Source organism: Vigna angularis, chromosome 5, assembly GCF_016808095.1.
Source record: "Vigna angularis cultivar LongXiaoDou No.4 chromosome 5, ASM1680809v1, whole genome shotgun sequence".
Lineage (NCBI taxonomy): Eukaryota > Viridiplantae > Streptophyta > Magnoliopsida > Fabales > Fabaceae > Vigna > Vigna angularis.
Genome location: NC_068974.1, coordinates 40,768,625 through 40,879,907, shown reverse-complemented (window position 1 = coordinate 40,879,907; position 111,283 = coordinate 40,768,625). Strand labels below are relative to the sequence as shown.

General features: G+C 33.9%; 16 protein-coding genes, 1 non-coding gene and 1 pseudogene across 33 annotated transcripts; 9 read left to right on the top strand and 9 right to left on the bottom strand.

Moving 5' to 3' along the window:
• Positions 1–329: 329 nt before the first annotated feature.
• LOC108340528 (chloroplast envelope quinone oxidoreductase homolog) lies at positions 330–2,650 on the bottom strand. The gene is made up of 4 exons (XM_017577984.2): positions 2,490–2,650; positions 2,266–2,410; positions 2,077–2,168; positions 330–1,166 (listed from the first exon to the last, which is right to left on the bottom strand). Exons 1-4 carry the CDS (start codon positions 2,574–2,576, stop codon positions 477–479), a joined length of 1,014 nt encoding a protein of 337 aa, XP_017433473.1. The 5' UTR covers positions 2,577–2,650; the 3' UTR covers positions 330–476.
• Positions 2,651–3,852: 1,202 nt separating this feature from the next.
• On the bottom strand, positions 3,853–5,593 carry LOC108339716 (chloroplast envelope quinone oxidoreductase homolog). The gene is made up of 4 exons (XM_017576911.2): positions 5,359–5,593; positions 5,125–5,269; positions 4,949–5,040; positions 3,853–4,733 (listed from the first exon to the last, which is right to left on the bottom strand). Exons 1-4 carry the CDS (start codon positions 5,422–5,424, stop codon positions 4,044–4,046), a joined length of 993 nt encoding a protein of 330 aa, XP_017432400.1. The 5' UTR covers positions 5,425–5,593; the 3' UTR covers positions 3,853–4,043.
• Positions 5,594–6,547: 954 nt separating this feature from the next.
• On the top strand, positions 6,548–7,846 carry LOC108340266 (uncharacterized). Its single transcript, XM_017577518.2, has 4 exons — positions 6,548–7,002; positions 7,089–7,142; positions 7,230–7,355; positions 7,436–7,846. Exons 1-4 carry the CDS (start codon positions 6,634–6,636, stop codon positions 7,622–7,624), a joined length of 738 nt encoding a protein of 245 aa, XP_017433007.1. The 5' UTR covers positions 6,548–6,633; the 3' UTR covers positions 7,625–7,846.
• A 562-nt stretch (positions 7,847–8,408) lies between these two features.
• LOC108340264 (phospholipase SGR2) lies at positions 8,409–23,570 on the bottom strand. Of its 6 annotated transcripts, none has more exons than XM_017577515.2 (20): positions 23,136–23,570; positions 22,860–22,960; positions 22,407–22,748; positions 21,937–22,008; positions 21,265–21,417; positions 20,699–20,752; positions 20,351–20,521; positions 19,835–19,984; positions 18,802–18,867; positions 18,216–18,719; positions 17,446–17,515; positions 17,252–17,340; positions 16,788–16,860; positions 15,573–15,675; positions 14,374–14,467; positions 14,228–14,290; positions 13,474–13,522; positions 12,389–12,486; positions 11,986–12,032; positions 8,409–8,961 (listed from the first exon to the last, which is right to left on the bottom strand). In XM_017577515.2, exons 1-20 carry the CDS (start codon positions 23,314–23,316, stop codon positions 8,688–8,690), a joined length of 2,754 nt encoding a protein of 917 aa, XP_017433004.1. In that variant the 5' UTR covers positions 23,317–23,570; the 3' UTR covers positions 8,409–8,687. The 6 variants fall into 6 exon arrangements, with proteins under 6 accessions (XP_017433004.1, XP_052733809.1, XP_017433005.1 ...); XM_052877849.1 differs by having other exon boundaries at positions 18,216–18,563; XM_017577516.2 differs by having other exon boundaries at positions 20,699–20,749.
• Positions 23,571–24,145: 575 nt separating this feature from the next.
• On the top strand, positions 24,146–26,059 carry LOC108339817 (uncharacterized). The gene is made up of 3 exons (XM_017577032.2): positions 24,146–24,305; positions 24,467–24,649; positions 25,597–26,059. The coding sequence occupies exons 2-3, from the start codon at positions 24,467–24,469 to the stop codon at positions 25,990–25,992; spliced, it is 579 nt and encodes a 192-aa protein (XP_017432521.1). The 5' UTR covers positions 24,146–24,305; the 3' UTR covers positions 25,993–26,059.
• A 2,463-nt stretch (positions 26,060–28,522) lies between these two features.
• On the top strand, positions 28,523–50,970 carry LOC108340242 (TATA-binding protein-associated factor BTAF1). 8 transcript variants are annotated; one of them, XM_052877366.1, is made up of 30 exons: positions 28,528–28,695; positions 30,053–30,238; positions 30,325–30,419; positions 30,929–31,143; positions 31,671–31,725; positions 32,269–32,350; positions 32,909–33,243; positions 33,590–33,698; positions 33,828–34,422; positions 34,611–34,743; positions 34,939–35,007; positions 35,832–36,043; positions 36,678–36,897; positions 37,032–37,205; positions 38,554–38,979; positions 39,062–39,293; positions 39,384–39,496; positions 39,627–39,746; positions 39,831–40,295; positions 43,744–44,282; positions 44,651–45,143; positions 45,220–45,288; positions 47,695–47,799; positions 47,877–48,104; positions 48,184–48,447; positions 48,523–48,572; positions 48,756–48,865; positions 48,963–49,045; positions 49,852–50,064; positions 50,446–50,970. In XM_052877366.1, the coding sequence occupies exons 2-30, from the start codon at positions 30,190–30,192 to the stop codon at positions 50,614–50,616; spliced, it is 6,024 nt and encodes a 2,007-aa protein (XP_052733326.1). In that variant the 5' UTR covers positions 28,528–28,695; positions 30,053–30,189; the 3' UTR covers positions 50,617–50,970. The 8 variants fall into 8 exon arrangements, with proteins under 8 accessions (XP_052733329.1, XP_052733327.1, XP_052733326.1 ...); XM_052877363.1 differs by adding an exon at positions 29,410–29,493 and having other exon boundaries at positions 39,062–39,496; XM_052877365.1 differs by having other exon boundaries at positions 30,147–30,238; positions 39,062–39,496.
• A 1,050-nt stretch (positions 50,971–52,020) lies between these two features.
• LOC108339596 (adenylate kinase, chloroplastic) lies at positions 52,021–54,573 on the top strand. The gene is made up of 7 exons (XM_017576750.2): positions 52,021–52,241; positions 52,319–52,405; positions 52,544–52,672; positions 52,766–52,900; positions 53,162–53,308; positions 53,456–53,530; positions 54,068–54,573. Exons 1-7 carry the CDS (start codon positions 52,065–52,067, stop codon positions 54,170–54,172), a joined length of 855 nt encoding a protein of 284 aa, XP_017432239.1. The 5' UTR covers positions 52,021–52,064; the 3' UTR covers positions 54,173–54,573.
• A 2,429-nt stretch (positions 54,574–57,002) lies between these two features.
• LOC108338930 (serine/threonine-protein kinase-like protein CCR4) lies at positions 57,003–59,978 on the top strand. The gene has a single exon (XM_017576005.2). It carries the CDS (start codon positions 57,303–57,305, stop codon positions 59,670–59,672), a length of 2,370 nt encoding a protein of 789 aa, XP_017431494.1. The 5' UTR covers positions 57,003–57,302; the 3' UTR covers positions 59,673–59,978.
• A 582-nt stretch (positions 59,979–60,560) lies between these two features.
• Positions 60,561–65,364, bottom strand: LOC108340536 (receptor protein-tyrosine kinase CEPR2). Of its 2 annotated transcripts, none has more exons than XM_017577992.2 (3): positions 64,589–65,364; positions 61,276–63,965; positions 60,561–61,044 (listed from the first exon to the last, which is right to left on the bottom strand). In XM_017577992.2, the coding sequence occupies exons 2-3, from the start codon at positions 63,830–63,832 to the stop codon at positions 60,677–60,679; spliced, it is 2,925 nt and encodes a 974-aa protein (XP_017433481.1). In that variant the 5' UTR covers positions 63,833–63,965; positions 64,589–65,364; the 3' UTR covers positions 60,561–60,676. The 2 variants fall into 2 exon arrangements, with proteins under 2 accessions (XP_017433481.1, XP_017433482.1); XM_017577993.2 differs by having other exon boundaries at positions 61,276–63,955.
• A 1,743-nt stretch (positions 65,365–67,107) lies between these two features.
• Positions 67,108–70,814, bottom strand: LOC108339508 (uncharacterized). The gene is made up of 9 exons (XM_052878273.1): positions 70,107–70,814; positions 69,802–69,986; positions 69,470–69,550; positions 69,345–69,386; positions 69,201–69,245; positions 68,655–68,741; positions 67,989–68,115; positions 67,694–67,774; positions 67,108–67,268 (listed from the first exon to the last, which is right to left on the bottom strand). The coding sequence occupies exons 1-9, from the start codon at positions 70,579–70,581 to the stop codon at positions 67,108–67,110; spliced, it is 1,284 nt and encodes a 427-aa protein (XP_052734233.1). The 5' UTR covers positions 70,582–70,814.
• A 1,714-nt stretch (positions 70,815–72,528) lies between these two features.
• LOC108340490 (uncharacterized) lies at positions 72,529–77,379 on the bottom strand. Of its 3 annotated transcripts, none has more exons than XM_052877630.1 (6): positions 76,827–77,379; positions 76,500–76,632; positions 75,747–75,885; positions 75,309–75,345; positions 73,961–74,249; positions 72,529–73,863 (listed from the first exon to the last, which is right to left on the bottom strand). In XM_052877630.1, the coding sequence occupies exons 1-6, from the start codon at positions 77,007–77,009 to the stop codon at positions 73,823–73,825; spliced, it is 822 nt and encodes a 273-aa protein (XP_052733590.1). In that variant the 5' UTR covers positions 77,010–77,379; the 3' UTR covers positions 72,529–73,822. The 3 variants fall into 3 exon arrangements, with proteins under 3 accessions (XP_052733590.1, XP_017433401.1, XP_017433399.1); XM_017577912.2 differs by having other exon boundaries at positions 72,529–73,883; positions 75,747–75,888; positions 76,827–77,378; XM_017577910.2 differs by having other exon boundaries at positions 75,747–75,888; positions 76,827–77,378.
• Positions 77,380–83,017: 5,638 nt separating this feature from the next.
• LOC108340024 (eukaryotic translation initiation factor 3 subunit I-like) lies at positions 83,018–85,242 on the top strand (annotated as a pseudogene).
• A 712-nt stretch (positions 85,243–85,954) lies between these two features.
• On the top strand, positions 85,955–86,099 carry LOC128197308 (U4 spliceosomal RNA). Its single transcript, XR_008249695.1, has one exon. It is a non-coding gene; the product is annotated as a U4 spliceosomal RNA (small nuclear RNA).
• A 395-nt stretch (positions 86,100–86,494) lies between these two features.
• On the bottom strand, positions 86,495–88,958 carry LOC108339661 (DNA repair RAD52-like protein 1, mitochondrial). Its single transcript, XM_017576843.2, has 4 exons — positions 88,589–88,958; positions 88,457–88,494; positions 88,281–88,375; positions 86,495–86,888 (listed from the first exon to the last, which is right to left on the bottom strand). The coding sequence occupies exons 1-4, from the start codon at positions 88,849–88,851 to the stop codon at positions 86,745–86,747; spliced, it is 540 nt and encodes a 179-aa protein (XP_017432332.1). The 5' UTR covers positions 88,852–88,958; the 3' UTR covers positions 86,495–86,744.
• A 4,006-nt stretch (positions 88,959–92,964) lies between these two features.
• On the bottom strand, positions 92,965–94,727 carry LOC108339729 (GDSL esterase/lipase At1g71250). The gene is made up of 5 exons (XM_017576928.2): positions 94,405–94,727; positions 94,140–94,267; positions 93,769–94,011; positions 93,385–93,640; positions 92,965–93,296 (listed from the first exon to the last, which is right to left on the bottom strand). The coding sequence occupies exons 1-5, from the start codon at positions 94,655–94,657 to the stop codon at positions 93,076–93,078; spliced, it is 1,101 nt and encodes a 366-aa protein (XP_017432417.1). The 5' UTR covers positions 94,658–94,727; the 3' UTR covers positions 92,965–93,075.
• Positions 94,728–99,506: 4,779 nt separating this feature from the next.
• LOC108339507 (dehydration-responsive element-binding protein 3) lies at positions 99,507–100,312 on the top strand. Its single transcript, XM_017576633.2, has one exon. The coding sequence runs from the start codon at positions 99,660–99,662 to the stop codon at positions 100,185–100,187; it is 528 nt and encodes a 175-aa protein (XP_017432122.1). The 5' UTR covers positions 99,507–99,659; the 3' UTR covers positions 100,188–100,312.
• Positions 100,313–102,732: 2,420 nt separating this feature from the next.
• Positions 102,733–105,437, top strand: LOC108339955 (probable beta-1,3-galactosyltransferase 8). 2 transcript variants are annotated; one of them, XM_052877882.1, is made up of 10 exons: positions 102,733–102,819; positions 103,065–103,306; positions 103,462–103,683; positions 103,763–103,827; positions 103,942–104,123; positions 104,198–104,455; positions 104,542–104,629; positions 104,726–104,851; positions 104,943–105,052; positions 105,139–105,437. In XM_052877882.1, the coding sequence occupies exons 3-10, from the start codon at positions 103,531–103,533 to the stop codon at positions 105,285–105,287; spliced, it is 1,131 nt and encodes a 376-aa protein (XP_052733842.1). In that variant the 5' UTR covers positions 102,733–102,819; positions 103,065–103,306; positions 103,462–103,530; the 3' UTR covers positions 105,288–105,437. The 2 variants fall into 2 exon arrangements, with proteins under 2 accessions (XP_052733842.1, XP_017432673.1); XM_017577184.2 differs by lacking the exons at positions 102,733–102,819; positions 103,065–103,306 and having other exon boundaries at positions 103,436–103,683.
• Positions 105,438–107,876: 2,439 nt separating this feature from the next.
• Positions 107,877–110,669, bottom strand: LOC108340154 (protein BEARSKIN2). Its single transcript, XM_017577373.2, has 3 exons — positions 110,432–110,669; positions 109,031–109,308; positions 107,877–108,904 (listed from the first exon to the last, which is right to left on the bottom strand). Exons 1-3 carry the CDS (start codon positions 110,592–110,594, stop codon positions 108,257–108,259), a joined length of 1,089 nt encoding a protein of 362 aa, XP_017432862.1. The 5' UTR covers positions 110,595–110,669; the 3' UTR covers positions 107,877–108,256.
• Positions 110,670–111,283: the final 614 nt, after the last annotated feature.

Here is a 111,283-nt window from a genome sequence, read left to right as displayed (position 1 = left end):
ACCTGGACTCTGCTCGTCATATAAGAAATATGTGAGATCAGAAAGGTTTTTGTAGCACATGAACACTGGATAAGGATCCATATACAAGAAAACCAACTAATACTTGCTAGAAATTAATGAGCTTCATAAGAGAATTTATGAAAAATAAGCTTTTATCGGGTAGCAAGCTTAAGCAAACAAGTACTAATTCAGCCATGAGAAAAGGAAAGGAGAAAACAAGTTCATTTCACAGGGGATTCGTCTTTTTACCCGTTTCCTTAAAAAGCTCAACAACTAATTAGGACACGAGAAAAAGTTCCTGAGAAATCATCCCGTCATATAAAAACCAATTCGAGAGTGTCAAAAGACAACAAATATTAACTTAAAATCCTTACAAGCATACAATACGCACAGTTATTCATTGTCATGTGATCTTTACAAAAACCTCGTCCAGATATTTAGAAACTACAAATTCAACACCTCAAAGCAAACTGTATCTATGGTTCCACAATGATTTTTCCAGTAGCATGGCCATCAATGCTCTTAGCCCAAGCATCTTCAGCTTTGCTCAAAGGAAACTTGGAGTCAATAACAGACTTAAGTTTCCCATCCTTCAGTAATTGGAGTAGATGTTCCAGGCCCTCACGCTGGACAGTTACAACAAATGGCACCAGCCGCTTCTTGGCAAAAGTAACTTTCTTCAGAGCAGCAGTCCACAACGAACTTGCATTAGGTGTTAAATCAACTACAACGCCCTTTTCAGCCAAATTAGGCTCAAAAGTTGACCAAGGTATTCCTGTCGTACAGTGTATGACTGCATCATATTTTCTACCAGATGGACTCTTGAGTGCTGCCCCCTCCGGAGTCCTGTAGTCAAGAACCTCATCGGCACCTAAGCCCTTAACAAACTCAATGTTGCGAGCCCCACAAGTGGCTGTGACATGGGTGTTCCCTAGCTTTGCTAGTTGAACAGCATAGTGACCTACACCACCTGAAGCAGCAGTTACTAAAATGTTCTTGGGCTGGCCAGTTCCATCAAGCTTGACTTCTGCAAGTTGAATGAGAGCATCACGAGCTGTGAGTGCGGCAATAGGTAATGCTGCAGCTTCAGCAGCTGAGACTTCAGGTGGTCTGGAAGCTGTTAAGCTCTCACTAGCCACAGCAAACTCAGCCAGTCCACCTCCATACTGACATTCAACAAATACAACACAAAATGGGTATTAGGCAGTTGCCGTCAGCATATGAATATGAAAAGATTCTTTAACTTGGAACAAGTTCAGGTGTAGCATGCCATTTATTTCACACTAGAACTTATCTAGCACTTTCATATATTCTTTACTAGTTTCTTTAGACAAACAATACACCTTCATTCAAGGGGCAATAAGTTTTTCAAACAAAAAGAAAAACATTAGAAGTAGTACTATTACATGACTAAATGAGGATGAGCTTTGGCGTGATCTGGTGTCTTGATATTATTATATAATAATTAAGAAAGTGTTACTGGTCAAGTAAGCGATAAACATGTTTTGTACCTAAAAACATCTCCATCTAATATAAGGTCTTAATCTAATTTTTGGGAGTTTCACCACATTACATCACACTTAAGATCATTTTGCAATTTTTACTCCAATACAAGGGTCTTACACAATATCGTTAATGTTTTATTTAATTGTTGGTAGAAATATATATTTCCAAAACAAAACAAAAAAAAATTATTCTGGTGAAAGACCCTTAGTCTTATTTCTTATACCATCTCAGCATATTTCAATAAAAATGTCTTATAAGAACCAATTCTTAATTCTTAATTATATAAACCCGTGCTCTAAGAAAAAGACAATGCCTATGATTATGCTTTGGTAGTTGTAATTTTGAAATAGAAAAAATTTAAGAGCAGGAATAGTGACTATCTTGTATAACAACTACTATGGCGAGACTCTCTACTTCTCCCTTTGCCAACAAAGATGTTCGTGAAAAAGCGAATTAGGATGGTGGTGGTTCAAAAAAAATTAAGTATTCCCTCCTTCTTAATGAGATGAATAGTGTTGCAATTAGCAGTTGAAATGGGGGAGGAGTAAAAGAAAGAGAGAATTGAATTACTTGATGAGTGAGTTTGGCAAGGACTTTGTCTCCCACTTTGAAATCTTTGACTTGCGGTCCGATCTCAACGATTTCTCCAGCTACATCAGTGCCTGACAGTGGGATGATGAAAAAAATAATGATAATTATTTACGATTATGAATAGTTACGAAAAAAAAGAAGTGAATGAATGAATGAATGGAAGCATACAAGGAATGTGGGGAAATGTTCTGGGTAAAAATAGAGCGCGCAGAACACCCGTCTGAATCTTCCAATCAATGGGGTTGATGCTGACTGCTTCCAATTTCAGCAAAACCTCACTTGTCTTGGGAGTGGGAACGCCAACTTGAACGTGCTGAAAATGGAAATGGAGAAATTAGGTTAAATTGAAAGGAATTGAATGGAATAGAACAGAAAGAGAGGAAAGTGAAAACCTTCAGGCCGGCGGGGCCTCCGCCATAGGCGTCGTACTGAAGCGCATTCATGAGATTGGGAGTGGTTGTTGTCGTCGCTGTTGTCATCTCTTCTTTCCTCCTTTTCTTGCTCTCTTACATGTTACAACGTCAAATATTTTTTCTGCAATTATCCATTTATAATTATTTATTTAAAGTATTTCATATTTGGGTTTAGTGTAGGTCCTACATACAAGGCATTAACATAGTTACGCTCATATGAATATTCTGTAGTTTATATATATATATATATATATATATATATATATATATATATATATATATATATATATATATATATTTATTTATTTGTAGTCATATAAATGTGTATATATTATCAAATTTCAGGATAAGGAGTCCTTAATCTACATTCAGGAAAATCTAATATACTTGAGGTTGTCAACAGTGATAGCTATTATTGCTTATAGGGTGTTTACATTGGTATGTACATATTAGTGTCAAAAACACTATGTACATTATTATGAAATTTGAAATATATACATATTTGTTACAAATGAATATTATTGGATTTCAGAACAAGCATTCCTTGATTTATATTATATAACACATGTTTAATAATATAATTTATACTTGTTAAATATGTTTTTTCCTTAACATTTAATAAAAATTAGAATTAGTTTCTCTTCAAAATTTTGACCTAATTTAATTCCCAAATTTTAGAAATGTGTGAATTTAGTCATTTTAATTAAATTTTGTTAGGTTTATTTGATGTTTCAAGTGGATAACATTTGAGTTATTTACACCGTTTGACACATTTTTGCTTCAATGTTAATTGATAAATGCGTTTGAAACATCAAATAAAGTTAACAAAAATTTAGTTAAAATGACTAAATTCACACATTTCTAAAATTTGGGAACTAAATTAGTTGAAAGTTTTGAAAAGAGATTTATTTCAAATTTTACTTAAAAAGTTAAGGACAAAAACATATTTAACCCTACATTAATATTTTTTCGATGGTTGTAAATGGTTGTAAATTAAAGGCTTAATTATATACTTTATCAACAAAAGTAGCCTTTTTGCGAAATTTAGTTTAAACTTTCAATGGAAAAGTTAAGTATTACAACTATTCAATACATATTTTGGCTAGATGAACGAATGATGTAATTGTGGAATGTATTGAAAAATGAATAATGAAAGATATAACTATGAAATGTAAGAAAAATAATAATAAATGTTTAGGGTTTATACCTGGTTAGACGTGGTTGTCAGTAATGTAAAGTAAGAATTCATGCAACAATTTTAATTTAAAGAACTTGAAGTACGACAAACAATCGCATTAAATAAGCATCACATCATTGGCCTCTGCAGGAGGAAAACTGGATCTAGAAGAAGAAATATCTTCCCATTGACTTCACGGATTTGATAAACACAATAATGAATTCACGAATTATTGATTGAGTACAACAAACATTAACAACAAATATAGCCAGAGCTTTTAACTTACACAAACTTTTTCCAGATAAAAATGCAGAAATTACATGATTACAACAGCTCCAAGCAAAGTAGCCAATAAACTATGGTTCAACAATGATTTTTCCAGTGGCATGGCCATCAATGCTCTTAGCCCAAGCATCTTCGGCTTTGCTCAAAGGAAACCTGGAATCAATAACAGACTTGAGTTTCCCATCCTTCAATAACTGAAGTAGATTGTCCAGGCCCTCACGCTTGACATCTACAAAAAATGGCACCAGCCGCTTCTTGGAAAAAGTAACTTTCTTCAGAGCAGCAGTCAGAAATGAAGATGGATTAGGAGTTAAATCAACCACCACTGCCTTTTCAGTCAAATTAGCATCTAAAGTCGACCAAGGTATTCCAGTTGTGCAGTTTATGACTGCATCATATTTCCTACCAGATGGACTCTTGAGCGCTGCCCCCTCCGGAGTCCTGTAATCAAGAACCTCGTCAGCACCTAAGCCCTTAACAAACTCAATGTTGCGAGCCCCACAAGTGGCTGTGACATGGTTGTTCCCTAGCTTTGCCAGTTGAACAGCATAGTGACCTACACCACCTGAAGCAGCAGTAACCAAAACGTTCTTAGGCTCACCAGTCCCATCAAGCTTGACTCCTGCAATTTGAGCGAGGGCATCACGAGCTGTGAGCCCGGCAATAGGTAACGCCGCAGCTTCAGCAGCTGAGACTTCAGTTGGCCTCGAAGCTGTTAAGCTCTCACTAGCCACAGCAAACTCAGCCAATCCACCTCCATACTGCCATGTCGTAATTCACCACACACAACACAGAATCAATACCACACACACAAGTGAATAAATTTTTCAATCAATTATAACAAGTACAGTTATGACATCGCATTTATTTAGCATAGAAATAATTTGACAGTGTCACCATCATACTATGATTTAGTTTTGAAGGGATGGATTCAAAAAAGGCGATTGTTAGTTGATTTAAGGATTTGCATAATTACTCGAGTAGAGAGTTTGGAAAGGACTTTGTCTCCAACTTTGAAATCGTTGACTTGTGGTCCGATCTGAACCACCTCTCCAGCGACATCGGTGCCTGTAAGAAAAGAAATTTTGTTAAAGGTAAATAGCAGAAAGGAAGGAAGAGAGGGTGAAGAGTTGGATGAGAAAAGATGAATACAAGGTGTATGAGGAAAGTTTCCAGGGACAAATAAAGGTCTCATAACACCCTTCTGAATCTTCCAATCGACTGGGTTGATGCTAACCGCTTCCACTTTCACCAGAACCTCCTTCTTCTTTGGACTGGGAACTCCAACTTCAACGTGCTGCTTACAACGCAATATGCAAATTAAGATTATTCGAATTAAACAGCAGTAACACACTTAATTAATAGAAACAGAAGAAGCCACGGAACCTTCAAGCCGCCGGGACCTCCTCCATACTTCTCGTACTGAATCGCATTCATCACATTCTTTGCCATCTCTTCTCTTCTCTTCTGTTTTCTCTTTTGCAGTATCTCTATCCACCATTTATATTCTTCTTCTGATATTTATTAATCCATTTAAAAAATGATTTTAAAAACGAAAATTTTCCTTTTTATTTATGCCATGGAGAAATCATGTTCTTCCTCGATTTCGGCTCAAAGCTCCAAACCTAAACGTGGCATGTGCTTATGCCATGTATATTCATTGTTTATATTTTTATTATTAAATATTAATAAATTATAAGGTTGCTTTTTTCACACGTGACCACTGACCAGAATGGGATTATGTAAACAGAATACTAGTAGTCCTTGTCCTCGTGGATAAGAAATTTCAATATATATGAACAAGAAGAATAGTCTTTCGATGTTTCTATAAATAAAATATTAATTTAATCTTTTTAACTTGGGAAATCTTTATGACATTAGAGTAATAAAAATAGTACTCTCACAGACAAAAGTAAAAGAAATAAGATTTTAAACCTTCTTTTTGTAAAAGAAGTTTAAAAAATATTACTGTTTTTGACATATGAGCGTTTCTCTTGGATCTATTTAACCACTATGTATAATAATAAAATATTAACATTTAAATTAGTATTTTATTAACAATTTATTTTAAGAGAGATATTAGTTGAGAGAAAATTTTTACCTTTAGTATTTATTTATTGATAATAGTTTTTATTGAACTTTTAGTGTTCTGATTAAAAAGAACTCAATCACGACTTAATTACAATTCAGTGTTTATCTATTTATAATGTTTTTTTTTTCTCATTGAGCTTTTATTGTTCATTAAAAAACTCAGTCATGACTTCATCACAATTTAGTGTTGTTTTTCGAATGAATTTTCAGTTAATTTAGGGCTGTTTTTTTAGTGAACTTTTTGTGTTGGTTATGCGAGAATAGTAATTTGATTTCTTTAATTTTTAGTCATAAAAGTCTAAATAAAATTATTTAATTGTTTATGTAAGAATAAAAAATAATTTAAAAACATAAATATATAAGTATTGTTTGGTTTAGATGATAGCAGAAGATAATGGGTGAAAATGAAATTAAGGTAATTAATATAAAATAAATAAATAAATAAACAGGAGAAAATATATTATAATAATTATGGTGATAGAGTAAAATAGAGAGATACATTACATATTGCGCGAGGTGAGTTGAGTTGAAGGAGGGGATGAGAGGAGCGTGAAGTGTGAGACCGAGAAAATGATGGCGGCAACGGTGCCTGTGCGGTGGCAACCACCGAGCGTTAGGTTTAGGGCTGAGTCTGTGGTGAAGAGGAGAGGGAGGGTGACACTGAAAGCCTTCGGTAATGGAAATGGAAAGGGTAAGGGCAGGGGAGACACGGATAGGGTTTGGAGGGAGGCATGGAGAAGTGCCAACGATGGCTTTGAGCGCTTCGTGTTCGAAGCCAGGAAGACCGCCGAACGCATCGACCGCCGCTATTCCCTTTCACGTCGTCTCTCTTCCGTCGCCAGGGCCGCCGCTGACCGAGCCCGAGAGATTGATCGTGAATTTGAGATTGGACAGCGCTACCGCACTTTCAGCATCGATTTCCAAAGGAACTGGCCCAAGGTCAGTGTGTGTATGTTTTTGTATTTTGGTATGATGGATGAATGTGATTATGTGATTGATTTGATTGTGATTTTGCACCGGTGCAGTACAGGAAGCAGCTCAACGACTTTCTCGATAGTCCTATCGGAAAGAGTTTCGCTGTAAGTAAATCCGCGCTTCTTTCTATCAGTATATAACGCAACCATATTTCATTTCACACTTAATTTCGACTGGTTATCACTGCTCAGACGCTTTTCTTCATCTGGTTCGCACTTTCTGGTTGGCTTTTTCGGATTCTGATAATCGCAACATGGGTACTTCCATTTGCTGGGCCTCTTCTCATTGGAACCTTGGCCAACTCCTTAGTTATCAAGGTACCCATCCTATCCCATTATTCTCAATCTCTGCTACTTTATGTTGTACTCAAATTTAAATTCAAATTCAAACTGGACAGGGATCCTGTCCGGCTTGCAAGATGCAGTTTACTGGCTACAAGAACCAAGTAATTCGATGTACAGGCTGTGGCAACATCGTGTGGCAGCCTAAAGGCGGTAACGGGGATTTCTTTTCAAGAGGGGCAGGTGGTAGAACCAACTCAAGATCAGATCCTGACATTATTGATGTCGACTTTGAGGAGAAGTGAAGCTACCATCAACCCATTTCGCTCTGTTAAACGTAGTGTTCTTTCTTTCTGTGTTGGCACCTTTCTCTACATTTCTACTTTGTTGTTCTTACATACCAAGTTAGTTCACATTTATGCACCTGTAAATTCTTTTATCTTCATGTTATGAGTACAAGAAATGGATACCAAACAAAAGGAAACAGGAAACAAAAAGAATAAAAGAAACACTTTCTTGGGGAACTATACCTTCTCGTTATCTCTGCAGAAAACAGTATTTGGTTAGGTAAGCTAGGTGAATTCATTTTTACGTCAAACTCTTAGGATTAGCGATCGTCACTCACTTCATAGATGAAAGCATAAATCAGTTGGACCTGGTGCACCTTGAGGTTTTCAGATATTTGTGATGAATGTTATCTCTTACAAAACACTAGTATTTCTCTACTATTTCTGTAAATTTCGATATCTTTCACATGTTTTCAGTTTCCCGTGTATCTCTCTATCTTTCCTCAAATAGGTCTCGTTTCTAATGACGTCAGTTCAATGGAAAACAACACATTAAAGATGTTATGGTCAATAGACAAGTATCAAGGGCGGGTGTTTAGAATTTCCAATTTCGTTTCTCTCGAATGTGTATTATGCACAAATGGATCTCTCACCTGTTACATTCTTTTTCATTTTTAATCAATGTACATGAAAATGAATTATCTCCTTATAACTACCTAACTGACAAAGTTGAAACAATGTTTATTCAGCTTCTTTAACTACCACCAGGGAATATGGAGTTCTTATACTAAGATACCGATCGTCGTGCAGAAGGAAATTTCCTTTATTTCCTCTAATATTTTGTTATTCCATATATATGTTGGAAAGAGTCTGTCTAATTCAACACTACACAAGCCAGCTATATGAAGCAACCATATGATGCAGATCCGTCTACTATACATTCTTTCGCAAAATTACACAATCTAGATTACATTGAGTAGAGTCGGTGACCGCAAGTTGAGATGGATGTTAATATCATATGAGCATGCACAATTGAATCGCAGAGCAGGTAACCTTGAGGGATTCACCAGCAGCCATGCATTTAGTAATTAGGCGCAGTGTGCTTCTGCAGAACCTTCTTAGCTTTGCTCGAGAAGCTTCGGACCATAACCTTGTCCGAGAAAGTTAACGGAAGATCTTCCTCTATAGTGTCTCTTGGTTCATACCAGCCAACAGAGGTACTCTCGTGTTTTGATTTGTCCATGCTAGATACGATTGACAAATCGGGATCTTCTATTATATCTTGATCTTCTGGTGTATCTCGATACAGGTGTTTTAATATAAAGAGTGCGGTATCATAGTCCCGCCAATAGTTTCTGTCAACCAGAAAGAAAGATTAAACACGGCAGTAGTAAAAGTAAGCGGACATAAATGGCAAATCTGTCAATAAATTCTCATGTAGTTGAAAAAATCAGGTTCCAGGGAAAATGCCCTCGATAAATCTTACACTAACCATGTACCCTCCTCCATCTTTTTCTGGCATGTTAATTAATGGATAGGCTTCTTTAAGTACATTAAACATTCATAATCATCTAATAATATTGGCTTATTGCATAACAAGGGAGGAAAATTCATTGAAACCAGACGAGAATGCAGAGAATATTAAACATGCAAGTATACTGAGCAAAAACAGATCGAAACAGGAACCAGGCTTAACAAATGCAGCACAAAATATGATGAGAAACAGACTCAAAATATAGGACCTGAATCATTTCAGTCACCACATTGCATTTCATTTGATTGACAGTTTCACATGTGACTACGACCCAACAATTGCGCCATCAACCAGGCAATTGGATAAAGAAAACTTATGCTACTCAGAACAGTCATAAGTTGTCATTTCTGTTTAATTGCATTTTATTAGTTTTATATATTTAAATACTAATTTAGTTTTTATTTTTGTTGAGTTTGTTCAATTTAATCCTCTTTTTGTTCTCTTAAATCCCAATTTTGTCAACTTAGTTTTCTTTGGTAAGACCGTTTAAATACATAATGAATAGCGTGGTCCATTTTATTTGACGCAGAGGAAGCTTCATTTTCTTCAGTACCCCGTATCCTCACATAAGCTTCCAGTATTTTTCTTCCTCCAACCACATACCATCTTTCATCAAAACCTCCACTCTACACGTTTTTTTTTATCATCAGTGCACCTCCCGCAAGAAAACCAATCTCTCATGCAACCTTCATCATCTTCTTCCTCCCATCCATTCGAAACCACCATCAAACAATATTCATCTTGATCATACAATCGCGTTCAACTTCAGAACCGTCAATTTAAATAGAACACAGTGAATAGCGTGGCACAGTTCCTCTGACGTGGTCCATTTTATTTGACATAGAGGAAAGTTTCATTTTCTTCAACACTCCGTACCCTAAAATAAGCTTCCACTATTTTTCTTTCTCCAACCAATACACCATCTTTCATCAAAAGCTCCACTCTACATGTTTTTATCATCACTGCACCTCCCGCAAGAAAACCAATCTCTCATGCAACCTTCACCATCATCTTCTTCCTCCCATCCATTCCAAACCACCATCAAACAACATTCATCTTTATCATACAATCACGTTCAACATCAGAACCTAGAGTGAGAAATGGAGAAACTAATGATGTGAGATGGTGCTCTGCTGCCCAACACTCACTTTTTTCTCTCCACCCCAATGCGAGGTACACGCCAGGAGCATACCTCTTCTTCCCTAACTCTTATCCCACACTTCTTCTTCCAGGACCACCATTGAAGCCATCCTGCTACTCCCCTCACAACCCTCATTTCTTCCGTCTCTTTTCCCCTATATCCCTCCCCACCCATCTGATTCTCACTTCCATTCACTCTTAAAGAGGCACAACAGAACACTAGTCACACCCAACACACATCATGCCTTCTTCTTCATCATCTCCATTTCTTCCATCAGAGGCGCAACCCATAGCTTCCAAACACTGGCGAGACTCTGATGAGCTCCAACCATCAACGGGAGTGGACTATAGAGACTCGTTGTGGCCACCACTGCGATGCATTTTTTTGTTCACCATTCCTCCTCTGCAGTAGCCACCGCGAGCACCTCCTTACTACACCTCACCTTGCGTTCGAACTGCAGCGGGCTTTCCCCCACTCGGATTTGCCTTCCATCACCACACCCACTGAGAAGAGCCACCGTGCCTCAACTCCTTGGAACCTATCCACGTTAGCCATTGGGCATTCTTCCATTTTCCCCAATTTCTTCTCCTCCCTAGCCCACTGGCTGTTTCCTTTTTTACTGCTTCACTATAATTCCTTTGACTTCGGAGCTCGCATTCCACTAGTCATTGTGGTTGTCAAAACCAAAATCATGGGTGTAGGAGGTTCTACCACGGTCACAAACCATATTTTCCTCTATTTTGATTTAAAACTAAAAATCCACATCACATTAAATAAACAAGACACATCAAATAAAACAGGTCACATCAAATGAACAAATTAACGAAAATTAAGACTTAATTGACAAAACAAATAGGAAGTAAGTCAGTATTTAAGCCTAGTTTTATATGAATAAAAAATTTCTTGAGGAGGGAGGGACGCTGTTTCTAAACACATTTTCTTAAATTTAAAATTTAAATATAGTAGAAGGATGGACCTCCACTGTTAGGATATAGGGTAAGAGGATATAATGGGTAATGGGTTTAGGATAGAAATAAAGAGCGGGAAAGTTTGTTAGATTATTAGAGGGAGAAATTGTATAAATAAGACCCTCTTATGTTGTCAGGGGCATCATTGAGTATTATTTTGTAAATCTGGATCTGGACTTTGGCCAGAAGAGGGGGATTAGGCCTCCGTTAGGGCTAAGAGGGGATTAGGCCTCCATTAGTGCTATCAGTGTACATCGTTCTCAATTTCAATACAGAAACCCATTCTTTCATTGTTCTTTCTATCTTCTGAGTGTGTTCTTGTTAGGTTCCAAACCCAGGTACCTAACAACGGAAGAGCACTAGAAAGAACAACCGTATACAACCATACAATAATAAGCTAAGAGATTGTTTCCACGAGTAAAATCGGCAGCCACAAGGTAGAACAAGATAGGATGTTTGGTTGTGCATCCAATACAATATTTGGGGCATTCCTATTCATTTTGGGATGGACATTCCGAAATGTAAAATATACACTATGGAAAACCATTATGGAATGAATGAAGTGTCCAAAAATGTCATTGGAGTTAAAAAAGAAAAGGCTCACAAGACAAGTATTAAATTTTAAAAGAAAAATACCAGCTCAACCGGTGATAGAATATAACCCAATTGCCTTATTCACTCCAGTTCTAATATAACTACAACTCTACAAGAATGTTATAGTTATAAACACACTTACGTATGTGCTCCGATTGCTTGCAGATATGGATGCTCAAAGGTCTTGTCCTGCATACAATTTATGAAGAAAAAGTGAAATTGATAACAGATGAACACCATATCGGACAGAAAACTAAATGAAAGAAACTAAAAGCAGTCATTATTTGGAAAGAACCGTAAAGTAATCCCATTCCCTTTCAAACATGTTCCTGTTAAATTATTTTTATTCCATAATTTCAACTTTTAACGTCTTGGTACTTGAGATATTTTTCTGGAAAAGGAATGCTCGATAGTACATATAGCCAAGGACATGATGGAGACTTCTTTTACACCGAAGAGTTTATAAATCAGTTGTGTTCTATGTTCTCATTTTGCACCATACTAGAGACACAAGATCGCAGTAGCTAATTAGAACAACTTCTTACCTGCAGCATGTGATCAATCCGACCACTCTTGCTTCCTGTTAACCTCTCTATCATGAAAGATCCATATGATGTCTCTTCTTCCTCTTCCGAACTCTCCCCTTCAATACAAAAAGGCAATAATTTGAACAAAAATACAAGAAAACCATTGTCACATTGATGTTGCAGCATCAAGAAATATAAATAGTTAGACATGTTGGTTCTCCTCTAAATTGACGAGCTGCACTTCGGAGAGTAAAACCAGTTAGAACCACGATGGAAAAATTAGCAGTTGAAATTGTGATTAAGTACGTGTACACACATAACAAATTAGCAGTTTCAACCATTGGTTTTTCAATTAACAATTATAACCCTACACTTAATCCCATAAGGCACACCACACCCATTAGAGAAGTAAATTCCTTTGATAAACAGAAGACTGTTATAGTTGCAAAATTAGCATCAAACACAACCTTTTTGGAACTGCTATTGTTTTTGTAAACACAAACTTCATAATCAAAACCATGCATGAAAATATATTTCTACATTAGGATCTAATCCCACAAGCATTGGATGAAATGTCAGTCGGAGCTCATCTAAGATCATAGTTTAAGATTTAGTATGAAAATTTGGCAAGCAGGCCCCTTAAGTTTTAAAAAATGAGTTCAGTACTATTCTCCAGGATTATTAACAGATTACAATACAGTCCTAAAGACTTCAACACCTTTTATTTTGATTGCGTTTAATATTTGCCAAAAAGTCAGTCAACGAAACTCACTGCCTAAGAACCACAACTTATTTACCCAGTGCAAGTAGCATTGTTAATGTTTATTTCATTTTTTGGAAGGGGACATTTCTTATCTTAAGTCATTTGCAGCGAGGCTAGACATTGAAAAAACATTTAAAGCTAAATAATAAAATCATTCAAATACTTGTCGAAAGAAAAATCCTTCTAAGTTGAGCACAAGTGGAAAGCCACAAAGATTACAATCTCCCTTTTAACATCCATTAAAGCAGTGGTTCTAAAAGGGATAGAATTCTAAATATCATGAATACGAAATTCATAAAAAAGGTTATTAAACAAAAATGAACATAGATGACTATGTTACCTTCTGAGTTATCAAATTTCCTCGACTGGCACAATGTGATTACCTTGTCCTGCTTAGAGAACAGAAATTATAATGATTACCATGCACAAGACTAGAAAATAAAATATCAAAGATCGTGTTTTTTATGTTCAGTCTGGAAGACTTATTATAAATTACGTGTATCTTTTGTTTCAATTATGCATGTTAGAGAAAAATATTACACTGTGTTTTCTGTACATAATAATTAGGGCTTGTAACAAAACTTTAACCGAGCTTAGCTTATTGGTACATTTCTATTTCCATCAAGAATTGCTAACCTGATAATGAAAAACCAGAGTCCTAAACACCACTGCAAAGCAAGCAACTTATAAAGAAATAAAAAATAAACAATTAATGATCATCCACTACTTATGTTCTAACGTTTCTTATCGTTTCACCCTTCATTTCCTACTGCAGCTAAAGGGGATGACTATTGCTACTTTTTATGTACTCGTGTTAAAATCCTTTCATTCTTTAATGACAACTACAACAACGACCATCTATATATACTTCTTGAGCAAGTCAAATGAAATATCAAAAGCCAAAGTGTAATGATAGAATATTCTAAATGACATTTTATTTTATTAAGGAGAAAATTGGATTAATTGTAACATGAGAGAATAATAAAAAATTAACGTGCAATTATAATTGAAACATATATTCTTTTCGCTTAACCTTTAAACTTTTGTCATCTCTTACATTTAGTTATTTTTCTGTACAAAAAAGAGGAGCTCACCCTTGCAGAAATCATATAATTCTTTACTGAGTGAGTTCGAACTGCTAAGTCTTCAGTAAATTCCTACATCAAGATTTAGAGCATTATTTGAGATGGATATTATGGTCCAAAGCAGTCACATAATTCTATAATCTTTTTTGCCCCACCTGAAATCCAATGTGCAACCTTTTCCCTCCTCTGTGATATGGAATCAAAACTGGTCGTTGGCTGATGTATTCTTTACAGACAAGTGGCTCTATCCTGTGATGAATTTTAAAAATAGCATATCACACATTATTTAGGCAGAAGACAATATTTAAATAGAAATGCTTTGCAAATTAATGTTTGAAGCAGTATCTAACATTCGACATATTAATGTTAAGGAAAGGAAAAGAAAACCAGCAAAGAATAACACGATATATTACTGGAATGAAAAATATATTATGCAAGCAATAGTTTAACATAAAACTTCTATTTATTCTAATAATTACTAATTAGATCAGGTACTATAGCAGCTTCGAAAATCCCTAGTGCACTAACAGATTGAAACCCACTAAAATAAGGAAACAAATAAAAACAGGCTTAAATATGTTTCTTGTGTCTGTAATATACTAATTTAATGGTTTTGATCTCCATTAAATTTTATTTTATGGCTTTGATCTCCATTAACTAATAAATTTGATGTGGCAACCATCTACTGCAGAACACACCTGATGTTTCTTAAATAGTAAGGACTAAAATGAATATCTTATAATATAAGAAATATCGATATCAATAGTTTACAGTTTCGTAAGAACTAAAAGAATCATGGTTAATAACTAAAATTGTAAAATAAAAATTCGTTGGGACCCAAACCATAAGAAAAATTTAAGGACTAAAACATAATATAGGTATATTTAAGCCAAAAAGAAAATTAAATATAATCTAAATATAGCCCATGTATTCTTCACCATTTTATTAGTAAAAAGGAAGCTTCTAATTTCCAATTACCAACAATTTTGGTGTATCATTAAATGATATATATGTTTATTTCTCAACCTTGATATTCCTCTTATTATAAGAGAAAGAGAGAAAAGTATTACATGTTATTAGTGATATCATAGAGATAGATACAGAGGAAAGAGTAGTGTCCTATACTACTAAAAATTGTTGTATGAATATCTACTTATCATAATTCATACATTAGAATGGTTGCTCCATACAATGTATGAATTTAGAAAACAAAAAGAATTAAGGCACCGAAACAATCAAAGGAATATTGTACAAATAAACTGATGGTAAGAAATTAAATTACAAGGTTAACTAGTGACTACGGTACTCATTTAATCACTATGGATACTTCATTGTGATTGAAATCTTATCAAACCTGTATGCTACTGGATCATAGGGGTGAAAAATGTTGAATAACTGCCGACAAGCTGGCATCTCTTCTCTTATATTTTCCTGCTCCCAATATTCTTGTCCTTTACCTGAAACAAACAAGAAAAAATACATAGCAATCAACCTAGATGCATATGATTAAAAACTGGATGTTATTACGACTGACACTTGTAATCATAACTTTTTTTCCTGATAAAAGCACATAAAGTGTTTTAACATTAATTTAATAAAGCCAAACAAAATTGAATGGAGATTGTTAGTACAAAAGAACACATAGCGAAAGTTGATCAGTGTTAGAATACATGACAAAATTTCAAAAGTATAGCAGCAACTGTATTTTACAATTAATTTGAATATATCTTAGGTTACCTTCTCAGGATTAGTCCCTATATTTCTTTACCCCAATGATTCATTAATCAGTTAGAATTATAATCTAGCATTAGCATAAATAAAGGCCAATTTTATATGTTTTTGTATCACATTGGAAAACATCATACGTTATGAACCTCGCCAAGAGATTCCAATATTAAAGGTCTATTATACAAGGAGGCAAATGAACCAACGGGATGTAATGGGTGACTGGTAACTGGAAATCCCAGTTAGTAAAGGAGGTGGTAAGAGTAGTTAGAGAGGTCTATTCGAAAATTTGAGAGTTGAGTAGAGGGACTTATAAATATGATTTTCTATCGAACAGGAGATGGAAAAGTATTTATTTGAGATGCTAATAACCTGTCTTCACAGTTGTAGTAGAAGAAGGGGTTTCCCTTGGCTTAGAGGAATAACAGAATCTCTCTCGTTATCTTCCCCTTCATATGTCTTTCATAATCTTCATATCATATCAAGACAACATTAACTTTACAGTATGGAGTTTCTTTTAGTTTCTTTTCCATCCTATATGCCTAAAACCACAAACAAGTATCCGAGTGGCACCATCCTCTACAACCTTTTTGGCAAGCTCTCTAAAAATCTAAAACTCCACCTTATCTCAACAACTACTTTTCTCTTCCAACTAGTTGCCTCTCTTTCCATGATTTGCTTCCAGCTTCATGTCAATCTTAAATTCTACTGATTTTAAGTACAAATTTCATCGTTTAGAATTCACATCAAATCAAAGCCAACGAACAGTATATAGAAGGAGCCTCTTCAAGATTGATCAAGATCTGAAATAAAATGTTAAATACTATATAAAAGACTTGCTTACCAATGCCTATGCGAATATTACGAAGTGCAAGAAATACACCAAGTGGAGATCCAACAGCAAAGAATGTATCGACCTGGCATAAATGCAGTTAAACAAATGAACAATAAGATAAATGGGGTTCTTTTTTGTTCTTGTTCTCAGGAAAATACTTTTTTAAGAAATAAAAAATATATCTAAAAACATTATAGTGATTATATAAGCATTTTAGGAGACGAAAAGAAAAAACCTCAAATAAATTATTTTACTACTTTCTGCAGAAACTAAAGATAGTCGCTTTAATAAAGGCCTAAAATAAGCTGTATCCTGGAATAATTTTGATCTTAACCTGAACTACTAAATATTTAATGTAGTAATTAACAATGGCCTGTCTTTTGTTAGTTTTGAATCTGTTAAATGCAAATCACAAGAACACATTTAAGTGTTATACACAGATGACAGAATCCAAGTTCGTATCTCTTTCCTACCTCGAACTGAAGCTTTGTGTACTTTATATATGGGGTATAACTCTTTGGTGCATCTTGTATGGAAGGTGACTTTTTAGATAACTTCTGTACTGTCATTGTGCAAAAAGCATGTAAGCATCCTTATTTGCTGTGTTGTAAATAAAAAACAAGATGAACATAGAAAACATCTCAAGTAAAAAAAAATCAGTAATTACCAGAATGTAATTCTTCCTCGGTTTGATTAATGCTATGACGTGATTCCAATTCAGCTTTCAATGAATCAATCTAAACAATTAAAGTTGGATAGTCACAACTTACGAACTAAATATAGACAAGGAGGTATTCTGGTAATTAACATGACAACCTTGGTTTGCTAAAACACTATCCCTATAAACCTAAGTGTGACAAACAAACTTCCATTCACGTTGACTAAAACCCAAGGTTTTATTATAGAACAAATGAAATTGGGACAGTTGGTGAGAAGAACGATTTACAGAACCAACAAAACAATGGGGGAAAATGAGGCATAAATCGCCATCATATATAGACTTCTACACTTAATCAATATACGGTTCCCTATAATTTGAGGACTATAAAATATTAGCCTGCTCCTAATCTATAAATAGGGTAAATTGGTGGTTGACAATAAGCCATACATGATCAGTGAAATTCCTTCATTCTTTATTATTAAAATTAAATTTTAGCACAAATATCATACCCTTAAACGTTATTGCAAGTTACAAATAGATCATTACTCAACATGAACCTATAACAACTTAAAGATAATTTCATTTGAAACATGTTGCACTGCACATGAACATTCTTGCTTCATCTTAAAGGAGTGACGGTGTTAACAGTAAGGTTGTTTTCATATTTACATCCTCTCAATCCTTCTCACTCTCTTTAAAGGGAAAAGCATGCTATAAAGGACCAACAAAAACAATTTTTTTTTCTAAAACTGGAAAAAGTACAACTAGAAACTAACCTCTTCTCTGAGCTTGTTTATTACTTCGTCTTTATTTCTTGCAACCTTACATTCGTCCTTATCTGCTGGCAACCCGACATTCATGCTCTCAGGCTCATCCAATGCACCCTTTTTTTCAACATTCGTGTAGCTGGAATCAGAAAGGAACTCAGAAACATCTCCCTTGTTATTTGGTTCCACAAAGCTAGGTTCTGCAGAAAATTCATGTACACTTGATAACTCAGGACCTAAAACTGAGGACTCCTCACAATATTCTTCCTCCATATCTGGACTAGTATGTTGAGTACCCTTATTTTCTTCAGAGGGACTCACCATACTAAAAGTGTCATCCGGATTGATTAGTGAGTTCTGCACATAATTATATTCCTTATTAGGGAGTGAGTTTTCATTTTGATCATGTTCCTTATACATCCATTCCATAGGAAATGGAGATGATAGATTATCTTGATGGCAAAGGATATCATATGAGAGAACACTTCCCAGAGAATGACCATATAATGAAACCTACACAAGTCAGCATGAAGTGAACCACTGTAGACATTGAAAACGTACAGGGGAAATGAAGGAAATCTACTCATTGAAGTACCTTTCCATCATATCCAGGATTCCTTTTGAGAAACTTCAGATATAATCGATTCAGTTGGTTAGATACCTAAAGAGGTGTAAATTCCCAGGTCAATCTCTATTACAAAGGTATAAATGCAACTTTTAAAAGCAACCTAAATTCAACCACTGAAAAAAAATAAAAAAAGTGATTGTGCATCTAGTTTTTAAAAATTATATCTGCAGTGTAACTACACATAATCCTAAAAGGAAAATGTTTCATTTATGTATTGCAGCATAGTTTTGAAATTGAAAAATATGTTTGGAAACAAGCATGTACATGCAAGGGAGTTTCTAGATATAAAACTTCCTTGAGCTCTTAGAAAATGGAATTTGGGATTTATGGATTCTAAACGAAGCTAAAGCAAGATTAGAAGAATGAAGAAACAACCAACTATTGTTTGAATGAATTTCTAAGACTATGTTCCATCAACAATACAACTGAAAATGTCAGAAAATGAGAGGAAAAGAGAGTAAAGGTCAAGATGATTCATTGAAGTTCCACTGTAGTGTTCTCAAACATCACATGTCAGGGAAGCTACACTTTGTTTTACCTTTTTTTTATATATTCAATGAAAGACAGTTTCATCATTTACATTGAACTAGACAAGCATTGAGAGCCAAATACATAGTTTAAGAAAAAAAGCTAAGTAATCATTTTTTTAGCTTTATCATTCAAGAAAAGTACCAATGTAAATAACAGGCCAAATAATTATTTCTTAAATGCCAGAAGGATTGAAAACACAAAAATAAGAATTTACTTAGCCAAACAACTCAAAACAATAGTGATTGAGCAACGTATTGAGCTATTACAGTCAATTGAAACCAGATTAGCAGCGTGTGATGAATAAAAGTACACCACGTATCATTGCTGTCAAGATCATTAATGCTTTGCTTAGTTTATTTAAATGTACAAAAAGAGGGTTAATATCAAGTGACGAACAAGGACCTATAAACAATATAATTAAATGAAGATTCAGAGCAGTACATACACTCAAAAAAATATGAAAACATACCGAGTCAATTATGTCTTGACAGTAAATTGGGCTCATGTAGTATAATACATCATGAACAGTTGCACTCAATGTGACTCGCAATCCCCGCACTCCATCTAATGTTATTTTTTCAACAGCAGTTTCACCACTCAGCTTCAAACCTTTTCTCCACTTGATAACATGAAATAGTCAATTAGTTAGAATTAAATAAAGGGAAGATCATGACTAACACTAGCGAACCTAATAAATAAGGGTATCAGGTTTCTGTGTATGTTCTATTTACATAGTCATTCAAGCATTAACTTCATACGGAATGATCTCAAGGATTCTCAGTGGCCCTAAACATGTTTGTGACTGGTTTATGTTTTGGCATTTTTTTGGTGTTTAATTTTGGTTGATTCAATAGGATTTCTCTTTCCTACGTCATCATAGCTTGTACAAGTAGCTAAACAACTTCGAAAATCACCCTCAAAACAGAGGAGAAAAATAACGGAGCACAAAAGGCTTGGAACACACAGAGAATAAAATATTGAATACCTGGCATGGAATAAAGAGGACCCTTTGGGTGCCACGCTGATGAGCAGTAAGGTGCTGCTCTGCAAGACTTGCTGTAATATGCCGGAAATTGCCCACATCATCAACCAAATTGGATTTTTCCAACCTTTGGCCAATACCATGAACCATAAATACCAAGTGACGAACAGGGACCTACAAACAATTACTGTCATGTAATTGACATCAAATAAACCAAGGCAGGACTGGGGAGCTATATCTGATAAATTCAGTTTTCTGAAAACAGAGTTCCCCCAGGTGTCAGCAGAAACGTAACAACTGTGACGCGACTGGTGAGAGACATAACTATAATAATGATAATAATCTTGATACCTGGGAGCAGTAATCATCCATAGCCTCCTCCTTCTGCTGTCTTAGTTCATCCTGCTAAAAGTTCCAACTTAATAACAATAGAAATATCTGTATTTATGTCCTTCCAAAAAATTCACATACAATTTGTTAATGACTATCCACAATATGAAATCAAATGCATAAAAAATGAGATACAGGTTATATATATATATACATATATATATATACATATATATATACATATATATATATATATATATATATATATATAAATGTAATCATAAGAAACATAGTAATATTTTCCCATTTCAATAATCACTTACACTGAATGTGATATACTTGCTGACTTTCTATCTAATATAAAATGTGTTAAATAATATTTGATTGGGGTATGGTAGACATGACAATGTGTATGTCAGCACAAACACACCTTTAGAATCACAAAAATAGTAGAAGATCAAATTACATAGCAAAATTAGGATATCACTTGCGCTCTCCTACGTAAAGAATGAGGAAAACTCTAATGGCATACTATCTGTACCTACATGTTATTATAGCAGTAAAGGAGGGGAATAAAAATAGAAAACCTGGGTTGGTTTTGGAGAATTTGATGGAGAGTAACCACGTCTAAGCTTGATTGCATTTCCAGTAAAACTAACAAAACTAGAAAAGCCAGAAGCATCAATATTTAGCCAGGCCTCCCAGGTGTCGTCTTCTCCTGTGAAAAGGGCATGCAGGCCCTGCATTTTCAACACCAAAATACAATAATGCAACAGATATTGGTAATAAAATTCAATCCACAACTCTAAATAAATGGCTTAAATATGTTGTATGCCCTATAAACATTTAAAATGTTAACCTTTAGATCCTCAAGAAAAAATTGCTTCTTTTGTCTCTTTGCTTTAGAAATGTGTTAGGTGTGAATGCCTCTTTGTAGTCTCCACTTAAGGAAATAGTGACCACAGACAATTCTATAAATGGGAGATCAAAAGGAAATTGTTTATCTAGGGACTAATGACAAACATTGCTCTGTTTACAAGGATTACATATATATATTTAACCCAAATAAATAGTATCATTTTTTTGAAAGAATCTGCATACCTGAGTGGAGCCTTGCAAATCAAAGGAAATTGTTTATCTAGGGACTAATGACAAACATTGCTCTATTTACAAGGATTACACATATATAAATATATATATATATATAGATATATTTAACCCAAATAAATAGTATCATTTTTTTTAAAGAATCTGCATACCTGAGTGGAGCCTTGCAAATCAACTCGAGCAGCGAAAAGTCCTGATGGTTGGAATGTCCTTCGGTGCCAAACCTATAGAAATCAATAAGAAATAAATCTTTCACTTTCTGAAGCAATAAAGAAAACAAACTGAAATATGCCCATTCTAATTGAAACCCTGCAAAAAAACAGTATTTCAAATGCTTTATTTGCCTGTCCTTTCCTGTTTTTCTTATTTTGCTTTCACCTCTTTTAGGCTTACAACATACCTTCTGATCCTAATCTCATAAATTTTCATCCAATAAAATATAAATAAATAACAATTAAGAAACAAAGAAATAGATAGTTAGAAAAACCCGGGCATTTACCTAGTAATTGAAGTGCAATAGTTGTGCTAAACACATTTTCATAATCGTGTGCCAGAACAGCATTTTCGTAATTGAAAAAGGAAATCACGCATTAAAATGAATAATTTGAATAATCATACAGACCTGACTTCGATAAGCAATCTCTAGTTGTTCAGCAACATCTTCACGAAGTGGTAGCCAATCCAGTCCCCCTTTACGTGCAAACCAATGGCCTCTTAGGACACGTCTGTTTTCTCCGTACCAATAAACAGGGAAACAATGTCTGGAAACCATGTCTACCTCGTACAGTCCTCCCTTTACAGGGACACCAACCCTCTCTTCTTCTATTTCATAGAGTTGAGATGGTTCAGTACGTCCCAAAAAAGATCCAGTATCTGACTTTGTACTGGAACTTAGCCGTTCTCTTGGGCCTTCACTGCATTCCGCATACTCCCTCCACCAACTAGAAAGCAGTTCTTCCTCTCTCTATCAATCCATATACAAGAAAGAATCTCACTATCTAAAGGTCACTAGATTGATGATTGAAATAAAAGAGCAATACTACGAAATATTAAAGTATACATTTCATAAAATGACCTGCAAGAAAGATGCTTCAATGGCTAGAGAATCTCTCATGCCAAAACGAAAATAGTCACTCTTGCCTACAATCTCTGTTCGTGGGACTGACGCTGCCAACTCTGTTCGAAAAAATTAATTGTTTACGAATGCGGCGGAGCGGGTAATGAGTAATAACAATCAAGAATGCGTGTCTCCAGAATCCAGATGAATAGAGAGATAGTTACTATTCCTATAAATATAATGTGAGTACTGAATTGAAATTCTAAAACCCTAGCGATGGAATTAGACAGATACCGTTGGGAGCGAGAGGGATCTTACAAAAGTACCACCTAACATCACCGCCATCAGAGGGGCTAGACGTCTGCGCCAGATACTTCTGCCTCGCTTTAGAGTGTTCGATCACATCCTCCAATCTCGCAATGTTAGAAGGCGTGTTTTTCAGCAAGTCAGGCCGAATCTCTTCCCCTTCCGCCATCGCGCCGTGGTTTCCACCGCCAACAAGCAAAGAATCCTTCACTTCTACTCTGCCTCCCCCTCTCTCTTTCTCTCACTATTCTCTAATAATCAGTATTATAAATACTAAGAATTAGCAAACAAAGGAAAGAAACATCGAAAGACAGAGAGCGATGGCATGCGTTGAACATCAGGTGAATTGAATTCAATGCATTTACACCTTACACCCCGACACCGCTCTACGTATATAACTTTTCCTCCCAACCCCCTTTCCTAACAGAACTTACTCTAAAACCACAACTGTTAAGTATAACTAAAACATAATTAAATTAAATATACTGACAATCTTCCATAAATGTTTTAAACAACCTTTTAATTTAATGACAAACAAAATACTTTTCAATTATTAATGCTATAACGTTCCACTCAAACAAAATATATTCGAATGCAAGATCTTCAACTGCCATTTTAAAGAAAATAAATATGGAATAATAAAATGTTATCTGTATTTCCAATTTTTAGATTAACAGACGCGAAAGATATTTGTTTGAATTTCATATATTGTAGATATTGTAAATAATTCTATTTTCAAATTATAACTAACAACTCGTCTCAATTAGTCAAATGCAAAACATAACTAATAAAGAATAAAAGTTGAGACTGTCAAAATAACTAAAATGAAAACTTATTGAAATTTACAAAGAATGTAAAACGAATAAAATATCACTCGTATTATACTTTTTCCATTTAAAAAAAATACTAAAATAAAAATATAACCAAATCATATATATTTATTTATTATTTCTTAAAAATAGAATAAGGAAGGAACTGCAAAAAATAAAATAAAATAAAGGGAAAAAAGAAAAGTGTTACATTATCGTCGTCCATCGGTTAATCCCTAACTTTTGACGCTGTCTTTCGACTCGCACACTCTGCCGCCTCCTTTTCGCCGGCGATTTTCTCTGTTCCGACACCGGAATCCCCCGGCCATCACTTCGACCGCAGTCTCCGGTTCGTTCTCATTCTCCTTCCCTCTTTCTTCATCTTGTTTAATTTCTTGTTCCCCGCACCGCGTGATCTATCATTGGTTGCGGTCTGCATTTTGTTATGGAATCAGAAAAGTCTAACACTGTCTGCACTTGTTCTCGTCGGCGACTTGATTTGAGGTACAGATGAGTTGCTCTTCCGGAACAGTATTATCAGTATGTGCATCACTCTCTTCTCCGCTGCCTCCGTCTCGCACGCCCAATTCCAATTCCAATTTGCTTTCGTTTTCATGGCTTTCTTCATTTTCCTCTTTAACTTTGAGTGCATCTCGCTCCGCTAAAAACCCTTCCAATCCCTCACGCTCCCAGGTAACAAAAGTCCTCTCCCACTTTTCTATTTTTTATTATTTATTTATTTGTATGTATTAAATACTACCAGAGTTTAATCAAGGAATACGAATCATTGCTCTTCCTCTTCAGTAATCAATATTGTCATGTCCTCTCTCTTCGGTTAACTATTAAATTTAATTTCCCCATTCATAATCTGTCAGTCTGTTGATGTCACAGAAGAAAAGGGTGAGATGAGTTTGGAATTAATACATACATTTTTTTCATCTCTCTGTGAGATACTAAAACTGCTGTAAAAGATAAGAGATGAAGAATGAATAATTAAAGGATGTAGTGATAGTATTATTTCGTCAACATGAAAATAGTAGAGTCTTCAGCAGTGTTATGATTACAGAAATATTCCAAAACAAGTAACATTATAAAATCGGGCGGATGAATTTTCCATCTCCAAGTAAAACTATTTTGATCCCCAGAAAATTCCCTAATTCTCCCTTTGGGTTTCAATTCTCACATTAAATTTTTGTTTTGGCTATTCAAAACTCTGGAGACGATTTTTTTTACTAATAAATAGATACTCAAACTCATTCCATTGTGTTATTTTTCTCTGTCAAAGCATCCAATTTCTAAATTTTCGTTTGTAATTGAACTTCCCAATGAAATTCTTAACATTCATAATTATCCACTTTACTTATTTCTCTTGCCTCATCCTTTCTCTCATACCCATTCCAATTTATCTTCTAAGTTTGCCCTTACGTTGATTGTATCTGCGTGACAGTCTCCTCCTCTTGGAATTGAGTAATACAACAAGCTTATTTTAGAATATTGTTGTTGTTAGAATTAACCAATGAAAGACATTGTAGAAGGAGCACCCTGAAACTTCTGTTGGGGGTTGTGAATTGTGAAATATGAACATTTGGCATGAAGTAAAACAATTTATGCTCTAAATATTTTTCTCTTAACATGTGTAGGATTCTTTCATTCGAGCTGCCTATACCCGAAGATCTCGTGGTGAAGCTGCAAAGAAGCCAAGCAGGAAATCATGGAAGCAAAGGACAGATATGTACATGAGACCATTCTTGTTAAATGTTTTCTTCTCAAAAAGATTTATTCATGCAAAAGTGGTACACCGTGGAACAAGCAAAGTCATATGTGTTGCTACCACAAACGCTAAGGATCTTCGAAACTCCCTTCCATCCTTGATAGATCATGACGCATGTAGAGTAGTTGGAAGGCTTATTGCCGAGCGATCAATGGAAGCTGATGTATTTGCAGTGGCGTATGAACCCAGAAAGGATGAAAGAATTGAAGGTAGACTAGGGATCGTTCTTGATACAATTAAGGAAAACGGGATTATTTTTATTTGACCTCATTTTGAACTACTAGTAGTGTAACAGATATTATTTGATTGTTTATGGTTCATTTCTGCATTAATTTGCTAGTTGATGAATTAAAATTTTGTTATTCTTTTGTTAGATATCTATAACAATCTATTACAATATATACAAACAAACGACCACTAAATTTACCCATCCACCCCATTTAAATCTTTGACACTGTGTTAAATTTTTAGGTTTTTCTGTATAATCACGGCTCTTCTGTCCATTACCCAATCTATATAAGAGTGTATTAGTTTTAGTTGAATAAAGTTTAATTAAATTATAAATGATTTAATCAAGTTGAATAGAGTGACCCATCAATATCCTCAATAAAATTTAACTCACACTTTAAATAAAAAACTATAAATCAAATTATGCATTAAAAATCTAACATTGAATATATAATAACATTAAAAAATATATAAAAAATTTACACACATGTTACTTTAATATTTTAAATTAAAATTTATGTTTCAATTGATTAAGTTGTTAAATCTGTGACTGAACATTTAATATTTTAACATTTAAGTATTAGTGACTTTAGTTATTATGCACATAATATATTATACTGGCAAAAAGAGTATATAAATATATGTTTGATTTATACATTGAAAGATATATGTTTGAATAAAACTAAACAAAAGTACATGAACTTGACATGTTTTTAGGTTACAAACCTATGCAAAACAGAAATAGAAGAAATAATTTTGGAAACTATCAAAACAAGTAAGACGTCTTCAGAAATTTATATCAAGAACAAAATGGATAATGATAATATGTCCATGGTTAATATTCGAAGATTATGAAACCACTGAACGATACACAATAGTAAGAAGTTTATAATACGTTTTCAATAAAAGATATACTAAAAACAAATTGTGTAATTGAATCACCCGCAATAATATTAAAAAAATCAAATTAATTAAAACTTGACATGCTTTTAGACAACAAATATAGGGTAAAACAAATAGTCAATACAATTTAACGAAGAATTAATTAAAATAATTAAATTAAAAAGTTAATTATAATGAACAGTATTTTTGCATATTCATGAAAAAGCTTTATTTTTTCAAAAAGTATTTCGCATTTTGTAAAATATTTTTTTTTTCAAAATTGTCTAAAATTTTTATTTATAGATTATATAGATGTACAATACTTTATTCATTTTAAAAAATCATATCATAATGCATTATAATTTGTTTATATATATATATAAAATAAATAATTATACAATTATTTCATGCTTTTTCACACGTTTCATCCTGATATTTCAAAATAACAAAAAAAAGTAGTTAGATTTTACGCAATAAATAATTATATTAAAATAAAACAACGAACATACTAATTAGGTCATTATTTTATATGGAAGTCTGTTATTATTATTATATTTCTTTATCTTTTCTTGAAAGTTCCATCATTAAAAGTACTTTTTAACAAAATTTTATCTCACAATATAAATATTTATTATGTAAAGTATTAATTATAAGACTTAATTGCACTTTTTTGTTCTTTAATTTGGTTGAAAATGAAAAAAGAAAAAAGGTAATTCTTATTTTTTGTTTGATTGGTTCTTCAATTTTAAAAAATTAACAAATTATAGAAATTTCGTTGTATTAATATATTTATACACGTGTTTTAAAATTATCATATATCAAAGTTATTGTCGTGTGCATGTGATAATAATCTTATATATAATATTACAAGGGAGGTGTTACTGTCATATCTATATTTTATTTAGTTTTCATATATAAAATTTTGATTTTTTTTTAAATTAAAGAACATTGTTTGTATCTAAAATGAGATGAAATTAATAAATTAAACTTAATTGTAACTTATATATATATATATATATATATATATATATATATATAAAAGTTGGAATTAAACTTACTTATTAATTTAATAACACTTTTTAAGAAGATAACACTCTTTACTTTTAAACAGAATTAAGTTAAAATTTTATATATAAGACTAAATTAAATATAAATCAAAATTAAAATTAAATTAAGTTAAAATTTTAAATATAAAACTAAATTAAATATAAAACATGGTTACTGACATAATAATAAAACAATATCAATAAAAAATAAAATAAAAACTGATATGTATGTTACTGATGTTTTAACAGAAAAAATCTAATTACATCATTTTTAAAACAAGATAACTTAATTGTTCCAAACAAGGATTATAAGTTTTTTTTTTAATATTTTAAATTAATTAATCGAGAAAAAGTGTAATTAAGTCTATTAAAACATAGTTGAAAATTAATCTGTTTTACAGTTGCAAAAAAGAAATAATCTTATTTGTAAAATTATATATATATATATATATATATATATATATATATATATATAATTTTAATGGTTAACCGATTACTGGTCTGGTTGATAGCAAATCTGGGTCACAAATCGACGACAGGGAACTATGTGCAAAAAATGAGACCAGACATCTTTTATTTATTTTATTTGTCAAAAATAAAAATAAAAAACTAGGAACTGCACAAATAAAAATAAAAAAGGGAAAATGTGAAAGTGGTTCATAACACACTTTCTCTCGTCCTCTCTCGACTAATCCCTAGCTATTGACGGACTCTCTATCTCGACTCGCACACTCTGCCGCCTTCTGTTCACCGGCGGTTTTCTCTGCTCCGGCGCCGGAATCCACCGACGATCACTGAGACCGTAGCCTCTGGTTCGTTCTCATTCTCTATCTCTCCTTCCCTCTTCCTTCATCTTGTTCAATTTCGTGTCCGCCGCACCCGTGATCTATTATTGCTTGCTGTCTGCATTTTGGTACCGAATCAGAAAATAGGTTTTCACTGTTATTTTCTCAATTATCTGGCATTCGAATCCCACATTCAGGGTTGTTGAATCTTTTAACACTGCATAATACAATGGTGCTTTATCAACGAATCGAAACTCACGATTTGCTTGTTTTGTTTCGATTTTTCTTTCATTATTTACACTCTCACGTCTTCCGCAATCCATTTTTACTCGCATTTGCTCGCCGAACTAGCTCTCTTCTTTTTGCACGTAATGACCGTTTAGTCGAGACCACCTTATAATGCCAGAGAGAAAAAACCAATCCATTTTACGGTGGATGAAATGCGTATAAAGGTAGAAGATTAAGGGCCGCAACAAAAACTAATCTGGCTGCAAGTTGGGCATTTGCTCATGTGTTATTATTACGTTACTGCTATTACTGTCACCTCTATTTTATTAAAGAAGAATTTCCTTTTTATTAGCAAAGACTAACATAAAGGACGGTGGGGTAGCAAAGACTAACATAAAGGACGGTGGGGAGGGTAGCGTATACTAGCGCAGTTTAAAATTAGAAGCATATAGTAAGTCACAGAAGTTAGAAGTTCTAATGAAGTAATTTAGATCATTTATACTTTTATGTCAGATTACCCCGAAAACAACCATGAAGAGAGCACCGAAGCGATGTCACAAACCATATCCTACCCTCATTACAAATTAAGCAGCCAAGGTACGCCTTCGAAGATATGGGCAGTACTTTATGTCCATGTGCACCATAAAACTGAACATTTTGACTCAATATTGTGTCTGTATACTTGCTAAAGTCAAATCCTTAACGGTGCTTTGTGGGATTCTGTTGAAAGCACTAATGCCCGACTGAAATTGCTGCTGCAGAACCCAAAGGTATGGACATGCATCAAGGATGACTCTATCCACGGTCTGGTTGTTGCATGGTTTCTACATTGTAACAATCCTGGGTCGTATTATAATCTCCCTCTGTTTGCATATGGATGTAAACAGAGTCACTCAATGTTAACCAAGAGGCTCTACTATATTGTTTTGTGAATTATCCATATTTCCAACAAGTTATTTTGTATTATTCCTATCAAATATTACTATCAGGTAGAGTCTGTAGTTATTTGGAAAATTGCAAATAAAATATTGGCTTTTACATGATGTTAAGTGTTGTCTATTCCTAGGAATTACTACAGAGTGTGGCTTGATGTTACCAAAGTTATTTGTGCCTTTTATAATATTCATATTTAATGGTAACTTATATGTGGATGCAGATTGCTGAAAGTTAGAAAGTACTTTGATGCATTGTTGCAAAAAGGTTCTATCCATGCTTTTATTCGATAGCATATTTTTTGGTTGGTACTGTAGATTATAGGCCAAGGGAGCAAATAAGCATTTGGAATGATTTGCCATGGCCCAGCAGTCATCTAGGCTCCAGCGTTTGCTTACTCTCCTGGATAGTATCCTTCACAATTTCCTTATTTTTACATTTACTTAACCCTTTATTTAGTTTTTTCCTGAATTTTCTTTAACCAAACTTTTAAAGCTGGGTCAACCCAAGCTACAAGGTTGACCGCTGCTCGTCAGATAGGGGACATTGCAAAATCACACCCTCAAGACTTGACCAGTCTTCTCAAGAAGGTATCAGTTTTGCTAAAATTCTATTCATACTATTTTTCTGTAATATGTTTCATTATACTGTCTTCATTAGTAATGTACTTGTACCTTTTCATCTCTGTTTCTCTGCTATCAAAAACATTTTGTTGGTGGATGACTCTATGTTTAAATATTGAGATATGAAACCATTTCTTGACCTGCTTTTGATGGTTCAAGCTTTTTGAATAGTTTTTTGACATGCTTTTTAGCCTCTTTCGTGAAGTAAACGAGATTGAAGTTCTTAATGTTTGCTTGCTGCTTCTTTTTTTAATAATTTTATTTAAAATAAAATTTCATCACAAGGTTATATGATTGCCTGCTTTTGTAATACGAGTAGGTTAATGCTGAAACAACATCTAATAACTTGATTTAATTTGGTTTCAGCGTGTTTTGAAAGCTGTACAAGATAATCATTAAATACTTATGGTTGTTTCTTTTATTTAATGTTGATAACAATAATGGGCATTAACACCCTTTTTTCATGTGATGCTTAGGTTTCTCAATATCTCCGCAGTAAAAATTGGGATACACGAGTTGCGGCTGCTCATGCAATTGGATCAATTGCTGAGAATGTTAAGCACATAAGTTTGACTGAACTTTTTGCTTCTGTTTTATCACAAATGAGTGAGAATGGGATATCTTGTAGCATTGAGGATCTGTGTGCATGGCCATATTTACAATCAAAAATTACAGGAAGTGCATTCAGAAGGTTGTAAAAAGAATGATTCTTTGACAGTTTTCTTTTGTTGCATAAAAATATTTCTATTTGAGAAAATAAAGAAGTACAGGTAAGGGGAGTAATCCTTCAACATCAAAGAGAAAAATAATAAAAAACAAAAAACAGGCAGTGCTCGCCAGGCTGCCCAATTCTTTGCTTATAAAAACTAGAAATATCTTGAAACAGCTGTGGGCTGAATACTGAAGAGAGGAATAAGCAAAATTATATGAAAAAGGTTCAAGGGCTAAAAGACATCTTTAGAACTTTTGGCTTTGTACTTCAGTGTGTTGGACCAAAGAATTGCACTTAAACTGTACAATGACTGAGTTTTAGGCCAAAGTTCTTACCCAAACCTGTGTACCAAACTACAAAAATCTTTTCCAAATTAAAATGCATCTAGGGAGTACCATGAACTGAAAAGTTAAGACTTGATATGGATTGAAAAATAGTTTTTCCCTGCTTCTATTATGATGAATACATTTTATTTGGATGATATTAACGCTATCCCTTGATGGCAGCTTTGATATGAACAAGGTGCTTGAATTTGGTGCCTTACTTGCATCAGGGGGCCAGGTAGATCAATATACTCTCCCTCTCACACAAATTTTTATCACTTGTTGTCGATATGTTAGGATTTAAAAATACCATATTAATTGCAGACAGAAGAAATGTAAATGGTCTAGGAGTAAGGACACTAGAAGGAATGTGAAAAAGTACTTCTCTACTTTGTACAACTTTTATAAATCTAAATCTGTTTCTTCCCTCTAATAATTGATACTAGACTTGATTGTGATCTAAATTTTCAGCAAAAAAGATCAAGCACCAAACTACAGCTTATTTTTGCAAAATACCAAAGAATTGCATCCTTCCTTCCAATGGTTTTCATAAATATTTTTAGTGAATATTGTAATGTGATTACATTATATTGGAATTAGATGTTTCAAGATACTACATTTGTTATGAAATTATAAAAGAAGTTTTTAATTGCCATCACGTTCTCATAGAGGCAGCCTATAAATGTTCTTTTATGTTTTATTTTCAATTCCTTTTGAGGTTTTCTATTGTCTTGATTGCATGTGCAGCTATTGCATAAATATTTGTCTTGTTCCATTTCAGGAATATGATATTGGAAATGATAGTATAAAGAACCCAAAGGAGCGATTGGTTCGACAGAAGCAAAATCTTCGACGTCGTTTAGGTTAGTAAGAATGCCTAATGGTGTAGTGTGCCATTGGCCAGGAAGTGCTATTGAAAGGATGACTAATAAATAAGTTGTTGATTGCTAAATTTGTATGGCATATGCTAACTCACTATCTGCGCTAGTTGATGTAAATGGACAAATGTTGAGAAGTTGATTTGGTGACAATTGTATTATGAGGTTTACTAAAGGAGTACCTGCCATATATTTTCAATGCTTTGATGCTCCTTTTACTTTTCCCATCTAAAGGAGTTGAAACAAGGCATTGATTTACTTTCCATTCGCTTAGGAGTCTATTTGTTCAAGTGCTTTTTTTAATTTAAAACATGCTTACTTATTTGTTGATTATGTTCATATAAAGCTTAAGCATATAAAAAAGCAATTGAAGGTCGTTATATAGAAGCTAAATAGAGTAGCTTATTCAAATCACACTCAAAGAAAACTATATCATTGAATTCTGACCTTCCCCATGCCAAATTTATACTAATGCACCCTAAGTTTATGTGCTCCTGATTCTTATGTGCTCCTGATTCTTGAAGCTCCTCTCGATTAATGTAGGTTTGGATGTCTGTGAACAATTTATGGATATCAGTGATGTAATAAGAGACGAAGATCTTATGGTGTCCAAATCAGACCCACATCTGAATGGGATTGATCGTAGAGTTTTTACTTCTTGTTCTGCACATAACATCCAGAAAATGGTTGCAAACATGGTTCCTAGTGTCAAATCGAAGTGGCCAAGTGCAAGAGAATTGAATCTTTTAAAGCGTAAAGCAAAAATAAACTCAAAGGACCAGACAAAAAGCTGGTGTGAAGATGGAGGTACAGAGGCATCAGGTGCTCAAAGTTTGACTCCAAAAGGCACATGTCCCGATTCACTGAATTACAGTAAGGTAGTGTTCTGTTTTTCTCGTCAGTTAAATGATAATTTTTGGCCTCTAGGGCATCCCTCTGATTTCATTGCACTCCTATAGTCATTGGTGGCAGCAAATAATTTTTAATAACTATTATAATTATTAAACTTTTATTGGTTGTTGTTATTGCTATTTGGGGTGCCATCCTATTGTCATTGTTGTATGATACAACCTTTTACACCTAAACAGGATAACAAGCTTTGGTCTGTTGGTGTCTTGGAAAATGCTATCCTAATCTCTGAATCGTTGATAAACTAGTAGATTATTTTTTGATCTCGTATGACAAAGTATGATTTGGAATTATTTTAATACATCATTTGTACAGGCATTCATGGATGTTAATCATGACGACGATGGCTTTGAGCATGATGGGGAAGGGCAATGGCCTTTCCACACTTTTGTTGAGCAACTTATTATAGATATGTTTGATCCTGGTAAACATTTCGCCCTTTGTCACTTTCTGTACTATTTGAAAAAAGAATGTTGATATTTATCTTCTGCTGTATTTTCACATTTGTTTATTTATTTTCTTTGAATGCTCATTTATCAAATGCTGTTGGCAGTTTGGGAGGTACGACATGGTAGTGTGATGGCACTGAGAGAGATTTTAGCACATCAAGGTGCTTCTGCTGGCGTATTTAAACCTGACTCACACTTGGGTGGAACCTTGTTTATTGAATTAGAAGACAAAAGTATACCAACCACATTGAAGAGAGAGAGGGAAATTGATTTAAATATGCAAGTTTCAGCTGATGAGTTCGATTCAAACTTGAAGAGGCCAAAACTTGAAGATGTGTCATCACCAACCTTTATGGATAGTGTGATGACTTGCAACAATATTACTTCTGAAACCCATGGATGCAATTTAACTTTGGATTACGAGAATGGGCAATTTAATGGTAATTCCAATGACATGGATCTGGAGTCTCACTCTGATGGCTCACGTGATGCATGCAAAGAGTCTGCCAGTATAACAGAACAGAAAGGTCATCTTGATGACAATCAGATGCCCTCCGGAAATCTTATTGCGCTGAGAAATCTTCCTCAGAACTGTGAGCTGATGAACTCTGTTAAAGTGGCTAGAAGTTCCTGGCTTCAAAACTGTGAATTTCTTCAAGATTGTGTGATACGCTTTTTGTGCGTGTTGTCACTTGATCGGTATGATATTTTTTTTCTTTTATTTCTTTTAAGGCATGAACTAGATCCTGCTGAACTTCGGTTTATGTAACTGATTCCAAAGTACTGTAGTTCCATGTGCTATTGATGGCTCTTTTGTTAAATAGATACCTCAAATCTGTCACTTATTCTGCAAGTTTCTTTATTCATTTTTTGTTATTTTATTTCAGCTTTGGAGATTATGTATCTGATCAGGTTGTTGCTCCAGTGCGTGAAACCTGTGCACAGGCTTTAGGTGCTGCATTTAAGTATATGCATCCCGCACTAGTAAATGAAACATTGAACATATTGTTGAGAATGCAGGTAAACATTGTTTAATGCTGAAAATTACTTCCAGTTAATAATGTAATTTACAATGCTTAAAGATGCATTTTGCTTTTCAAATCATCTCTGTGCTTTTCCTCCCCTTGAAGCAATTTCTTCTTTTGATGGGTTTTGGTTTGTGTTCTCTTAGATTTGTTTTTAATCTTTATGCTTCTGTTGTTGCCTTTTGTTCAGTGTAGGCCAGAATGGGAGATTCGTCATGGCAGTCTTCTTGGTATAAAATATTTGGTTGCTGTGCGGCAGGTGCATATCTGTTTTCTGCCTATTTTCTGCCATTTATATTTGATACTCTGTCTCTCTCTATATTGGCACTGTTGTGTCATATCTGTTTCCTGCCCATTTTCTGCCATTTATATTTGATACTCTCTGTCTCTCTCTATATTGGCACTGTTGTCTCTCTCTATATTGGCAGTTGCATATCTGTTTTCTGCCTATTTTCTGCCATTTATATTTGATACTCTCTGTCTCTCTCTCTATATTGGCACTGTTGTGTCATATTTTATCATGTGCAGTCTATTAGATTTTGTGCAGTAATTATTTATAAAATACTGTGCATATAACTATGTTGTTTAAATTTTTCTACTGCCTCTTTTCCGAGTATAAAAGTTTGTTTCTTGTGAAGACCATCTAGGCTCTTCCTGCCACTGTCTCTGTGAAGACCCTCATCAACTTCAGTAGTAGTTAGTACCGGAGTGGAAAGCCTACACCATTTGACTCTAAAGAAAAAATATCTATATCAAGTGTAGGACTGATAGCAGGCTGATAAGATTTTGCCGTGTTCATTTTCAATTTGATAAACAAACTTCACACTACACTGCTAGAAAAACTTCAGACCAGAGCCCATCTGATTCTTATTTTGGTGTTTTTCTTAATTCAACGGTTGATGACAGTTGTAGGCATTGAGACTGAACATAATTGGTGTAGCGTGTTGTTCCATTTATGAAAACCTAGTAGTCTTTTCTTAATTGATGCGCTGCTTTGTTTTTTATTTCTTAAAATCTGAGAGAGGTTTTGCTTTGTTCCTTCTGGCTTTTGTTTTGCCTTGATGCGTCTTCTACTGATTCTAGGAAATGCTGTCTGATTTGCTCGGAGGAGTTCTTCCTGCCTGTAAATCTGGTTTGGAGGACCCAGATGATGATGTCCGGGCAGTTGCTGCTGATGCTTTAATACCTGCTGCATCTGCAATTGTTTCCTTGCAGGATCAAACATTGCATTCAATTGTGATGCTTTTATGGGATATATTGCTTGATTTGGATGATTTAAGTCCGTCCACCAGCAGGTATATTTTTGTATTTTCAATGACTGTAATATGGTTTATTTTTTAATGTATCCCAGATAGTATTTTATCTCCATAGACAGAAATAGGAAAATTATTAAATATGTTTTATATTTTTGGAATTACTGATTATTAAGAATTAAAAATTAATCAGTACTCTTATTTTTATATCATTACTCAATTGAATATGTTTTTGACAATAATCTTTCTTAAGGTATACAATAGCAGATGTATAACTATGGAATAAAAGTTATATGTAATTACCTTCTTAAAATAATATTCCTTGAACAAAAGGTAATGATAGTTTGCATGGGTTTAAAACATATTTAAACCTTTTTTCAATTGTCGTTTGGTAAACTAATGGCTTAAATTTGTTTGCAAGTAAATGTGATGCATTTATGCCGTGTTTTTTCTAATTAATTCTTTGAAGTAGCTGAATCAGAGTAGTCGCATGAATAAATGTTCATCATTTATTTTAGTTCAGAGACTATGCAGAGAATAAATGGTTTTTATAATTTCAAACAGAAGCTTACCTCTAATTCTAGGTTTTACACTATGGTTTACATTGTAGAGAGGCCAGACAATTGTTTTACAATGTTATATTAGTATTAATAATATGTTAATTTTCTGTTTGCAGTGTAATGAATCTACTGGCAGAAATCTATTCTCAAGAAGATATGGCGCCAAATATGTATGAAGTTTTGAGATTGGGAGACAAGGAAATGGAAAATGGAGGTGGTGGTGGTGATTGTGATGGAGAAGAAAATCCTTATGTGCTTTCAACATTGGCACAACGTTTGTGGCCCTTTATGAGGCATAGTATTACATCTGTTCGCTATTCTGCAATAAGGACTTTGGTATATATTTTCTTTCTTGATTTTTTGTGAAAAAAAATTTAATTTCATCTTATCAAATGTATTTATTAAATGGTTTCTTTCTGACAAGAGGTGGTACACGTGTTGATGTCTTGCCATGATTTTTCTATCTTCAGGAGAGGCTACTTGAAGCTGGATATAAAAGAAGCATGTCTGAGTTGTCTGGTGCTTCATTCTGGCCCTCTTCTATATTTGGAGATACCCTTAGAATCGTATTTCAGAATCTGCTATTGGAAACAAATGAAGATATTTTGCAATGTTCTGAGAGAGTTTGGAGTCTCCTTGTTCAGGTATATAAGGCCTAAAGAAGGTTTATTTCATCTGGTTTTACATTCTGTCAGTTTTTGTGACGGAGAAACAAACGTATTTTCAGGACTATATGTTGACTGTTAAATGAAATTAGTTTATATAGTTTCAGAAATCATGTACAGTACTATGTTAAAATAAGTAGTAAAATTACATGCGTGCACATCATGATCATTTATTTTTTTCCTCTCTTAGGCACTGTTTGGTTTTGAGGGCAGGAATTGAGATGATAGAAATAAAGAAATAAGTTGTAAATAGAGGATAATTAAGGAATAAGATTGAATTATATTTAGTTGTTTGGTATTGTATAAATAGATGAGAAATAAAGAGAGGATTTTAAAAGTTATGTAATTTCATTGGAGGTAAGGATAGAGGCAGAAAGATGAATAAAATTTGTGAGAAATATTACATTGGGTTTCACTATTATTTTATTTATATATTTTCGTTTCTTCTTCAACCAACCAAGGAAAACTAGTTTTTTCCCTCCATCTCTTTTTCCCTCTACTATACCGAACAGGGGGTTATAGAAGTGATAATTCTTATCGTAACCAGTTGTTATATGCTATATATGTTATTCTGTTATCCTAGCAACGTAGTCATGTTATACTTTTGAGCTACTATTGCAACAATCTCTTTCAAGCTGGAGCATATAATAAATCACCTTACCATGTTTCTTAGAACTGTAGCTAATCCTGGACCTCTAGGAGGCTTTGTAAATACATGTGCTAGCTGCCTGGTCATTTAAGTTGATAAAGCCACTAAAAATGCACCTTTACATGATATTTCTTGGATTAGACTACAATCCATCTCTATGTGTCTGATAATGGCCTGGTTTATTTCTGCTTATTTTTTTAAGTGTCTTTTAATAAAATAAACAGATTTCAATTTTTAAATGCGATTAATCTGCTTATTTTAAAAATATAAATTTTTCTGTTTTTTTAATAAGCACATTCTGTCTGGATAAATAAGTGTTTTTTTAGAATTTTTTATTTAAAGAACATTTAATTTAAGTTTGAATAGATAACTGTAACTTTGGTTGTTTATTGTCTTATATTTTTTCATCAAAGTATTTTATGTTGAAAGTTTGCTTTGTTTCATGTAAATCTTTCCACTGCTTTATGTATCTAGTCAATCATCGTTGTGGTGTTATAAATGTTCACAGTGGTCCATTTTTCTGTAGAATTTTCTGCTCACCTCTTCCTTTGTCTACGCCCTAAAAAGTAACTCCTTAGTTTTCCACCTTAGGTCGTGGTTGTTTAAATTTTACATACCTGTATTGAATTGATATCTCTACTTTCTAATCCAACTAGATGTCTGCCTTATTAATCGTAGTGTTCTATGGAGGACTTGGAGATTGCTGCAAGTTTTTACGGGGCTTCTTGGATTGAACTTGCATCTACACCATTTGGATCAGCATTAGATGCCTCAAAGATGTACTGGCCTGTTGCTTTTCCACGAAAAAGTCAAATTAGAGCAGCTGCTAAAATGAGAGCTGCAAAAATTGAAAATGAATTTGGTATGGAATTTAGTCTTGATTCTATTAAAGGATCTATTCCACAAGATAGAAATGGAGATGTTCCTATGAATTCTGTTAAGATAGTTGTCGGTGCTGATGTGGACACATCTGTTACTCATACCCGAGTAGTTACAGCAACTGCTTTGGGATATTTTGCTTCTAAGCTGCCAGTGGGTTCTTTAAAATATGTGATTGATCCACTATGGAGCTCTCTAACCTCTTTCTCTGGTGTCCAACGCCAGGTAGGTATTTGTGTACAGAAATATACAGCTAAGCAAACTTCAGCCTTCCCTACCTGCCATTAATTTTTCCTATTGTATTTAGGTTGCATCTATGGTACTTATTTCTTGGTTCAAGGAAATTAAGCTCAAGAATTCGTCCAAAAACCTTGATGGTATCCCTGGTGCCGTCAAAGGTTGGTTGCTGGACTTATTAGCATGTTCTGACCCAGCATTCCCAACAAAAGATTCACTTCTTCCTTATGCTGAGCTTTCCAGAACTTATGCAAAGATGCGCAGTGAGGCTGGTCAATTACTAAATGTAGTCAAGTCTTCTGGTATGTTTGATGAGTTATTGACAACAACACAAATTGAGTTGGACCGCTTGAGTGTGGATGACGCTATTGGTTTTGCTTCAAAAATTCCAGCTTTGTGTAATGATAGTTCTGCAAATGAGTTCTTGGCAAAGAACATCATGGATGATATTGAATCCTCCAAACAGAGACTCTTGACAACTTCTGGATATTTAAAATGCGTTCAGGTATACTTAAAAATTTATTACTTTGAACTTTCTTTAAGTGGTTCGTATTACATGATTGGTATTTCATGTGTTTTAAGTTGTCGTCAATGATTTTGACTTCCTTATTTATGGTTCATCTGATGATTTGCAGAGCAACTTGCATGTTACAGTCACATCTGCAGTTGCAGCTGCCGTTGTCTGGATGTCTGAATTTCCTACACGACTTACACCAATCATTTTACCTTTGATGGCTTCTATCAGACGAGAGCAGGTGTTGGTTTAGCCTTTTCTGTTTATCTTTTGCTTGTTTACATGTTTAATTTATTGATATTTGATAAAATGACATAACTTTCAGGAGGAAATACTCCAAATGAAGTCTGCTGAGGCCCTTGCTGAGCTAATGTATCACTGTGTTGCGCGTAAACCTTGCCCCAATGATAAATTAATTAAGAATATATGTAGTTTAACTTGCATGGATCCCTCTGAGACCCCTCAAGCCAAATCCCTTTGTACCATTGAGAGTATTGATGATCAGGGTCTTCTGTCTTTTAGAACTCCTGTTAGCAAACAGAAGTCAAAGGTCCATGTGCTAGCTGGTGAAGATCGTTCCAAGGTGGAGGGATTTTTAAGTAGACGAGGATCTGAGCTATCATTGAGGCTTCTATGTGAAAAGTTTGGTGCGTCATTATTTGATAAGCTTCCTAAGCTGTGGGATTGCCTTACTGAAGTTCTTAAACCTATAGAGGACACCAAGGAAAAGCAAGTTACTGTGTCTATTGAGTCTGTTAGTGATCCTCAGACCTTGATTAACAATATCCAGGTTGGCATTTAAAATTTTATCCGTGTTTTTGGTTCATCAAATGTAAAATTTTGCATCACTGGCTGCGAATGAATTAGTTGGACTGCAGTATCAGAAAATGGGATTAAATTGTCAAAAGAATGTCTTTCTCTCAGCATTTGGATACTGTTTTAATTTTTTCTTGTAATGTAGGATTGAACAGTTGAAGATAAGACACAAATGCAATGGATTTTCTTATTTTTCATAATATTGCCCCATCTGTAGGCTTTAAATAAAAGACTTACAGATTTATAGTTGTTGAAGATGCTTGAGTGGGTGATTTCCATCATCAGGAATATGCATATATGTATATGTGTGTGTGTGTGTGTGTATTAGCAAAAAGTGTATACACGAAAGATGTCAGGACAAGTTTAGACTATGGGAACCTGTATCTGTTAGACTTTTCAGACTGCCTAAAAAACGTCTTTTATAAAGATTTACAGGACTACTTTTCTGACTGCAGATGGAAATAGTTAATTCTCAACATTATTTCACTGACAGCCGATACAGCTTGTCCTTTCTTAACAAAATGATTTACAAAAGTCATTTCTTGAGACTGAATTAATCTCTCCCCTGTACTTTTTATGTCATGAATTTTCTTTATGCCTGCAATTATGTAGAATATGAAAGCATGTTACAAAATTTTGGTGGTGCCCATGATTATGTAAACACCAGTGAACCAGAGCATTATGGTGATAGACGTGCAAATATACTAGTTGAGATCTAGGGGGGCTCCAAATGTGCATTTTCTATAAGCACATTGTTAGGACCCGGAGGGTTTATGAAAGGAAAAAGATAGTAGAGAAATAAATATGAGTACTTAACTGTTGAGCAGTTAAGGGGCCGGGAAAAGGTCTATAAAAAGGATCTCTTTTGCAGTTACAAGTAGACAGTTTTTACCTTTGAGTTTGTAGACCGGTTCAGACCTGGTGGAAGAGGTTAAGCTCCTAGATTTTCCTAGTTTTATTCTTGATTCTTTGATGTGAATACAGTTCAATTCATTACCATTTCTTGTTGTGAGTTTTACTGAGGTGTGTGAGTGAGTTAGAAAGTTAAGATTCTTACCTAGTTTCCTAACAAAGTGGTCCGACCTGCCGGATTCAAATCGGGGGAGAACAAGATGGACGGGAAGTTACATGCTCTGGAGAACCGAATTGAAGGAAGAATGAACGGGGTGGAAGGACGATTGGAGCATATTGAAATGACCGTGGATGGTTTGAAGGCGGAATCAGCAGCGAATCGTCAAGATTCTATTGCGATGAGCAAAGACATCCAAGAACTGATGAGGATCATGGGCGCGCGAACCAAACAGACAGAAGATAACTCCGACGGGAGCCAGGGGTCGGTCAATGGCCAACGGAGGGACAAGGTGGAGAGAGAGAGAGATGGGGAACAAGCGGAGGGGCAACTCAATTGGCGGCGAAAGGTGGAGTTACCCACCTTTGAAGGACCGGACCCTCTGAATTGGATTAATCGGGCAGAAAAGTTCTTTGAAATTCAGAAAGTAGCAGAGGCGGAGAAGGTCGAACTGGCGTATCTTAGCATGGAAGGGAGCGCCGGCTACTGGTTTAAGTTCTGGGAAGAGAAAGCGAGCAACCGCTCGTGGGAGGGGCTCAAGGAGGCTTTGTTGATCAGGTTTGAGTCGTAATCAAGGGGGGATTTTTGAGAGGATGGCGGCGATAAGACAAGCAGGCACCGTGGAGGAGTATGTGCGGGATTTCGAAGCGCTGGTCGGACAGACGAAGGCGTTTTCGGATGACCAGCTATTGGGATATTTTCTAGCGGGCCTAAGAGAGGAACTGCGGTGTCAAATTCGGCCACACGATCCGCGAAATCTGATGGCGGCAATGAGGAATGCACGGGATGTCGAGGAGGCTTTACGTGGGTTAGGTCTGAGTGGGTGGACAACGCCCAAGAATTTCCAATCATGGGGTCGAATGACGGGAGGAGGAGCGGGGGTAGTGAGAACCAAACCGGCAAGGAGTAACCCAGGGAGAAATGCCGCAACCGAGAGCGTCGGATCAGTGAGACGAGACAGCGCGGCAGGGAGTAGTTCGGCGAGAGGAGGAAGCCCAATGGGAAGTGATAGTAGAGGAAGGAACTCGCGAAACCTTCCCTACCCAGAATTTCTGTAACAAAGGGAAGAAGGGAGGTGTTTTAGATGTGGGGAGGCCTTCAGCCCTGGGCACCAATGCCCTGAGAAGAGTTTACGGGTAGTGTTATTAGCAGAAGATGAAGAGGAGGAGGTCGAAGCAGAGCCACAACGAAGGGAGCTATCGGTTTTTTCGGCCAACAGATTTGCAGATGGAGGGGCCATCTTGCTGGCCAACCAAGGTATTGGATAGAAGGATCCAACAGCAAGGGGAGGACAGGCGGGAGTAGGTTCTAGTTGAATGGCAAGCAGGAGGGGAGGATAGTGCAACTTGGGAAGACTAGATAACAATGCCAAAGCATTTTCCAGAGTTCAACCCTGGGGACAAGGTTGATCTTCAGGGGGGAGTAATGTTAGGACCTGGAGGGTTTATGAAAGGAGAAAGATAGTAGAGAAATAAAGATGAGTACTTCACTGTTGAGCAGTTAAGGGGGCGGGAAAAGGTTTATAAAAAGGACCTCTTTTGTAGTTACAAGTAGACAGTTTTTACCTTTGAGTTTGTAGACCGGTTCAGACCTGGTGGAGGAGGTTAAGCTCCTAGATTTTCCTAGTTTTATTCTTGATTCTTTGATGTGAAATCAGTTCAATTCATTACCATTTCTTGTTGTGAGTTTTACTGAGGTGTGTGAGTGAGTTAGAAAGTTAGGATTCTTACCTAGATTCCTAACACACATGCAGAAGAACACTTTTCTGTTAGCTGAATATATTTATTTTTTTATTGCTGCGTGTGGAAAGCGGTTTTGGTATTGAAATTTCTAAGAACCATGACTATGATTACACCCTTGCCTTAATGAACTCTTGAATTATATCTAGCTTACGTTGTTTGCTGAATTGAAGTTTTTGAACATTATTTTGGGTTCCTAAAGAGGTTGACTAACTAAAATAAGTACTCTGTTGATTATAAATCTATTAAAAAAATTTGCCAAGGTAAAATTCCTCGGAAATATTTGTTGTAAAGAACCTTTCTTCCTTTTGTTGGCATTACTACCTATATGACAAGGTGCAGAAAAAGTTCTAGTAATTTTTTTGGTTACATGTATTTAAACATTCTTAGAAAATGTTATCTCTCTCTAATTATGTATCGTTGTGTTTTATGTTGCAATGCAGTTCAATGGCTTCAAGTAGAAATATTGCCTGTTTGTTGGAGTCATAATACATTTTTTGCATTGATTGTTTACTAGTTCAATAATTCTTCCTCTTTATCTTTATTCATTTGTAACCCGTTTTTAGTGATTGCATATAGTATTCTGCTTAATATATGGCATGGTTTTCTTGTAGGTGGTGCGCTCTGTTGCTCCCGTGTTAAATGAGGAGTTGAAGCCAAAACTTTTGACGCTGCTCCCATGCATCTTCAAATGTGTTCAGCATTCTCATGTTGCTGTTAGATTAGCTGCTTCACGCTGCATCACTTCTCTGGCACAGTCAATGACTGTGAAAGTTATGGGAGCTGTGGTTGAAAATGCTATCCCAATGTTGGAAGATTCATCATCTGTTTATGCTCGACAAGGAGCAGGCATGTTGATTAGTTTTCTAGTTCAGGGGTTGGGTGTAGAGTTGGTCCCTTATGCTCCTCTATTGGTGGTTCCACTTCTGAGGTGTATGAGTGATTGTGATCAGTCTGTCAGACAGAGTGTGACTCATAGTTTTGCTGCTCTTGTTCCTTTACTTCCTTTGGCTCGAGGCCTTCCTCAACCAATTGGACTAGGGGAAGGTGTATCTAGAAATGCAGAAGATTTGCAGTTTTTAGAGCAACTGCTTGACAACTCTCATATTGAAGATTACAAGTTGTGCACTGAATTGAAAGTAACATTGAGGAGGTAAACTGGACTCACTTGGCTAATATTTCTTTGGAGAGGGGACGGTAGTTGAATATTCTAATTTGGAAAGTATGGTTTGATAGTGAAGTTGAGTGTTAATTTTTTGCATAACGCCTGCTGTTATGCATAAAAAAAGAAATTCTGTTTGAAGTCTAGCAAAGATGACAATTTGGAAGTGTTGTCATCCGAGACCCCATGCACTCTCCTAATTTATTTTTTCTCTAGTTACTTTGTTCATTCGAAACGTTTCAAGTATAATTATATTAGTTACTTTTTTCTCTATACCTTTTATATTTTAAAATTTGTGATCTATTAATTTTGCATTTACCTTTTATATTTTATTATTACCGTTGTTCTTGTGTTTTCAGGTATCAGCAGGAAGGCATAAATTGGTTAGCTTTTCTGAAACGTTTCAAGCTTCATGGAATTTTATGTGATGACATGGGACTTGGAAAGACACTTCAAGCATCAGCAATTGTGGCCTCTGATATAGCTGAGCATCGTAATACAATCGGGAATGAGGATCTTCTGGCATCTTTAATTATCTGCCCATCAACTCTTGTTGGGCACTGGGCCTTTGAGATAGAGAAGTATATTGATGTTTCTGTTATATCTAGTCTTCAATATGTTGGTTCTGCTCAGGAACGAATGCTTCTTCGAGATCAGTTCTGTAAGCATAATGTCATTATAACATCATATGATGTTGTTCGTAAAGATGTTGATTTTCTGGGACAGCTACTCTGGAATTACTGCATTTTAGATGAAGGGCATATAATAAAAAATGCCAAGTCTAAAGTTACACTTGCTGTAAAACAGTTGAAAGCCCAACACCGCTTGATTTTGAGTGGGACACCTATACAGGTTTGTGGTGAGTTTACATCTCATTTAAGTTACATTCTGTAACTACTAATCTGACAAATGTTACCCATTCTTGCAGAATAACATAATGGACTTGTGGTCCCTCTTCGATTTTCTGATGCCAGGCTTTCTCGGAACCGAGAGACAGGTACCTTTTTTGCTAATTGTTATTATATTTTATGTTGTTACAATAATATACTGCAACACATGCTTGGTTATGTTATAATTGGAGAACATGATATATTTGGTATGTTAGGGTCTATTGTTTTTTTGCTTGTCATTATAATTCATGTTGTTACAATATTACAACTGTGACCCTTGATTGTTTTTTTGTTATAGTTTTGGAAACATGGTACATTTGATATGCTAGGGTCTGAAGCTTTTAGCTGCTTGTCATGATAATTCATGTGCAGGTCAGAATCATGTGCAGTTCTTATACAAGTTGATATAGTTGACTGATAAGCATCTAAGCATTTGGTGAGCCCACTTTCAAAAAGGCCAACTTTTAAGGGGGAGAAACTAAACACTTAAATACTACGTGCTGAGCATCACATACTACTTTATGTGGGACATAGGCATTCACTAATTACGTGAGTCTCTATTATAGCACCACCCTTAAGAGCCAATGTTTTGGCTGCTTTCATCCTATGATGCTTTACTGAGTGACGCATCACAAACTTCCTTGTTGGTCAAAATTACCTATCGGAGCCCTTTCTGATATACAAGGAGTTCCAATACTAATTGATAAATACCCAAGCACGTCGGGAACCCACCCTCAAAAGCTATAGCCATTAAGGGCAATGATCAAATGCTTAAATGCTTCACCAAACTTTCTATATTAGTTGACTTGGGACTTAGACATCTCATAATACCAAATCCCTATCATTGACCAAATGAATTATATCCCTTGACATTATTTAAATGCATGTATTGAAGATTTCACATTGATTAGATATATGACTAAATTATATAATATATAAACTAATAAAACCTCACCTTACAAGTCGATTTTGTAAGATTGAGTTAGGTTCAAGCTCATCTTTCTAAGGTGGGGTTAAGATCTATCTTAGCGAGGTTTGTTAGGCCTATATCCCACTATCAATCCACATACAAATATCTAGTTGCTTACTCAGGATGTCTAGTTCTCAGTATGAGGATTGAAAATTCCATATCAGTTAATATTGTTAAATTATGCAAACTGGTTTTGTAGGATTGAGTTAGACTTAAAGATCACTTTTTAAGAGCTTGTTTAGATTAGCTCAAGTTGAACTTAAAAAATATTTCCCAGCTTAGTTTACTGTTTCAAACCCTCATCTGGGTTTAATTTTTTTGGGGGCACTGCCTTTGGAGACAACATATTTTATTCCATCGTCTATTAATTGCTATGTGATAGAAGTGAACATGTCATTACATGTCCTCAACCGAAGCCTAGCTGGAATGTCATTGACCACACAATGTCATTCATGCTTTTAATGAAATCTAGTATTACTAAATATGTTATGAATAAGTCTTTTTTTTTCATCATACTTGAATCAGATTAAAATCCAAATGGAAGCACAAAATTTGGGTGAGAAACTAGCTTGGGAGATGCTTTCTCTGCTCTCATAATATTGTACATAGGTTTCCCTTAGTTAGGGATATTCAACCTTATTTCCCTAAATATCTACAACTTAAAAAGGAGTAATTACAATAAATAGTCCTCTTATATCACTTAATATATCTCAAAAGTCTAACCTGAGTATCCTAATGTCTATCACACGGGGAATGAAGAAGTTTACTAACCATGCTTAACAAAATAAGGGGGATCCCTTAATATATCTCAAAGTCTAACCTGAGTATCCTAATGACTATCACATGGGGAATGAAGAAGTTTACTAACCATGCTTAGCAAAATAAATGTCTGGTGTTGTTCTAGATAAGTAATTTAGCTTCCTAACCAACCTTCAATATCTCCCTGGTTTAGAATAGGATTCTTTTGGCATAGTAGAATCTGGATGTACAAGTATCAATTGGTCATATCCAACATACCAATTTCTTGTATAATATTGTGCACATTTCCTGAGACATGACTTCCCTTGAGGGATCCCTAATTCCGAAGATGCTTGCCTTCCCAATTATTTATAATTAAATGAAAGCATGATGCGGTAGTGGGCCTCTTCAGTGTTCATACCTGAATCCCTAAAGTATCTATGGGGGTTTTATGGATAGAATATCACCATTCTTGGGCCTCTCTACTTAGCCGTTTAATCATTTGCATTGATTTGGTACTTGACATTGGCTTTGTCCTTTTTGGTTTTTGTTTATCTCACACAGTAACACTCCTTCCCCTCACCAAAGAGCCATGTAACCAATGTACTATAAAACAATGTTCATTCAAATTTGTAAATTTCCCTCGTGATATTGTGTCCGTTTATCATATTTAGTTGAGTTTCTTTAGCATATTGTAGCCATCTAGCTCCTATTTTTTTTTCTTAATGTTAGTACTTTCTCTACCAAGCACCAATGCATTTGAGTTTTTTAATTGTTTTCACAATATTTAATGTGGCTTTAACAGTTCCAAGCTGCATATGGAAAACCACTTTTAGCTGCAAGAGATCCAAAATGCTCTGCTAAGGATGCTGAAGCAGGAGTACTGGCTATGGAGGCATTGCATAAGCAGGTGATTTTCTCTTCTATCATTATTAAACTTCAATTGTTTTTTCTTGCGTTCTAATTGGATGTACTTTTGTCTTCTAGGTAATGCCTTTCCTCCTTCGTAGAACAAAGGATGAAGTCTTGTCTGATCTGCCAGAGAAAATAATTCAAGACAGATACTGTGATTTGAGCCCTGTACAATATAAACTTTACGAGCAGTTTTCTGGTTCTCGTGTAAAACAAGAAATGTCATCTATTGTAACAACGAATGAGTCTGCTGCACCAGAAGGAAGTGGCACTTCTACTAAAGCGTCTTCACATGTCTTCCAGGCAATTGTATTTCTTCAATTATTAGTTAATTACTGTCCCTTCTATTTTTTAACACCCAGAAATACATTCCATGTTCCAGGCACTCCAATATTTGCTAAAACTCTGTAGTCATCCATTGCTTGTCACTGGTGAGAAGATTCCAGATTCACTTTCTCCCATCCTCTTAGAACTGTTTCCTGCTGGCTCTGATATTGTTTCAGAACTTCACAAACTCCATCACTCCCCAAAATTAGTTGCTCTTCATGAGATTCTAGAAGAATGTGGAATTGGAGTTGATAATTCCGGTTCTGAGGGTGCAGTTAACGTTGGGCAGCATAGGGTCTTGATATTTGCTCAACATAAGGTGATGGTTACGGTTTAGTTGGAGCTACCTTTTTTGTAAAGATTAATAAATGATTTACTGACTGTTTATTTGCAGGCTTTCCTGGATATAATTGAAAGAGATTTGTTTCAGACACACATGAAAAGGTTAGTTCCTGGACCTAATCATCCACCTAATAAATTTATGGTTGGATTCCCATTCTTGTTTGATTGCATTGAATGATTTTTTTGGTTATTGAACAGTTGCTGCTTGTTTATGCATGGAAATAAGATTCTTTTAGATGGGTGTATTTTATTCAGAGTTTTCATCTTGCGTATTTCTTGTGTCAGTGTCACATATTTGCGGTTGGATGGATCAGTTGCATCGGAAAAGCGATTTGAAATTGTCAAAGCTTTCAATTCAGACCCTACGATTGATGTTTTACTGCTTACAACGCATGGTAAAGTTTTTTGGCACACCTTAATCGATCTAACAATCAATTTTTCTTGTAGTTGTAGCTTAATATTTGGAAATTATATGAAATTCTCCATCTGCAGTCGGTGGGCTTGGTTTGAACCTGACATCTGCAGATACCCTTGTTTTTGTGGAGCATGACTGGAATCCAATGCGTGACCATCAGGTAATCATGATCCATTTGGTGATTTATTTGGGTTTTCTTTTCAGATCAAGACAGTTCTAATTGTCAGCATAGAATTTATATTAGCTGTAGGATTGGATTTCTTTCAACAGATTTTTAATCAGGTTTTTCAGGTTCAACTCTAATTGTACGTACTAGATAGTGACAATGTCACCTGTGTCTAGCTTTAGAGGCTTGTTTAAGATTAGATTGTGAAAAAATATTTTTTTTTAATTGAAAAATGATATTTGAAGTTGTTTTTAGCCAACTTTTGTCAAAAAGAGCAGGGTCCAAAAGTAATCCAATTGCAAATTTGTTCTGGAAGCAAATAGCAATAATAGCTTTTGAACATAATCACTTGTGATTGATGAGAGATAGTACGGGGTTAGATAGGATACTATTTTTTAAGAAAAATATATTAATTCCTTGTTAATGAAAAAAAAGTTAAAATCTTGTTCATGTATGGTTTCTGAGAGAAAAATATATTTTATATTAATAATATACTTGAAAACCTAAAAATTACTTTTATAAATAAAAGGATTTTCACAATTATGGCCGCCACATGCCAGATGTTTTCTATTTCTATAGAATCTCTGAAAAAGAAAATGGTTTATTTTTTCACAACCTTGTAGTAACTTATGAAAAGCTCAAGCTAACAGCTGTTAGTGGTATGGGTTTATACTGTCTTCTTGCGTGCCTTTCTATATTTAATGCCCAACAGCATGGAGCTTTTGTAATCTTGCTTTTGATAGGATGAAATTTCTAATATTTGTTTTTGTAATGTTACTGGTTATATTAATAACCTACAGGCTATGGATAGAGCACACAGGTTAGGTCAGAAAAAAGTAGTTAATGTCCATCGGCTAATAATGCGTGGTACTTTGGAAGAGAAAGTTATGAGTCTACAAAGATTCAAAGTGTCCGTGGCTAATGCTGTTATTAATGCTGAAAATGCTAGTATGAAAACAATGAATACAGATCAGTTGCTTGATTTATTTGCATCAGCAGAAACCTCCAAAAAGGTATGACTACTTGTTTTTAGCTAGTTTAGTACTCTAAATGCAGAATAGTAGATTTTGAATGAGTATGACTGGGTCAGTTATTTGGTGAAATGAAGATTGAGCACTATTATGTGTTTTTATTGTGTTTTTCTGTGATATATGTATTTCCTTGCAATTTTATGTTGCTAGAAGGTTAGCGTCACTTTATTTTATGGACGGGGGCTTTTGTCTCTGGCTAGGGTGTTGGAATTTGTATGCAACATTCTTGTGAGGTTTGAACCATTGTAATTTGAGAGAACTCCCTAATATACCAAATAACATGATTTTTTTGTTATTTGGGTGAATAGTAATTTACCTTATTTTATTTTTCTTTTCTGATGCTTTGGACTTGATCATTTATAGGGTGCTAATGCTGTAAAGAGTTCAGAGAACAATTCTGATGGAGACGCTAAATTAGTAGGCAGTGGGAAGAGATTGAAATCGATACTTGGCGGGTTGGAGGAGCTGTGGGATCAATCACAATATACAGAGGAGTACAATCTGAGTCAATTTTTAGCGAGGCTTAATGGCTAATACCCCAGATTCATTTCAGAGTCAGTGTACATATCCAAGAGTACAAATTTTGACATTGTAACATCATTTTTTTCTCCCCCATGCCCTTCAGTCATTTTTTGTCGTCACTTTTTGTACACCCCAGTTCTGGTATCTGCTCGTGTGCATGCAGACCAGGTAAATCAGAGTCTGTATTTACAGGGCATTGAGGATAGCGAGGTTTGAGTGGCTGGTGGAAGCTTGTGGTGGTGATATGTAGAGAAAAGTACCAGTGATGGCTTCAGGAGGGATGGAATAACATTTTTTGGATTTTGTATATATACACAGTCAATCCTAATTATAGTTATAATCGTTTCTAACATGAAATGATTTTCATTTTGCAATGTTCATTGGAAAGCTAGAAATACAAAATTACCAATACCTCAAATCTGCTATCGTCGTTATGCTAAGCCATTGTAGACAGCTACGGAAACGCATTTTTATTTGTGAAGAATTGATTAGGTTGGATGGTTTTTCGGCTAGTGAGTTAAAATGGAATAAGTGACGGGTACAATTAAGTTATCATTTATGGTGCTTTGGAAGATTAAAATTACCTAGTTTTGGGTTATTAAAATATGGAAGAGCAAGACCAAAAGCAATAATTATAGATTTTATCAAGTTGGGTATCAGATTCTTGTTCTCTCTCTCTCTCTCTCTCCCATTCGTTTAAACATTAAACTTGTTTGGAAATGATTACCAATTTTAATTCTACTACTTGACTGCATTATGGATTATTTACAAAGTCTGTAATTTGTAGTGGAGGCGAGTTAAATTTTATAAAGCTTGAATTTGGTTAATATCTGAAATTCAAGATTTGAGGTGTTTACCTGCGAGAGTGGTCTCCATTAGTCTGATTGAAAAATGATTTGCAAACGATTATTAAATGATTTATAAATCTAATTTTAAAACTAAAGGTTACTGTTTGTTTTATTTACTTAAATATGTGAAGTTGTGAATTCTTTTTCAACGACTCAAAAAGTTACCTTTTAAATCAAATGTTTTATTGTAAGATTTTGAGTTGATTATTTTAAAAATAACCTTTTCTTCCTCTGCTTCATGTACTGTAAGGCATCTTGGACGGGGTGCAACATAAACTTGGAAGCAAGTAATAAAGAATATTGAAGTGAATGTATATGTAATGATTTTCACATATATCCAAACATGCCTCAATCTAATTTTTCACTCTAAAAAGTAGTGTGAATAACTTATATCACTGTTAGAAAAATGATTTACATAATGTTTAAATTTATCATTGATAAGGAAAAAAAGGATCGATAGAAATATAAAATTGGTAAATGTCTTTTGGTAGGTGGATGGCGGCTTGTGTAAAACGGAAGGGTAAATTAGGAAATATGAAAATAAAAAGTAAAAATAAGCTTATATGAGATGAAGGAGGTGATATCGAAAGGCGGAGAGAGAAAGAGAAAGAGATGGGTTGCATCGTGAATCTCAACGGCGCAGCAGCCGCATCAGTTCGTTTGCCCACTCCGACTGAAGGCGACAGGAAGGAGCGTGGATTTTGTTGTTTTCCCCGACGCCACCGTCGCCATCATCAGTTCCGACCTACTTCCGCTCCAACCGCCACCAATTCCCGTTCCCATTCTCTGGTTCGTATCTCCATTTTTCCTTCTATCATTCATTCTATTTGATTGGATTCACAATTCACCGTCATACACACAAACAGACCGTCACCAATGAAGCGCTCAATGTTATGATTTCTGGGGCTCCCGCTTCTGGCAAAGGCACTCAGTGCCACCTCATCGCCGACAAGGTTACTTCCTTTCTCTTTTTACTGCTTTACTAATGCATGCACTAACACATAACATAACCTTCTTTTTAGTTTTCCTTCAAATATGCTCATTCCTTCAAATATGCTCATTCCTTCAATTCATCTAAATTATATACTCAGTACGGTTTGGTGCATATTGCTGCTGGAGATTTACTTAGGGCAGAAATTGCCACAGGAAGTGAAAATGGAAAGCGAGCCAAGCAGTATATGGAGCAGGGGCAGTTGGTCCCTGACGAAATTGTTGTCATGGTATGTAATCTTTGTAATCCAATCATACTTTTTCTCTTCAATTCATTCTTGTTTTTTACTCTTTCTCTTACCCTCCATTTTCTTATGCTATAGATGGTAAAGGATCGTCTCTTGAAACCAGATTCTAAAGAACGTGGTTGGCTTTTGGATGGTTATCCCAGGAGCTTGTCTCAGGCCACTGCACTTAAGGGATTTGGGTTTGAGCCTCATACTTTTCTTCTTCTAGAGGTAAACATTTTGTTGTTTTCCTTTTAACTTTTCTACCTCTCATAACCCAATTTATTTTTCATAAATCAGTTGGGTGATATTAGAAAAAGGAAGCCAAATGAATTTTAATAGTGATACTCAGTGAAATTCTGTCATAATTCCCAAGATGATATATTATGATGCTGGAGACCCCTGTATTGTCGCTATAAAAGTCAATACCATTGGTCTTAAATGCAGAAAAGACAAAGTAGCTTTTCTTATCTTTTACTTTTGATTTTTCAGGTTTCTGAAGATTTGCTTGTGGAGAGAGTAGTTGGACGGAGACTAGATCCTGTTACTGGGAAGATATATCACTTGAAGTATTCTCCTCCAGAGACAGAAGAAATAGCTGCAAGGCTTACCCAACGCTTTGATGATACTGAAGAAAAGGCAAGAATATATCCCTAGTCTGTTTTTTTTTTTTCTGAAAAGATATCAATTCTTTTTTTTAGATTATTATTTTATACCTACACTCACATGTAGATTATAATTGTGTCCAATTGAATGTTCTTTACCATTGTCGTTTGCTTGACTTAGGTGAAGTTGCGATTGAACACCCATCATCAAAATGTGGAGTCCGTCCTTGCCCTGTATAAAGATATAACTGTTAAGGTATGCTCTATAAATTCTCTCTTACATGTACGCACATGCTTGTTCAACAACAAAAATAACGGCATAAGCAATCCTGTTGAACATCTGTGGAGTGGACATCATTTATAAAGCATTTCCCTATTTATCATTTTTATAGTGGATAATCCATCAACCACTGTATAAAACATGGATATCCACAATTGCATACTTGTTCTTGTGGACTAGATGCCAAGTGTATCTTCTCAGCATGAATCAAAAGAAAAAAAAATGGACTTTGTGTATTTTGAATTAAACAATAATTAGTAATATAAAACATTTCATGTATTCTGAAAGTGGAACAGTTACATTGGTTGATAAATGCTTGATGCTTAGCTACTTTAAGCTTTAATTGCTGTGTTTCTTCGAGTGTTATTAGTGGCTGGTTTCGGTCAGTTTATTTTGCATTCAAGAAGTTTCTAATAACGCAAAAGCTAAGATATAGAAGAAAATATAGTTTGGACAGGTTCTGCTCGGAATAATCGGGTGAAGCCCACTTAAAGCTACTTTTTTTGTCTTCAGATTAATGGAAATGTCTCAAAGGAGGAAGTATTTGCTCAAATTGATAGTGTACTGACAAGTCTTGTAGAGCAAAGGAAGGCTGCTTCAGGATCTGTGGCAGCATAGAAATCCATCTTTTGACTTTTTCGTATAGCATGGAGCGTTGGTGGTGATAGTAGATTCGATGTTATTTATTTAGTCATAAGAGTCTTCATTCAAATTTCTCGTGAAGATTATCTCACGGCTTTATACCACTCCATTTGGAAAGCAGTGTGATGATTGGTTTGGACCATGAACGAGGACCTGTGGCAGGGTAGTGCGCAGAATATTTTCCAAGTGTTTTTTTTTTTTTTTGAGAAATGATTACCATAAAATCGATTTTATGTAATGGCTAGCTTATAAATGGAGGATTTTGTGAATTATCATTTGCTGGCTCCTGTCAACGCTTGGTCGGTATGTGTTGTTCTTTACATTTTCTGTACATTATTCGTTGATAAATGAAAATCACATATTCGATCTTTCGAAAAGGAAAATGACCTATTCTATGTTCTTGATTATATAGTTTACTTTAATGTTGTAACAGTGTCGTGGATGTGAAGATTAATACTAAAATGATGTAATGTATTAACTCTAGTATTGCTCAAGAGAATGGAGGTACCTTTTTCAAGTTTTTGTTCATAAACATCTTAACGTCTCCTTGCTTATTCATATATTTCTTAAAGAAACAAATAACATGTTTATAGGTATAATGATGAAATTCCAGTAATTGTCGTATAAGAAAAGTATTAATTTTGTTATTCATGGTGTTTATCCTCTGAAAAAAAATTCTAATGATTATTAGGTTTTCACTTCTAATTAGGGTTTTCTTTCCTATAATTTTTAAAGTATTCAACTTTGGGTTTGTTGAATTGGTGGAAAAGGTATGGAAAAAAAAGGAAAGGAAGATTGTTGAATGGGGGAGAAAGTGAGTGTAGGAGACTTGATTAATGTAACGCAATAAGTTTGATTATATATTAATATATTTAGAAAATAAATTGTAAACTAGGTTTTAAAAAACGATTTAATGTAAAAAGTAAATTTTCAAAAATATATTATTACAGTTAAAATAAAATTTAAATTAAAATACAAAATTACTTCAAATTTTAATAAATAAAAAAATTCACAATAAACATATTAAAATAAATAATAGTTGTTATTTTTATTTATATATTTTCTTTTATGTTAGAATAAAAGAAAAGATATATATTAATTTTAATCGATTACACTCTTTTATGATCGATTATGCGTTTTTGTTTATAAGTAAAAATTAATAAAATATTTATAAAAAAGTGACTTTTCTGCATATATGGATGAAAGTCTGATGTAGAATTTATCATCATTTTCCAAAGTTTTACATTTCGTTTTTTGAGTTTTATTTTGATCAACGAATAAAACATGATAGGAAGAAAAATAAAATGTATAACAAAATTATATATATATATATATATATATATATATATATATATATATATATATATATATATATATATATATATATATATATTAGACAATGCACGTCTTATTAAAGATGAGAATAAAAGTTTTTTAGATGATATTAAAATTATTTAAAATTTATCTTATTAATTTTTATTAGGTTTACCGTCTTTCATTATTAGGTTTTCTTTATTAGATTTATTTAGTTCAATTTAAAGTTCTTCTTAGTTATACATTTGAGATATATGGTTTTTGGTGTAAAAAGGATGCCTTAAAGATCTTAAATCACTAGAGATAAAGTCAACATAAATCTTATTTTATTAAGTCAAATTGTAAGATTAAATTTCACGTTTTTAAGATATAATATATATATAATATTGTGGGATGATGGTTTAAATATTTAATTATATATCTAATACTGGACTTATATTATAAGACTTGTAAATTGTGTTTAATTATTCTAATAAATCATATACATATTCAAATTATTATAAATAAGTAATATAATTTTTTTGCCATATTAAAATTGCAAAAGTAGAAATTATTTGCTTTTAACGTGATAGAGAATCCAAAATTTAAAATGCTTCTAGAGACAAAAACATATAATTAACCTTTTTTTAAAAATTTATTATTCTCAACCATTGTTTATTTTAAGTAGTACCATTTGTCGAAAGCAATTTCTATTGGAATAAATGTAAACAAACTTAAACCCTTGTGTTCTTTTAAAATAAATTTTCTATATGAAAGTTCCTTCCTACATCAAGTTATTAGAACAAATTTTAAATTTGACCAGAGATTTTGTTGGTTCGTATTGTTGATGAATCTTTGACTTTGAGGTATATAACAAGAATTTGCCTGTTGAATGATTTGATATCTTCTTAACAAACCTTTTTAATAATCTTTCTAATTACTGGTCACCATGTGTATTATTGTTAGCTTTGCTTACTTCCATATAAGTTTGGTTTGGCTGAAAGGTCAGATATATTAGTTATTTGTATATCTTAGAATTACCGAGTAATAACATTATTTGGTTGAAAGGTTAGAGATAAAAGTCATAATCCCTCACTCATCAAATTATCATAACATGTTCGGTTTATTGCTTCTTTACAAGGAAGTTTATTAGAGAAACACGGACACCAATAAAATATGATATGAAGTCAATCGTATAAGAGATTAACGATAGTATTTTCTGTATCTAAATAAATTATTAAATCTTTCATATTTATATAATATTTTATTTTTTCATTTTTTATTTGATATAGAACTTAAACTTACACTTACATTTTAAGGTCGTCGTGTTAAAAAATATTACAGTTTCTAGTTCATAGCATAGTAAGAATGGTACCATTTGAGTAATGAATTAGTATAATGTGAAGTGATGCTATGTGAATTTGTTCTTATCCTTGTTAACCAAATTGCATTGAGAAAAAGAAACTACGTAGCAGTGATCCATCAAATTTATGTTATTATAATATAATTGTCAAGTAATTATTTTAATTATAAAAAGAAATATATTTTTTCAGTAAAATGACCAAGTAGCATATAATTTGGAGAAGGAAAACCGAGTCAGAGAACATAGATATGTAGACTCGGTCATGCATAGGTTGCTGAGTCCTAAAAACGACAGTGTTGTTTCTGTGTCTGAGTGTGACTATTGTGAAACCGCGTATAGCGTTTTGCCATTCTCCTTCTCATAAAAACCTCTTCTCACTTCCATTCTCTAATCACACTAATAGCTTCACCATGAAATTAATGAATTCTTTTACTATTCATTTACAATTCCATGGCAGCTTTACTCCTTAATCGCTCCTTCTTCTGCCACCTATTCCTTTTCCTTTTTTGTTGTATTCCATCTATAAACACACTCTCCACTGTTTCCATTTCTCAAACCCCCCATTCAAACCAAACATTTATTTGCGTCTTGCAACATCCAAATCAACAAGGACAATCAAATCTCAACTGTACTACCTTTCCTCGGACTCAGACTCCGCCTTTTACGCTTGATGTCAATCCTAACGTTACCTACTCTCAGATTGTGGGCGGCAACAGCTTTGTATGTGCTTTGGGGCCATCGTCTTCTTCCATCTCCATCATGGGGTGCTGGAGATTCTCTGCCAATGCTACTAATGTTCCCTATAAGCGCATCTACGATGGACCCCTTCTCCAAGATATTGACAGTAGCCACTCCCACGTTTGCGGTCTTGTAAATAATGGTAGTAGTAGCCTTAAGCTTGAGTGTTGGCAATGGCATGACTTCAATTCGAGCAGTGGGAGTGTGAGGAACATGTCAATGTCAAGCATGGCCGTGGGAGAGAATTTTGTGTGTGGCTTATCACCGACGGGGGATGTTAATTGCACAGGCACGGGGAGGGTTAGTAGTAGCAGAGTTGTTGTTGATGTCCCTGCGCCCGGCGGGAATTACAGTTTTCTCGCAGCTGGCTTTAGGCATGCCTGTGTTATCTCCGGTGATGGTGGTTTGGTTTGTTGGGGAGACATGGAAGGTGAGAAGCCTCAAGGGAGGTTCGTTTCTATGGCGTTGGGAGAGAACCGTAGCTGCGCACTCGGACATGACAGAAGAGTTGTCTGTTGGGGGTCCGATAATTTCACCATGCCGACCACCTTGCAAGACACTTTTTTTGAGTCAATTGTGGCAGAGAAAAGCGTTTTCTGTGGTGTTGTATCTTCCAATTTTTCCTTGCTCTGTTGGGGTTCTCCATTTTTTGAATCAGACAGCAAGGTGTTTGAAGATGTCCTCCCTGGACCTTGTCGGAAAAATTGCCCTTGTGGGCCCTTGCCCAACTCTGCCAAACTATGTCAGTCTCCAGACGTCATTTGCCAACCCTGTTACCCTCAAGTGGTTCAATCTTCACCTTCACCTCCACCTCCATCTCCACCTCCACCATCACCATCACAGCCATCGCTACCATCAAACCACTCTCGTTGGAGCAGCCGAATGGTTGCATTCCTTGTGGTTGGATGTGTGGGCTGCAGTTCCCTGTTGCTAGTCATAGCTTTCTTCCTTCACAGGTACTGCAAGTCTAAACGCAGAGGAAGCCGTGTCCATGATTCTGGCCGGTTGGATGAGTCATCTCACTCTCAACCACAACCTGACGCTGAGGCTGGATCTCGTGTTCTTCAGAAGCGCTTGAGTCACGTGATCAGCATGGGAAATGGGAGCCCTTTGGAGGAGTTTTCTCTGGGGACACTGCTTCAAGTCACTAACAATTTCTCTGAGGAGAAGAGAGTTGGAGTTGGCAGCTTCGGTTCAGTGTATCGTGCCACTTTGGAGGACGGCAAGGAGGTTGCTATAAAAAGAGCCGAAGCTTCATCCTCCACCTACACAGTCTTGGGTGCCCAAGTGGACAAAGACAATGCTTTCATGAATGAGCTAGAATCTCTCTCCAGACTCCACCACAAGAACCTGGTCCGCTTGGTGGGGTTCTACGAAGACACTAAAGAACGCATTTTGGTGTATGAGTACATGGACAATGGGAGCCTCGGTGACCATCTCCACAAGCTCCAAACTTCAGCTCTAATGTCATGGCCGGTGCGCATCAAGGTGGCTCTGGATGCTGCCAGAGGCATAGAGTACTTACACCAATACGCCACTCCTCCGATCATTCACCGTGACATCAAGTCTGCAAACATATTATTGGATGCCAAGTGGACTGCCAAAGTCTCTGATTTTGGACTCTCCCTAATGGGACCTGATCCTGAAGATGAGGAGGCTCACCTTTCACTTCTGGCAGCTGGCACTGTTGGCTACATGGACCCTGAATACTACAGGCTTCAACATTTGACCCCCAAGAGTGACGTCTACAGCTTTGGCGTGGTTTTGCTGGAGTTGCTCTCAGGATACAGGGCCATCCATAAAAACGAGAATGGGGTGCCAAGAAATGTGGTTGATTTTGTAGTGCCATTCATTTATCAAGATGAGATTCACAGAGTGTTGGACAAAAGAGTGCCCCCTCCCACGCCTTTTGAGATAGAGGCTGTGGCGTTTGTCGGTTATTTGGCAGCAGATTGTGTCAGGCTGGAAGGTCGTGACAGACCAACGATGTCTCAAGTTGTAAATAACTTGGAAAGAGCATTGGCTGCATGTTTAGCACAACCTACACTCTCTAGGTCCACCACATACTCTTCTTCGCATTAGCGTTATCCTCTTCCTATTTTGCTCTTTTCCATCACGTACTCTTCACGTTCATCTTCAGCTTCCTGCATTCTGACACAGTCAACTTTTGTATATTGCATCACTTTTTCCTTTCTTCATTTTTTCATACTAATTTCGACGTCACGCCTCACACCAGACTACTCAATTATATATACTAACCCGGTCCATTTTTGTTTTACAATTCTGTAATAATTTGTAATTGATGATGACGCCAACAAGTGTATCATTCATTCATGATTCTATTCTGTAGCAAGCAAGGAAATGGAAATTATTACGTGGAATTAATAGTTTGAATCAGTGTGCATTCTAAAGCAAAAATAACACGGTTCACATCCCTCCTTTTCATTTTCTTTTTCTAACAGCTACTGGTTTCTCGGTCAATGTTTCGCTTATTTCTTCACGAGACAAAGTCCAATAGAAGGAAAATTTTAAAGAGGAGATCTCTAACAAACCAAAATATATGTGCTTTTCAACTTGTTGAATCTTCATATCTATCGTTGACATGTGTGTTTCTAGACTCTTTCCTTTTATTTCAACAACTCAAGTGACAAAAGAAACCACTTAGGTGCAGTTTTGGTATATAGAAGAAATGGGAGCAAAGCAAAAAGTTTTTGTATTTCAAACTTAAAGTTTTTTCTTCACAAAACGTCTTTCTTACCAACAAAAATCTGAACCACTGCTATAAAGTGGGTCAATATTTGAATAAAAAATGAGTTTTAGAAATAAAGATGTTTTTGGAAATAATAACTCGAAAGAGAAAACCACAATAAAAGGAAAAGGAAAAAGTGAAAAGAGCTTGGGGTAGTGGTGTACTATAATACACAAGATACCTAAACACGCAAAGCGATAAAATAAGAAAAAAGGGTTTGGTAGCAACCCTTTAGGAAGCCATAATAATCATATATATGTATGTCGGCATGGTTACGAAAGTGCTACAAAGTTAGGAAAAGGGTTCACATTACAATTACATTTTGAAAAGAAACTCATCAGAGAAGGGCATTTGTGTCCTTGTGATGACGGCATTTTGGAGATTTCAAAGCACAAGGTTCTGCATCAATTAGCATCTTAACAACCTCTCTCATGGTGGGACGCACAGAAGGAAGCTTAGTGGTGCACTTGATGCCAATCTTCAACACTTTCATCATATCTTCAACAGACTCAGATGCCACCCTTTCATCAAGAATGTTGAGAATACTTTCACGGTCATTCAGATGAGTCAAAACCCAATAAACAATATCCTTTGCCTCTCCATAATCCTCTTCAATGGGTTCTCTGCCTGTCACTAATTCTAACAGTACCACTCCAAAGCTATAAACATCACTCTTTTCAGTGATGTCAGTGGCATAAGCAAGTTCTGCATCAACCATGACAATATATACATTAACCACATGCTATTGAATTTCAAACATACATAAATAGGAAGCATATGTCAAAAAAAAAACTCAAGATTCACATTATCTGATATATTTTACCATTCACAAGTGTACTATGATGTCTCTGAACAGTTTCAAACATGAACATCAAATGCTTATGAAACATAAACGGTATACTGAAATTTCCCGGGAGAAAGCATTTGCAAACTTACCTGGAGCAATATAACCAAGTGTGCCAGCCAGACAGCTATATCCCAACTGCTTATCAGATTTTTCTGCAAACCTTGCAATTCCAAAATCAGCAATTTTTGGCTCATAATCCTCGTCAAGCAAAATGTTGCTGGATTTTATATCCCTATGAATAATAGGCGGATTACAGTCATGGTGTAAATAAGCAATTCCTTTTGCAGCTCCCAGAGCAATTTTATACCTCTGTTTCCAGTCCAAGTCTGGCTTCCCATCTTTTATCTGTCCATGGAGAGCTTGAAATAGATTACCATTTGGCATGTACTCCAACACTAAAAGGTTGGATCCTCCTTTAAGTAAAGAAGCATAGAGTTTAAGTATATTTCTATGCCTAATTTTCCCCAAAATCTCCATCTCTGCAGCTAAAATTTTCACACCATCTATTTTCCCTAGTTGCTTGACAGCCACCATGGCTCTATTTTTCCTCAATTCCACTCGATAAACCTTTCCTGTGCCACCACTACCTATCAAATTATCTTCATCCAGATTACATATTTCATCAGCATCGATATCTACTTGGTGGAAAGATGCAAGTTTCCATTTTTGACTTATTTCCTTCTGACGTTGCATGCTATTTTGTGCACCATGCTTGAGGCTTCTACAACTCAAAAGCAGCAAACCAGCTAAAATAACAACAAAAGTAGAAGCAATGAGAAAGATAAAGACAAATTTATTAGCAGGAACCCTTGGCTGATCATGGCTTTTGGCGCAAATCTTCAGATCAGAATTCAGGGAAGGTTTTACTTTTCCCTCGAAACACAGCCCCTTGTTTCCAATAAAAGCTTTCTCTCCTCCAACAATAAAAAGACCAGATGGGATTCTTCCAGAAAGCAGGTTTTCAGAAAAATCCACCGAGCTTAACTTTATGGCTTCTAAACTATCTGGAATAGAACCTTCAAGTTTGTTTCCAGATATGTTAAGAGAGTTCAATGAGCTCATAAGTGAAATTGACTGGGGGATATTTCCAGATAGAGAATTCCAAGCAAGATTCAAGTCCACTAGTCTTGCACAATTACCCAGTTCTGGTGGTATTGAACCAGTTAAGGAATTCACTTCTACATGCAAAGAGGATAACTGCTTCAGAGATCCAATTTCAGGCGGTATTTCACCAGAGAAATTGTTGCTGCTCAAGTAAAGCTTCTCCAAGTTCACCAGCTTGCCAAGTTCTGATGGGAGCTTACCTGAAAACCTGTTTTTTGTCAAAACTACCTGATTTAAGCTAGTAGACAACCCAATTTCTGAAGGTACAACACCAGTGAAATCATTATACGCCAAATCAATTATCTTTACATACGGAAGTGCCCAAACCTCATCTGGAATTTTCCCAGATAACTGGTTCATACTGATCCTAAATCTCTCCAGAGATTTACATGTAGCATAAGACTCCGGAAAAGTCCCTGAGAAATTGTTTTGCAATGCAAGCAAAAACCTCAACTTACTTCTTTCACACAAGAACTTTGGGAAATCGCCTGCAAATTGATTTTCAGATATGTCAATACTTTCAAGTGCTGAAAAACGGCCAAAATTTTCTGGAATTGTCCCAGTGAAGTTGTTTCTATATATTGAGAACCCAATGAGATGGCGCATATCTGCAAATCCTACAGGAAGTTCTCCAGAAAATCTGTTTTCATATAATTGAAAAACAACCAAGTTCTTCATATTCCCAATTTCCTCTGGCAACCTACCATACATGTTGTTTGCAGAAAGGTCAATCTCCCGCAGATTGGTGAGGTTTGCAAGCTCTGCTGGAACCTCTCCTGTCAAATTATTTGAGAAGAGCTCAATCTTGTAAAGATTCTCTAACTTGGAAATTGATCTGGATAGTGTTCCAGAGATTTTGTTTCTTGACATATCCAGTGTCTCCAATGCCTTCATTTCATACAGTGATTCTGGAATCTCTCCTAGCAAATGGGAGCCACCAAGATAAAGCCAGGTCAAGTTCTTCAAATTTCCAAGAGTCCCTGGAATCTCACCTTCATTGTATGCATTTTCCCCAAGACCCAGTGAAACCAGTCCGGTTAGACTCCCCACCCAGCTAGGGATGCTTCCAGAAAAGTAGTTTGCTGAAAGGTCAAGAATTTGCAGGTTTCTCAGCCCAGACAAGTCTGGGATTGCTCCCATCAATTGATTTCCTGTTAGATTCAACACTCTGAGGCTGGTACACCTGCTTATTTCTGCTGGAAGCTTTCCGTAAATTAAATTTGACGGTAGTGAGAGAACTTGCAGGCTCTGCAAAACTGAGAGTGATGGGAAAATGACACCAGAGAGGGACTTATTGTCCAGTGAGATTTCTGTGACTCTCCCAGAAACTTGATCACATGTAATTCCATAAAAGTCACATGGAGAATCTGATTCATTCCAGGAAGCCAAATAATTCAAGGAGTCCTTCAAATGGTTCTTGAACTGAAAAAGAGCAGGGCTTTCCGACGTCTGAGACACACAAGGCGGGAAAATAGAGTAGAAGGTGAGAAAGAACACTGCCAATAACTGGAAAAAGGATAAGAGACAGGGGCTCTTGGCCATTAAGACAGGATTCGGGGGCAAATCTGTCAGTTCAGATAAGAAGTAGAATCATTGGAATGCCAGCAAGGTGGATGATAATATTCGAACTTTGGTGATCAATAAACCATTATTGCAGGGACCATCCTGGAAACAACTGATCAGGGAACAAAATCATACACTGAGATTAAATTATAATCAAGTTACACATTAATATAGAATGCTAAGGAAAAGCAATATGGTGATGTAAGAAAGCAAAGAAAGGTGACGTTGGAAGGTCAATTTTGTTTGTATCTGTAGAGAACTATTGCACCGTCATTACTATGATTCTAATCAAAGAATTGAAGAAAGGGATAATGCTTTGAAGTCACTCATTCGCATCTTTGGCACAAAAGAGGTTCTGATCTAATTTGCTCTGAAAGCAAAGCACACATAATATAATTATAGCCAAGTGCAGTTTTTCTTTTCTAATCATGAGGGACTATTACTAACAACCCTGCTCTGGACATCAGAATGAAATTGAAATGTTTTTTTAGAATTTAGCAGGGGCCAATCAATCACAAGGTAATATGCTTAAAGATAGAAAAGTAGCTTTTCAATCGGAACAGGTTAAAATGGTAGTAACTGTTACAACTTACTATTTCAACCTGAAGAAGTGCCCTTTTTCCAATTCCAAATTCAAAACAAAAGAGCTGAACAAGAAAATGATAAAAGATTGAAAGAAAAAGAATTTCATTTGAGTAGCAAGGATTAACCTGGCTTGAAAAAAGAACCTGATACCTGATTCATAAAAACTGTGCTGGACCTCCGAAGTCTGTCTTCATCTCTTCTTCAAAATGAGAGGAAAACAGAGTCTTGTTTTGTTGGTAGTGTTAGAAAGATTGTTGTGTTAGTGGGATGTGTTGGAAAATGCATAGACACGGAGCAGAGAACAAAAGGGTGTTGACAGTTCCATAGTGTGTGTATTGGTATTGAATTGGAAGTTTCCAAAGGAATACAATACAAGAGTGAAGAAATCTGTAGTGGAGTAGAATTGGAGATATTAGAGCTTGAGCATTAACTCTAGCACTAGCACTACCTCTCGGTAGTGGCGTGTGTGAGTGTGAGACCGAGAGAGAATGACAGAAAAAGAATAGTTTCGAGAAACATATAGCGTGACATTGAAATCGAAATATGCTAAAAGAGTGAAAGAAAAACAGAAAAAGGATAGCTTGAGTTTGACACCATTTCATAATGTCAAGGAGTGAACCAGTGATTGAAGTTTGGTGTGGGGCAAAAATGCTTTAGAGATTGGCATAAGAAGGTGCTATTCTCTCTCTCTCACTTCTCTCCACTTGTTCCACCTTCCATTCATTCATTCATCCATCCGCTACTAGTGAAATGGATGGACCACTATAAAGAACACACAAGTACACACCCATTTTCCCATCCACTCATTTCCCTCATCGACCTCTTTTCGTTTCACTGCATCAATAGCAACTTTTTCACGAATCAATTCCTATACATATTACTCAATCAATCAGTCAATACTCATCCACTTTCCACGAATCTACACTCTCCATAATACCAAACAATATACACATCAAGCTTTTACCTTAAAAAAATCATACCTGACACACTTTTACATTCGTTTGATAGAGAATATAAGGATAACACACTTTTACATTCATTTCATACCAAATACAAGGATAAAAGAGTAACGAAAGTATAAAAATACTCGAGAAAAATCTGTTCGTATAAGATAAATCCAACTTCTACAAATGTTACTCATGCGGTAACATATTTATTATCAGTTGATCTTGAGTTTATCCAGCTTACGCATATAAATATCTTTCGTACTTGTTTGACATCTTATCCATCTCTTACTGTTGGCTGACTGACAGATTTATTCATCAGTTCTTAAAATTTGTAAATAAGAATCAAGCGAAGCGAAATCGAGCTGGAAAAAGAGTATATTATTCAATAATTTTTAGTATTCTTGTGAGCTATGGAGACCACAGCCATGAGTATTTTGACGAGAGTTTGGATAAGAAATGAAAGTTGTGGATTATTTCATTGAAAAATATAATTATTGAGAATAACAGAAACATGATTGGATATTAAAAAATTGTACTGGTGTGACTCTGCATAAGTTCAAGCTCAATTAAACAATAAGGCCTTTTTCTTCATTTCTTCTGTTATTTCTGTTCTGCCTTTTTCCTCTCTTTAATGTAATCATTGCACGTAAAAACATCGTGGCTGCACTGCAGTATAAGTTAATTTTCCCTTTCTGTTCTGTTTGGATAATAAAAGAGCAATGTAATGTAGAGAATCTTGTTTTGTTATAAAGAAGTAATTTGGTAGCTAGGGTTTTGGTATCCCAACGAACTCTTGTATGAGATGTTCAACTATTTTTCTTGATGTAACCTTATCGATCTCGTACGCTTTCATCTCATTCTTCAGACCTGCCAACCACCCACAAAAATGTTATCACTCTAATCTTTATTGCATATTCAAGAACATAACCACAAATTATAAATACTTGATAAATTTACTCCTTACTTCACGCATTAATATAGCTTTGGATGTAAAACTGTTGTATTATTCCACTCCACCAAATTTTAATAAAAAGATTTTATTCCTGGATCTCATTGATTATTGTACTATAAACATCATCATAACTTAAATCTGTTCAATTTTCTAATGATGGTATGGATATTAATTATGAAAGGTTGATTATAGATTTAGTTCCTATACTATAATTATTAGTCCTACACCATATTAATTATTTATTTTAGTTTTCTATTATGTTTCTTTCTACTTAAGACATGCAGATTCTTGTTTCTCTGTACAGAATCAAAAGTAAATAAATAAACAGAAGTCCTTTTGGAGGAAGAAAAAGGTGAAACCAACCTGGAAAGTGCAAAGCTTTGAGTGGCAGCCGGGAAGCATTAAAATCGAAGAAAAAGAGCAAACTCTCTAACAGCTTCGTAGATTCCGTGCAAATCAAAACTTCTCTCTATCACAGTCAATCATATTTATACAAAGCTTCTTCAGTTTCAGTTTCAATTGCACCGAACACAAACTCATGTTGTTAAATATAATTACTGTTGTTGTGTGTGGAATTTTCCAATACAAGTTTGTTTAAATTATTTAGCTAACTGTTATGTGATGCCATCACAGAAGAAAAGTTAGTAAAATAAAAGATGTAAATTCAGAGTTTGATTAACCTTGAAGTTCTTTTCATCAGTAAAGTACCCCGAAACCACAATAAGTGCTCGAAGTTTCTCATACACTGAAGCAGAACAAAGTAATAAAAGTTAGAAATGCATTGCAAAGTTGAATAATGGAGGTTTTATGTGAGACTGACACTGAAAGCTTGTTATTTCTTGTGCAAGATTTTCTGCGCGAGAAAGAAGCTGTCCGATTGAAAGTCCTACGCAACTCATGCCAATTTGCAGTGACCTTGAATCTCCACTCTCTGCTTTATTACCCCATCAGACAAAAAGGTAAAATTTTGTTAAAGGATTTTAGATTTCAACTTACTACCTAATCATAAACTCTCCTTTGTTTGATTATATGGTACATGTAGATTGATTAAAACTATGATGTTTGGGATTATGTAAAATTTATTTGTTTTAAAATGTGAGGCAAGAAAACAAACAGAACCAAAATAAACCAGAATGGAAACTACAATACAATTGAAATTTTAGCTTATGAATATGATATTGGTGAAATAAAACATATCATATCATATTGATGCATATATCTACACTGCCGACAGGTAATATATTGATGCATATCGTATTAGCAGAGAGAGAATTGAAAGTAATGTTATGTCTTTTCATTACACTCATTTATGAAAGGTACCTTTATTTATTTCTATATACAAACAAAAGTCAATACCTTGTCCTGTCCACTTTTTGAAGTCCTTCCACAAGATATCTGCTACTTGGAGGGAGGAAAGGTCATGCATTTTGTACTTCACTGAAAATCACAAACACTTCAAGATACACTACTGAACCAACTTAGAGCTATCAGATACAAAATATATTCAATACAACTTATATATATACATGATCAAGTTCAAATATGTTGGTTTTCTAACAAACTTGTATGTTAAGCTCTAAAAGGAAGAAGATTCAACAATAGCAGTAGCATGTGAACATCGAAATTGATAGAAAATGGTGGGGGGGCATACATAATTGGTAAAAGCCATTGCATCCATAACGACCAGCACCGTTGATCAGTAATGAAGCCGTGTACTTATCTTTGGAGGTGCAGCTAGGGTCCCTTAGATTCGCAGTATCCAAAAGAATGCCAGCTAGCTGCAAGCATTCACAGGAATCAAAGATAAGACAAAACTTGATTTTAATTTTCGGGTAGACATGAGGGACACAACGCTCAAACCAGACAAAAAACACTATAAGTCAGGTGAATAGCGTGGTGTATGTCAACACCACTAAAATCGCCACGAATCATGCTACCAACTCTGGAATAATACTCTTATAATTGCATGAACCTTCTTTTCTTTCTTTCTCAGAAAAAAATGTTTCTATAATCTTAGAAATCACATTAAAATATCAGAAAAGTTAAGTTCTACACCACAAAGGCAAGAGAGCTTGCATAGCAAAACCATCGTCAATCAGGGAATTTCTTTTTCTACAGTAACGGGTCGGACCAGATTGTAAAAAGTTCAAAACAAGTACAGGTTATGAAAATTTTTCTGGTATTCACTGAAAGGGGTCAAATTTTATATCATATTTACCATATGAGAAAAGTATCTTAGCAATTGCTCCAACGTAAGGCATTTAGTTAAAGAAAAAAAGAGGCAGCTCAAAATTTAGAACTAGAAGTTTTTAAGTACCAGAAGTTTACTGAATGATTTGCCAGCCAAAATTTCAGGCGAATAATTTACAAATTTGTCTGCTATGGCCGTGCAACAAGAGCATTCCTGTAGAAATGGTTAAATGACAACTGAGATCTTGTAATGATACATACATGGAAGAAACAAATTATTCTTCTATATCATTCAACATCAGTTCACATGATAAAAAGATCTTTTGCTAACACTTGTTCAGCTGTGTTAATATGGGTGAGAGCATTATTGGGTAGTATCGTTTACTTCATAGATTCATACAGTTCCCTGTAAATATGTGCAGAGTTCTAATAATAGAGGGAGTAAAACCTAAACAAAGCACACCAGGTAAAAACCTAATAAAATAAAGCTATAGGCATCAGAGTAAAAAGAGAATAAATATCAAATCATCAAAATTTAAACATGTCAAAATTACAGGTTCCTAGATGTTGAACTTTTAAAATATAAAGATTAAAACTGAAATTGAGGAAACTATGATAACCAAAAATACAGGAAGAGATATCACTGAAATTGTCTGGGGAATTTAAGACCCACCTCGCCTGTGATGACAGTTTTAACCCATGGATATATTGTCTCACCCTGAGAAATAAGAGTTTTATGGATGGTATGCATTAGTTCTTAAATGTGAAAGAAGAAAAAAAGTGTATAAAATGGTTAAAGAAGGCGCAGTAAATTAACCTTTCTGCAGTGAAAATTTTCAACCACAGCATGCTTCAATTTCTGCTTTCAAAAGAACATAATATCAGTAATATTCTGCAATTATAACCAGAGCTGAACACTGTGTCCACTGCATAATTTATTACCTCTTGCTTACTGTTAATCTTGCTTCCCTTCAACAGCACGATCTTAAGACTTCCAAATAGATCATAGTAACCCAAATCAATCTGTCAAATTTATTCATATAATTAAGCATTCTTTTTGGAGTGGACACACTAGGAAAAAAATTCTTAATTATGTGTTGTTGTGTGGCTAATGTTTGTAATGCAGGGGCATTGCAAATTGGTGTTTTATATGCTTTGTGATCACAGCTTTAATAATATCCTTGGTTTATCCCAAACACAAATAGCAAGCCTAATTTGATGTAAGTACATTTTTTTTCTAAATTATAATTGTAGAACAGTCTCGTCAAACTTACCTCATCTGCAAAAATTAAGGATGACTGATCAATATGACATGAATCAAGCAACCACTTGAGTTCAACATGCGAACCAAGATTTGCCCGGTTAATGTTAATGATTGGTACTGTGCAGAACTGATCGCTCTCTGAAGTTACATCTAGGTAGAAGGAATACGTGATGATTGAAGCCACAGTTCCTACATCTGTTAATAGTTACATTTAGAATATACTATTCCAGAAAAAAATCGTGATCAGGAAAATCATGGATTCGTGTTCACAAGATTTCAACTTATGCCAAGATTGTGTTAAGAAATAGAAATTACCAACACCATCTGAACCCATTACTGCACGTAAGAATTTGCCTGGTACACCAGCATTGACATCATCCTTTTTTGCTTTCAAATATTCGTTTAGCTTCTCAATGGTTTGACATGATTCAACAATTTCCATTTCCGGTGATACTCCACTATAGTACGAAGCTGCAGACAGTGGAAGTAGAACACTCGATAGCTTTTCTTTTCTTCTGGTGACAGTGTATGTCTTTTCTGTATTGGTTATTGCATGTGATTTTAAGGCCTGATGTTTTTCACCAGCTTCAGGAGTGTGGTGGCTATGGCCATATCCAAGATGGTCTGAATTAGTTTGTTCAATCAACTCAGCTTGAATATCAAGTTGTATAAATGGAGTAATTTTGCTGGTTTTTAACCACTTCTCAGATGGCGAATGTTCAGAAGACTCTTCCTTGAATCCTGGGACTGATGAATTCTCTGGTGACAACTCCATAAGCTCTTCAGACATATCTGAGATACGATGCTTTCCAGTATGGTTTCACCAATATCTGATACGTATAGATATACTCTTCCTCTTTCTTAGATAAAGTCCAGAGCATTTCTGAGAATGCTCACTAAATTAAGCTGCAGAACAAGAACCAAAAAAAACCAAGACAGCATTTGTTGGATTCTCCGAAACTGGGAGACACCAATTAAGCGCTTATTATTATTTAGTGAATTACTGTTATTCTATTAGCTTTGTGAAACACAACAGAATATGCCTATGCCTGCCTATGTGAGTAAAAACGCAGCAGGCCTTGGCCGCTTTTAATTCTACTACTATGTGTGTTGTGTGTGTAGCCCCAAAATATTTTTTTATAACACTTGCACCGGTTGATAATTCATTTTTAAAAGGTATTTTGATTATTAAAAAAATTAACTTTAAGAAAGAGAGAGATAGAAAAATAAAATAGTAAATATCAAGTGTGTAAAAATTTCATCGATGTTCTTATTATATCTATAGACTATAGTCTGATATTGTTTAGAAATCGAATCAAGTATAATTAAAATACTCGTTTAACTTTCTATCTTTTAAAAGCAATCATATAAAACTTCAAAATGAAGATTACTTCATATTAAAATCCAATGTTAATAAATAATATATTACATTTAAGGATAATCTTAATTGATAAGGTTCCAAAATAAATAATATATCAATGTACGAGATAGCCCGTAAAAAAATAAACCATCATTAAATACTTACAGTTGATGTTGAGAGCTACTTTTATTAGAAGTTAATTGTTTTTCTTAATCATAATCCAATCTTAATAGATAATATATTAGATTTGTTCGGCTGATAGATAATATAATATGATAGATTTGTCTGGGGCACAAGTCTCACATTAAGGACAACTGAAGAAAATTAAGTAATATATAAAAGATTATAAATTTATTATTTTTTAAGATTTTGAATGGGAAAAAAACGTCATACTTTTTATTTAGGTTTAGCTTTAGTACTATTTAGAGAAAAAGGTTTAAATGAGATAATTTATTATCGTAAATTCATTTTAATTGTTCAATTTCTATTATTCAGAAACTTTTTTCTGCACATGAGACCAACTCAATTTTTAACAATTTCACTCATTTGCAAACATAATTACAATCATAGCTTAAGAAGTAACATTGAGAAAGCTTAAAAAAAATAAAGAATGATGCACTAATAAATAATGTAATTTGTTACATTTTGGGCTCAAGTCAATATGTGTAATCACTTTCACGTCTAAACATCCATTTACCAAAAGTCATAAATAACCAGGTTAACTAAAACGTTGACATTAGTCAAACACAATTGATCACACATAAACCAAGTATAAAGTTATGCTTTTGCTAGAAAAATATAAGATATTTTTGTTCATTAGAGGCTTTGGTCTACTGTCACGAATTTTGATTCATCATTAATTTGTACTATTGTTAAATCTAGAGTAGATTTAATTGCAACATATGTCACATCAAGCTACGGGGAAATTGCAAGTTAAGATCTTTAGAATTCATATAGAAATTATGCTAAAAAAATACAGAATTGAAGCAACACACCCTTCTAAAATATCTCTGACAGACTAACTTTTAAGTAACACATTTCAAGTTCCATGAAACATCATCTTATACAGTGCACTTGACAACATTAGAACTTGTTAAATTTCAACAATTTCATATAAAATTGTATGAGTTTCCGAAGTAGTATTTGTTAAATTAAGTTAAAATAATAACAAATACCTAAATCATGACCTATAATAGAAAAGAGAGGTTAAAAGCGCTTGGATAAACTACGAGGGTCTTGAAAGGTTTGTTTATGATGTGTAGGGAGTGAAAATAAAAACTAATTTTGAGGTTGAAGAGGATTGCAACAAGATTTAATAAATAAGACCTGTGTGTAAACCTCAGATTTAGCACATATATGTGTTCGACTGAACATTGGTAGAAGAATTAACTTGATTTGCTTATGTTGACATAGGTTGAACAGAAGCAAGCATAATATGAAATTAAAGACATAGTAGAATGAGTAGCAAATCCATTCTCATCCGACATGGATAGAGAATGAAATCCTCCTACTTCAGTATTCCTAATTACAATCCAAACCATATAGGCTTAAACATATAATTAATAGAGTATCAAGGTCCATCTCGATGTAAAAGTTGGCAGATAGAAAAGCAGGGAGAAGAGAAAGAGAGAGAGAGAGAGAGAGACAGAGAGTGATGAGATTCACCTATGTCCTAACCATGGTTGGTGAGTAAGTGAAGAACCCAAGGGAACCAAAATATCTCCCAGGGTTACATGCAAGTGTTTTGAGTTGTGCATCCATTGATGCAGTTCTCAAGATGATGATGATGAAATCTACTACTTATGCTAAAAGGGAAAATAAAACACTATCCCTCCTAAGGATTAGTGGATTGGGCTTAAACTCCCATAGTTTAGCCACATTGAATTTACAGGAAAAAGCAAGAAGAAAAAAACAGTAGTTAGATATTATCTCCCCTTACCCAAAGGGAAGATTGTGAATTGATTGGTTGGTTAAAACTCTTTTTTGAGAAAATTGAAATGAAGTTGAAAAACATATTTATAAAGACATGACTGATCCTAAAGCTAATGCCTAAGACTAGCTAGATGTTACCATACAAAAAAGCTGGGACATCCAATGTCCATGATTGCTAAAAGCTCCTCTTCATGCAGAGGTCATTATAGCAGTGATTGGAGGGAATAATACCTATTTTTGCAGAACTAACTTCATTTCTAGTTCATGAGCTACTTCCCATTTACAATTTTTCAAACCATTCTACACTTTTACTTAGCCCGCCTTGGGCACAAGTCAAGAAGATGGTTCTTTTCGGCTCGGCCTTTCCAGGGCCAAGCTTTGCTGTTCTTTTTTTTCCAACAACTCAGCCAGCCATTTCCGGTGGCCGGCTCCTGTTGCTTCGGCGGTTCTCCTGAGGGAACCCTTCATTCAAGATGCAACATTTTTTTGAGAAAAAGAAATGCATGACTCTCCAGATGTGGAGGAACATTTTTGCCCCTATGGGGGGCTTCTTATATATGCTGGAAAAGCCCAAATGCCATTGATGGACTTTGCATTGTGTTAGTGAAAGAGTGGGTGTGTGTGAGAGAGAGAGCACCATGGTTAGGGCAAAGGTTGATGATGATGATGATGATTACGATGATCAGAGACTTCAAGAAGCAACTGGGAAGTTTTGACATAGCTAGTTTGAGATGAGTCTCTAGCGATGAGGAATTGGAGCTTGAAGAGACACGGTCACGCCTGCGGCACAGCGAAACACACTGTCAAAGATGTTAGCGCCCCATTTAATCACTCATGAATTGGAATGGAAATGAAAGAAAAGTAGCAGAAACCAAACCTGATTGCAAGGCAGGGGAAGGAGCAAGAGACATGGGTGTTCCATAGTGCTGGGCATAGGCACCTGCTGCAGTGGAAGCAATCGGAGAATACTGAAAGAGGTGAGGGGCATAGTTCACACCGTAACCCTGCCCGGAACTATAGCCCCCGCTTGTGCCACCGCCGCCACTCCCTTCTCCGCCGTACTGCAGATACGGGTAGAAAGCTGCAGCACCCGTCATCATCCCTCCTGGCCCACTTCCATAAACTGGGTACTGTGCTGTTGCTCCTCCATACACACCATAGTAGCTCTGCAGCATGCATGCCATTTTCCATTTTTCATTTTCCACGTTATTCAACACTAGATTACTTTATTATTATTATTATTATTATTATATTATTATTATTATTATTCTACCTTGTCAGCAATATTTCGCATCTATTTGATTCATTAATTAAAAGGTGGACCACCAGCATGGCTTTGATTAAAAAATTTGGGTGTGCAGTGCAGAAGCACTTGAATTTAGAAGAGTGTGAAAGTATGCGTAGCACATGACTGAGAAATGGACCACAAACTTGAGCTCATGAAAGAAAAAAGAAATAATATTGGTGGGCAAAAGACAGGACAGACAACACTTTGACTAAGACTCACTCACTCATTACTCCTTTGCTTGTCCCAAGGAGGGAATCAATTATACAAACAGTTCATATGCCACCGACTTATACCACCTTCATCTCCACATTTTGTAGGGTACTATTATGTGTTGTCCAAACAAAACTTCATCCCCACACAATTACCACCCTACCCACTCTCTTCTTTTATTTCATTTCATTCATCCATTCATTCCTTTGCTTTATTATCAACCATACAATATGTAATCACAAATTTTTTTTTTATTTCTGATATTGAATTTTTTAAGCTACTTATGCATTTTACTTTTTATTATTTACGATAATATTTAATTGTAATTATTTATTTATTTTATTTAGTAAAAAAAATAACTTTATCGTTTACATGACGTCTATTATTCCATATAGATATAGAGATACAGAGACACACACACGTATGGGTGATTCATCATTTTCATAACACTAATAAACGTTACAATACTAAAAATGGAACGGGTCTTATAGGTTGTTTTGTTGCTAGTAGTTAAGAACATGTTTACTTTTGATGAGTCCAGCATCTTCTTGCCAAATTGCTACGATGAAGATTTGTTGAAGTACCGAATTCAAATATTGAAAATTTTCCAAAAGTCGGTTTGAGAACAGTGGAAACAGTTTCATTTCAGGTTTAAAAGGTTGTGTGTCCTAAAAGCTACGCAAGAAAACGCATCCTAAGTAAAAGTGAAAGTAAAAAATGTACAAACCGTAGGGTAAGTGTAATCCGGCGAGTAAGGAGAGTACCTGAAAAATAGCGAGAAAAGAATAAGGAAAGAAAAGGGTTAGAACGTGAAGCAATAATAAGAGAGAGTAGTGCAGACACGGTGCATGAATAGGAGAATGTGGAGTTTTCATGCACATGAGAGAGAGAGAAAGAAAGAAAAAAAAAAAGAGAGAGGGTTGACGGAAAGTCTCTCTCTAGTGCTGCATAGGTATGATGTGTAGGTTGAATAGAGATGAAGTGGGTGGCAATGGCAAGGCAAGGTAAGGGTAGTAAAAAATATGTTTGGGAGTTTTTGTTATGAATGAGTTGGCATGCACGTGCCATGATCCCACCTTAATAGTACAACTGTAGAGAAGGGAGAGAGAGAAAGAGAGAGAGAGAAAAGAGTAGCATGCTATAAAGAGTTAAAGCATATTCATACCCATAAACATTATAAGGTATCCCTTGCTGGATAGCATAATGAGGGAAGGTTGCTGCTGAAGGAAAAGCTGATCCAACTCCTCCTCCAAATCCTGTCTGGAAAGAACCCATCACTCTGAAGTTCCTCCCTCCTCCTCCTCCTCCTGCCAATATTAATTTACAAAACATCATCAACCAAACAAACACATCGTATAAACGAGTTCGACTTATGTACTTATGTCTGTATGTATAAATGGGTTGTATTTCAGTGAGAGAAAAAAACATGGACGAAAAATAACTAAAGGGAACAAATTCAGTGGACGTACTGCTTTGGTTCCATGCTTCTTAGGGACATTTCTTCCATTTGTTTCCCAAAAATATACATGAAATAAAACTCTCTCTTGGATAAAACATAATAGAACTTTCCACTCTGGAAGAATATTCAATCTTAGCTGTCATTTAGCTGTGTTGTCTTCCATTTTTATCAAAGAATATTTCGACGCAGATATCATGACTTGGATTTCACTCAAACACTAATAATTTTTGGGAGGAATATCCATTAACGAGCATGTAAGTGGGGCATACCGATGAGAAATAGTTTGAGAAACATGTTATAGCTATAGCATCTTTCAAGTGACAGACTAAAAAGACAAGATTTTATGCAACTTATGGGATATCTGATACATTATGTCAATGAGACCTTAATAAAGTAAGAACTCGGATGAAGAAAAAGGAGAAGATAGAGAAGAACAAATATAGATTTATGTATACGGACCATGCTTTGGGGTTGAAGGCTTAGATCTCTGGACACCCAAAGAAGCAAGGTTGCAGTTAGCTCTCCTACCGTCGATTACGGGAGCAGCATCTACACAAGCTCTCATGGCAGCTTCTGGTTCGCGAAATGTAACCTGAAACGGAAATAATGAACATCCTTGTGAAAGAGAACATGTGATATAGTATATATATATTGTTTGAGATCTAGGTGGGTGGTGGTATGTAATAGGAATTGGACAAAAGAATTAATTTATTGCGCTGTGTGTATAATGATATGTATATGAGCAAAAAGAGATATAGAGAGAGAGAGAGATGTATATGAACATACAAATCCATAGCCTTTAGATCTTCCAGTAGCTTTGTCAGTGATGACAACAGCCTCCAAGATCTCACCAAACTGCTCAAAATACTTCTTCATGGTCTCCTTTTGAGTCTCCCAGGCCAAGCCTCCAACAAAGACCTTAGTGTATGTGGTGTCACCAAACTGGCCTGCCAAATTAACTGGAGTCATGTTGAATTTTGCGGATCGAGAGAAGCAATGAAAAGACTTGAATAATCCTCTCTGGGTGATCTTAATCTTATTATCCTGTAGCTATAGAGTCAGCTGAGCTATGACAAAACTTCCCAGTGTTATTTTGTCAAACAATGAGTGTACAGAGAGACAGATCCAGGTGACGGAAGCAGAAGAAGATGAGAAATAGCCGCTAAATTTAGAGGGATGTTCTCTGGGCTGTGGCTGTTCTCGGTGATGTTGATGAGAAGGGAAGAGAAAGAACAGAGACAATTAGGTCAGAGATCAAAAAATGAGAGAGAAAGAGAGAGAAAATTCGGAGGGAAGAGAAAGCAAAAGTTGGAAAAAGAGGAAAGGGCCTCACATAATAAGGACATGAATTATATACATAGCAGCCCCCACCAGCTTCCATTATTCAATCTCAAATTTCTTTTCTTTTCTTTACAATATCTAATCTCAAACCGGACCACACTTGTTCGGCTTATGCTGCTTCTTCTGGTTCGATCCCATCCATTACCTCATGCATTTAATTATATTTATCATTGTATTAATTATTTGCCCTGCATTTAATTATATTTATACATGTTAGTAACCTTACAACTTCTCATACTTTAACATCACCTTTTAACTCTTCAACTATTATAAACTCAAATTTTAACTTTTATTTAATGCCAATATTACACAAAATGGAAATTAGAGATTTAATTTAACAAAACTCGTGATTTCAATCATAAAATGATTAAAAAAAATGTGTTGCAAAAATACGTCGTCATTTTTCTTAAGAAATATACAAAAGCAGGGATAGTTTAGTAATTTAGTTTTCCCTCTTCCTCTCTTCGTATTTTGGGCGGGTGGCTAAGGATGAATCCAATGAGAGAGGCAGACCGGGTTTGGAGCAGAAGCGAACCGGATGATAAGGTGTGTAATCGACGTGCCTATGATTAAGAGTAAACAGCGAATAGCTGTGTGTTTGTGTCCACGCGCAATCATGGGGGCGTGGGAGTGGATGATGCAGCAACTATTATTATGTTCCTTCGTCTTTGCACTTTCTATTATTTTGAGGAGACACGAGGTGTGGTGTGGGGTGCATTATTACCCTCGTATTTTCCTTCAATTACCTATTTGCCCCTCTACCAGCTACTCCAATCCCCATTTTGAACCACAGTGCCTCAAAACGGAACGGAAAATGGCGCCAACGGTGTGTTGGAGGGAAGTCAACGGTCAACTCTCCAATGGCGGTTTGTCATTCACAAAACACGCGTATACCTTGCCTTTCCACGTCAGATCAAATTTTATTTATATACACTTTATAAAGTTATTTCATTGTTCAGTGTCATTTTCTTAAATTTTAATACCTAATTAGGATTATGTAAATACTATAAATAAGCAAAAAATATGTAGGAGTATTTTACAAGCAACTTCACTTACTGCTCTAAAGCTTACAGAAAAAGACATCTCAACTCAATAAAAAAGACATTTCAATTCAAATAATAAAAGTATCTTTTTTATTTTAGAAATGCCACTTGGCTATGATAAGAATTAAAAACTATGGTGAACAATTTAAAACGATGTCAAGTACTCCGTTGTTATTTTTAAAAGCTTATTCGGTAATTTTGAAGAAGTAAATGAATATTAAAAATTCCTTCGTCTTAATAAAAAAATTATATTTTATTCTTTTATCTTTTATACCAATATAAAAGGAGGCCGACATTTATTGACTCGGACATTTGAATTATCTGAATGAAAAAACAAAAGTCAAAAAATATCTGTTTCGGCCAATTAAACTCAAATATCAAAGTTTGAGGGAGGCGAGACTAATATAAAGAACAACGTGATTGATGTAATTAATGGTCAAAATTAATTCATTAATTTAATTTCGAACAATGCATGAAATCAATTTGTAAGCCACTTCATTCAAACTTTTCAAAAATATATCTTACAAAGAGGAGTCGGTAAACTATATATTTTTAGCAAAGAATAATATCAGTGTTGTATATTTTTTTTTTAAGATGTGAAACTTTTATTTACATTTATTTTGTTATAATTACCATATTCATAATTTGGAGGATTATGTGGAATTATAGATCAAGCCGGGTTAAATTTAAGACAAAATCATGGAGCATTTGAGTTTATTTAATAGGTCAATCACGATAATGTCGTTAAAGCCTCCTTTAAATAAATTAAAATAATAATATTAAAAAGGTATGCTAATAACTATAAAGAATGAAGACAATAAAGAGATTATTCATATGAAAATAATCCCATACATTTTATTAAAAAGAAGTGACAAATAAAAAAAAGAAGAGATACACTAGATACGTTTTGACTCGTTGGCTAGATCGGATTGTGTGAATTGAGTCACAATAATGATTCAAATTCATGTGTTATTTAATTTTGTTCACATATTTATTATAAAACTTCTTCTTGAAGATTTTGTTTATTTTGGTGATATCTATTGTAGCTAAAATTGAGATGTAATATATCAAGTAATAAGATTCTACAATTTCATATGATATTTTTAATTCAAATCTCACAATATGACATAATAAAATTATTAGGATTGTCAAATAAAATTATAAAATTGTGGAAATATTTGTTTTTAAAATTGTTTGTTGCATCATTTTTCATCTTGTTAAGTGAATGATTTTTTTTAAATAAAATCTAAACCTAACTAAAAAATTATTTTAAGATGTGTATTTTCAATCGAACATCACCTAATTAAAATTCTTTTTTTTTTCGGCTACAGCATCTATCTATTTTCTCGATGAATGAAGTTTCAATTAAAACAAAATTCAAAACCCAATTAAAGATTAATGGTATTTTTGGGACACACTCTTCATGTTTTTTTATTGAATGTGCCTCTATTAGTGACAAACACTTACTGTAGAAGACAAAAAGAATATCAGTGATAAATATAATTTTTTGAAATATGCATCTATTATTATAATATAAATAAATCACTTTCCTTAATTATGGTGAATTAGATAATTAAAACTTATAAAAAAAATCAACATTCTATTAACTAGGAGAAAAAGAAACACGATTATTTGTTTGTAAGTATGGTTTTGGCAAGTTGTCTTTGATTATGTGGCCGTGACCCCTCACAACATTACTGATGTTTACATTGTGTCGGACTTTTGAAACACGGCGTGATGCCTTCTCTCGTATTAAAAGGATAATTCTGATTAATCAACAGTAAAAGCTTAATTATGCTAATCACTTTTAATGAATAACACTCTCAAAGAAAATGCCCTGCTTTATACAATTCTGTGGTCACATTGCATATAAATACAATCCTCAGTATATTCGCCATGAATCTGTACGTACACGTTTTAATTTTTTGTTATTGTATAAAATAAATAATAACGTCAAGACGTGATTGAGTTGGTTCAACCGGTGTAAACTATCATACCCTTCCGAAATGTGTTCAATTTCAATAAAATAATAATATTTGAAGTAAATAATAAGAATTGTGATGTTTTTTTGGTAAAAAATATAAATTGTTTCCGCTGAAACGATGATAACTGCCTGAATTAAGTTATTGTCTCTCTATCGAACATTCTTTCACTCCGTGTTTTGGTAATCGATCGGTGTATGAGAGTGACCTGCAGGATACACTATATGACGTTCAAGTTAGAATTTTTCTCGATAGATTTTTTGTAATTTAATACTGAGTAAAAGTGAGTTTACCTTAAAATTAAAATTTTAATATCGAATAAAAGTGAGTTTACCTCAAAATTAAAAATGAGTTTAAAAAAATATAAGTAATTAATTTATCTCTTAATGATCATTAATGTAAACCTTAACAACTCATCAGTAATCATTGTAATATTAACTCCGCATTAGCTTAACTGCTATCGAAACCGAACGAATGTAAACCTTAACAACTCATCAGTAATCATTGTAATATTAACTCCACATTAGCTTAACTGCTATCGAAACCGAACGATCGTAAAACGCTTTCTCATACATTAATCACTCGGTCCTATACCTCCAGTGTCCTATCAAAGTAAAATTATTAGTATTTATATTATTTGTTTATCTGAAATATAAAAATATTTATCAAGGTAAAAACAATAATTTTGTAGAAAAGTGTATATGAGAGCAATGGAATTTGCTTAGCTTCTCCAGCACATCTCTCTGACAATTTCTGTGTATATCATCACAGAAATTAAAGTACATTAAGTAGCATAAATTAAAGAGGAATAGTTGCAGTCAGACACCCATTTTAATAAAACCTCTTTATGCAGTGGGTATCATTATTTCTCCTTCCATCATTAACTTTTTCCATCTCTCCATCCAAGGCTAAAATAACAACCATTGCTGCAAACTGCACAATTTCTAACTCTACTATTCACTCATTCATGTATTCTTATTTACATATTTTTTATTAATGAGTAGTAGTTTTACCAAGAAAACTTATGCAGATTAATTACAGTGAGATGCTGCAACGATGCATGACGCGTCACTAACCTATGACAAACATTTTTCTTCCATGTTTGGTCCAGTGTCACTTAACCCCACCTCACAGCTCACATGGACCTAGATTCCATGCTTCACCCCTATAAAACTGCGTACTCAAATGGTAGAACTAGCTACATCTGTACCAGTACCATGCATGTCTTACAACTAATACTCCACCTCTGTTACTAAATTTATACTTTTTGTGTGTGTCGTTCTCTCCTTATATATTAACCAAGTTACAGACATGTATATAAAGTGGATGCAGCAGGGTATGTTTTTGCAGTGTGTGTTTTAAAGAAATGATTAGTGAAAATGGTCCAAAGTTGATAGAGAATTATATATGTTGTGAGGTTGCAATGATGGAGGGAATGGCAGTGTGGTGATATGAGTGAAGAATGTGGGGTGTTGTTTATGTTGGGAGGGTAGAAGAAGAAAAGATAATGAGAAGAAGTTGTGAAAATGTAACATATTTGAGAGGTGGGGTAGGCGTAGCTGTCTTCAACTTTAGGTTGATGGCTGAGCAGAGCAGAGCTTGTGAGAAGATAAGAAAAGAGAAGGGAGAATTGTACAGACCAAGCCAACCCATTACAGCGCACACCAACTGTTTGAAACTTTTCTTTTCTCTCTTCAATTTGCAAAGAACTCTTAACTCACACTACACATTCATCCTTCTCTTCTTCTTCACTACCTTTACGTTATGTTATAATTACAATTTGTAATTATATTAACCCACACCTCTCTGCACTTCTCTTTCAAATACATGACATAATCATTGATAATAGATAAAGATGAATGATTTTGGTGGATAGCAAATTATCGACATGAGACTTTTGTACAGTTAAAAGAGTTTCTCTTTTAGCAGTCAAGGCAGTATGACTCATTTGGTGGAATCAATTGCTGTAAGTTCTTTCATTTATATTCAATTTGTATAGATAAAAAAAGAACTTCGCTCTTCATTATGACTAAGTTTAATCACAGGCTTATTTATTTCCATCAAAATCAACCCAGTTTAAGATTAATTCAATAATTAATTTCCTAAACTCGATGAATTAGACTTTAATTCACAACTTTCATATACTCAGATCTGAAATTATAAAGATTAACTATTTTTTAGCATATAATTAAGTTGATAATATGTTATAATAAGGAGGTTGGAAGAAGTTATATGTTCGTAGGCAGCGTGGAACTTTAATTATGGAAGCCGACTTACTTTTATAACTTACCATAAAGTTAGTCAACAATTACGATTTTCTGAATGAAAGATAGTTGTACTTCTACTTATGTGTGCTAATCAAGTTTTTTCTATATTGATATTGTAATCAGATCAGAAACTCTTACGAAGCTAAGTGATGAAGTTTCTCAAATATTTGATTTTTGAAGAATTGTAAAGTAAAGAAAGTGAAAAAAAAAACACCAGAGATATTTGTCTAGTTGTAGAGTTGCGGTTGCCACGTGGTTGGTTTTGGTCCATGAGATGAGAATGTTATTGGACTCAAATGTGACGGTATTTTAAGGTCCAGCCCTCACATTTATGGACCCAAACTCAAACAATAGAGATGGGGACCCTTTAGTACTGATGTTAGATCGGTTTAACTTAAAAAAGATAAAAACCTAAAAAATGTAAATTAAAAAAAAAACATATATCTTTTATATATAAGTTACGTAAAAAAGTTATTTTCAATTTTTAAATATAGTGATTTGATATATAACTCTAATAAAATATTACTTTTAAAAATAAATTAATTCTTACGTTTATGAGTTGGTGCTACTTAGTCTCGAGAGGCCACAACGGCGCCGTTTGGTCGTGCGACGTCTCAGGCAAGTTTCTTACAGCATTTTCATTTCAATTTCAATTTCAGTCTTCCAATTTCAATTTCAGGAGATTCGGCTCGACTCATTACGGGAAGTGCGGACCAGATAGGCAAACTATGGAGCGTCCAAACTGGGCATCAATTGTACAGCTTCAATTTCGATTCTCCCGCCAGGTCCGTTGATTTCTCCGTCGGCGATAAGCTCGCCGTTATCACAGAACGCCCACTCAATGCTGTTGCAATGTCACCTCTTCTTGATCATGTATGTATTTTCACATTCAAACATTAGTTAACCTGCTGCTGTCATGTTCAAGTAAATTTCCCTCTGCTGTTTTTGATTGATTGGAAATCAGGGTCTTGTGATTTTAGGAAAGCTGGTTAGATGTATTTCTACGCTCTTTTCTCGGTTGAAATTTATTCCCCGTTCACCATAAACACATACTTGTGGCACTCTAATTCATAAAATGAAGGCTCTTCTAAAATATTTCATAATTGATTGCACTCCCTTAAACATCTGTCTGATTTGGTGTCGTTTCATGTTTTATTTGGTGTTATGCTACTTGTATGACATTCTGAATTCCATGCCCTGGTAGGTAGTAATTGGAGGTGGTCAGGAGGACGCATAAGCTGTTAAAACTACCGATCATCGTGCTGGAAAATTTGAGGCCAAATTTTTTTATAAGGTAAGTTTTTTGTTTTTTACTTTCCTATACTTTGTTGATTTCTGTAATGATATTGAATGTCTACTTATTTTGCTTTTTTTTGTTTTCATTTATTAGATTCTTCAAGAAGAAACTGGGGGTGTGAAAGGGCATTTTGGACCAATTAACGCATTGGCTTTTAATCCTGATGGAAAAAGGTATATCCACTGTTCTTCACCTCCTTTTTGTGTTGCATCGTGACATACTTCCTTACGAAGATACCTTCAGTTTATTTATTTGTTGGAGAACTCGAGGACCATGATTATGTTGTTTTACTTTGATGATAGAATGTGCTGTTTGTTTCACTTAACTGTTTGAAATCTCAGTATCTTGCCATGTGGTGTATTACCAGCACATTTGCTCGATTTGTATGATATAACCTTTCTGCAGGTAATATAGGATGTACCATAGAAATTTCAATATTTGGTTTATACAGATCAATATGTAGTAGTTATTGTCATATCATTAGATGCTGGAAGAATGCATAATTATACAGCATTAACTGGTTCTGATTTGGTCATTGATCTTGAACTAATGAAATTATTAATATTCACATGTTTGTTTACTTCTAGTATCATATTTGCCCTCTAAATTAAAAGGAAAATAAATTCATGGAACAATATATTTGTTTTCTGTATTATATATCTGTAATTGTCTTAGGATGAGTTTAAAGAGACAACTTCTGACGACGTATTCCCTCATATCTTTTTAGAGATTGATCAATGTAGTAAATTCTGTGACTATTGTAATTTCAAACAAAATGTTGCCAATGTATCTCGACATATATGTTTGATATTTGGTTGGCATTCTGTGTCGATATGTGATATATATATATATATATATATATATATATATATATATATATATATATATATATATATATATATATATATATATATATATATATATATATATATAACTGCTTCTTTTTTACTTCTTTAATGGGTCTTTATTTTTTTACTCCCATTATATGTTGAATAACTGTCGGGCTGCTTCTTTCTTACTTCTTTAATGGGTCTTTATTTTTTTCTCTTGTAGTTTTTCAAGTGGAGGTGAAGATGCTTATGTACGGTTGCACCACTTCGACTCAGATTATTTCAACATTAAATTATAGTGCTGGATGTTTTTGTGGTTAAAGTTAGATGGTTTCCAGAAGTTATCTCTTAATTTTACTCAATTTTTTTTAACGCTGCTCCCTGTATTGTTACAATCATGGAAGAAATTAATGAATGAAATTATGCATTTTTGGTTTATATTGTATTAACATTGTCGATTTTGGTTGGAGTGAAACTCATAATTAAGCATCGCACGTCAAACGATTTTGTTAAGATTTAAATTTTGGCCTATGGTTGGATTTAAACGTGATTCAATTTGCGCTACTTTCAAATAAGGGGTCTATGAATTTTTTTAAAACACATTGTTATGATACAGTGTATATCAATGTAAGGTTGGATAGGGATGACAACATCTAACCTCATAGAGAATGATACCATCAAGATACAAATAAAACTCCAACTACTCTTACAAGAAACACCGTAACTGAGTCAATTATTAAAGCAATAGCCTGAATAACTCATTAACCATCACCAAACAATTTACAAGCAAAAAAGAGTTATTTAAAAGCACCCTGTTCAATTCTTGCCTAGAAAAATTTAGAAGCAATGTAAGAGAAACTGGAGTAAAAGAAACTGATTTAATTCAAAGATATCATTCACTTATTCTGACTGGCTTCTACGGTGAGTTTATATTTTCCGTCAGTTCGTAAAATTTTGTATACTGACAAACGAGAACGATGGTCACTGCACTATGAAATGGTAAAAATAAGACATATCTAGCTTATGCGTTATGAAATGTATAATTGCATTAAGCTTAATATTCTAGGAGATGGTGAAGTCCCACATAGACTAAAACACTGAGATACAATACATGGAAGTTAACATAAATAGAGCTCTCAAATATGTTATAAAGCATCTTTGCGCTTGGGGCAATGACGCAGCTAGTGAGGTTCTAACCGAGGCGCGTCTATTGCTGGTTGAAAACTATTTCCAAACCCCCTCTTGGGCCTGGGTTCAGCCTAGGCCTTTGAGAATTTCTGGAAGGACACCCTTTGGGGTAAAGTCCTGCAATTTTAGTTTTAAATTTTGGAGTTTGGGTTTGTGGAAGGACTCTCCCTTCTGGGTATAGACCTGCAATTTTTGTTTTAGGTTCTGTAATTTTAGTTTCAATGCCATTAGTTTCAAATTTTGGAATATAGGGGACAGTTATTATTTTTGAATGAGACTTTTTAGCCTGAGATTTTTAGTTCAAAGTTTAGTTGAGTAAAGTATTGACAAGCATTTTGTTTTTGTCAATTGTCACTTCTTACTACATTAGTTAGGAAGTATAGTTTAAACATAGTTCTTACTACACTAGTTACGAAATATAGTTTAAATCGTACAGTCCATATCACTAAAGACTTCGAACCAAGCCTTGATTATCCATTAAGCCAAGTTATTAGTAATTAACAAAGTATTATGAAAATAAACTTTTAACATATTTTACTGTTCTACATCAGACACGTGATAGAACATCAATTCTCCCAATTGCATGGAAGATAATTGTAGATGTCCAAAAGATAAAACATTGAACAAATCTCAGAGATTGAAGCTTAAGATAAACATTGAACAAATCTCAGAGATTGAAGCTTAATATGTATCGTAGACTAAACAAAAAAGAAACTCTGGCAATTATGAAAACAGTGAAGCTGAAGAATAGGTTGACTAAGATGCATCTTCATGATAGAGGTGGAGCCCCAGTCCCAAGCGTGCACAAGCTCTCCTAAAAGCCATTGCTTCAGCTTTTTGTACAGGATCTCCATAATTTGTGTCGTCTAGTGAAGCAGTACCAGTTGATTCCCTAAATATCTAGACAGATAAAAGGGGTTTACTTTAGACAAAATGAACAATAAATAACAAGCAACTGAGTTTATCTGGTCACAGAATGACCATTAGCCACAATATGTCCAAAAACAGATACCAGAGACTAGAAAAAGAACAAAAAGTTTAAAACTTAAAATCAACAATGATGGACAAAGTTTGAAAAATATCGGTTGGAGGGCCTTTTTCTCAGCCACAACATAATGTTAATGTAGTGTCCATGACTGCAATTACATCTGCATTGAGCTGCAATTTCAAGCATTTTCAAACTCAATGAAACCTCCAGTTTTTTTAAAACCTTAGTGGTGGTAAATGAAGTCAAGAGAAAAGAAGTGATGCTAATTAACAGACCTTAAAATATAAATTTAGCTCTTGAGTAATAAAACATGTTCTACAGTTCTCTCGTGTCAGTTTCAGGTGCAAAAAAAAAAAAAGTGAAACAAACCCAACTAGGAACTAAAAAAAAATATCTAATCCAATGATACAATTTGCATACTAAACCAATTCAGTTATCAGAAAAGCTTGGCATATTCCAAATCCAATAATCAATACCAAATTTCATCAACAGGCTACAGAGATAAGGCCGTGGTCTGCTGCAAGACAGCAAAGACCCTTCAATTCTGGTGGGAAAAATTGGTGTTATGCACTGCTGGGCAACACATGACATCAGATATAGGTGGAACCTCTGTTACCGGCACTGCCCTATGGTGGCCCTTTCATCTAAGTGCTCTGTATCATTGGACCCACTATTGATGCTCAATTGTCCATAAGACTTTGTACATTCCACTCTGGGGAAAATCAGTTTTCAAAGATGTTCTTATTGTAATTAACTGAATCTCTTCTTGATAAATTGTTAATAAACAGGTTTACAAAATCCAAACCTGAAAACTAGCTCAACTGGTTCATGAGAACATGACTGGTTAAATTTGGTCGAACAAAGCTAAATTTGTAGAATGGTTCAGTTGGGTTTTCAAATCAGAATGAAAATGTGAGCCGACATACTTTAGCTTCAGAGACAAAATGTAATGTGTTTGGATTAGAGGAAAGAAACAAAAGAAATGGAAATAGGGAAGAAATAAGTTGAGGAAAAATAAATAAGTAACAAAAAAAACCATTTTAAGTTTAGTTAGTGGTTTAAAAGAGTAGAAATAGGTGAGAAAATATTTATATAAAGTTGAGTAGTTTGAGAAAAAAATAATATTTCCCTCTAGGGAACACACAAAAATCAATTCACTCCCCCTTCATATTTCTCCTTCTACACTGCCCAAAACACCATAAGGGGTTTGTTTGGTTGCTTTTAGTCATTGAAGTGTCTGTAAAAGAAATGCAGAGTACTGAATAATGAATTTCTTTGTGCAGTGTGAAGTGGTAAGTCGGTACCTCAGCATCAGTCCCATAAAGCGTAACTCGGTAAACGACGGAGACAGACTTTGAATCAGCTGAATAGGTGATATTCCGAACCTCACCAGACCACTCTAGCATTGGATATTGCATTAGGAAGATATCAAATTATTGAACCGCATAAAAGAAAGGGAAAAGGTTATAATATATAATACCAGGAACGTGTAAGTTCAAAATACGGTTGACAGTATGCCTGAAAAGAAAATGCAACAAAATGAATAAAGATGGGGATGAAGCGAAGAAAATAGAGATTAAGGTTAGGGTTAGGGTTCAGGAATAAAAGAAACCAGGGAATGTATCTGATGGGGAATCCATCTTTCTCATGGCGGGTTTTGACGAGAGAGTCAGGGACTTTCTTGTTGAGCTCTTTGAGTATTTCAGAGAGAGGTCTAGAGATTCCAGAACTCGGAGCTTCTTCTTCTTCTTCCATTTTTCCACTCTCTGATGCTGCTCTGTAGCTCAGCTTCGAACAGTGCTGATTCCATTGCCCAAACCTAAATGTTCTTCCTCTTCTGCTCAATTTTTCCAATTTCAGAAATGCCGATGCCATTTTCAAAACCTCTCACCACTCTTCAATCACTTATTGTACCCGAAAACATTTTCTGTAACTTTTTAACTCCTCCATTCACCAGTCACACTGTAATTTACTTTTTGGAATTAGCTATTTTGGAGTGAACTTGTTTTGGACTCCTACATTTGTTTTATTTTATATTTGTATTAAAAAATTAATGTAATTGTTATTTTTAAAAACTACATTTTTTAAATAATTATATTTAAGTGTTATATACAGTTAAAAAATATAATATTTAAATAAAAGTTTGATTCTAGAAAAAAATTATATAACTAATTAGGGGTATGAACAAGTTAATTAAAAATTAATAATTTTATTTTAATATTAATTTTTATGTTAAAATAGTGAACTGTAAAAGGAATAAATAATAATATCAATATCAATAATAGATTATATAAATAACAATCGAAAGATCGGTACAAAATAAGAAAACAAAATTATATATATAGTTAAAAATATAATATTTAAATAAAGAGTTTGATTATTGGAAAAAAATTATATAATTAATTACGGATATTTTTTTATGAACAAGTTAATTAAAAATAAATAATATTATTTTAATACTAATTTTTATATTAAAATAATGAAATATAAAAAGAACAAATAATAATGTCAATATCATAAATAGATTATATAAATAATAATGGAAATATTATAGTACAAAATTAAATATATATATATATATATATATATATATATATATATATATATATATATATATATATATATATATATATATATATATATCACTAATAATGTACTACTACTACTATTAATACTAATGTTAATTCAAATAATAATGTTAACAATATTACTAGTACTAATTCTAATAATAATATTCATATTATTATTGAAACAAATAATACTGATACTAGTAATAATAATATTAACAATAATAATAATATTATTATTAATAATAATAGTAATAATAATTATTATTATTATAATACCAATAATAAGAATAGACATACTACTATTAATAATAACAATAATAATAATCCTAATGTCACTGTTAGGACTAATGCTAATAATAATAATACTAATATTATTACTAATAATAATGATAATATTGATAATGATAATAATAATATTCATATTATAACTTTTGTTATTAATGTTAATATTAATTTAAACAATATTACTAATACTAATTTTAATACTAAAAAATATAACAATAAAAAAATATACTTTGACATAGATAAATTTTCTACATTTAATACTATCTCTTTTTACTTTTTATTTTCTTCTTTCTTAAAAAAAATACAAAAATTTATATTTTTATAATCATTTTACTATTTTACTATATGTATCAAATGAATATTAAAGTGTATTCTAATATCATTACTATATATCAATACTGTTTCGGTATAGTAGTTGAGACCCAGATGCGAATCTGATGAACGATGTCCTCTCTTTCCAGCAGTGTAGTTATTTTTACGTCTTCCTCTTGCACAGGACTCTTCAGGGAGAATGAAGTGGGTACCTGCGAAGGCACTCTGATGCTCAAGTCAGAAAAAGGGAATGATAGAACTTTTTTAGTTCGATAATGGATGAAATAATATTTTCTCCTTTCTCTCTCTATAATCATAAAAACGTACCTTTTTTCCTTATAGTTTTTCATATTTAACCTAACAGTAAGATAATCCGTTTACCTAAAAATCCGGTTGGTTGGAGAACTCAATTGCTTGGAAAACACAACCGCTTGGTCGTGATTGATATTGGGTTGGTTAGTTCCGTGATTTGCGATATCATGGCCAGATATTTCTAACCATTTATTCTTTAGTTTATCTGGATTAATTGATCCAGTCTGACTAAAGTTGACCGAACGTCTGTTGATTCTTGGGTTGACGTGACCCTATGAGCTGATGTTGACTGTTTGGTTTAACCAACAGACGTCGCTAAAAGACGATCGTTGGACGATTGATGTTAGGAGCGACAATGACGAGCATATGATACGACGATCATTCTGTCTAGCAGGTTGACGATCGTTCAAAAGTGATCATATGTGACTTGCTTATTCTTGGTGGTCGTCTGGGTTGCCAGTCGTTCGACTCAGATATCTTATCATACAAATACAATTAATATTAGTTATACTAATAATAATAATAATATATAGGTTTAATGTCTTCACAGATTCCTATTTTTGCAGATTCGTATCAATTGGGTAATGTATTCTAAAAGTTCTTAAGTGAGTCCCTATTTTGGTAAAATTGAGTCAATAATACCCTTGTCGTTAATTGCTGTAAACGGCGTTAATTTTTTTGCAATGTAGCAAGCTGAGATGTTCTTTGATTACGACGTGGCACAGTACGAGGTTATTACGTGAATATTTATATCATTTTAAGGTATTGAGTTTGGGGATTTTTTTTTGGGTTCTGTTTGCACCTGCTTGCTCCACGAAGGCGAATTTCCATGGATGTGCTTGCCTGAAAATGATGAGGAAGAAGCGACTCTGAACGGCAACCTCGCATTCAATCGCGATTGCATTTTCTCTGATTTTGGGTCTCTGTTTTTTCTCTAATGGTGGTGAAGCAGTGTCGCGCCACAAATTCTGATTTGCGTTTCAGGTTCGCTAGAGCCGCAATTGAGAAACCATGGTTGTGCCATTAGGTTTTCAATTTGGGTTTCTACAATGTTTCGGATTTGCAGGCTTGGCAAACGGAAAAACTCGCGATTGGCACTTTCACAGCGGCGCTTGGTGGCAATTTCTGGTATGCAAGTCCGCTGGCGATTTCTTGGTGGCGGCTTCAATGGAGTTGATGTGTGATTCACGTGGCTGCCATGGAGAAGATGATGGAGTAGATTCTCGCGCGAGAAGTAGATGGGCGATTCTGAGTTTTGTGGTTTGATCTTCTGCAGGTTGCTTGCGATTGACGAAGGAGAAGAGTAACAGAGAACTTGCGACGGCCATGGAGGTTTACGGTGAAGGTTGAGGGAACGATTGCCGGCGAGGATAGCGGTGGCAGCGCATAGTAGCTAGGGTTTGGAAATTAAGGTTTCTTTGGTGAAGACATGGATGACGTGGCAGGAGACGTGAGGTGGTATATTCTGGTTGGTTAATCTATGCCACGTCGTAATTAAAGAACACCTCAGCATGTCACATCGTAAGACAGTTAACGCGATACACATCCACATTAACGACAAGAGCATTATTGATTCAATTTTATCAAAATAGAGACCCAATTAAGAACTTTCAGAATATGAGAATCCAATTGATACGAATTCGCATAAATAAAGATATATGAAGACATTAAACCTAATATATAATAATAATAAAATAATAATAATAATAATAATAATAATAATAATATATAACAGTACTAATATTATTAATAATAAGAATAATAATAATAATATAATAATAATTATTATTATTATTAATACATCTCCAATCAATCTATTATTTAATGTGCAGGCCCCGCAATTATACTTTGTTTAGGAGATATACATACAGTAAGATAGTTGATATAGTAGAGAGTAACAAAAAGAAAATAAATCAATAAAACCTTCTAAACTCATGGAAGAAGAAATCTTTTAAATGCATATTTATACTCCATTCCACAAACACTTTCTTCCTGCCGATCAATTTAAATTATCCGTAATAAAAAAAAAACTTGTTTTTCTATTGTATCTTTTGGTTTTCATGATTTAAAACGAAAAATCTTTTGCAAACCTCACTTACACACGCTTTTAGATATTATATAGTTTAAAAAAATTACTTCAAAAATATTGGATAAAATTACATGTGAATACCTCAAATGAGAAGTAACACCCAATGAAACAGGTAACAACACAGATAATATGAAGAGAGATATATAAAGAAATGGTATAAAGATTATATATATTAGAAAAATAAGTGAAATTGTTAAGAGTGTATTATATTGGACTAGATGTTATGAGGTGAGTTTAAGAATAATTACGTGATATACTTTTATATTTATTTGATACATTGTATGAAAATAAAATGGTTATAAAAAAATAAACTTTTATATTTAAAAAAAATAGAAAATAAAAAGTAAAAGAGAATAATATCAAATAAATATAAAATAATTATATATGTGAAATATTCTAAGTTTTAAGTACTTGTTAGCATGAAGGGAAATCTAAGAGGTATGATATTGAACTTTGAGAATTTTGAAATGACTTTTGCTACATTTGATTTATATTTTATTTGGATAAATGCAGGGAGCATACATGAGGGAATTAAATGAGAGCCATTTGTTTGAGATTAACAGGATAACAATCATCCTGTGGTCCATTAACAGCTCTCCAAGCAAACACATAAATGGCAGATTCCGATGGGTGGAAGGCATCCCAAAACACGGTCTGCTTTCTGTTCAGACATGGAATTTCCAATGGCAGACATGATATCTGACCTCTGTTTCTTCCTACTCCACAGCAAGCTCTGTCCACAACATTAAACTCTGCAAAAAACAACATCATTCCATCTCCTCATAAATCAATCAATACATTATCCAATTAATATGTGTACAACATATAAATATTACTCACGGTATCTCGCAGGGTTGTTCAGGATATCGCCCAAGACATGGTAAGTGTTGGCGTATACAAAGATGGAATCAGGATGATCTCTGTTCAGTTGCTCCACCATCGATCTAAGCCCTACGTTGAAGAATCCAACCATCTGATTAACCAAGTCCATGCATCTTCCTGCTGGGGCTAAACCAATCGCTCGAATATTAGGGATGCAACCCAGTGGCCCAATTCCTGCTATGAAGAGCTTTCTTATCCCCATACTATGCAGTGCCTGCATACACCAATACATGCAACATTTTTCAATCAATGCCTTCATCCAAAACTAACCAAATTTACAACATGATACAAGTAATTAATTAAGCACTACTAGATGTAGGAGAGAAATTGGATTCAATTTACCAAAATTTGTCTCCCTAAATTGTTAACAAGAAGACTGCCGTACTGCTGGGCACTGTAATTATAACTGGAGTTATATAAGCCAGGAATGAGGTAGTTATTGATATAGTCATTGTTTCCGGTTACCACAACTGCTATAGACTTGGCCAAGAACTGACTTAGCGCAGCAGGATTCATCATTGTCCTGTACTGATTCAAAGTGCTCTCAAAGTTCTGGATTTGCCGGTTCATGGTAAACCGATCGCCCTGCATCAGCATCATCGTATAAGTGAAAATTTTAATTTGGATATTTATGGTGGTTATGTGATAAAGAAATTCTGTTTACATATATAATGTAGATGTAAGCAAGAGTAAAAGCAAGTGCGGTGAAGTACATAGTTTCTTCCTGACTCATCAAGAATACCGGAAGCACCCGATGCATAATTGACACCATTGAGTATTCTGGATCCAGTCGTGGAGGGATCTGCAAAAGGTGGAGGAGAAGGAACGCCCAGCATTTCTCCTGTGAAATTCATGAAGTTAAAGAGGGAAATGTATTGCACATCTTTTCAACCGAAACCCTACACGTCTCAGAAATTTCTTTTCGTGATTTTGTCAAACTTTTCTACAATAGTAGATTGCAGTTATAAGTGAACTTACCAATGAAATCAACGAGGGATCTGCCATTAGAGAATCTGCCAGTAGCACCACCGTTGAAGTCGATGCCGTAGGGGAAGAAATTTGCTCTTGCGATGGTGTTTAGGAAATTATTGTTGCCAACTTCAACCAATGAATCTCCAAAAACAAACAAAGCAGGTACCCTCTGCGAGTTTACATGTGCAATCTCATTCAAGCACAGAAGCAGAAGCAGCATTGCTGCTGCTGATGCTCTTGCATGTTTCCATTCTCCCATTTTCCTGAATACTGAACAAAAGATGGGTGAAAAGTGAAGGAAATGAAAGGATATTGAACAAAATATTTAAAGGCGTGGAAGCGGTGACGATGAATTGGTATTCATGAAGGTAGATTTACTGCAAAAAGACAAGCCAAGCCATTAGTGTGTGGTGGCGTGCCTTTACTCACGTTTTTGGTTGTTCTTGTTTGTAACCATTTCCATTAACCGTTTTATTCATGCTATCCATCATCAGCTAACGCGTTTCGATGAGAGTAACTGAAATCCTTCTTGGAAGAAAAGTAAGGACAGGAATTGCGCAGGGTGAGATTACTTTTTTATGCTTTCTTAACTCAGAAAACGTGTGAAATGATTCCGTTGTTGTTACTCGAGGGCGGTGAATACGTTAAAGTGGTGTGTAGCTGGCTGCATGGTTTTACCAGAATGCGATGGCGGGTAACGTGCGTGGGTTTTGTAGATTTATTATGATAAAGAACTACCAAATTAAATCCACCCTCCACTTAAAATGCTTAATCGATTATCAGAGAAATCATATATTATTGTTTTAAAAGAAGTTAAAAATGGTTTTTCTTTTCTAAAAAAATACTTATATTAATGTTAATTTAATGAAGATTAACTAAAAAATATATTAAAATGAATAAGTTAAATTTATTTAAATAGATGATAAGTTAAATAAATATTAAAAATAAATAAGTTAATGATAACTTAACAAATGCATTAAATATATATATTAAATAAAATAAATATTAAAAATAAATAAAGGTAGAAGTTAAAGTTATGTGTTATAAATTCAAGTGCATTAATTAAGAATAAATATAAACATAAATTAATTTTAATTTAATTATTTAAATTTAAAGATAATAAATTTTATTAAATTCATTTTATTTATTTACGTTCATAAATCTCCTTACCATTATTTATAAATATTTTTTCATATTTCCTTTATTTATATTCTTCTTCTCATCATTTTCATTCATACTTATTTTTTTCATCCACATTTATCTTTATTATCCACATTTATCTTTATTATGTACATTTGTCTACACCTATTTTCTTAATCTAATATTTTTTTTCATTTATATTTATTAATCATGAAAATATTGTATAAGATTCTTTAAGTTACTTTTATTACTGTCTATCAAACCGACACAAATTAAACTAATATTAAAAATAAATTTCATTTAGAATTGACTAAGCTATTTTTAATTTAAATTAATTTTAAAATCAAAGCACATTTGACAATTAATTGTTTTAATTAAAAAATTAATTTAAAGGTTTGTGATACAATAGTGTTGAAGCGTTAACTAGTCAACATTATCTAAAATCAACCTTTATAAGTTAAAATTAATGAATTAGTATCCATAATTTTAGAATTGAATACGTGTGTGACATAAATTTGACGTTAATAATTATTTAGTCTCAATTTTTACTTGTTAACATCAGGGTTAAATCCATATTTTCTTATAATGTAAAAAAAGGTTTAAAAGGTGAAAACGAAAAACCTGAACTTTTCTTTTCAAACTTTAATCTCATCTTATAAATTCTATCCAATTTTATTACCCTTCCACTAAACTTTTTATTCTTAAAATAAATTCATATATCTCGTTAATTAACATCTTACGTTTAAATGGAAAATAATGATAGGATTTTATGTAAGAAAGTTTTGATGGAAAGTAAATATATTCAGTTGAAAAGATATTTAATTAGCTTACAGAAAATATAATTTATAAAATCACAAATAGTTCAATTTAACAAGAAAAAAACTTGATTAACTTATAAATAAATAAATAATTAAGAAAGAATAATAAAATATGTCTCTAAGTCCTATAAATCACAAAAGAAACTTTTCCAAGGATTACTTCTCTTATAACAAACGGGATATGAAATTCAAATTCAAATGTTAGCTAAGGTGTAATGGACTACAATTCAATCAATGTAGTAATTAAAATAACAAATGAAATAATATTATATATATATATATATATATATATATATATATATATATATATATATATATATATATATGCACCTTTAATTTTTTTCAAAAAATGTCTTTTTTAATTTTAGTAAATATTCTTTTTTAATTTTTTCTCTTTCTTATTAAAGTAACTCTGCATCCTTTTAACCCTACGTCCCTTTAACAAAAATGTTTAAAACTTTGTTTTTTATTTATAATTTAATAACTATTTAATTTAATTGAAATATATAATATCATTTAATATTTTTTATATTTTAATAATTTTTAAAACATAATTTATATTATCATAATAGTTATATTAAAAAATTAAAATTAAAATAATTAAATAAAAGTAATAAAAATAAAAATAAAAAAGCAAAAATAATAACATAAAATCTGATTTAATATATATTAAATTATATTAAAATATTAAGAAGGGAAAACATGGGCTAAGTTAGTCCAATTGTATGTCTACATGTGGGGAGTGAGAGAGATATTTTGCTTTCTGCACCAAATCATTACTAACTATACCTATATTGAAAAAAACTAAAGTATTATCTTAATATGTATCATATGATCACTCTTACGGTTGCTAGAGTAACTGATGTACCATTGATGGAAATGCAACATTGGAAAAAGAAGAGAGAAAGCATACATCATAGGAAAAAACTTCAGAAATTGTTTGGGTTGAAGTCCCTTACTTAAAGCACTCCAAGTTGTTTTGAATATCGGATAAACTCTTCAGTGATTTTCCATCTTTCAAGTTATGTTACTCATTTTCCCTCCTTGTTCAAACTGTGTGGGAGAGTACCTATCAAAGGCACACTCAAGACATTAATGTAATTGAACGGTTGTCATAATAAGTGATACATATATTGTGTATAATAATCTAAAGTCATACCTGAGACCTTTATTTATACTATATGTAATAAGTTTTTACCTTTCGCGGACCTAATGACAATCTAATAACACCTTAATTTGCATTAGGGACTTACTGAATCATTATCGTAGATAATTTTACCATATTGTTAGGTCATATTTGGCACGACCTAGACTTGGGTGGGCTCAGAAGGACGGTTTGGGTGGAAGGCCTAGAAATATGGTCTAGATGAATGAATGGTCTGGGTGAATGAACGACCTAAGAGAAATGACCATAATGATCGACCTAAAATAACTTAAGTGAACGGCTTGACGTTCGACTTGGATGCAGACCATAGTATAAAAATATATTTTATGTATTGCTAAAAGTTATTTTAAAAAATAAATAATCAAAATTTATTTCTATAAAAGAAAATAATTATTTCTAAAATTAGGAGAATTCTTATGTAAGATGTTGTTATCAGATTTGATAACGTTGTTTTTGAGAAGTGATAGTGTGTGATCGGACTAGAAGAATCCTTATGTACTGAAAATTGAGAAATGAGGAGAAATTTATTTTCAGAAAACACTCAAGTCAGTAGGAAATATATTATTAAAAATACATTTAATAATTGCTTAAAATATAATAAAATTGTGATTGATGACTGTAATAATATACCTTTAATAGGTCGCATGATTTATTTGCCCAAGATATATACATAAAAAAAGGACAATAAATTAACATTTTCTTAGTATGACCATTCCAACTTTGCACTGCAACACAATTGACTCTATCATATTTATTCAGTTTCAGACCCCCCATTTACCAACACATATTCTTCTCTTCTTATCCTTTCTTCACTTCTCCACACAACAAAATTCTCTTTTAACTCGATCACTTATGTCGTGCTGATCTACACATTACATATTGGTTTATCTCATAAAAAAATCATTTTATTTTCTATTTACTTTTTTAAACACTAAACCATACTGTTTTTTAACAGTTAAAAATATTAAATTGACTATGTGGAAATGGAAAGGTGGTTATTTTATTTTGAGCATTGTGTGGATAATAAGATGGTAGTGTAGTACATTTTAAAGAATCTATAGATTGATACATAGGATCTGGTAATTAGCAAAAAGCTTGGGATACTGTTAAAAACCTAACGAGATTAACATTATATGGGTGAAAGGCAAAAATGTGGCAGCAAGTAGTTATAATTGGTGTTAAGAAGTTGCCAAGAACGGAGTGGAAAGTTAATAGACAAAATTAACACTAATTGCAGTGTGTCAGTTAGTGTAACGTAACAAACATAAAATAATTAAACTTTAACTAGTCGACAAATAAAGGATGGTATGTGGCACCTTCTGTTGCAAATTACAATTAAATGACAAACTAAGCCATACCTCTTATATGAACAAACAAATTCAACCTATTCAGCCTACCTTATAAATCTATCAACATGCTTCAACCTAGGTTAAGTCATCAACTAGGACACGCAACTTCATCTCACACATTATCTTATATTCTCTTTCACCTCACACTCTTTCTTATTTCCAATCTTTTCTTTTCAAAAATACTATTTCTTTCAACGTTTTTAAGAGTAATGAAAATATGATACTTTGATACAAAAGATAAAATTTTATATTTAAAAAATAATAATAATAAATAAATAAAAATAGTATAAAAAATATAAAAAAAAATTAGATGGGTTTGAGAATATTTTTCTATTATGAAATCGAATTTACTGTCGTCAAACGTGTCTATGCTAGAATTTCAATACTGAAAGTACAACACGAGTACCGAATAGTTGCATAAAATATTTTAAATTTTCTAAAAAACATAAATAGACTATAAGTATTCTTTAATGCAAAGATTATATTATAAGAGATTATTACTGTGTGATAGCACCATTTATTTATTTTTACATGAATTTAATAAGATTTATACACTCATTATTTTAATATCTTGTAGTAACAAATATTTGACGTTTCTTCTTCAGTAACATCAAGCGAGGTAAATTACAGAGTGACCGTGTTCGTTGAGGAGTATCATGAATGTGACATAGTAAAAGGAAAAGGAAAATGCCAGCTAGATTCATCGTACAGTTCCGGGCACAGTCTGTGAGTAAATAAATAAAGGGTCTCGGGGGTGGTGGGAGAGAGGGTAACACTTGTTTTGAGGTGATGAGCATCAGTGAAGAAGAAGGCAAAGGTGGCTCCAGGAAGCGCCGGCGTGAGGCGGAGGCGGAAACTGCATTCCGCGGAGTGCGGAAACGGAGCTGGGGACGTTACGTATCGGAGATAAGGCTGCCGGGTCAGAAAACCCGGATATGGCTTGGCTCCTTCGCGTCGCCTGAGATGGCGGCGAGGGCTTATGACTCAGCCGCTTTCTTCTTGAAAGGAACATCAGCCACCCTTAATTTCCCCGACCTCGTCCACTCCCTTCCTCGCCCTCTCTCCTCCTCCCGGAGAGACATACAATCCGCCGCCGCAACAGCCGCTCTCCACCCTCCTTCTCTCGGTACCGACACCAACAGCAATAGCAGCAGCTGGTTGGACAACTTGGGAGACGAATCCAGGATTTCGACGATGTCGTTTGAGGATGTGAAAGATGCCCCTCTGATGAGCCCCCTAAGGGTGGACTTGACTTTTGGAGATTTCTCATGGAACAACCTCTTCCATTTCAACTATGACGATGTTTTCATGTCATGATCTCAGAATCGGCATTGTATTTCATCTCTTCTGTGCTTTTTCCTACACTTTCTACTTCTAAACTAATAAACCACTGTACATTGAAAATAGACTTCTTAATTTTACTAATCACTTGCATGTGTTTAGATGGACGTCGCCTTTATTAAAATTTAATGCTATTTTTATTTAAATAATTTAAATTAAAAATTACAATTTTTGTTTTTTTTTTTTAATTCAGAATTGTATTTTAGTGTTTTTTAACAATTTTGTACGTGGATCTAATATCATCTTTTGTTAACATTTTATGAAACAAAACTTATTACTTTCTTTTTAATTGTTCAATATTTAAAAAATTTACTTCGATTTCTAAGTTATTATTTTTTTTCATAACTTTGACTGCACATTTTCTTTTACGATTATATTTATATGGTGTATAACATTTTAGAAAAAGAGACATCAGTTTTAATAAATCAAATAATTTAAAAACTTCACCCGAAAGAAACAAAAGAAAGTAAACTATAACTTTAAAAAGTATGTACTTAATTTTTTCTTTTATAATCTTTTTGTTTTTTCATTTCCCTCTAATATCGTTTGCAATTAAGATTCCAACAAATATATACAATTTATACAGGATATATATTTCCAAAATATTTGTCATTATACCACAATAGTTTCATTTCATAGATCTTACAAGCTATTACAAATAATTAACATCTTACATTTGAGTGAGGAACATATAGAGAGATAATTAGCTCAAGGATTAAGAAGGGCTAAACCAATCTCATCGCTATCTAACATCCTAGAAGAAGTATGAAGCAATGCTTGGTAGGAGACATCTTTCTAAGTTTTGTTTCTATACTTCCATATAGTAACAATGCCAATCGGTAATTAGAACAATAACTACAGTTCTAATTTTGAAATTAAATAAATAAATGGTTGGTATAAATGGTATGATACCATCCAAAAAAAATCCTAAAATTGATAACACGATTATTTTTTAACAACTTACATTTACGATTTTATTGTGATTTAGTTATATCTTTAAATTTATTGTAGATATATACTCACTCATGAGAATAAAACAAATTATGTTTATTAGATTAATGAAATTTATTTGATTCGTTCAAAGGGTATTTTTCATTTTCTAAAACACACAACTTATTACTTTCTCTCTCAATTATTTTTACTTGTTCAATATTTACAAAATTTACTTAGATTCTTAAGCTACTCTTCATTTTATCATAATATTAATTATACTTTTTTTTCTTTATGCAATTGCATTGAAAAATTGCATTTTCAAGAAACATTTAATTTTATTAAATCAAATAGTTTTAAGAAAGAGAAATCCTTATAATACATTTTCTCTTATCATATTATTGCTTTTATATATATATATATATATATATATATATATATATATATATATATATATATATATATTGTCCCACTCCATTGTGTCATTCAATTCAAATAGTGTATATCATTTTAGGAAACAGAAATATAATATTCATTAAATCAAATAATTTTTAAAACATTCATTTAATTATTTATACTTCTTTTCAATATTTTAAAGTATTTTGTTTTCGCTTTAGAATATGTAATCGCATAAACCTTTATAATATTTATCTTCTTGACATTGAATCACTAATAATATAATATTTTTTGTTTTTTTTTTACTTTCATATAAATAATATTTAATCAATATTTGAAATACTAAGGATACAAGGTACTCTTTTCCCTGTCAAACTTTGATTAGAATTTTTTTTTTGTGGTTTCGTTTAAAGGTTATCTTCCATCTCACGAAAAAGTAACTTCTCATTCTCTCTTTCAATTTTTTCCTCTTGTTCAATATTTCCATAATAGAAGTGGAGTGATTGTCTACTGAAAAATTCTCAGATTTGTTTTAATGTTTTTCAAAAAAGTAAATTCCAAAACGATAGGGTGTTAGAATATGGTGCAGGAAGTAATTAATAGCCTCTGTATGCATATGACTCGGAGCCCATCTATTTGATTAGTTTAAAAGTCCAAATCATTCAATTTATTTATGCACGTATCCCTCACTTCTTCACCTTGCTATATGACTGACCAATTAATTTTAATTTGTAAGTCATTTAAATATTTTATAATTTACAGACTTAATTGTACTTTTAGATTTGTTCATTTGAAAACATTGGTCGTAATTTAACTTACGAATTTAAATATTTAAAAGCAACAAGAATTGTAATCACCGTGTATTGTGGTTTATGTTTCCATCCAACCTAGAATATTCATGAAACCAGTGAATTGTAGTAGGATGTGTTGCTGTCTCTATCTCATCTCCATTTTAACACGTACGAAGTTTATTTAGACAGCCAACAAAACTTTAGTACACACTTAATTGATGTTACAAAGATTGCCCACACAAACAGAGGAATGTAGTTATTTTCTTGTTATATTACCTCAATTTGTTGCATCATCAAAACCACATGATCAAACTACCAATATTCTGGCAATCAAAACATACCATATAACTATAATGCCATTTATAGAGAGCTAGAGATAGGAACATCACACTCTCAGACATCTCTTCCAATCACAGTTACTATTCTTTTATTTTAAGGATTTTCAGTCAAAAGTGACATGATCATGCACTCTCCAAGCACATCTTTTTTAGGTAAATTCACTCATAGCCCTCTGTTCATCATTTATTTCTTATTTCAACTTTTATTTTATACTGTCTGAGCTACCTAAATTGTAGAAAGTACAACTTGCTTGAGATTATTAACATTTGATTCCTTTCATCTTAGAAATTGATAATAAACAAGGAAACAGCTAAGTAGTTTAGTAATGAAGTTCGTTTATAATATTCAAGAATAGCAATTTCTGTGAGTTGCTAATGATTTCAAAACTGTTGTTCAGTACCTGATGGGCAAATAGCATCAAAGTTAGCTCTCTTTGCTGTTTGAAAGCAAGATAAACATTTTGCTCCACACATTCATTGCCTTTTGCAATGAACATCCCACTCATGCTCACGTGATATGCTCAAGACGACCGAAATTTCATTGCTATGATGTGTAGAAAGTTGGCTTAATCAAATTGTTCCAACACAATATTAACAGTTACATCAACAAACGTAGATCACAAGACTCTTCCTTAAAACGGTAACCCATGTTGCTTTAAAATGTTGCATTTACTTGATTCCTGGGACCTAATTAATTAACATGGGAAATCCCATATGCCCATGATGAATTGTTTTCCAAATAATACTTCAGCGTTTCAACCCCATCTGATTTAAGTACTGAAAACCTTCCTGAAGGACGAATTCAAGTTAAAGGTGGTGTCTTTACAAAGATCGGTGGATCGTGACCCAGTTGAGATAGAAAAGATGAGGGGAAAGGCAGCTTCAGGAAAGACAATTTTGTTCGTATGCATTGCATGCTTTCTTGCAGGAACACTCTTTAGTGGCCAGATGTGGACACGACCCTCTAACCATGAAAATACACTGCAATCATCCACACCTGATTGTGATCACAAGCGAGTTCGTATACATAATTTCTTGTGTTTCGTTATTCCAAACTATGTTCAGAAAGAAACTGAATTTCATGTTTTTCTAACAGAAACTGATTGAAGGAAGATCTGTTGATGTAATGGAGGAAGTGGTGAAGACTCACCAAGCTATCAAGTAAGATATATACAAATCTCCCACTTAATTACACCAATGTCGTTTCTCCATGCTTAAATCCATTTTCTAAATTTTAAACTTTAACTTTTTTTACTTAACATGTGTGAAACGAAGGTATCTGGATAAGGCAGTTTCGACGTTGGAAATGGAACTGACAGCAAGTAGGAGAAGCCAGAGTGGTGGGAAGCAAATTCGAAAGCATAATGTACAAAAGGCTTTTGTGGTGATTGGTATTAACACAGCTTTTAGCAGCAAAAGGCGAAGAGACTCTATACGCGAAACATGGTTACCTAGAGGTACACTTCTATTACTACTAGTTCATGCATGTAATGTAATATGGTTGATGTGTTTGATGTGTGAAAACAAACAGGGAATGAGTTGAAGGAACTAGAGAAAGAGAAGGGCATTGTTGTAAGGTTCGTGATCGGGCACAGCAGCACACCAGGAGGAGTTTTGGATAAAGCAATTGATGCAGAAGAGGCAGAACACAAGGACTTCCTGAGGTTAGACCACGTCGAGGGCTATCATGAGCTATCCACCAAGACTCGTCTCTACTTTTCCACCATCACTTCTTTGTGGGATGCTGATTTCTACGTCAAGGTAGACGATGATGTCCACTTAAATCTAGGTATGTGTTTCAAATTTAGCCAACATGCAATGCAATAATTGTCAGACAAGTTTTTAATTCCAAAATTTGCATCTATGTTTATTCAGGTATGCTAGTGAGCACACTTGCCAAGTACCGATCAAGACCCAGGGTTTACATTGGTTGCATGAAATCTGGTCCTGTTCTATATCAAAAGTGAGGCTATTCTCTTTTACATTGTGGCCAAAATGGTCCTTTTCTAAACCATGAATCAATTATTTCTTCAAAATCTTGTTTGAACATGTATGGCAGAGGAGTAAAGTATCACGAAGCTGAGCACTGGAAGTTTGGAGAGGAAGGAAACAAGTACTTCAGGCACGCCACTGGCCAAATATATGCCATTTCCAAGGATCTCGCCACTTATATATCCATCAATTGGTGATTTCATCATTCTTTCGAATTCTACACAGAGATGAAGACTTGAAGTATATTTTAACTTATGAGAATCACGTTCGATCTTACATTGCAGGCCAATATTGCACAAATATGCCAATGAAGACGTATCTTTAGGTTCCTGGTTACTGGGCCTGGAAGTTGAACATGTGGATGAACGATCCATGTGTTGCGGAACCCCACCAGGTACGTTTTCCTACGTAGTTCGCATGTTAAGAAACTATGTTTTCTGTAATGTTATGAAAGTAATTTCATGGTTATGTTGAACATAGATTGTGATTGGAAGGCAAGGACAGGGAATGTGTGTGTGGCATCGTTTGATTGGTCATGCAGTGGTATCTGTAAGTCGGTGGAGAGAATGAAAGAGATACACAAAGCTTGCGGAGAGGGACACGGAGTTGTTTGGAACATTGAACTCTGATTCTCTATTTCATACACAAAATTTTATACCTTTAGTATTTTGCATCTGGAGAAATTTAATGCATTTTCTATTTCTTTAGTGGAAATTGTTAGTTTTGTTCTGGATACTTGTTCGTCCAAAATACACTATAGTTATTTTTGTTTTTTTCAATATATAATCTAGTTTTCCCTTCCATATTATAGAATTCGTTCTATAACATCTATAAACATTTACTTTATCAGTTTCGGGTTAATGATAATGTCGTGTCTTCAATTTATATATATATATATATATATATATATATATATTTAATGAGGTGTTAAGTTTTTCAGGTTGATACTACTGTAATTTTATCATAGATTTTGAAGTTAGAATGAAATAAATTTTTTGTTATTTTAATTATGGTTTTCGTTCATATTTTATCTATGTTTTTTTTTTCTGAATCAAGTAAAGTTAATAATTTTTACATTGTAATTAATTAGTAAAGTGTATTAATTTATGTGTGTAATAATCATGAGTTTAAAGATTTTTAAATTTCATTGAATAACTAGAATTAATCAAAATTTTATTTTTAGTTAATTAAATTTTTAATTTATAAAAAGATAAAAGAATAAACGTGATTAGTCATCTTAAAGTTTAATTGAGATTGTATTTTGTTCAATTTACTATAAATAACCTCAAAAGTTTTCAATTAAAAAACTTTACTTTGGTTAATAATGATAATACCATCAAATTAGTTCAGACTTATTATTTTTAAAATTTAAGATAATAATTATTTGAATAATAATATTTAGATAAATAATGATAAATCTAATTTTAAAAAATATATATTATTTAATAAGAATGATATAATTTAGTATTAATTTGATCGAATTAACAACAATATTATAAAAATTTGTGAAAATTTTTACTTTTGTTAGACTTTTGATAATTATTTTCCTGAAATTTAATTTACAAAATGTTAGGAATAACGTCAAAACTATATAACTTTCAACTTATAATCATTTTGAATCAATAAATAAAATCCTAATCAAAATTTCATATATCAAAATCTACGCTACAATAAAAGTTTTCAATATCAGATATATACATGTCTAATTAATATATAGACACACTCATCTCATTTACATTGTTAGACTCATCTCATTAAGAAAAAATGAAATCTTTCAAAATGTTTTGGTACTTTTCAATTTTTTTCCCTAACTAGTCTTTCGTTATTTAAATAACCGAAGCATATATTTTTATAAATAATTTCAAAAATGTTACTGATGGCATTTTTTAAAATATTTGGACAACTATAGTTTTTATTCTTTAAACAATCAAAGCCTATTCGTCTCACAGGATTAAAATTTTGCAAATTTTACATTCCCACCAAAGCATTCCATTTGCATCGCTGCATCACTTCTTCACTAATTGAGATATTTTTCTTCATTCCTTATTGTCAAATATGAACCACGTTGGCGTTTTCGCTGTCACTCTTCACTCTCCTCTCTTTCTTCCCTTCCTTATCGTCGAAGCAAATTGTATCGTCATATCGTCACTACAAGCCTTCCTTTTCTTCCCACTTCAAAATCGGCAAGACTTTCGTTTTCTTCTCTTACATTTTTTTTTTGTTTCATAATCATTCCTTCCTAATCCAAGTATTTTTTTTCATACCTTTTTTCAATGTGAGGTGAGAAGATGACGGTGAATCTGTTTGTTGGTTTTGTATGTGAAAAATGCTAGAAAAGTGAAGACGGGAAGTAATTGAAATAATAATTTTTTAAAAATAAAAAAATAGGAATAGACTTGACTTAAGAAAGAGCCAAAACATAAAATAAATAATAAACTTCAATTATAACCAAAACCTAAAGTCGTACATCTTTTATCTCCATCTAAATATTTTTTTGTTAAAGAATCAAAATAGAATTCCTAAAATAACATGTGCCAAAACTCTTACGTGCATAGTGACCTTTTAAGTTTATATATTTCTACTATTTATGATTTTACAAAATCTACTATTTATTTATTATATTTACTTTCTAAATCTATAAATTATTTTTAACATTGATTTTATTCAAAACCAAATTATAAACTTAAAAATATTTATTACTTCTTTCTTGAACCTCTACATTTTTTTAAAGAAACACTCAAATAAATACTAACTCGTACATAGACACCGATTTAAAACTAGTTTGTTTTATAAAAATATATATTATTCTTTAAAATAATTTATTTATAATTTTATTTTACTTTTTCTAAAGTTAATACTTAAAGAACTATATATTGATGTATTCTTATCCGTACTTATTTATATAAGGAACACTTGTGCGACGACGGAGTGAGTAGAATAGATTTTTACAAAGACAACGAATATGTTATTATTATCCATGTTGCTCGTTACACACAATTGTCAATAAATTATGTTTTCAGAAATATTTTGGATATGTTAAATTACTGTTAACTACAAATAAAATTTCTGAAATTTGTAGAAAAGTCCTTATTATACGAGAAGTTTTAGAAACGCGTTATAATTGTTAATATTTAGTGAAAATCGTAAAATTAAAGGGATAAATTTGTTAACATAAAATGTGAGATTCACCAAATTTGTATAATTTGTAAAATTGCAAATAATCAAATCTTAGACATACAATTAATGAACACCACCATAATTGCATTTGTTTTCAATTGTAGTACTTGAGAAACAAATGCATTGAAATATTACAATTAACGATGTCTTCGAACATAAACAATTGAAACCAGTATAGGACAATAAATATAAAAATAATATCTTCTTGATCCATATTTTAAAATGATTAGAGGCATCTAATTATCTCCAACCCTAACACATTAATTTGTTTAGTTGATCTGAGTGTAAAGGTGCTAAGTTTTTCTAGGTTGTTCTTTTACTGTATCTTCCAAATACACTGATTGACACTAAAATATCATCAGTGTATTGTTGATACTCAGTAAACGAGACGATACCGAAAAACTCAGTAAGAAAGGGAAGTTCATTGTTTTCCTCCATAGGCCCAGAAATCCATCTCTCCCCGTAACGAAAGCTGGTTGATCTGATGCACAGACTGAGGGTTTGTCTCCTCAAACCTCACCCCTTTGTTTGATTCTTCATTCCCGAGATGGGAGGTAACTAGCCTATCAAGAACGCCCCATTCGTTGATTCCTTCACCTCTTCCGCCACCCACTTCTTGATTTGGCTCGCACGATCCAACTTCAATGCCAGACTCTGAAACTTGATATCTTAGGCCCTCGCTGCCACTCTCACACTCCCTAGGGTTTCCCATAAGTTGCTTTGCCATTACAGGGGTGTCCGAAGGTAGAGATGATGCATATGAGTAGTCAAAAACCATAGGCTTTTGGGTTTGAAGAAGGTTTTGGGACTGGAACAGTGAGTATTGGGGATTTTGCAAGTGTGGGTAATGGAGAGCGAGCTCAGGCTTATCAAGCTCGAGCCCTGGTGAGTTTCTATGATTTTGGTGTTGGTGTAGCAAGTAATGGTTTTCTCTGTGTATGAAGGAGCGTCCGTTAGTGCTTGAGGAATTGTTCATTTGTTGATCTGGGTTATGTGTAGACCCACCTTCATTTCCAATCTTGAATAAATTCTTCTTCTTGAACACTCTGCACACCACCCACCCATCTTCCTACAAATACATTCAGACATATATCATTAGAGAGAGAAAAAAAAAATACTATGCAGAAACTTTTTGAAGGATAATTCAGTATGAAATCGATATTAGTGAGAGAGAGGGAAAGAGAGATATATATACGTTGGCGCTTCCTTGAGGGTCATTGGCATCTTCTAGACGATACTCATGCATGATCCAATCGGTCTTTTGTCCATGAGGAGCTCTTCCTTTGTAAAACACAAGGGTTTTTCTCATTCCAATCTTCTTGTAGCTGTTCCTAATGCACTTGTCTCTTCCTGTTGCTTTCCAAAACCCTGCATTCGTTGCTCTATTAGTCCTTGAACCTGTAGGGTACTTTCTATCCTTGTGACTGAAGAAATACCACTCGTTCTGTGGAGTTGATCCAATTCTACATCTTTCTGTTCGTCATGATAAATTTCACACAATCAGAAGTCAAAATAAAAAATCTCGAAAGAGAGAAAACAACTCAACAGATGAAGTGCCAGAGAATTGAGAACATGAGAGGCTCATCAGTGTCATAGGAAAGGTGATCAACTAAGTAATGATGTTCTTTATAATCTAAACTGCTTGATTTTCTAAACGGTGTCTTTTGCATTTTAGAGTTTTCAGATTCATTTATTTTAGGACAAAGGCAATCATCATATCAGTAACAAAATCGTTTTACATGTACTTAAGTAACATCCTATGAAGGCACGAAAAAAGAATTAGAGTGACGGTACTGCGTAAAACAAGTAATAGAATGTGCGTGTGACATTACTTTTATTCCTTTATTCACTATTATCATTGTAGAAATCAAGGTGACATGGTATTGTCTTTAACAGTAAGCGACCATCTTAAAGATTATTAAATTTGACACAGTTATTTTATCCTTATAAGCATTCATCCTTTCTGCTTTATTTGACTAAACATATATATATATATATATATATATATATATATATATATATATATATATATATATATATATATATATATATATATATATATATATATATATATATATATATATATATATATATATATATATATATATCTTTCAAGAAGAATCACATACTTTCATCGCGCATCTGATATCTGATAACAGCTTCAAGATTCAATTACAAAATAAATTTCACACAATTGTCCAGGAATAGGACGTTTATATCATAATCGAACATGTATATATTAAGTCTTATAATTCAACCAGAACGCTGTGTTTATTTAAAGTCTGAGAAATTTAAACATAACTAAATATATTGCAAGTGAAAGCTTGCTGCTATTCAACTAAAAGAATGACGAAAAACTTTTATGTTTATCTATTTAATTACCTTCAAACAAAAACATATGAATTAGTCATGTTCCTTAAAAATCGAAATTCATGCTTATGGGAACATAGAAAGTATGAAACGGAAAAGAAAATTGGCATTATTTTAAGAATGTATTTGTAGTATAAAGATTGAAATATCAGGAAAAGAGCATGCAGAAAGGTAATCGAACCATACAGAAAACAACCAAACATATCCTACAGATACTTTAATTTACCTTGCAAATCCCAAGGCTCCATCTTGTTCAAGTCGACCTCTCGAATAACATCCATGTCAAACTTCTGAAAGGAGACCTTCTTCTTCAAGTAGTAATGAAGAAGCTCTTCATCCGTCGGATGAAACCTAAATCCCGGCGGCACACCACCATTAGAGGAAGCCATCTAATCTCCAAACTCAAGCTCTCAATCACTTCAAAAGTAGCTGCTTCTCTCTCTCTCTCTTTGAACTCAATTAATTTGAAGAACTAAGCAATCAATTCGTACGTGGTGTTGCAAGCATGGCACTTATATACCTTCTTGGTTGTCAACGCCACCATCACACACTGTGACCATATAGAAAGGGTTGACGGCCGGTGACTACGCCGACGGGAGTGGTTAAAGCTACCTATCGTAAAAAGCAAGTTTACGGAATGAATGTGACCAGTATGATTGTTATTTTTTATTATTTTCGATAATTTCTTCATATTTTTCGTAGGGTTTCCCCCACAAGCGTTTGGGGAGCGTAAGCTACACTTCCCTATCCGTAGTAATTAACCTACGTTAAATTCACGTCCCAAAGTAAAAACATCGCTTTTGTTCCGACTTTAGAGAAAAAAAAAACCTATTCTGCTGACGCAAACCCGACATAACTAGGTAGCAAAATGGACATAACTATTGTGGTTAGAGAATGATAACGTTAGTCAAAACCCTAGTTTGTAATATAATAATATTGTGAGCTGTTTAAAGGTCACTAACATCACTAACACAGAATTAGCTTTTACGTACGCGAGACTTCACCTTAAAAATATGATGTATATACGTACATACACGTGTGTGTGGTGGTATACTAATGTAACATGCATACAAAATTA

Excerpts from the sequence above, each read along its gene's own strand:
- LOC108338930 (XM_017576005.2), top strand. The coding sequence starts at position 57,303 with ATGGCAGCTTTACTCCTTAATCGCTCCTTCTTCTGCCACCTATTCCTT.
- LOC108339729 (XM_017576928.2), bottom strand. The coding sequence starts at position 94,657 with ATGGGAGAATGGAAACATGCAAGAGCATCAGCAGCAGCAATGCTGCTT. Across the intron at positions 94,268-94,404 it reads ATCCCTCGTTGATTTCATTG|GAGAAATGCTGGGCGTTCCT; the intron begins GTAAGTTCACTT and ends TGAATTTCACAG. Across the intron at positions 93,297-93,384 it reads GAACAACCCTGCGAGATACC|AGTTTAATGTTGTGGACAGA; the intron begins GTGAGTAATATT and ends TGTTTTTTGCAG.
- LOC108340490 (XM_017577910.2), bottom strand. The coding sequence starts at position 77,009 with ATGACTCCAGTTAATTTGGCAGGCCAGTTTGGTGACACCACATACACT. Across the intron at positions 76,633-76,826 it reads GATCTAAAGGCTATGGATTT|GTTACATTTCGCGAACCAGA; the intron begins GTATGTTCATAT and ends TTTCCGTTTCAG. Across the intron at positions 74,250-75,308 it reads CGGATTACACTTACCCTACG|AGCTACTATGGTGTGTATGG; the intron begins GTTTGTACATTT and ends TGCATGCTGCAG.
- LOC108339817 (XM_017577032.2), top strand. The coding sequence starts at position 24,467 with ATGAGTTGCTCTTCCGGAACAGTATTATCAGTATGTGCATCACTCTCT. Across the intron at positions 24,650-25,596 it reads CCAATCCCTCACGCTCCCAG|GATTCTTTCATTCGAGCTGC; the intron begins GTAACAAAAGTC and ends TAACATGTGTAG.
- LOC108340154 (XM_017577373.2), bottom strand. The coding sequence starts at position 110,594 with ATGGCTTCCTCTAATGGTGGTGTGCCGCCGGGATTTAGGTTTCATCCG. Across the intron at positions 109,309-110,431 it reads GGAGCCTTGGGATTTGCAAG|AAAGATGTAGAATTGGATCA; the intron begins GTAAATTAAAGT and ends CATGACGAACAG. Across the intron at positions 108,905-109,030 it reads ACCCTCAAGGAAGCGCCAAC|GAAGATGGGTGGGTGGTGTG; the intron begins GTATATATATCT and ends ATGTATTTGTAG.
- LOC108339508 (XM_052878273.1), bottom strand. The coding sequence starts at position 70,581 with ATGTCTGAAGAGCTTATGGAGTTGTCACCAGAGAATTCATCAGTCCCA. Across the intron at positions 67,775-67,988 it reads CAATGGCTTTTACCAATTAT|TGAAGTACAAAATGCATGAC; the intron begins GTATGCCCCCCC and ends TGTGATTTTCAG. Across the intron at positions 67,269-67,693 it reads CAAAAAGTGGACAGGACAAG|AGAGTGGAGATTCAAGGTCA; the intron begins GTATTGACTTTT and ends GTAATAAAGCAG.
- LOC108340536 (XM_017577992.2), bottom strand. The coding sequence starts at position 63,832 with ATGGCCAAGAGCCCCTGTCTCTTATCCTTTTTCCAGTTATTGGCAGTG. Across the intron at positions 61,045-61,275 it reads ACTTGGTTATATTGCTCCAG|AACTTGCTTATGCCACTGAC; the intron begins GTAAGTTTGCAA and ends TGGTTGATGCAG.
- LOC108339507 (XM_017576633.2), top strand. The coding sequence starts at position 99,660 with ATGAGCATCAGTGAAGAAGAAGGCAAAGGTGGCTCCAGGAAGCGCCGG.
- LOC108340528 (XM_017577984.2), bottom strand. The coding sequence starts at position 2,576 with ATGACAACAGCGACGACAACAACCACTCCCAATCTCATGAATGCGCTT. Across the intron at positions 2,411-2,489 it reads GAGGCCCCGCCGGCCTGAAG|CACGTTCAAGTTGGCGTTCC; the intron begins GTTTTCACTTTC and ends TTCCATTTTCAG. Across the intron at positions 1,167-2,076 it reads TTGCCAAACTCACTCATCAA|TATGGAGGTGGACTGGCTGA; the intron begins GTAATTCAATTC and ends GTTGAATGTCAG.
- LOC108339596 (XM_017576750.2), top strand. The coding sequence starts at position 52,065 with ATGGGTTGCATCGTGAATCTCAACGGCGCAGCAGCCGCATCAGTTCGT. Across the intron at positions 52,673-52,765 it reads CTGACGAAATTGTTGTCATG|ATGGTAAAGGATCGTCTCTT; the intron begins GTATGTAATCTT and ends CTTATGCTATAG. Across the intron at positions 52,901-53,161 it reads ATACTTTTCTTCTTCTAGAG|GTTTCTGAAGATTTGCTTGT; the intron begins GTAAACATTTTG and ends TTGATTTTTCAG.
- LOC108339661 (XM_017576843.2), bottom strand. The coding sequence starts at position 88,851 with ATGGCATCGGCATTTCTGAAATTGGAAAAATTGAGCAGAAGAGGAAGA. Across the intron at positions 88,376-88,456 it reads TTTGAACTTACACGTTCCTG|AGTGGTCTGGTGAGGTTCGG; the intron begins GTATTATATATT and ends ATCCAATGCTAG. Across the intron at positions 86,889-88,280 it reads TTTATGGGACTGATGCTGAG|ATATTTAGGGAATCAACTGG; the intron begins GTACCGACTTAC and ends TTATCTGTCTAG.
- LOC108340242 (XM_052877365.1), top strand. The coding sequence starts at position 30,190 with ATGGCCCAGCAGTCATCTAGGCTCCAGCGTTTGCTTACTCTCCTGGAT. Across the intron at positions 48,866-48,962 it reads TTTACTGCTTACAACGCATG|TCGGTGGGCTTGGTTTGAAC; the intron begins GTAAAGTTTTTT and ends CTCCATCTGCAG. Across the intron at positions 49,046-49,851 it reads ATCCAATGCGTGACCATCAG|GCTATGGATAGAGCACACAG; the intron begins GTAATCATGATC and ends AATAACCTACAG.
- LOC108339716 (XM_017576911.2), bottom strand. The coding sequence starts at position 5,424 with ATGGCAAAGAATGTGATGAATGCGATTCAGTACGAGAAGTATGGAGGA. Across the intron at positions 5,270-5,358 it reads GAGGTCCCGGCGGCTTGAAG|CACGTTGAAGTTGGAGTTCC; the intron begins GTTCCGTGGCTT and ends CGTTGTAAGCAG. Across the intron at positions 5,041-5,124 it reads AAACTTTCCTCATACACCTT|GCACCGATGTCGCTGGAGAG; the intron begins GTATTCATCTTT and ends CTTTTCTTACAG.
- LOC108340266 (XM_017577518.2), top strand. The coding sequence starts at position 6,634 with ATGATGGCGGCAACGGTGCCTGTGCGGTGGCAACCACCGAGCGTTAGG. Across the intron at positions 7,003-7,088 it reads TCCAAAGGAACTGGCCCAAG|TACAGGAAGCAGCTCAACGA; the intron begins GTCAGTGTGTGT and ends GCACCGGTGCAG. Across the intron at positions 7,143-7,229 it reads CTATCGGAAAGAGTTTCGCT|ACGCTTTTCTTCATCTGGTT; the intron begins GTAAGTAAATCC and ends ATCACTGCTCAG.
- LOC108339955 (XM_052877882.1), top strand. The coding sequence starts at position 103,531 with ATGAGGGGAAAGGCAGCTTCAGGAAAGACAATTTTGTTCGTATGCATT. Across the intron at positions 104,852-104,942 it reads ACTTATATATCCATCAATTG|GCCAATATTGCACAAATATG; the intron begins GTGATTTCATCA and ends CTTACATTGCAG. Across the intron at positions 105,053-105,138 it reads GTGTTGCGGAACCCCACCAG|ATTGTGATTGGAAGGCAAGG; the intron begins GTACGTTTTCCT and ends TGTTGAACATAG.
- LOC108340264 (XM_017577515.2), bottom strand. The coding sequence starts at position 23,316 with ATGGCGGAAGGGGAAGAGATTCGGCCTGACTTGCTGAAAAACACGCCT. Across the intron at positions 20,753-21,264 it reads ATTCTCCAAAACCAACCCAG|CAGGATGAACTAAGACAGCA; the intron begins GTTTTCTATTTT and ends TGGAACTTTTAG. Across the intron at positions 14,291-14,373 it reads GGTTGCACATTGGATTTCAG|GAATTTACTGAAGACTTAGC; the intron begins GTGGGGCAAAAA and ends ATCTTGATGTAG.